The following is a 131,369-nucleotide window of genomic DNA, read 5'->3' on the forward strand; positions in this document are numbered from 1 at the left end:
AGGGATACTTTGTAAAGAACTGCAAAGTGGCTAGTATTCCTTCCTTTCTAGCCCAATCCCATGGTTCTTTTCCCATGAGAGAGAGGCATGATTTGGGCCCATAGCTTTTAGCAGGAACATAGATTTTCATCTGGAAATATACTTAAAGAAATTGATTTGCAGAAGAGACCCAAGAGTTCCCATTTAGACTCCTAAATCAGTGATAAGATTTTCAAAAGAGCTCATCACCTAAATACAGTGATCAACAGGAGAGAATAAAGAGAACAATGGGGCACTGAGAACTACAGTACTACATTAAGTAGCTAAAGGGGAGCAGAGTTCTTTTGAAAATCTGGCTTTAAAAGTATGTGCTGGTATCTAAAGACATTTTCTGTCATGGGTCAGTTTATTCATGATAATTAGAACATAAGGCTGGTACTTTCAAAGGTGCCAGTGGGATTTAGGCACCCAGACCCAATTGAACCTTTCAGTGGATGTGGGTGCCTAACTCCTCCAGGGTCCTTTGGAAAGACTGCAAGTTGTTTGGGGCAGGGAGCAGCTGTTTGTTCTGTTTGTGCAGCACCTAATGCAATGTGCTCCTGGGCATGACTGGGGCTCCCAGGCACTGCTGGAGTAATAATAATACATACTTCTGTGCTGACTGTATTAGGTCATTTTGTTTTCATATGAAAGTTGGCTTACATTTTTTACAGCCTGGTTCTCATTTACAGTAAGGCCTCTCTCTGGCAGTGAACTGGAAACTTAGAATGAGTGCAGCATCACACCCTGCTAATATGCATTTTCTCCCCCCCCCCCCCCCCCCCGCTCCCCCGTCTTTCCTTTTTCTTGTAATTTTCACCATCTTTTCACTACCGGAGAGGTGAACAGAAAGGGCCCTGAGTGTAAATGAGAATCATAGAATTATAGAATCATAGAATATCAGGGTTGGAAGGGACCTCAGGAGGTCATCTAGTCCAACCCCCTTTGGCCTTCTTGGCAACAAGAACCAAGCCCTTCAATTTGCATTGCCTCTTCTTATATGATTGGTACCTTTTTAGGATACATAGAACATGTTGGAAAACACTGCACGTCATTTTTCTAGATGTAGTGCTAGTGGGTTAATCACTGCCTTGCTTCCAGGCTCTGCCTCTGAGTTGACCAAGATGCAAGAGCCAGAAATTGGCAGAGAGAGAGGCAGATACAGTATGATAGGAACAATCCTTAGCTCTGGCACAGTGCTTGTCATCAGTGGATCTCAAAGTACTTTATATTTACTTGTCAGTACAAGGCCCAGTCTCAGCAGGAATTGTACTCAGGCGATAGTTCAGTGCATTTTTAGTCTGGCATATGCAACATGGATGATCTGTGCAACAGAGATTAATTACACTGAAAGAATGTATCAGAGTGAGCTGACAGATGACATGAAGAGAAGAAACTCTCCCTGTTCTGAAGGGACCACTTGACTTTTTTCAATTTTGAGGATTTCAAATGGCATCCAATGCTAATTTCTGACATACTTGGTGTTTTAATCATCTCATTGTTACACAATGGATTGGCCAAAGTCCTCAATGAACATTCACCTCAAAGGCATTTCTTGCCTTGTTGGGATACCAGCTGTGGGGTTAGTTGGCAGAGAGCCAGCCTGAAGTGGTTTTAAAGCAGCAAGCATCAATAGCAACTTGCGAGTGGCAAATGGAACAATGTAGGCTGGCATGTCACATTGGGGGACGTCTGTTTCAAGGCTGTTCACTAATACAGGCCCAAAGTCTTGGATTCTGACTGTATTTCCTCCTCCCTTGATAACGCCAAGCACAGAGCACTCCAAGAGAGCAGACCCCAGCACAGTGCTCACCAGGGACTTGACCCAGCATTCACTGAAGTCAACAGAACTCTCTCCATTGTTTTCAATGGGCATTGGATCAAGCTCTGAACTTTACTCTGGGCCCAGTGCAGCTCTGGGCAGGAGCAAAAGCTTTTCTTTTCCATTTGCTCACAGATTTAGACTAGCAAATAGAAAATAATGCTGACAGTACTAGTGGGCAGTGTGGATAACTGCAGGGCAGATCGTACCCCCTGCCATAGCAGAAGGAAACAGAGCATGGACATTTGCCAGAGTGAAAAGTACAGGTTCACACAGTGGAGTGATAGCACAGCATCCAAACCCCTGTCAGGGGCTGGACTGGGCCCTTTATGAGGGAATTGGTCCAGCCCATCAGGCTTCTCATGACAGCTGGGGCAGGGGGAACAGCAGAGTGAAGCTGCCGGAAGAATGAATCTCCTGCTGTGGTCCCTGAGGAAGGGAGTCATAGTTGGGTAGAAAGAAACCCCTGGCTGGAAGTTTAGTTTTCCTTTTGGGGAGAAGGCAAAGAAGACAGGCCAGGCCTTGCATCTTCTTCAGCTGCTGAAGAGCAGAAAGAGACAGCCCTTAGGGAACAGGGCCTGCGGTGAAAGACCTTTTTGTATTTATTTTTGACCTTTATGTTAAACAGCCAGACCCCAAGAAGGGTTGTTGCTATTGCACTCACAAAAGTCTTTTGTGTGTAGAGTTTATTGAGGAGCCTGAAGAGGGGAAACTGAGACAGTTCCACCCCAGGTCACAAGGGGCATTCAGGAGGTAGCTGACCCTGTTATACTCCCTAAATAATAGGGATCTATCTGCAGGCTTTTCAGTCTGGATTAAGGCATAGGCCCGGTAGGTCCATGCCTGGGGCCCCAGCTCCTGTCATTACAGGATGAGATCGGAATTCTGCTTGCATTAAAAATCAACTATACTTCGAGCCCTTGTGGATGCAAAGAAAACTTGAAAATATGTTCTGAGCATAACTGATGTCTGCAGACAGCCTGGAACAAGAGGTCCCAGAGGTGTGAACTGGCCCATTCATCTTAACTCGGACACCTGCTGCCATCCTAGGGAGGGGCAGAGCCATAACAAGGGGGGAGGCAGTGTGGGGGCCTCACATGGATTGTGGGTAGGACCTCAGATTGCCATCATCTGACACCAAGGCTTTCTAAGTGGTGCATGAGGAAATGGATGGGCACAGAGTCCAAGTGATCAGTGGACTGGCCGCCTGTGGGCCATGAGGAGACATGTGACTTAGTCAAATGGACAGAAAGCATCTCAAGCAAACCTCTGTGTTGTGTACTGTACCTCTGCTCCTTCTCCACAGCTACAGAGGGCTGATCTGTGACTCAGCTCACAGGGAAATCCTTTACTGCCTCTTTGTGTTTCATATAAATGCTGCTAACGACTCATTGCTATGGACACTGAGTCAGCTCCCCACCTGATGTAAATCAGCATCTCTCCATTGAAGCCAGATCCCCAGCAGGCATAAATCAGTATCTTTCCACTGAAATCAATGGAGTGATGTCTCTTTACACTAGCTGAGGATCTGGCCTGACCATTTCCTGTTTGCCGAGTAGGATAGCTATGTGCTGTGCCTCAGACTTATCAGCTTGGCTGGATCTCTTGCCAGATACACCTGATTGTTAGGTAGCCACCTTGGCAATGAATAGCTCAGATGGAGTTTGCACTCTTTCAGTTATGTAGGAGGAAAACACTGGGCTTATTAATGCCTTAGAATGTCTCTCCACTGGCTGCTCCTCCCACAAGGCACCTGCTCCCAGCCTTCTCTGCCTTCCCTCCCCCACCTGCATGCATACCTGGCTGTACTGGGGAAGGTAAGGCTTGCACCACCAAAGGAGCTCTGCAGAGAGGAGGGGATCTTTGCCCTGGCTTTGTAGCCATGGCTGTGAAAGTTTCTCATTGGCGCAGCTATCTGTGAGTGATACTTTCCCACGAAGGTCGGAGGATGGAGCATTTCCAGAGGGCAGAGAAAATCTTGCTGACTGTGCTGGAGAAGGTCACTGCCATGGATTTCAGATTTATAGCTGATTATTCAAGAAACCTAGAAGCTTTTGAATTTGCCCTCTGTACCTCAGAGAATGCAGTAACTGTGGGGGTTCCCTTGTGGATTGCAGCTGATGCCCTCTTTGACCATGCACTCCTAAGGCTTTATGGAAATATGTTTATGAATGTATATATGGTATAACTGGAATATGTTTTATGCTACATATCTCTGTGAAGGTTATAGAATCATAGAATATCAGAGTTGGAAGGGACCTCAGGAGGTCATCTAGTCCAACCCCCTGCTCAAAGCAGGACCGATCCCCAACTAAATCATTCCAGCCAGGGCTTTGTCAAGCCTGACCTTAAAAACTTCTAAGGAAGGAGATTCCAGCACCTCCCTAGGTAACGCATTCCAGTGTTTCACCACCCTCCTAGTGAAAAAATGTTTCCTAATATCCAACTTAAACTTCCCCCACTGCAACTTGAGACCATTACTCCTCGTTCTGTCATCTGCTACCACTGAGAGCAGTCTAGATCCTTTGGAACCCCCTTTCAGGTAGTTGAAAGCAGCTATCAAATCCCCCCTCATTCTTCTCTTCCACAAGACTAAACAATCCCAGTTCCCTCAGCCTCTCCTCGTAAGTCATGTGTTCCAGTCCCCTAATCATTTTTTTGCCCTCCGCTGGACGTTTTCCAATGTTTCCACATCCTTCTTGTAGTGTGGGGCCCAAAACTGGACACAGTACTCCAGATGAGGCCTCACCAATGCCGAATAGAGGGGAACGATCACGTCCCTCGTTCTGTTGGCAATGTCCCAACTTATACATCCCAAAATGCTGTTAGCCTTCTTGGCAACAGGGGCACACTGTTGACTCATATCCAGCTTCTCGTCCACTATAACGCCTAGGTCCATTTCTGCAGAACTGCTGTCTAGCCATTCAGTCCCTAGTCTGCAGCAGTGCATGGGATTCTTCCGTCCTAAGTGCAGGACTCTGCACTTGTCCTTGTTGAACCTCATCAGATTACTTTTGGCCCAATCCTCTAATTTGTCTAGGGCCCTCTGTATCCTATCCCTACCCTCCAGTGTATCTACCACTCCTCCCAGTTTAGTGTCATCTGCAAACTTGCTGAGGGTGCAATCCACACCATCCTCCAGATCTTTAAGAAAGATATTGAACAAAACCGGCCCGAGGACCGACCTTTGGGGCACTCCACTGGATACCGGCTGCCAACTAGACATGCAGCCATTGATCACTACCCGTTGAGCCCGACAATCTAGCCAGCTTTCTATACACCTTATCATCCATTCATCCATCCCATACTTCTTTAACTTACTGTCAAGAATACTGTGGGAGACCGTGTCAAAAGCTTTGGTAAAGTCAAGGAACAACATGTCCACTGCTTTCCCCTCATCCACAGAGCCAGTTATCTCATCATAGAAGGCAATTAGATTAGTCAGGCATGACTTGCCCTTGGTGAATCCATGCTGACTGTTCCTGATCACTTTCCTCTCCTCTAAATACTTCAGAATTGATTCCTTGAGGACCTGCTCCATGATTTTTCCAGGGACTGAGGTGAGGCTGACTGGCCTGTAGTTCCCAGGATTCTCCTTCTTCCCTTTTTTAAAGATGGGCACTACATTAGCCTTTTTCCAGTCGTCCGGGACCTCCCCCGATCGCGACAAGTTTTCAAAGATAATGGCCAATGGCTCTGCAATCACATCTGCCAACTTCTTTAGCACCTTCAGATGCAGTGCATCTGACTCCATGGACTTGTGCTCGTCCAGCTTTTCTAAATAGTCCCGAACCACTTCTTCCTTCACAGAGGGCTGGTCACCTCCTCCCCATGCTGTGCTGCCCAGTGCAGCAGTCTGGGAGCTGACCTTGTTCGTGAAGACTGAGGCAAAAAAAGCGTTGAGTACATTAGCTTTTTCCACATCCTCTGTCACTAGGTTGCCTCCCTCATTCAGTAAGGGGCCCACACTTTCCTTGACTTTCTTCTTGTTGCTAACATACCTGAAGAAACCCTTCTTGTTACTCTTAACATCTCTTGCTAGCTGCACCTCCAGGTGTGATTTGGCCTTCCTGATTTCACTCCTGCATGCCTGAGCAATATTTATATACGCTTCCCTGGTCATTTGTCCAGTCTTCCACTTCTTGTCAGCTTCTTTTTTGTGTTTAAGATCAGCAAGGATTTCACTGTTAAGCCAAGCTGGTCGCTTGCCATATTTACTATTCTTTCTACACATCGGGATGGTTTGTCCCTGTAACCTCAATAAGGATTCTTTAAAATACAGCCAGCTCTCCTGGACTCCTTTCCCCCTCATGTTATTCTCCCAGGAGATCCTGCCCATCAGTTCCCTGAGCTTGTCAAAGTCTGCTTTTCTGAAGTCCAGGATCCGTATTCTGCTGCTCTCCTTTCTTCCCTGTGTCAGGATCCTGAACTCCACCATCTCATGGTCACTGCCTCCCAGGTTCCCATCCACTTTTGCTTCCCCTACTAATTCTTCCCTGTTTGTGAGCAGCAGGTCAAGAAGAGCTCTGCCCCTAGTTGGTTCCTCCAGCACTTGCACCAGGAAATTGTCCCCTACACTTTCCAAAAACTTCCTGGATTGTCTGTGTACCACTGTATTGCTCTGCCAGCAGATATCAGGGTGATTGAAGTCTCCCATGAGAACCAGGGCCTGTGATCTAGTAACTTCCGTTAGTTGCCGGAAGAAAGCCTTGTCCACCTCATCCCCCTGATCCGATGGTCTATAGCAGACTCCCACCATGACATCACCTTTGTTGCTCACGCTTCTAAACTTAATCCAGAGACACTCAGGTTTTTCTGCAGTTTCATAGCAGAGCTCTGAACAGTCATATTGCTCTCTTACATGCAGTGCTACTCCCCCACCTTTTCTGCCCTGCCTGTCCTTCCTGAACAGTTTATATCCACCCATCACAGTACTCCAGTCATGTGAGTTATCCCACCAAGTCTCTGTGATTCCAATCACATCATAATTCCTTGACTGTGCCAGGACTTCCAGTTCTCCCTGCTTGTTTCCCAGGCTTCTTGCATTTGTGTATAGGCACTTGAGATAACTTGCTGTTTGTCCTGCTTTCTTAGTATGAGGCAGGAGCCCTCCCTTTTCGTGTTCTCCTGCTCGTGCTTCCTACCGGTATCCTACATCCCCACTTACCTCAGGGCTTTGGTCTCCTTCCCCCAGTGAACCTAGTTTAAAGCCCTCCTCACGAGGTTAGCCAGCCTGATTGGGAAGATGCTTTTCCCTCTCTTCGTTAGGTGGAGCCTGTCTCTGCCTAGCACTCCTCCTTCTTGGAACACCGTTCCATGATCAAAGAATCCAGTTATGATCTACTGAATCTATTCATCCTATTTGTATGCATGTGTCATTGTTGTATTCAAAGTTATGAATATTAGCTGTATACTTGTTTGGTTTTAAATAGCATTAGTAAGGCATTTGGTCAGCTTCTTTAGAAAGGAATTTGCAAGTTAAGTGCCCAATCAAGAAGCACTTAATGCACAATGGATCATGGAAGGCTCCAATCCACATAAGAGGTCTACATGAAGATGTTCAAGGTAGCATGTGGACAATGGCTGCTGCCTGTAAAAACTGAATCATGCGTGGACATGTGACTTGCCCAAGTGACTCCAGAACTCCATCCTGGAGCTGGACTTTACATAGGAGAGAGGAGGGGGTCTGCACTCACAAGAGAACGGCTATTTAAACCTCTGGCAGACCCCTCCATTTTGTCTTCAGCTAGCTAAAGAGGGAGCCTCTCCACCCCCAAGGATACCTGAAAGAAACTGGAACAAAGGACAGTAACTACAGCGGCTGTGAGTGGTTGCTGGACCCAGACTAGAAGGAGACTAGTCTGTAAAAGGAAGCTTACTGGAATTCCTCTGAGGGTGAGGTATTTATCTATATTCAGTTTTCTTACTGTATTAGACATAGACTTGCATGTTCTATTTTATTTTGCTTGGTAATCAACTTTGTTCTGTCTGCTATTACTTGGAACCACTTAAATCCTACTTTCTGTATTTAATAAAATCACTTTTTACTTATCAGTTAACCCAGAGTATGTATTAATACCTGGGAGGGCAAACAGCTGTGCATATCTCTCTATCAGTGTTATAGACAGTGAACAATTTATGAGTTTACACTGTATAAGCTTTATACAGGGTAAAACGGATTTATTTGGGGTTTGGACCCCATTGGGAGTTGGGCACTGAGTGTTAAAGACAGGAACACTTCTTAAGCTGCTTTCAATTAAGCCTACAGCTGTTAGGGGATGTGGTTCAGACCTGGTTCTGGGTTTGCAGCAGGCTAGCAGGTCTGGCTCAAACTGGGCAGGGCACTGAAGTCCCAAGCTGGGAGGGCAGGGGCAGCAGGGGTAGAAGTAGTCTTGGCACATCAGTTGGCAGCCCCAAGGTGGTTTCTGTGTCACACTCTCCTGCTGCAGGAGTGCTCTAGTGAACAGGGCCAGTCAGAGACAGTTACCAATGGGCACCATCAGATGTCAGGCTGCTGTGACCTAGGAGTGCCCAAGGAGCTGGCTGGGAAAATTGGACCAGAGAGGATGTGTTCAGTGTGGTGGACAGCGCTGAGTGCAGGGGGCACATACTGCCAGGCAAGGTCTTTAGGCTCCTGAAAGAGCTAATTTTCATTGCCATTGTCCACTGCAGGCACCAGTTCCTCATTAAGCCAGGTCTGTATGCCAACTACATCTGTGGAGGTGTGGGCCAGTGGAGCAGAGTGACCACAGGGGTTCTGTGGTTTGACTAGAGGCCTGCTATCTCTTTGCTCCTGGCCCAGAACGGGGGAAGGGGACAGAGATGCAGATGGCAAGAGACAAAAAGGGAAACAAGGAGAGGCACAGACAGAGGCTGAGAGGTGCGGGGAATGGGAAGAGGAGAAGGAGAGAGGAAGAAGATGGAACAAGTTGGAAAAGACACATCAGGTTATTCAGACCATATGATATGTGATATGACAAGAAAGGTCTTTAATAGGTTTCAGATCGATAATGGGTCAATAAACTATATAGAAGTGATGGTTGTTACCCCAAAATGAACATAAACTGAAAGGCTGGATTCCGAACTCCCACCGATGCCAGGAAAGAGAAAAGCTATTCAGTCAGAACTGGAATCTACCAGTAAAGCACAGAGCAATGACAGAGAAACTCAGTTCCCCTCTCATCCCAAGATACACTGCTTGGTCCACTGAGGACAGAGTGGCCCATTGATGGAGACATAAAAAAGAGGTTGCCAACTTTAGATCCTAGTGTCTGTTCAAACTCTGACTTAGTTAGTTACATACTCTGCAGAGTGGGGAAAATAAACAACAAAACAAAACCCCTAGGTTTCATCTAGAGAGGTTATTTTCTTCGTGTTGTGCAATGCTGTTGGCACAGGATATCTTCAGTGTTTCACTCTAGAGATGGTTGCATTTCAGTGGTGGGTGAGAAAGCCCCATGGAGTGGCTATAGTCTAGAGTGCTTTGGGATTTTTCAGGTCGAAAGGGCTCGATATGCCATTTGATTACAATTCAGTACCACACTGAAATAAAGTTCCTTGACACCAGTAAAGTCAATGGGAGTTTTCCACTGACTTGAAAGGAGCCGGGGTTTCCCCACTGTAACTAAGGATACCCTAATAAAAGGTTACCCAGTGCATCTCAATGACTACAAAGCTTTGTTATGAACCAGCTATATATTCTACTTCCCTGTTCTTGTCTAGCTTCACTTGACTGTTGCCTTCAGTCTCCAGACGTTTTTATGTCACGCTTCTCCTGCTTCTCAATGACCAGATAACTGTTAAACTGTGGACATTGTCCTGGTCTCAGGTCTTGCTCTCTAGATTAAAAACATCACTGCTAGTGGTATGATAAAGAAGTGACCATATTGAAGTTAATCATAGGCTAGTGAGATATTGCTGACCTCTCTGTTCTGTGAAATAGAACTATGAGTGGGACCAGTTCAAAGAGGGCTTACTACAAGCTCAGCTAAGCAGGACACTTGTTCCAGGCAGGGAGAAGACACTGGAGGGGCATCGCTTGATACAAGATCCAGAAGGAACTATGTAGGGTCTGGAAAGAGGTAAAGAGTCTGCAGAGAGGGAGCCCAGGCAGGGGCTGGGGAAAGGGGCAGGCTGAGGCAGGAAGTGGTCCAGGAAGGCAGTTAAAACATAGCTATTTACCACAAGCACCCAGGACTGGACCCTAGAGAAGAGGAAGGGCCAGTGTTCCCCTACCAGCCACTGAGGAAGGGGCTGTGAAAACTGACCTGATACAAGGGGTAAGGACTGTTGGAAGCTCTGGGGAAAAGGGGTGTAAGGAGAACTGGGCCCAGAGTTGGGGCTAGGGTTGCCACCTGTCCAGGTTTTCCCAGGATTGCCCCTTTGTTGAGGTAGCAGACACGGATGAAATGGTTCAGATGTCCCAGTTGGTTGTACCTCAGAGGTGGCAAGCCTGGCTGGGGCTGAGGACCTGGCATAATGTCACTGGACAGTTGTTCATGGAACTCTGTTACCCTTGAAGGGATTGAATGTGACATAGTCAGAGGGCCAAGTCATATGATGAGGCAGACTGCTCCAAGGCCGAAGATGCCGTCGGTAGGGGTGTTAGAGGAGGAGGGACTGCTATCCCATGCCCAGCCACAAGAGGGTGCCAGCCAGTGAGTCACTCTTCTACGCACAACTGTTTGTCTGTCCGACCATCTGACTCACCAAACACCCACCTGTCTGTCTAGCTAAGCATCCTTCTCCATGTTTCCATCAACACATATTTCTGTCAGGTGCCAGCTCATGCCAAGCTCACCTCAATCCCTGGAAAAATCATGGAGCAGATCCTCAAGGAATCAATTTTAAAGCACTTATAGGAGAGGAAAGTGATCAGGACCAGTCAGCATGGATTCACCAAGGGCAAGACATGCCAGACTAACCTAATTGCTTTCTATGATGAGATAACTGGCTCTGTGGATGAGGGGAAAGCAGTGGATGTGTTATTCCTTGACTTTACCAAAGCTTTTGACACGGTCTCCCACAGTATTCTTGACAGTAAGTTAAAGAAGTATGGGCTGGATGAATGGACTATAAGGTGGGTAGAAAGCTGGCTAGATTGTCGGGCTCAACGGGTAGTGATCAATGGCTCCATGTCTAGTTGGCAGCCAGTATCAAGCGGAGTGCCCCAAGGGTCGGTCCTGGGGCCGGTTTTGTTCAATATCTTCCTTAATGATCTGGAGGATGGCGTGGATTGCATCCTCAGCAAGTTTGCAGATGACACTAAACTGGGAGGAGTGGTAAATACGCTGGAAGGTTGGGATAGGATACAGAGGGCCCTAGACAAATTAGAGGATTGGGCGAAAAGAAATCTGATGAGGTTCAACAAGGATAAGTGCAGAGTCCTGACAGACTAGGGACTGAATGGCTAGGCAGCAGTTCTGCAGAAAAGGACCTAGGGGTTACAGTGGACAAGAAGCTGGATATGAGTCAACAGTGTGCCCCTGTTGCCAAGAAGGCCAATGCAATTTGGGCTGTATAAGTATGGGCATTGCCATCAGATCAAGGGACGTGATAATTCCCCTCTATTCGGCATTGGTGAGGCCTCATCCGGAGTACTGTGTCCAGTATTGGGCCCTACACTACAATGAGGATGTGGAAAAATTGGAAAGAGTCCAGCGGAGGGCAACAAAAATGATTAGGGGACTGGAACACATGACTTATGAGGAGAGGCTGTGGGAACTGGGATTATTTAGTCTGCAGAAGAGAAGAATGAGGGGGGATTTGATAGCTGCTTTCAACTACCTGAAAGGGGGTTCCAAAGAGGATGGATCTAGGCTGTTCTCAGTGGTACCAGATGACAGAACAAGGAGTAATGGTCTCAAGTTGGAGTGAGAGAGGTTTAGGTTGGATATTAGGAAAACGTTTTTCACTAGGAGGGTGGTGAAACACTGGAATGGGTTACCTAGTGAGGTGGTGATTCTATGAAGATCCCCTTGCCTCACTTGAACACTGACATATACCGAGTTGGAATCAGTCTGGCTCACCTGAGTGTTAGTATGGTTAAAAGAGGAGCTAGAATGCTAAGAATGTGTTTAATCTTTAGAGTTATGGAATGCTGGTGAGCTGCTATGTGCATTAATCTTACTTATCACACCTGTATCCCATAGTGTAAGATTATATTTGAGCGGTTGTATTGTGAGCCGCTGTGACTGTGTAAATCACCATACAGGAGAGCGACATTAATTAGTGTGAAGGGTTGATCCCAACAGAAGGTGTTACGCCCTTTCCAAAAGGACGATCTATCAATACCAGATAGACTATTGTGGGATGTTGCAACTGGAATTTCCGTATGTGCCACCAACAAGAGGACAAAAGACTTTTCTTGTTATTCTGCATCCTCCCTGTGAAGATGACTCTTCCCATCAGCTGAGCTTTGCAACTGAAAGCATGTGGGAAGAAGAGAATAAAACCCCTATCAAGAAGGGACTGATTATTTCTATGTTGCTTGGACTGTGAGGAGCAAGATATTTTTAGGAATAAGCAAGAGATCCCCAGCTGCTTAGCCTGGATTAGCCCTAAAGGACGTATAGAGCTTGTTGGTTATAGAAGCTTCTATTACCTTTTGAAATTGAAGATTGTAACTCATTTGTGTGTCTATTGTTTATCCGCTTTAACCTTTTAAATAACTTTCTTGTTTCCTTTTCATATTTAATAAGTCTTTATGTAGTTTATTATAGGCTAGGCTATACATGTTGTCTTTGGTGTGAGATATAAGATGCAACTGACGTGGGATAAGTGACTGGTCCTTTGGGACTGGGAGTACTCTGAATATTGCTGTGATTCTTGGTGTAAGAGACCAGGTATCACAAATGTACACTCACCTGGATGGCTAAACAGATCAGTGTACCCAGGGAAACTGTCTATCGCTCCATGTTAAGTGTTATAGTGCCTGGGGAGCTCACAATTGATAATTGGTTGGTGAAATCTAAGCATAGAACTCACCACCAATTTGGGGTTTGTGCCCTGGTTCCTAACAGTTTGCACAGAGATTGGTACTCATGCTCTTGAGTCATGCAGGCAGTGTGACAGCTATATCCATCTCCCAACTGTACTCTTTATCACTCTGCTCCTGCCCCCCTGACCCCATCACCAGCGTTACATCCTTGTTCTTCTGACCACTGTGCTGTGTTGGGAGTTTGTTCAGAAAGGAGAGCATTCAAACCCAGCCTCTTGGTCTGCCAAATGGGGGGACAAATACAGAAAGGGAGTGTCTGGAGCAAAGACCACCTCAGTGCTACAGGCCCTGTCCCCTGTCTCCTGCTCTGCCCCAGTGATAAGTATCTAGGAAATGTTGACCTGCCTATTAGTTTTGGGTCCTTTTAACTAACAAACCAAGCAGCTGCTGTACGACATCTGGAGGGGGAAGAATGAACTCACATGCATCCGAGCAGAGATGCCAGGTTCTTCATTTCAAAACTTTTTCTTAATTTCATCTATTGATCTCGCTCCAGCAGCAGCCATTGCCATGGTCTGTTGCCCTTGCCCATAGGTGCTGAAACAAGGTGAATTCTCATTCTCTCCCAGACTGTCTTGCCTGGTATGCAGTGGAGACTGGATGATGCACTACTGCTAAACATCCATCCAGGAAAAGCAGTTCTATTTTAAAGAACAGGGCAAGAGCTACCAGTCTCAGGGTCCTGCTCGGCTGAACTGGAACTTGTCTCCAAGGCAGACAAGGCTTAAAGAGGAAACGGGGGGGGGGGGGAGGGAAGAGAGGATCAGGAGATTTCTGACTGTTGTTTTCTAAAAGCAGCTTCTGCCCTTGACCAGGTGACCTCAGCGCTGAGAGCCTAAAGGAAGAAGGTCTGCAGCTGTCCCTGCTGCTGTCCAGTGGCTGGAAAATGATCAGGTTCAACATTATCCCTGTGGTGCAGAGCAAGCAGAGTGCTCTGAAACTCCACAACAGATGCAGAGAAGGAAGTTTTGCAGAAGGCAGCCTGCAAAAAGTAACACGGGGCTGACTTCGTCCCCAGCAGCTACTATCACTGGAGGTAAACACCAAGCTATACTCCTGCCATCCGAACCCCTTCCTGAAACCTTACCGGGAGAGACAGCCATACAGACTACCAGTGGGGATGCAGTCTTAAGCAATGGAGTATAGTTCTGTAGAATTTAAAAGAGCTAGTGAAAAATGGAGGGAACTTCTTGATTCTGTAAATTTTGATGATTTTGTTTGCTGTTTTCCATCCAAATTTGAAGTTTCAATGAAAATTTTCATCAACATTTGAAAATGTTATCTTCAAAATTTGAAAAATTTCAATCAACTCTAAATAAAGTTCAGCCTTTCACTAGGAAGAAAAGTCCTAATAAAATGAGGACCCTGCAATGGAGTTCAGGGCCAGTGTAATACATGGTGAACCACAAGATCTACTGCTGAGTTCAACTGCCATACCATGCTGGCCGCTCCTGGGTTCTTCTATGGAGTTGTCATGATCACTACTATCTTCACCCTGGAGCACAGGGCAGATTCTGTTGCCTCAGCTGGGAGCTCTGTTACTGTCCCAGCTCTGTTGCTCCCAGCTGGGAATTCTGTTACTGAGCTATCAGTGATGGTCTCTCTTTGGGCTACTCATCCTGCTCTGTCTCCCCTGCTGCCAACCACAGGAACCCACCTCTTAGACTGGGATATTGGAAATCCACCACCAGCCCAGTCTTAGCCCCAGTACCCTTTTGGGAGGTGAGGTCTCTGACTCCACAGAGGGGTAGGCAAGAAGTTTGGTGTCACAAAGCCACCAGACTGCCTCCCCCTGAGAGGGTGGTGTGACATTGCACTCCATTTGTTTTATGCAAATATGCTTATAAATGTGAATATGATGTAACTGGAATATGCTTTATGCAAAAGGTCTCTTGTAAGGTATCATTACAAAACTTATAACCTACTGAGTGTGTTCATCCTATTTGTTTGCATGTATTATTTCTATGTCTGGAGTTAGAAGAATAAGATATAAACTTGTATTACTAATGTAAACATGTTAAGAGGAAGTCATTAAGGGTTCTTCAAAATCAATGAACTGTAAATGGCTCTGTTTACTTGCAAACTTTCCTGTGTAAGTGTGGGCCAGCCCAGGAAGAATGGAGGCTGGGGTCTCACAGGACATGTGACCATGTCACATGATGCTGGAATCCATCTTAAATCTGGTACTTTTCCATTTAGAAGGAGGAGTGGGATCCCAGAGAGGCTAGTGGCGTTCATCATCTGGACCCATGGAAAAGAAGCCCTTGAGGAATTCCACCATGATTTCAACTATTTCCATCCCACCATCAACCTCAGCCTGGACCAGTCCACACAAGAGATCCACTTCCTGGACACTACAGTGCTAATAAGCAATGGTCACATAAACACCACCCTATACCAGACACCTACTGACCGCTATGCCTACCTATATGCCTCCAGCTTTCATCCAGACCACACCACGTGTTCCATTGTCTACAGCCAAGCTCTACGATACAACCGCATTTGCTCCAACCCCTCAGACAGAGACAAACACCTACAAGATCTCTATCAAGCATTCTTACAGCTACAATACCCACCTGCTGAAGTGAAGAAACAGATTGACAGAGTCAGAAGAGTACCCAGAAGTCACCTACCACAGGACAGGCCCAACAAAGAAAATAACAGAACACCACTAGCCATCACCTTCAGCCCCCAACTAAAACCTCTCCAACGCATCATCAAGGATCTACAGCCTATCCTGAAGAACGACCCATCACTCTCACAGATCTTGGGAGACAGGCCAGTCCTTGCTTACAGACAGCCCCCCAACCTGAAGCAAATACTCAGCAACCACACACCACACAACAGAACCACTAACCCAGGAACCTATCCTTGCAACAAAACCCATTGCCAACTGTGTCCACATATCTATTCAGGGGACACCATCATAGGGCCTAATCACATCAACCACAATATCAGAGGCTCGTTTACTGCACATCTACCAATGTGATATATGACATCATGTGCCAGCAATGCCCCTCTGCCATGTACATTCGTCAAACTGGACAGTCTCTACATACAAGAATAAATGGACACAAATCAGACATCAAGAATTATAACATTCAAAAACCAGTCGGAGAACACTTCAATCTCTCTGGTCACTCGATTACAGGCCTAAAAGTGGCAATACTTCAACAAAAAAACTTCAAAAACAGACTCCAACGAGAGACTGCTGAATTGGAATTAATTTGCAAACTGGATATGATTAACTTCGGCTTGAATAGAGTCCGGGAGTGGATGGGTCATTACACGAAGTAAAACTATTTCCCCATGTTTATCCCCCACCCCCACCCCCCACTGTTCCTCAGACATTCTTGTCAACTGCTGGAAATGGCCCACCTTGATTATCACTGCAAAAGGTTCCCCTCCTCCCCCCACCGCTCTCCTGCTGGTAATAGCTCACCTTATAGCTCACTCTGGTTATAGTGTGTATGGTAACACCCATTGTTTCATGTTCTCTTTGTATATAAATCTCCCCACTGTATTTTCCACTGAATGCATCCGATGAAGTGAGCTGTAGCTCACGAAAACTTATGCTCAAATAAATTGGTTAGTCTCTAAGGTGCCACAAGTACTCCTTTTCTTTTTTGCGAATACAGACTAACATGGCTGCTACTCTGAAACCTACCTGTAATCAGTTTCTTAATGTATTAGGCTTAGACTTGTATGTTTTGTTTTATTTTGCTTTGTGACTTACTTTGTTCTGTCTGTTATTACTTGAAACCACTTAAATCCCACTTTTCATACTTAATAAAATCACTTTTGTTTATTACTAAATGCAGAGTAAGTGATTAATAGCTGGGGGAGCAAACAGCTGTGCATATCTCTCTATCCGTGTTATAGAGGGCGGACAATTTATGAGTTTACCCTATATAAGCTTTATACAGAGTAAAACAGATTTATTTGGGGTTTGGATCCCATTGGGAGCTGGGTGTCTGGGTGCTGGAGGCAGGGAACCTGCTGAGCATTTTTTAGTTAAAGTCTGCAGCTTTGTGGGCATGGACTAGACCTGGGTCTGTGCTGCAGCAAGCTATTGTGTCTGTCTCAACAAGGCAGTGTTCTGCAGTCCCAAGCTGACAGGGAAAACGGGCTCAGGAGTTACTTCACCACACCAGGTGACAGTCCCAAGGGGATCTCTGTGACCGAACCCATCACAGTGGGATCATCCTCTGGCTAGAGTTTTGTCATGGCCAGAATTTAATTTGAGCTGGGGCTTGCCAGGGCTCAGCCCCAGCACCTCTTTTCATGCCAGGGTGCAGCCTTGGCAGCTCTTCTGTCAGTGTCCTTTAGTAAGGCATGCAATTCTACACTTGCCTGTAAGGCGTGACCTTGCAAGTACAGTGTATGAGAGGTCACGCTGTGTGGAGGATGCCGTTTTGTTTTGCTTGAGCTCCGGCACCTCTTTACAAATGAAGCACTGGGCAAGGCTGGGCCTCCCAGGTCTGGATGGGCTCTGCAGTGTGAGGAGAAACACAAAGAGCCATGCTTTAAACGGCAACTGGAGACCTCCCTGAACCAGGAAGAACTCATAGAATCATAGAATAGAATATCAGGGTTGGAAGGGACCCCTGAAGGTCATCTAGTCCAACCCCCTGCTCGAAGCAGGACCAATTCCCAGTTAAATCATCCCAGCCAGGGCTTTGTCAAGCCTGACCTTAAAAACTTCCAAGGAAGGAGATTCCACCACCTCCCTAGGCAACGCATTCCAGTGTTTCACCACCCTCTTAGTGAAAAAGTTTTTCCTAATATCCAATCTAAACCTCCCCCACTGCAACTTGAGGCCATTACTCCTCGTTCTGTCATCTGCTACCATTGAGAACAGTCTAGAGCCATCCTCTTTGGAACCCCCTTTCAGGTAGTTGAAAGCAGCTATCAAATCCCCCCTCATTCTTCTCTTCTGCAGGCTAAACAATCCCAGCTCCCTCAGCCTCTCCTCATAAGTCATGTGTTCTAGACCCCTAATCATTTTTGTTGCCCTTCGCTGGACTCTCTCCAATTTATCCACATCCTTCTTGTAGTGTGGGGCCCAAAACTGGACACAGTACTCCAGATGAGGCCTCACCAATGTCGAATAGAGGGGGACGATCACGTCCCTCGATCTGCTCGCTATGCCCCTACGTATACATCCCAAAATGCCATTGGCCTTCTTTGCAACAAGGGCACACTGCTGACTCATATCCAGCTTCTCGTCCACTGTCACCCCTAGGTCCTTTTCCGCAGAACTGCTGCCTAGCCATTCGGTCCCTAGTCTGTAGCGGTGCATTGGATTCTTCCGTCCTAAGTGCAGGACCCTGCACTTATCCTTATTGAACCTCATCAGATTTCTTTTGGCCCAATCCTCCAATTTGTCTAGGTCCTTCTGTATCCTATCCCTCCCCTCCAGCGTATCTACCACTCCTCCCAGTTTAGTATCGTCCGCAAATTTGCTGAGAGTGCAATCCACACCATCCTCCAGATCATTTATGAAGATATTGAACAAAACCGGCCCCAGGACCGACCCCTGGGGCACTCCACTTGACACCGGCTGCCAACTAGACATGGAGCCATTGATCACTACCCGTTGAGCCCGACAATCTAGCCAGCTTTCTACCCACCCTATAGTGCATTCATCCAGCCCATACTTCCTTAACTTGCTGACAAGAATACTGTGGGAGACCGTGTCAAAAGCTTTGCTAAAGTCAAGAAACAATACATCCACTGCTTTCCCTTCATCCACAGAACCAGTAATCTCATGATAAAAGGCGATTAGATTAGTCAGGCATGACCTTCCCTTGGTGAATCCATGCTGGCTGTTCCTGATCACTTTCCTCTCATGCAAGTACTTCAAGATTGATTCTTTGAGGACCTGCTCCATGATTTTTCCAGGGACTGAGGTGAGGCTGACTGGCCTGTAGTTCCCAGGATCCTCCTTCTTCCCTTTTTTAAAGATTGGCACTACATTAGCCTTTTTCCAGTCATCCGGGACTTCCCCGGTTCGCCACGAGTTTTCAAAGATAATGGCCAATGGCTCTGCAATCACAGCCGCCAATTCCTTCAGCACTCTCGGATGCAACTCGTCCGGCCCCATGGACTTGTGCACGTCCAGCTTTTCTAAATAGTCCCTAACCACCTCTATCTCCACAGAGGGCTGGCCATCTCTTCCCCATTTTGTGATGCCCAGCGTAGCAGTCTGGGAGCTGACCTTGTTAGTGAAAACAGAGGCAAAAAAAGCATTGAGTACATTAGCTTTTTCCACATCCTCTGTCAGTAGGTTGCCTCCCTCATTCAGTAAGGGTCCCACACTTTCCTTGGCTTTCTTCTTGTTGCCAACATACCTGAAGAAACCCTTCTTGTTACTCTTGACATCTCTCGCTAGCTGCAGCTCCAGGTGCGATTTGGCCCTCCTGATTTCATTCCTACATGCCCGAGCAATATTTTTATACTCTTCCCTGGTCATATGTTTATTAAGCTTCCTGCTGCAACCATCCTGGTCCTCTCTGGTAAACTGTGGAGGACCAGGAAATCTATAACCACTCCACATCTCCCTTTATGATACATGATTAAAATTTAACCTATAAACCAATGTGTAAAAAGAAAAGGAGTACTTGTGGCACCTTAGAGACTAACAAATTTATTTGAGCATAAGCTTTCGTGAGCTACAGCTCACTTCATCGGATGAAGTGCATCCGATGAAGTGAGCTGTAGCTCACGAAAGCTTATGCTCAAATAAATAAAAAAAATTTGTTAGTCTCTAAGGTACCACAAGTACTCCTTTTCTTTTAGCGGATACAGACTAACATGGCTGCTCCTCTGAAACCAATGTGTGTACTCACACCACAATCCAAAATAAACTTAAATTCCTTAATACTATTTACACAGCTATGTCCCTTTATCCATTCCATTTAAGTAGTCCTGAACATTATTCTATAGATCACATCTTTGAGGGATTCTCATCAGCCTTACAAACCTTGTTTTCACTTTGGCTGAGTTCTCATGTAGTGTTCCCTGTGGAAACGGCTCAGTTCCTGACAGAGTACCTGCAGATTCTAGAGCCTCTCTTTGTCGTGCTGGGGAATACTGAGAATGAACCCAATTGCTCTGGAGAAGTCCTTTTGGAGTCTCCGCTTGGGAGGATCTGGGAGTTCCTGCTGAGTTTTGAACAGTTCCAAAAGCGAGGAGCTTTTATCTACAATTTTTTCCCTGGGCTCAGTTCAGGCAGTGCTTTCGTTCTGTGCTGAACATTGAAGTTTTATTGCTGCTGAATTTTTGTTGCAGCATTCAGTTTTCAAATTCCTTCTGGTCAAGCCACTTTGGTTTAAGTCTACATTGAACTTGTTCTGGCAGCAATTCCAGCATCAGCCGGCAGACTTCAGCAAATTAGAGATGAACAACTAAAGCCTGAAACTTGCCAGAAATTGACTCACCTCTGCTAAAGAAGACATCTTCCAACAGGCCTACTACCATATTAGCAGGACCAAAGTGATGTTCACAGAGCTGATGGCCTGCTTCTGAAAGGACGGCACTTTTTTATGCTGGCAGTATTTCAGAAAGATGCCCTCCAAAATCTATTTTAGGGACACCAAGATATAACCAAGTGCAGGGATGAGCACAAGAATTTACATAGTGACCTGATCTGAGGAGGAACCTTAATAGAGGGTACCATGATGCTATAGACTTCCTTGGCCTCCACTGCTCCCTGGCATCTTCCCCTTGCTTGGGAGGATCCAGGAGAAAGGGCAAACCTGCTCATATTAATGTTGATTCAATCCATACCAGCTCTAGAAAAACCCTGGAAAGACAATGAGCAGTTCAGCTGCAGCCTATACAGTTCTCTCACCAGGTACTCCACCAATTTCCCTGTCATAAAACTGCTCCATATTGCAGGCACACTGAAGGGCCACCATCTGGACAGCCTTCGCCTACTGGACCAGGTCAACAGTGAGGTCTGGAAAGAAGAGGGCAGGAAATGAGGGCTCACATTTAATCACTTAAAGATATGTTTTCCTGAGAGACCAGCTTGGGACACTGTACTTGTGACTGTGAATAGCCCGTGTTCTGGTGTATGGCACCGTATTCTGATCTGAGTCACTTTGACCCTATGAGAATTGTGCACCTTACACATCTTTACTGAAAGAAACATTCAATTAACCTTGGCATACGAACCCAACAAGATGGGAATAATATAGCTAGGTGTGTATTTGTACCATTGTCTTATGCTGAACAGAATGCCAGGCCTGGTCAGGTGTATCAGAATAGTCACGCTCTTGTTCCCATGAGCCAGAGAAGGTACATAAGCCTTAATACTACTAAAGCTAATAGTGATTCTTGTTCCGCTCATGTGACAGGGGCGTGTGTTTCCAGCCCTGAAGATCTTGTGTTCTATTCCCTGTGGTCCATGTGTGATGGCTAGGGCTGCACATTTGTCATGGGTGGGAAACTCTCACAAAGAGTGTGATTTTTGTGTTTGTCTGTGACTTTTCTCCATGTCTATGACTCACCCCACAACAGCGGTTCCTGCAGCCGCTCCAGGTGTTGCAACCTGGTGCATCTGGTTGCAGCGCTGCTCAGCTTTGGCCCACCTGACCCTCCATAATGATTGCACGGGGGGAAGGGGGAACCTGAGCAGCACTGTGACCCCACACACCAGGTCACAACACCTGGAACGTGGAACCATGCCCAGCCACATGGAACACAGGAACTGCAGGAGCTGCCATTGCTGGGGGAGTGCAGGGCAGGCTCAGTTCTGGGGGAGTGCAGGGCAGGCTTACTCTCCAGCCTCCATCCCCCCAGGGACTCTCCTCCATAGCGGGCCAGGATTAGGATTGCAGTACCAGGGGGAGAGGGTGCTTCAGTGGTGGTCAGGGCCCCATTGGTGGGGCAGTGAGGAGAGTTTTCTTTTTAAAAAAATCAGGGAGCAGGCACTGGAAGTGTAGCAACCCATGCCTTTTACTACAGTTACTGTGACTGCTCTGGGATTTTTGATAAAAAATAATGTGACAAATGTTCCGCTCTAGTGATGCTTGATACATGGGGAATGGAACCAGGGGCCTCCAGAGCTAAGAGCATGAGATGAGCTAAACAGCCAAGACTCTATAGATGGGGGTTACATATATTTTGGGCTCAGCCCCTGCCCGAGGGGCACGCTACTGACTCTCGCCAGCGCTCCCCTGCCCGAGTGGCACGCTACTGAGTCTCGCCGGCGCTCCCCTGCCCGAGGGGCGCGCTACTGAGTCTCGCCGGCGCTCCCCTGCCCGAGGGGCGCGCTACTGAGTCTCGCCGGCGCTCCCCTGCCCGAGGGGTGCGCTATTGACTCTCGCCGGCGCTCCCCTGCCCGAGGGGCGCGCTACCGAGTTTTCCCAACGGCCCGAGTCAACACCACTCTCCGGCCCTGGACGCTTAACCCGATCACCAGGCCCCAGCCCACTCTGCAGCCCCACTGGTGCCCCCACACGGCCGGCGCGCCCAGAGGTAGGACTTGTTTCCAATGTGGTGAGTATGGGCATCTGCAACGGGGCTGTCCGGCAATGGACTGCAACTTTGGCCTGGTGTGCGCCGGGGAGTGACGGGCCCGTCTGCCCTCCGTGGCCAAACTGACAGCTCCCATGGAAGTTGCCGGGGTCCCCATGGTGGGTCTAGTCGATTCGGGCTGTGGGCAGACCCTTGTCCGCCAGGCACTCTTCTCGGACCCCCAGCAGACCGTCGGGGAAGTACGGATTCAGTGCATCCACGGAGATGTAAAATCGTACCCCACGGTGCAGGTCCCCATTACGGTGCATGGAGTAACGCAGTTAATGAATGTGGCAGTCATCCCTCGCCTATCCAGTGATCCTGGGCCGGGACTGGCCAGACTTCGTCGAGGTGCTCCAATCCCTACCCACCAAAGAGGCGTTCGAGGGAGCCCCACCTGAGAAGAGGACAGGATCTGACTTGAGCTCCGACCCTGGAGCGGAACCAGGACCCACCCCTGGGCAGGAGGCCCTGGAAATGGCGGGTCCCCCTCCTGACCTGGTGGACTTTAGCCGAGATCCAAGGGGGGATCCTACGCTCTGGTTTGCCTACGAGCAGCTGGCCCGGGTGGATGGTGAGGTCGTGGAGGCGCAGCGCACCACCCAGTGGCCCAGGTTTGAACTCAACCACTAGCGGCTCTACCACCTTGACCAAGACCCCCAGACCCAAGAGGTCCGGACCCAATTCGTGGTCCCCCGCATCCATCGTCGGGCTGTCCTGAAGCTTGCACATGACATCCCGGCTGCCGGCCATTTAGGGCAGGAAAAAACTGTGGCCAGGGTCCTGGCCAGGTTCTTCTGGCCCGGCGTCCACCGTGAGGTGAAGGAGTACTGTGCGTCGTGCCCGGACTGCCAACATGCAACCCCGGCCGGGGTACGGAAAGCCCCCCTGGTTCCGTTACCAGTCGTAGGTGTGCCATTTGAGCGGGTAGCAATGGACCTGGTCAGGCCTTTCCCAAAAAGCAAGGCGGGCCATCAATACATCCTCGTCCTGATGGACTACGCCACCCGCTTCCCGGAGGCCATCCCCTTAAGAAGTATCACTGCCCGCACTATCGCTGTGGAGCTCATGAAGATCTTCGCAAGGGTGGGCCTCCCACGGGAGATACTCACTGATCAAGGGACCAACTTCACATGTAAGCTGTTCTGCCAGGTATGTGCCCTATTGGGGATTAAGAAATTGCAGACCTCGGTCTACCATCCCCAGACTGACGGATTGGTCGAGCGGTTTAACTGGACCCTGAAGGGGATGTTGCGGCGTTTCCCCACCCAGGATCTCCGCCAGTGGGACCAGCTGCTCCCTCCTTTACTACTGGCGATTCGAGAAGTCCCACAGGCGTCCACGAAGTTCTCCCCGTTCGAGCTCCTCTATGGGTGGCGACCCCGCGGGGTGTTGGACCTCTTGAGGGAGACTTGGGAACACAACCCGTCCGCAACACAGGGTCTCTTGCAATATGTCTTACAACTGCAGGGGCGGCTGGTGCGGGTGGGCGAGCTCGCGAGTGAGAACTTAAACACCGCCCAAAGAGCCCAGGAGCAACACTACAATCGGGGTGCCCAGGCTCGATCATTCGGGCCAGGGGACCGAGTACTCCTCCTGCTCCCCTGGGAGGAATCAAAGCTTTTTGCCCGCTGGCAGGGTCCGTATGAGGTCCTCCGCCAGGTAGGGCCGGTAACTTATGAGATTCAGCAACCTGGTCGCCGTAAGGAAAAGCAGATTTATCATGTGAACCTCTTAAAACCTTGGCAGGACCGGGAAGGGCTCATAGTGGCCCCATATCCCCCCGATCCGGAACTGGGGCCCCAACCACCCGAGGAGTTGGATAATGGTGAACCCCAGCTAGCAGAGACACTCACCGTTGAGCAGCAAGACCAGGCACTCTGCTTAGTGAGGGCGTTCCCCAAGACGTTCACCACGAAACCTGGGCGGACTACGCTCACCTACGATGTGATCCAGATGGAACCCGGGGTGGTGGTCCGAGAGACAACCTGGCCATTGCCGAGGCGAATGCGGAAGGCCGTAGAGGAGGAAGTCCAGGCGATGTTGGAGCTGGGTGTTATTGAGCCCTCCCAGAGCGAGTGGCGGAGCCCCGTTGTCCTCGTACCGAAGCCCGATGGGAGCCGGCGGTTTTGCATTGACTTCCGGAGGGTCAACGCCATCTCAAAATTTGACGCCTATCCGATGCCCCGCATCGACGAGCTCCTCGACCGGCTCGGGGAGGCCTGTTATATCACCACTTTAGATCTCACCAAAGGGTACTGGCAGATCCCCTTGGATCCCAGGTCCAAGGAGAAGACCGCGTTTGCCACCCCTTCAGGGTTATACCATTTCACCCGGATGCCTTTCGGCCTACATGGGGCCCCGGCAACCTTCCAGCGTTTGATGGACCGGGTATTGCAACCACACACGAAATACGCGGCGGCCTACCTGGAGGATGTGGTCATCTATGGCAATAACTGGGAGGAGCATCTTAACCAAGTAGCGGCAGTCCTCCGGGACCTCCGCACCGCCGGGCTGACGGCCAACCCGAAAAAATGCCGAATCGGGCGGGAGGAAACCACTTACCTGGGGTACACCTTGGGCCGGGGACAGGTCCGCCCCCTCATCAGGAAGGTCCAAGCACTCCAGGAATGTCCGGTGCCGACCACGAAGAGGCAAGTACGTCAATTTTTGGGCTTAGCTGGTTATTACCGGCGGTTTGTACCCCACTTCGCAAGCATTACGGCCCCGCTAACGGATCTCTTGACCAAGGACAGTCCCCGCCGGGTGCATTGGTCCTACGAGTGTGAGACGGCCTTTCGAACCATCAAAGAACGGCTGTGTAGCGATCCAATACTCTTCAGCCCCGACTTTCATCGTGACTTTATTGTCCAGAGAGATGCCTCAGGCGTTGGGCTTGGAGGCGGTCCTCTCGCAGGAGGTGGACGGGGAGGAACACTCGATTGTTTACCTCAGTCGGAAGCTGTTCCCCAGAGAATGGAACTACTCCATCGTGGAGAAAGAGGCCCTAGCCGTTAAGTGGGCAGTCGATGCTCTCCGCTACTACCTCCTCGGGCCCCCCTTTGTACTGGTTACGGACCACGCACCCCTGAAATGGCTCAGTAAGATGAAGGACAATAATGCCAAACTGATGCGATGGTATCTCGCTCTGCAGCCCTATGTCTTCACGATCCACCATCGGGCGGGACGAGACAATGCCAATGCAGATTTCCTATCCCGCCTCGGAGAAGGTGAGGATGCCAGCTCCGAAGATCGGGAGCTGGATTTGAGGGGTGGGGTATGTAGGGAGCCAGGGTGGCTCCCCTCCGAACCAGAGGGTAAAGAGCCACCCTCTGAGCCTGAGTGGGCGGGGCCAGGCCAAGCTTCCGCCAATCCCCGGAAGGGGAAGGGTGGGACAGGAAGTACAAAGGGCGGGGCCCTCTGCCCAGTGAGGAGAGCACCAGGGAGGGAGACAGACACAGGCTGCGGGCTGCTCCCTCGCGATCCTGCTGCTGACCCAGGCGAAGCCCTGGGCAAGGAGGAGCCTGACCGGGGGGAAGGCCTGTGGCAACCAGGGCTGCTGGTCGCTGAATACCCAGAGGACCTGGAGGGGCCTGACTGCAGCCCGGGCCAGCGTGAGTCCAATACCGAGGGTGAGCGGGGGTGGCCCGCAGCGGAATACCCGGAGGAACCGGAGCTGCCTGCAGTGGATTACCCAGAGGAGATGGAGGGACTGGAGCAACCCGCCTGAGAGAGACCGGGTAGGAAGTAGCCCAGGGGCCCAACTACACCATGTGGTGGGTGTGTTTGGTCAGTGGGTGCGGATTGCCCCGCTGACCCAGCGGCGGGACCTTCGCCTCCCGCCACTGTCAGGGCCCTGGGCTGGAACGCAGTGGAGTTGGGTGGGCCTGCGTTCCCCTACCCCAGCGCTCCCCTGCCTGAGGGGTGCGCTACTGACTCTCGCTGGCGCTCCCCTGCCTGAGGGGCGCGCTACTGACTCCGGCCGGCACACTTTCCCACTAATTCCCCAACGCCCGGGAGGTGGGGCCGAGGCCTGCCACGGAGACCATTGCTCTCCATCGCCCCTAGGGGCTCGGAGGACCGACCGACGCCTGTCACACTGCTGAATTTGTTTTTCACAACCTGTGCATGCACCAGCTGCTAACATTGCAGCCTGATGTTGAGGATGTTGTGCTAGTGGCAGTACCATCTTTAATAATTTGGAGATGCTCCATCTCATGGGACCTCAGCTAAGGTATTACGAGGCACCACGCTCTTGGATATGCTCCCTTTCATGGTTGAGACATGTTCTGTTCTCCAGAACCATAGATGGTGTTGAGGAATTTGTCCTTCAGATTTTAACCCAGTTAATACAACACTCCACAGCAGTTTGGAGTGCCCACTTTGGGCAGTGCTAACCTTTATGACTTGTGTATACTTCATGTTTTAGCATGGTATTGGAAGGTACTAGCCATTGTGACCAGTGCTCCATTTCTCAGTATCCTGGCGTGGCAGTAGGCCTGTGCTATGCTAATTACAGACACAAGTGTGTTAGTAGAAGAGTAACATGCCAGTGATGGCTGGTATGGAATTGTGCCCTGGCCTTGCTGATAGTTTCAATGTGATCATAGAATCATAGAATCATAGAATATCAGGGTTGGAAGGGACCCCTGAAGGTCATCTAGTCCAACCCCCTGCTCGAAGCAGGACCAATTCCCAGTGATGATGCCTCCATGTAAATTGCCACAGAAATGCAGATTATTTTCAAGTTGCTGAATAATTTGAATCAAGCTTTCATTAGACAAAATTTAAGACACTTATTAATATGAAGAAAATCTTCAGAATATGAACCGAGTGTCCCTGATGTGCTGATGTCTGCTGGAGTCCGCAGCTCTGGGAGACAGAACAGCCCCCGTCAAGTCAATGGGATGCAAATTAAAGTCTGTCCACTTTTAAATGTCCACATTAAGCATTTAGATACCACAATTACAAACATAAATAATGGGTAGAAGTTTCAACATTACTGAGGGATTTGGATGCCCAATTCCCATTAATGTTAGTGGTGCCTAAATTCCTTTGGCAGCTTTGAACATCCCAGCCATAGCTGTATAACCCATGATAGTTTACATGTTCTTTATTCTCCCTCTCTGAGTAAATCCTTTTGGTTTCCTCTAGATGGTGCTGCTGTGGGCCACTGATGTTCCCTTCCCCTGAGGACTGGGAGGACCTGGAAGGATCAGTCTATAGGCTCCTGGTGATACTGCTTTGTTGCTTAGCAACCAAAAATCTCCCCCACTTCCTATATCCAGAAGAAAATCTTTTCCAAGGAGAGGATCTAGACCTGAGTGCTTTGTACCACAGAGTCGAGGGGTTTGCCAGCTCACCAGAGCACTTCCTCAAGTGCCATTTCACCCAAGCAAGGCAGAACAATCACCCGTGGCTAGACAATGGTATCAAGACCTCGCTGCAGCTCCCAGATCAGGACGGAGCCTACTAGGACCCAGCCTACTTTGATGTGCTGCTTAGTAAGGTAATTCAGAATCATGGGCAAGGATCCCATCAGAGTGCTGGAACAGTTGGAGGCCCGGATTCTCAGGTGTCTGTAGTGTAAACTGAACCCAGCAGGGGAGGGAAGGCTGACAGGAAGAGAAGAAACTGGGCTGAGGGAACTGGGATTGTTTAGTCTTGTGGAAGAGAAGAATGAGGGGGGATTTGATAGCATCCTTCAACTACCTGAAAGGGGGTTTCAAAGAGGATGGATCTAGACTGTTCTCGGTGATAGCAGATGACAGAACAAGGAGTAATGGTCTCAAGTTGCAGTGAGGGAGGTTTGGGTTGGATATTGGGAAAAACTTTTTCACTAGAAGGATGGTGAAGCACTGGAATGCATCACCTAGGGAGGTGGTGGAATCTCTTTCCTTTGAGGTTTTTAAGGTCAGGCTTTACAAAACCTTGGTTGAGATGATTTAGTTGGTGTTGGTCCTGCTTTGAGCAGGGGGTTGGACTAGATGACCTCCTGAGGTCCCTTCCAATCCTGATATTCTATGATTCTATGAAAGCTGGTTACAGTTCCCTGATTCTCTGCCCTGGGTGCAAGATAGAGTGGGTTAGGAGATGCTCTAATCTGTGCTAGCTGACTGTGATCCTCAGAGAAACTTCCACCAGCTGGGCATTGCTGAAGCTCCTTGCCATGCCCACACTGTCATATGGCTAGAGGTAGGATTCCTCAGAAATATCCAAATAGGTCAGCATGGTGCTAGAGTGCTAGAGCCACACGCAGCTCTCTGGGGCTGAGAAATGCCTCTGATCAGCAGCATTTTCTGATCAGAGTGGGCCTTCCATCTAACTCCTCCTCTTTCCCTTTTGTTCAGTTCCAGGTTTATCACATCCAGGACAAAGAACAGATCTCTGCTCTGTCGAACATCTTGTCAAAGGCCGAGAAGGTGGTTAATGACCAGAGCTGAGCCAGCTCACCTCACATGGTCACGCCCTGAACCTATAGACTGAATGGGTTCCCCCCACATTTGCCTTTACTGCCTTGATCACAGCAGCTGTTCTGGGAACCCAATATCCATTGGCTTCACAGTGCACAAATGGGAAAAAGAGCAATTGGGACAGAGCTGAAATAAGCTGGTGGTGGAGGCTGGGTGTTGACACCTGAGTGTCACCAGAACAGGAGAGGGGATGGGGCTACCCATGGCGCATAGACCCTTTTCAGTCCTCTGCCTTTGAATTGCTAGATGAATGGACACAAGATACAGTTCTCTGTATATGACACACTCAAGTACACTACTACCACATGGCTGCATAGCTGAGCTCCAGTCAGTGTAGGGTAAGCCATGCTCTGTGGAATTACGCTTAGTATTGCCGATCACTTGTACTGTGTGGTCTGCTAGAGGAAGAATGGTGTTCTGTAGCAAATTAGAGTCACACACAATCTGTGCTGTGCCATATGTCACTGTTTATTAATCCAGTATGATCTATTCCGGGGTCATGCCCTGTGCATCAGTGAATTTACACATGTATATAGCATACGTTTTTTGCATGGGTGTGCCAGTAGAGCTTGGCTGTTGAAGGGAGCTTCCAAGTCCCTGATTGGTTGTAATATCTGCTTTGATGGTGTAGTTTCCTGTTTGTGGTACTACTGTAAGCAGGATCATGAGCCCCTCCAGGCTGCTGTGCTCATGCTGAAAGGACCAACATGGCAGAGGGCAAGAAGGAGGAGGAATAGGAAGCCTTGATCCCAGGAATCCAGGGGCCTGCAAGTCAGTGTGCAGCAGGGAGCATGAAGCTGTTGTGCTGGACGGCAGGTGTGAACAGAGCGGGCATGGATGCACCAGTCCAGCCCTTGGCACTCAGCACATGCCTGCATGCCTGCTGTCTTAAAAGAGGGCAGGGTGTGAAAGGGGGAGAGCATAGGAAGAGAATGGGCCTGGCTGAGGAGACCAGGACTTAACTTTAGCTCGGTGCTTGCCTCTCTGGCCTTGCTGTCGCTGCTAGGCAGGAGCACCAGGGTGCCCAGCAGCACTCTCACTGATGCAGGTTCAGGTTCCACTGTACTCTCAAGTCCTTCCCATCCCTTTTTCTTCATCCTTCACCTGAATGCTGCCAGATAAAGTCCTGAGAGGGGGTGTAGGTTGATTCTGTAGCATGCTGCCTCTCTCAAACTCCTGATTTGGGTAAGATGGCAGCCCAAGCAGATCTGGAGTTCTGCAGCTGGCAACAAGTTGGAACGCTTTATCCCTCTCCTCATACATCTCATCTGCCCTTACCCCCTCTCCCCCCCGCCCAGTCACCTCCCCGCTCTTGCACTGTCAGTTCCACACTACCCTGATCACATCTTGGTCATTCATCAATAAAGCGAAAACTCTGAATATCTATGTGCAGATCCACCTGACACTGCTAATAATCAATTCTCAATGGAGCATGGCTCCCTGGGTATGGCATGGTTCATTTTTCCCCCGTAGGGTGCTGCAGCTGGTCTGGCGCTCACCAATATTTCATCGGGTACAACGGACATGAGGGAAATGAGAGCGGTGGCCCCACTTCAGCCTCCTGCTTGAGTTTGGGAGAGGACAGTGGCATGAGCAAGGCCTGAAATGATCTCTTTGTACTTGTGTCTGCAGCTGCACTAGGAGCAGCTCACAGCTTGTTCTTGTGGCAGTGCTGGAGGGCATCTTTCAGGGCATGCAGGACTCGGTCCGCATTGAATTTGGTGGAGTTATAGCCCATGAGTCCTATTCGAAGAACCTGAAATTGAGAGAAAAGGAAACTCAATAGAGAGTAGTAAATATTAATGAGATCAAATTGGTTTTCCAGGATCAGCCCAGTGACATGTCGGATTGCATGACTGCAGGAGATGCAAGGCTCACGGGGGAGGTGAGAACCATACCAGTGACTTCCTACACACATACCATATAATAGGCCAGATTCTCCAGTGCCCTGCACCATGTACTGTCACTTATGCCTGGGCAAAGTGAATGCAAAGGAGGTGTAAAAAGGTAGCAGATCAGAATGGTGTCAAGCTCCCAGCACAGCCATGCTGCAGTAGTGTACGCTGTAGAAGGTGCACAACAATGGGGGAATCAGACCACATAGATGTAATTGTTTTTGTTATCATTAATTGAAGCAAATACAAGTAAAATGAAAACACAAGAAATCTTCAGCTTCTTTGGTGGCACCTGCTTTAGTTCTGCTGGCCAGTATGCCAAAGGTAAAATATACTAGGGAGCAAATTTGTGGCTGAGTTGCAACTAGGGTGACCACCTACAGTTAGAGATAATAAATTACATGATATGAAACACTAAAACAAAGCTTATTTGTAAGGGGCCACCCCTCCCAATGCTTTATTCATCCCTTTGTATCATGTTATATTATTCCTTATGACTACTGGAGAAAAAAGAAAAGGAGTACTTGTGGCACCTTAGACACTAACCAATTTATTTGAGCATAAGCTTTCGTGAGCTACAGCTCACTACATCGGATGCATCACGAAAGCTTATGCTCAAATAAATTGGTTAGTCTCTAAGGTGCCACAAGTACTCCTTTTCTTTTTGCAAATACAGATTAACATGGCTGTTACTGGAGAAAAGTACCTCATATATTGACATGGGTTGATCCAATTCCAATTGAAAGCAATGGGAGTCTTTCTATTGACTTCAGTAGGAGTTGGATCGTGCCTCCAATAAGGAATAGCTCTTAAAATAAGGAATCAGTGGTCAACCTAGGTTCTCCTAGCCAAGGCCCTGCAAGAATAGCTTTGCTTTTAAACTCATCCCTGTAAGTCTGTAAGCTTCTCACAGGTGTTATGCCCAACCCAGAACAAGGTATACTCTCTACTGAGTCTTGGAAAAAGTGCTCAAAGTACTAGACCTAAAGCCAGCATAAATATCATGCTGTTATTGAAACTTCCCTCGCCTCTAATAAATGATTGTATTTGAACTTTTTCATTTTCCCTAGTCTCTTCCAGTTTAGGGTAATGATTGGTTAGTAACAAGCCTATGGAAAAAGACTCTTCAGTGCAGCTCTGTCTTAGGTATCCTCTTTTAATTTGCATTCATTAACACAAACAAGGAAAATATGGAAAGAACAAAGGCTAGCTTTTCCTCTCCTCTGAAATTTGCTTATACAAATTTGTCTACAAGCAATTCCATTCTCTCTTGGAAAGACCTACAAATGCTGCACCTTCTACCACACAAATAGTGTTGTGTGTTGCGGGGGGGAGGAGGTTGTTTGTTATTGCACCCCCTAATTAAACAGACTTCTTTGTTAGAATTCCCTCACAGAACGACTGGCCCCTTTAAAAGGAAATGGGTCCAAGTTCACCTGTGTCTAGTTAGTTGCCTGATAGAGGGCACCTGACCTCTATAGAGACCCAGGCATCAGTTGAGAAAGGGGAGTAGGAAGCAGCAGCAGGAAGGTAGAGAAGAGCAACTTGGCCAGCCCTGGGGACCATGAGGGAAACAGAGGCAGGACTCATCTGTATCGCTGTGGTTGGCTACAGAAGGGTGGTAAACCCTGCTACAGGTTCCCAATAGTCACTGCTTATTTCGCAAGTGGTTGTAAGAACACAGCATGCCAGGCCTTATCTTGAGAGCTTTTTCTCCAAGTTTGCTTGTGGCTGGATCTCAATGCATGAAGCCCTGAGGCAGTGGTTTGTATCAGTCTTGGGCTGCATTCCGTAGGGAAGGCTCCTCCCCAGCACTACACATAAGTCTATCTAGACGCCTCGAGAGATCTGCAACCTTGGCACCAGGCAGGCAAGTCACCATACGGTTCTCCCGGTCATCACAAACCCAGCTCTCTATGTTTCTAATGATCGAATCTCCCATTACTAACACCTGCCTTTTCCTAATGACTAGAGTTCCCTCCCCCGGAGAGGTAACCTCAGTGCGAGAGGATACCCCAACATCATCTGGAAGGAGGGTCCCAACTATGGGAAGGAGTACTTGTGGCACCTTAGAGACTAACCAATTTATTTGAGCATAAGCTTTCGTGAACTACAGCTCACTTCATCGGATGCATCCGATGAAGTGAGCTGTAGCTCATGAAAGCTTATGCTCAAATAAATTGGTTAGTCTCTAAGGTGCCACAAGTACTCCTTTTCTTTTTGTGAATACAGACTAACACGGCTGCTACTCTGAAACCTGTAACTATGGGAAGGTTTCCCTCTGTTCCCGTTGACTGCTCTCCTTCTCTGGGCTTTTCATCCTCCTTAACAGTGCAGGGGCTGTCTGACCGGAGGTGGGACAAATCTACAGTGTCCCAGAAAGCCTTATCAGCATACCTCTCTGCCTCCCTTAGCTCCTCCAGTTCTGCCACCCTGGCCTCCAAAGCCCATACACGGTCTCTGAGGGCCAGGAGCTCCTTGCACCAAATGCACATATACGCCACTCGCCCACAGGGCAGGTAATCATACATGCTACACTTAGTGCAATAAACAGGATAGTCCCCATTCTGCTGCTGGGCTTCTGCCTGCATTTTCTCCTACAGCTACCAAGGTTAATGACAGGGTTTTTATTTAAATCAAGAAGTTCTGATTATAGGTTAGTTTTGATTATAGATTATAGTTTAGTTTAAAGGTTTTAAAGAATGGCAAGTGTACTTTGTCCCCTTTCCAAACTTCCTCTCGAAACTCCCTGTTAGCAGTCCTTGGTCGCTTGCTCACTGTTTTATAAAGCCCTGGCCTTCTTGATAGCCCTGCCCCCGACTAAGGCTCAGCCAATGAACAGAGGCTTCGAGATTTCAAACCTTGTTTAGAAGCTCACAGCTTCCAACTGCTGGCCCCATAGCACATGGTCCTTCAAACAAACAAACAGACAGACAGACAGACAGACAAACACAAGTTCAGCACACAGCAAGTAACCCCCAAACACACACTACAGACAGCCACTTACCCCAAGGGTCCAGTATTTGCTCCTCCTTCACCTGGAGAACTCCCTCTCAAAACTCCCTGTTAGCAGTCCCTGTTCGCAAAGTACCTGACTGGCCACAGAGACTTGCAGAGTTCAACCCTGGTTGGCAGCTTGGACCTACCTTCCCCGCCGATGGTCCCAGGCCCCCTGAGATCTCTATTGCATGTTTATTCATAATAAACGTTGTGACCTCCTTCCAGTCATATCCCTCAGGTAGGACAAAGGTGGTGATTGTAGGGAGCCGCACCTCCTGAAAAACAGAGACATGGTGTCAGATGTGGTGCAGGAGGTCTCCTCTGGGCGTGTGCAAACAGTCCTCTTCCCCCTCCTCCCTATTCCTTCTGCACCTTGCTGCAAACCTTGCAGTCTGGAACAAAGATTCCTTTCTATGGGGAAGATCCTGCTTTTCCATCCTTGGTTGGCTGGGAATCTCCCAGCGTGTGAAACCTCCTGAGAAATTTAGAGCTGGGCGAGATCCCCAACTGTTAGCAATCAGCATAACTCTGCCAAAGTCAGTGGAGCTACACTGATTTACATGAGCCAAGAATCTGGCCTCATCTGTCCCAAACTATCCCCTTAACTCTCTCTTTCTCTCTAGCCCAGCCGGATGACACTTCGTCCACAGTGTCACTCTACCAACACCAGTGAGATCCAGCAGGTCTATACGGTGTCCAGTAATATCAGCCCAAGTCCTACCTGTTCCTTCACAAAGAGTTGGAGACCCAGCTGCTGCAGCCCTGCACACAGGTAGAGACTGTTCTCCTTGTGAAGCTTCCAGGAGTTCTCCAGCCCCTGGGCCAATGGGGAGAAGAGCAGAGCCATTAGCTAGGAGGTTACTGTCCTAGGGCCAGGCATGTAACAGGCAGACACAAATCCTGGGTCAGATAGGTTGATTTCACGTTTCATCTTGATGGGGAGAAGAAGGCTCAGGTGATCCTTTATGGGACCGCTCACCTCCCAAGCACCAGTTCCCATCTAGTCCAGGTCTGGAACGACCACAATTTGTTACCCTTTGATGGCTGCTCGATGGCCACACAAACCGAGCCCAGTCCTCGGCAGTGTCTCCACCACAGAAAGCAGCTCCCCCAAGATTGGCCTCCTGCCTGGCAGGCTCAGCAAGAGGCCAGGACTGAATGGCAGTGGAGACTGGACTGGACTATTGCCTCTCCAGGAGATCCCTCCTGGTCAGGGTCTAGGCAAACACTTTGATGTTTGCGTGGCAGCTGCCCATACAGTCGTTAAATAAAAGACTTCAATCTCCAGGGCTGTCCAACTGGTTTCTTCCATAAGCACCAAGCACAGATTTTTAAAGGTATTTAGGTGCCTACAGAGGCAGACAGGCATCTAGCTCCATTTGAAAATCCCACCTGGCCTCTGTTTGATTTTAAGCACCTAAATACTTTAAAAAATAGCAGTGTTGTCTTCAACTACATTTCTAAATAGCAATCCCAGCAACCAGCTCGGTGATGATAGTCCCAGTCTTGTTTTCCCACTAATGTTCCTTCTCTTTGCCTTTCTCCACCCTGCCTGGCCCGAGTGCCTCCTGCCATTGCTCACCTGTTCTGCAAGGATTGCCAAGCCCTCCCTCAGGCTGAAGAAGCTATTGATCGGTGCAGTATGATGGTATCTGTAATATACATGCGACATGCTGGAGAAGGGCTCATGACCACAATGACTAAATACATTATTGGATCAAATCAATACATTACAATCAATACTGAACCCTAGACAAATCCTGGAGGCTAAGCCACCAAAACCATACTTCAGCCTGACCTCCTCTTTCTATCCCACCATAGCAGGGGAAAAGGAAATGAATGAGGTTACTACACTGACATCAGAGATTGGAACTTCATGAAGACTAAGCAGGAGCACTGGATCTGCTGACGCCAAGGATGTGGATAGCAGGATGCTGTAAGTTGGTGCTATGTGAGTACTGTATTCTCTGATTCACCTCTCCTCTTCTAGTGAGGTGAGAGGGATGGGGCATTAATTAGTTTTGGGGGAAGAATGAGGATTAGCTCAGGGTTAGGGTGAGGGTGGACACAAGGGGCTTCGGGTCAGGTTGAAGTTTAGATGAGAAGTAGGTATGTTGTGAGGTCTGAATGGATGTCAAGTATGGGGCTGGGGTGAGTGCTGGGTTCAGATGTGATTTGGGTGGGATTTCAATCTGGACTGAAGTGGAAATGCTTTGTGATTTGGATGAAAGTCCATCTGGACTCAGGTCGTGGTGTGCTAAATCCCTGGTCAGAGAGCTGCTTCCTGGACACCCCAAAGCTCGCCCCTCACATTCTTGGCTTGTCGTCACAGCCCCAGTAATTGGCCAGCCAGCCCATGTCCAGGAAGAAGGAAGGTGGCTTCGTCCTCCTGCTGAAAATCTTCTTCCTGACAACATGGATATGACAAAGCTGAGTAAACGATCCTAGGAGCTCTGCCCTCCAGCCAGAACCTTTACTTAGTTTTCCTACTACATGCACCACATAGACACACTCCTGGCCCCTCTGTGCCTCATTTTCCCCACCTGTAAAATGGGGATAACGATATTGCCCTCCTGTAAGGCACTTTGAGATCAGGCAAGGGAAGCACTAGATACGAGGTAGGTGTGGTTATTGTTAACTAGTTGAGCTTACTCCCACTGACTAGGGAAGGGAGGGGTTGCTTGGGTGGCACTCAGACGTGACACTGACAGAGGAACTGCTGGGACCGAAATCGATACAACAGATTAGATAATGGTGAGGTGGAAAGGAATCCCGCTGAGTGCCCCATGGGGGAGAAGGCAGCCACTGCACCAGTCAGAACCAACCCAATGAGATAGTGACAGTGCCTGGCTTCCTGCAGCTTGAACTGGCTGTGGGTGCAGAGGGCTCCTGTGTGCTGGGGAGGTTCTGAGAGGCCGGGGCTTCAGGGGTAATGCCTGCACCTCAGGCTTAACTGGAAGTTGTCAGGCCTGGTCAGCGGTTGCTTTTACTCCCCTCTGCGTATGATGTAGGGCCCAAGCTTGCCACCCTTCCTCCCACAGCGCAGCGCGGACTCATGGGAGGGGTCCCCTAGATTCCAGTGGCACTGCCCTCAGGAGTGATAGCCCTGCTGCTTGAGGGCTGAGCGATCACCCAGCTGTACACCTAGGAATCAATGGTCTCAGTCACTGGGAGCGGGGATATTTCTGGGTGCTTGAACACCTTGGGCTGGACTTGCCCATGTGTAACAGAGGGTTGCATGTGGGCCACCTTTTCCCTCTTTCAGGGACATTGTTCAACCTGTGTAGGTGCTTCTACACATCTGTGGACCTTAGTCACCTGCTGCTTAGCCTGCCCTAATGTTGTGTACATGAGCACCTCTACCTGGCCCTGTGCTTTCACCAATGTGTTTCACAATCCACAGGGATGGCAGCGTTGTCCTCACCTGGCTCGCTCACTGAAGGAGATAGGGGCACTGCCAGGGGGAGCATTCAAGACTTTTTGAGATCCCGAGTACAAGATGTCAATACCTGTGTTAAATGGAAAAGTAGTGTGTTAGAAACCCAGCCATTTAAGATTGATTGTGGAGGAAAGGCAGCAACACCATCCTTCCAGTCCTGACTAGCAACTAGCTTTCCGTTAGGAGTCCAGTTCTGCACCCAGGGCCAGATTAACTCTCCTGTGGGCCTGGGGCTATTAGATTTTGTGGGGCGCTGTATACGAGTCTTTTTCCTAGTTTAAAACAAAAGGATCACAATTATGGCATCAAAGCTATTAACGCTGTACTAAACTTGCCTTTTAATTAACATAAAGCCATTCTGTGGTTACATTTCAGTCTTAAAACATGTAGAATATAGTTAAGTTAATTCAAAATAGCCTACTTCTTACCTTAGAACAGCTGTTATATTTCTTTCTGGTCTTCAGAGCTGAGAAATCCTTGATGATGTCACTGAAATCTAGTTGACAAAGCAAGTCATACTCTATTGACATTAGAGTCAAATTATTCAGTTTCATCAGCTTGTTTTTTATTAGCGCCAGTTTTGAAAACGATCATTCTCCTCCAGTGTTAATTACTGGCAGTGTCAAAAAAATCCATAAGGCAATGTCTACATTGAGAAACACAGACTGCAGACGAAAAGTAGTGTCTTTACTGTTTTGTTTTTCTCGTGTTTTGTGAACTCCCTAAATTGAACCACTTCATCTGCAAAATCCTCTTGTAAGTTGTACTATATTTGTTTTGTAGTTTAACAGCTGAATCATGTTCTGATGCAGAAAGTAGATGAAGATTGTTCATAAATCCGAAGTAGCCGCATATCTCTTTGTATGCCTCATACCTGCAATGCAGCTCTGCAACAGGTTTATCAATAACAATGTTGAAAACCTCCACACCAAATTTCTCTAGGCCTGACAACTTACTGTCTGGCTCCACAGACTCGTCCTGTTGTTTTTTACGCTTCAGTTCACAGTGCTTTTCTGATTTATACTGTTGAGAAACTCGAGGTGTCATTTGTTTAGTGGTAGTTTCAAAGCTGTCAAACTGAACTCATAGACCAGCCACAAAATCCTTTAAAGAGCCCACCAACTTTACAGCATTAGGCAAGTCAAGGTCAACAACCTGAAGTGCAGCGCTTGTTGCTTGAAATCTCTGCGGAACTGTGTTCCAGAGGTTGCAAAGAAAAACAATTTCCAGCTTGTCCATTTTCATGACCAGTGATCGAGCATCATTGCACATATTTGGGTTCTGATTTGGATCATCAGCTAGTTTTTGGAGAGATTCCTGAATATTTTCATAATTCAGTCGTAGTGCTTTTGTAGCCTGGGAATGTGTGGACCACCTTGTATCTGAAAGAGCTTTCAGCATCTCGATTTGCTTATTGTCATTTGGCTCTAATCCTGCCGTAACAATTTGCCAGCGAATGGTTGATTTCGAGCAGAAATGAAAAAGTGACTGGACAAAGGAAAAAAACATGTTTGCCTCCAAGCAGCTGTTTACGCTCCTAACCCAACTAAAATGAGAGTGTGAGCTGCACAAGGTACCCATTCTACTAAAGGGTTTATCTCCCAAATTCGTGATTGCAGACCTCTGTATGCCCCTGACATGCTACTAGCATTGTCATAACACTGACCTCTGCAATTTGCTATGTCAATGTCCATCTTCTGCAAAACTGTCAAAACTGAATTACAAAGTGATTCTCCAGCATGACTTGCTATTGCGAGAAATTAAAGAAAACACTCTTGAATCTGCCCCTCTTGCGACACACTGCAGACAATGAACGTACGTTGATTTACATGAGATATGTCAGGAGTGGAATCTACAATAATTGAAAAGTTCTTTGCAATCTGCAACTGACTGTTTATTTCTAAAAGCACCCTTTGTCCCATTAAAATTACAAATTCCTCACAAATCGCTGAAGAAAGGTATGAAGACCTTCCTTTATCAGCATTCCCATATTTTTTTATATGTTCATTTAGAAAAGGATCAAACTGACTCAATAATTCCAAGGTGCCCAAGTAATTCCCATTATTGGGGGATCCAACAATTTCATTGTCTCCTTTGAAAGAAAGCCCACACTCCGCCAGAAACTTAGCAACTGCAACAACCCATCTGAGAACCTCTTTCCAATAAGCATGGTCAGTTTGAAACTGTTTTTCCAGTTCCGAGTCAATTTGCCCTTTGGCTTGTGTCCAAGAAATCCTGGTAAGCATTGTATTTCTGTGACAAATGTTGTTCTCGTGCTAAACAACACAAACTGCATCGTGTTTCCAGTCATTAAAGCCACAACCACTAAATGCCCTTGTATGAGAGGATGAATCTTCAATCGACACATAAAACAAAAAACAGACCCTGTTGATGGAGAATAAAGAAGCCACTCATGAGGTACAGATTCCCCATTTTGAAGAGTACGTGTGAAGAGGGTTTTTGATAAACACCATTTCTAATGTTTGTATTGTTTTTCAGATGCTGTAAAATCACAATTTTTGTTTTGACATAGTGTTGGCCCTTTTGTGATCCAATAAGATCACACTGTTTCATTTATTGGGCCCCAGCGTGCTGCATCAGTGCTGTATGGACAAAGTTAGCTGCGTTTTTACCTTCATCACATGCAGCTATTTCACTCTCATCCAAAACTGGCTGACTGACTGTGTCTGCTGTGGCTGCTGTCGTTCGCTTGTGAGGATTTGTGATGCTTGTTGACTTATTTTCCAAATCACTAATATCTGGTGCATTTGTTGGTGGTTTACTGAAATAGCCTGTCAATTTTGGTATTTTGTTTAACAACTGTTCCTCATGAATCGTTTTTAACTTCTGCGCTTTCCTCTTTTGAGCTCTGCTATCATATTTTCTAGGTGTACCATTATCCGACATTTTTATAAAACCCCTGCACAGGCACACAGATCCAAGCAATAAGAAATGGCACATGATTTGATTTTATCGCATGATAATTATGATCAGGAAGTTGTTTTAATAAGATATATTGGTAAAATAGATTTGTTCTATCCCAAACCATAGATCATACATTTATATATATATATATATATATATTTTCATGTATATAATTATGGATTTATTTTTGTGGGGCCCCTTTAGCCCAAGGCCCTGGGTTGCAGCCCCCTAAACCCTCTGAGTTAATCTGGCCCTGTCTGCACCCTATCACTTCCTCAAAAATGCCTCATGTCTCATTACATATGGGCCAGCAGCTCCAACACACACCCTCTTGAACTTCAACCACTGACTGCAATACACCAGGACATCTCATCTCACACTGCACATACATTACCTTAGAACGACCATTCCATTGCCAGCCAGCCAAGCCAATCTGCATAATGAACAATTCACTATTCTCAACTCATTATCCATCACCCTAAGGATAGAGTGGTTTTAATATCCCATTAGTGCCTCTTAGTCACCCTGTGATCTAGTTCAAACTACTCCTGAAAGTGAATAGAAACTGCACCAGCAGATAGTATCCCTAGTGAGCCATAGTGACATGACAAACTAATCATAGGTCCATTGAGGAGAGGGCTATGGGTCAGAGTTAAGGCTCTTTGTGAACACAAACTATAAGGATTTACAGTCCTGACTACATTTTCTCCAGTTTTGGGAGGAATTTCTCTCACAATGGAGAGAGGTAAATCAGGGGGTTCCCCAAAGGTCTGTACTGAGACCAGGGCTGTTCAACATATTCATAAATTATTTGGAAAAAGGGGTAAACAGTGAGGTGGCAACATTTGCAGATAACACAAAATTACTCAATATAGTTAAGTCCAAAGCTGACTGTGAACAGTTACAAAGGGATTTCACAAAACTGGGTGACTGGGTAAATGAAATTCAATGTTGATAAATATAAAGTAATGCACATTAGAAAACATAATCCCAACATACATACTCCAGAAAAAGACCTTAGAGTCATCGTGGATAGTTCTCTAAAAACAACTGCTCAATGTGAAGCAGCAATCAAAAAAGCTAACCGAATGTTAGGAACCATTAGGCAAGAGAGAGACAATAAGACAGAAAATACCATCATGCCCCTATATTAATCTACAGTACACCCTGTCACGATTCCTCCCCCACTCTGAACTCTAGGCTACACATGTGGGGACCTGCATGAAAAACCTCCTCAGCTTATCTTTACCAGCTTAGGTCAAAACTTCCCCAAGTAACAAAATATTCCACCCTTTGTCCTTGGATTGGCCGCTACCACCACCAAACTAATACTGGTTACTGGGGAAGAGCTGTTTGGACGCGTCTTTCCCCCCAAAATACTTCCCAAAACCTTGCACCCCACTTCCTGGACAAGGTTTGGTAAAAAGCCTCACCAATTTGCCTAGGTGACTACAGACCCAGACCCTTGGATCTTAAGAACAATGAACAATCCTCCCAACACTTGCACCCCCCCTTTCCTGGGAAATGTTGGATAAAAAGCCTGACCAATTTGCATAGGTGACCACAGACCCAAACCCTTGGATCTGAGAACAATGAAAAAGCATTCAGTTTTCTTACAAGAAGACTTTTAATAAAAATAGAAGTAAATAGAAATAAAGAAATCCCCCCTGTAAAATCAGGATGGTAGATACCTTACAGGGTAATTAGATTCAAAAACATAGAGAACCCCTCTAGGCAAAACCTTAAGTTACAAAAAAGATACACAGACAGAAATAGTTATTCTATTCAGCACAGTTCTTTTCTCAGCCATTTAAAGAAATCATAATCTAACACGTACCTAGCTAGATTACTTACTAAAAGTTCTAAGACTCCATTCCTGGTCTATCCCCGGCCAAGACAGAATATAGACAGACCCACAGACCCTTTGTTTCTCTCCCTCCTCCCAGCTTCTGAAAGTATCTTGTCTCCTCATTGGTCATTTTGGTCAGGTGCCAGCGAGGTTACCTTTAGCTTCTTAACCCTTTACAGGTGAGAGGAGCTTTCCCCTGGCCAGGAGGGATTTCAAAGGGGTTTACCCTTCCCTTTATATTTATGACACACCCACATCTTGAATACCGAGTGCAGAGTTGGTCTCCCCATTGCTACAAAGATATATTAGAATTGGAAAAGGTGCAGAGACGGGCAACAAAATGACTAGGGATATGGAACAGCTTCCATATGAGGAGAGATTAAAAAGACAGGGACTGTTTAGTTTAGAAAAGAGACATCCGGGGGGTGGGGGAGAGGGAGGGATCTGGTAGAGGTTTATAAAATCATAAATGATGTGGAAAAATGAATAGGGAAGTGTTATTTACCCATTGACATGACACAGGAACCAGGGGTAATCCAATAAAATTAATAGGCAGCAGATATAAAATAAACATAAGGAAGTACTTCTTCATACAGCACAAAGTCAACCTGTGGAACTCATTGTCAGGGGATGTTGTGAAGGCCAAAGTATAAGTGGATTTAAAAAAGAATTAGATAAAGTCATGCAGGATAGGTCAATCTATGGCTACTAGCCGAGATGGTCAGGACACAACCCTATGCAATGGGTATCCCTAAGCCTCTGACTGCCAGAGGCTGTGACACGGCAAGAGGGGGTAGATCACTCGATAAATTGCTCTGTTCTGTTCATTCCCTTGGAAGCACCTGGCATTGGCCAATCTCAGAAGACAGGATACTGGGCTAGACGGACCACTTGTCCAACCCAGTATGGACACTATTATGTTCTTCTGAACAGGAAATGCAGTTACAGCCCCACCCTCTGGATCCCGAACCCTAGGCCGGAGAGCCCCACCTCTGGAACCTGAACCCTAGGCTGGAGAGCCCTACCCTCTGAACCTGAACCCTAGGCCAGGAAGCCCTACCCTTTGGAACGTTAACCCTAGCCTGTGCAGCCCGAAGTGGCGGCGAACAGCAGAGAGGCTAACAGAGGGAGTTTGCCTGGGATCTGTCTGAAAGGAGGTACGCTAAGGGCTACATTAAGGAGGCTATGTTGCTGAGTATCTGAGTGTCTGTTGTGGGGACAGTTTGACCGTGTGCTTGATTGGTTGTTTGTTTGAAAAGTGTGAATTGGGAGTGCTTTCTTCCAGGTGAGCTTTGAGTGGGCCTGACTGTTATAAAAAGCCAGTCAGCTGTGAGCCAGCTGAGTAGCAAACAGCAGAGAGGCTAACAGAGGGAGTTTGCCAGGGAGTTCACCCGGGGAGAGCCCACTGAGGCTTACATCTTGCCGGCTTCTCTGAGTAGTTACTACAACTCCTGAGGAAGCTCGTAGAAGGAAGGTAATATGGATGGGGAGCGTTCAGCTGTTGTGACCTGCACTGGATGTGCCATGTTTGTCTTTCTTCCACAGGACAGAAGCGACTTTGTCTGTACAAAGTGCAAGCTGGTCTCCATATTGGAAGAGAAGATTCAAATCTGGAAAAAGAAGTATCGACCCTGCGTTGCATAAGAGAAGCTGAAGATTTCCTGGACAGATGTCAGGATATGCTTCTACGGACACAAAGTTCTGAAGATTCAGAGCAGGCTGCGCAGCGGGGACAGGAGGACGGTGAAGAAATTTGGTAGCATGTGACCTCCAGAAGAAGAAAGGGGAGCGTCCATGTACCAGCAGCACAGATACAGGTAAGCAACTGTTTTCATGTTCTCTCCACAGGTACTAATGCGGAGAGTGGACTAGATAATACATCTGAGGGAAGGGAACAGAAGGAGACTCCGCCGATTGGAAGGCATGAGATGCACTGTCCTAGGGATGGGGGTTCCATGACCACCGGTCCCAAGAGGAGGAGGCGGGCGATGGTGGTCAGAGACTCTCTCCTCAGGGGCACTGAGTCATCTATCTGCCGCCCTGACCAGGAAAACCAAGAAGTCTGCTGCTTGCCAGGAGCTAGGATTCACGATGTGACGGAGAGACTACCGAGACTCATCAAGTCCTCGGATCGCTACCCCTTCCTACTTCTCCACGTGGGCACCAATGATACTGCCAAGAATGACCTTGAGCGGATCACTTCAGAATATGTGGCTCTGGGAAAAAGGATAAAGGAGTTTGAGGCGCAAGTGGTGTTTTCGTCCATCCTCCCCGTAGAAGAAAAAGGCCTGGGTAGAGACTGTCGAATCGTGGAAGTCAACGAATGGCTATGTAGGTGGTGTCGGAGAGAAGGCTTTGGATTTTTTGACCATGGGATGGTGTTGCAAGAAGGAGGAGTGCTAGGGAGAGACGGGCTCAACCTAACGAAGAGAGGGAAGAGCATCTTCGGAAGCAGGCTGGCTAACCTAGTGAGGAGGGCTTTAAACTAGGTTCACTGGAGGAAGGAGACCAAAGCCCTGAGATAAGTGGGGACGTGGGATACCAGGAGGAAGCATGAGCAGGAGAACGCAAAAGGGGAGGGCTCCTGCCTCATACTAAGAAAGCAGGACAAACAGCCAGTTATCTCAAGTGCCTATACACAAATTCAAGAAGCCTGGGAAACAAGCAGGGAGAACTGGAAGTCCTGGCACAGTCAAGGAATTATGATGTGATTGGAATAACAGAGACTTGGTGGAATAACTCACATGACTGGAGTACTGTGATGGGTGGATATAAACTGTTCAGGAAGGACAGGCAGGGCAGAAAAGGTCGGGGAGTTGCACTGTATGTAAGAGAGCAGTATGACTGCTCAGAGCTCCGGTATGAAACTGCAGAAAAACCTGAGTGTCTCTGGATTAAGTTTAGAAGCGTGAGTAACAAGGGTGATGTCATGGTGGGAGCCTGCTATAGACCACCGGATCAGGAGCATGAGGTGGACGAGGCTTTCTTCTGGCAACTGACAGAAGTTACTAGATCGTAGGCTCTGGTTCTCATGGGAGACTTCAATCACCCTGATATCTACAGCGGTGCACAGACAATCCAGGAAGATTTTGGAAAGTGTAGGGGACAATTTCCTGGTGCAAGTGCTGGAGGAACCAACTAGGGGCAGAGCTCTTCTTGACCTGATCCTCACAAACAGGGAAGAATTAGTAGGGGAAGCAAAAGTGGATGGGAACCTGGGAGGCAGTGACCATGAGATGGTCGACCATGAGATGGTCGACAGAAGGACCTAGACAAATTGGAGGATTGGGCCAAAAGAAATCTGATGAGGTTCAATAAGGATAAGTGCAGGGTCCTGCACTTAGGACGGAAGAATCCAATGCACCGCTACAGACTAGGCAGCATGGCTACATGGCTAGGCAGCAGTTCTGCGGAAAAGGACCTAGGGGTGACAGTGGACGAGAAGCTGGATATGAGTCAGCAGTGTGCCCTTGTTGCCAAGAAGGCCAATGGCATTTTGGGATGTATACGTAGGGGCATAGCGAGCAGATCGAGGGACGTGATCGTCCCCCTCTATTCGACATTGGTGAGGCCTCATCTGGAGTACTGTGTCCAGTTTTGGGCCCCACACTACAAGAAGGATGTGGATAAATTGGAGAGAGTCCAGCGAGGGGCAACAAAAATGATTAGGGGTCTAGAACACATGACTTATGAGGAGAGGCTGAGGGAGCTGGGATTGTTTAGCCTGCAGAAGAGAAGAATGAGGGGGGATTTGATAGCTGCTTTCAACTACCTGAAAGGGGGTTCCAAAGAGGATGGCTCTAGACTGTTCTCAATGGTAGCAGATGACAGAACGAGGAGTAATGGCCTCAAGTTGCAGTGGGGGAGGTTTAGATTGGATATTAGGAAAAACTTTTTCACTAAGAGGGTGGTGAAACACTGGAATGCGTTGCCTAGGGAGGTGGTGGAATCTCCTTCCTTGGAAGTTTTTAAGGTCAGGCTTGACAAAGCCCTGGCTGGGATGATTTAACTGGGAATTGGTCCTGCTTCGAGCAGGGGGTTGGACTAGATGACCTTCAGGGGTCCCTTCCAACCCTGATATTCTATGATTCTATGATTCTATGACTTCAGGATCCTGACACAGGGAAGAAAGGAGAGCAGCAGAATACCGATCCTGGACCTCAGAAAAGCAGACTTTGACAACCTCAGGGAACTGATGGGCAGGATCCCCTGGGAGAATAACATGAGGGGGAAGGGAGTCCAGGAGAGCTGGCTTGTTTTTAAAGAATCCTTATTGAGGTTACAGGGACAAACCATTCTGATGTGTAGAAAGAATAGCAAATATGGCAGGCAACCAGCTTAGCTTAACAGTGAAATCCTTGCTGACCTTAAACACAAAGAAGAAGCTGACAAGAAGTGGAAGATTGGACAAATGACCAGGGAAGCGTATATAAATATTGCTCAGGCATGCAGGAGTGAAATCAGGAAGGCCAAATCACACCTGGAGGTGCAGCTAGCAAGAGATGTTAAGAGTAACAAGAAGGGTTTCTTCAGGTATGTTAGCAACAAGAAGAAAGTCAAGGAAAGTGTGGGCCCCTTACTGAATGAGGGAGGCAACCTAGTGACAGAGGATGTGGAAAAAGCTAATGTACTCAATGCTTTTTTTGCCTCTGTCTTCACAACAAGGTCAGCTCGCAGACTGCTGCACTGGGCAGTACAGCATGGGGAGGAGGTGACCAGCCCTCTGTGAAGAAAGAAGTGATTCGGGACTATTTAGAAAAGCTGTACAAGCACAAGTCAATGGGGCCGGATGCGGTGCATCCGAGAGTGCTAAAGGAGTTGGCGGATGTGATTGCAGAGCCATTGGCCATTATCTTTGAAAACTCATGGTGATCGGGTGAGGTCCTGGACAACTGGAAAAAGGCTAATGTAGTGCCCATCTTTAAAAAAGGGAAGGAGGAGGATCCTGGGAACTACAGGCCAGTCAGCCTCACCTCAGTCCCTGGAAAAATCATGGAGCAGGTCCTCAAGAAATCAATTCTGAAGCACTTAGAGGAGAGGAAAGTGATCAGGAACACTCAGCATGGATTCACCAAGGCCTGACTAATCTAATTGCCTTCTATGACGAGATAACTGGCTCTGTGGATGAGGGGAAAGCAGTGGACGTGTTGTTCCTTGACTTTAGCAAAGCTTTAACACGGTCTCCCACAGTATTCTAGCCAGTAAGTTAAAGAAGTATGGGGTGGATGAATGCACTATAAGTAGAAAATTGGCTAGATTGTCGGGCTCAACGGGTAGTGATCAATGGCTCCATGTCTAGTTGGCAGCCGGTATCAAGTAGAGTGGCCCAAGGGTTGGTCCTCGGGCCGGTTTTGTTCAATATCTTCCTTAATGATCTGGAGGATGGTATGGATTGCACCCTCAGCAAGTTTGCAGATGACACTAAACTGGGAGGAGAGGTAGATACGCTGGAGAATAGGGGTAGGATACAGAGGGACCTAGACAAATTAGAGGATTGGGCCAAAAGAAATCTGATGAGGTTCAACAAGGACAAGTGCAGAGTCCTGCACTTAGGACGGAAGAATCCCATGCACTGCTACAGACTAGGGACCCAATGGCTCAGTGGCAGTTCTGCGGAAAAGGACCTAGGGGTTACAGTGGATGAGAAGCTGGATATGAGTCAACAGTGTGCCCTTGTTGCCAAGAAGGCCAATGGCATTTTGGGATGTATAAGTAGGGGCACTGCCAGCAGATCGAGGGACGTGATCGTTCCCCTCTATTCGACATTGGTGAGGCCTCATCTGGAATACTGTGTCCAGTTTTGGGCCCCACACTACAAGAAGGATGTGGAAAAATTGGAGAGAGTCCAGCGGAGGGCAACAAAAATGATTAGGGGACTGGAACACATGACTTATGAGGAGAGGCTGAGGGAACTGGGATTGTTTAGTCTGCGGAAGAGAAGAATGAGGGGGGATTTGATAGCTGCTTTCAACTACCTGAAAGGGGGTTCCAAAGAGGATGGATCTAGACTGCTCTCAGTGGTAGTGGATGACAGAACGAGGAGTAATGGTCTCAAGTTGCAGTGGGGGAGGATTAGGTTGGGTTATTAGGAAAAACTTTCTCACTAGGAGGGTGGTGAAACACTGGAATACGTTACCTAGGGAGGTGGTGGAATCTCCTTCCTTTGAAGTTTTTAAGGTCAGGCTTGACAAAGCCCTGGCTGGGGTGATTTATTTGGGGATTGTGCCTGCTTTGAGCTGGGGCTTGGACTAGATGACCTCCTGAGGTGCCTTCCAATCCTGATATTCTATGATTGTATGATTCTATGTATACCAACCCTATCCTGCAGAGTCTTACCCTTTGAAAGCCTACCCACAGCTCAAGGAGTCCCACACTTTGGTTCCCTAAGCGTAGTTTGGAGAGTCTTCTCCATTGTAACCTTAACCCCAGCCTGGGTAAGCCTACCCATGGAAACATAGCCCTAGTTTGGGAGCCTTGTCCTCTGGAATCATTCCTCTAGCCCAGATAGCCTTACCATGTGGGACATTAATGTTACCCCGACATGTCCTGCCCTTGGACTCCCTAACCCTAGCATAGGCATCACTACCCTCTGAAAGCTTAACCATAGCTTGGGGAACGCCTGCAGTGGAAGATCTCATCACTACCCTAAACCCAGTTTCTCCCAACAGAAATCACTCTAGAGAATATGGTTCAGGATGAACCCTCTGGTAATCCTCCCCCCACCACCATCTGGAATGGCCCAGGAGCTCTGGTTTTAAAGACAATCACAGTTACCGTTTCCCCAGCCTCCCCTGTACAGAGGACCTTTCTATCCACACATACATTCTTTCTTGTTTTATTTTATGGGGCTGGTGAATACTCTAGTTAAGAAGATGAGTTCTTTGCTGCTTACCCTGTTGGTCCATGAGGATGGGAGCTCCACCTAATGATGCCACAGAGTCCACCAGTAGTAAGCACTTATATCTAGCAAAGGGAAAGGAAGAGCAGACATTACTTAGCAAACATCAACCTGTTTGTGTTGGTGTCTGAAAGCTTCTCATTCATTCTGGTTCTTATCATTTCTCTGACCAGACAATAGTTTTCCAGAGTCCTGGATTTCCCAGGACCCTCCTGAAATGTGTTAAGCACCATTGCAACAGCTCTAGCAGAGTCACTAACCTGCCCATTACTTTGCCTATAGACAGTGGTGAAAGAGAAACATGCAATTTTGTCTTACCTGGGAATGCTATTATACCCCACTGTTCGATGAGTATTCAGCACCCCTCTGGGCACCTGATCCATAGAGGATCTGAGTCTGCAATAGCTGCCTAGGAGGGGCTTGGAACCCTAACCTGAGCCCCCTACCTTCTTGAACCCTAACCTTAGTCCAGTGGCTCTCAACCTTTCCAGACTATACCTTTCTGGAGTCTGATTTGTTTTGCATACCCCCAAGTTTCACCTCACTTAAAAACTACTTGCTTACAAAATCAGACATAAAAATACAAAAGTGTCACAGCACAGTAGTACTGAAACATTGCTACTGCCTCATTTTACCATTTAATTATCAACTAAATTAATTGAAATATAAATATTGTACTTACATTTCAGTGTATATGTAAGTGGACTGTTAGTCCCTTACTAAAACTCAGTGGAGTTTTTTTGGTTGGCTAGCTCCCAGTACTAAAAGTAAGGGGAAGGGTCAATGGGAAATCAGAACCCTGAGACTGACAGTCCCCAGGAGCAATGGGGAGAGGCCCATGCTCCAGATGAGCCTGATTGACAGGGCGGGCAGGCCAATAAGTGAGTCAGGAGGCATGGGTTGGGGGGGTCCCATCCTCTGTGTGAGCTGGAATTGCCTGGAACAGAGTGGGGCCAAGCTAAGGAGAGAGCAGGGGCCTGAGCTGAGCTGGGGAGTAGGGCTGTGCCAGCCAGAAAACCTGAGAATCATACAATCATAGAAGATTAGGGTTGGAAGAGACTTCAGGAGGTCATCTAGTCGAACCCCCTGCCAAAGCAGGACGAACACCAACTAAGTCATCCGAGCCAGGGCTTTGTCAAGCCAGGCCTTAAAAACCTCTAAGGATGGAGATTCCACCACCTCCCTAGGTAACCCATTCCAGTGCTTCACTCCACTCCTAGTGAAATAGTGTTTCCTAATATCCAACCTAAACCTCCCCCACTGCAACTTGAGACCATTGCTACATGTTCTGTCATCTGCCACCACTAAGAACACCCAAGCTCCATCCTCTTTGGAACCTCCCTTCAGGAAGTTGAAGGCTGCTAACCCCCCGCCCCCCACTCTTCTCTTCTGCAGACTAAACAATCCCAGTTCCCTCAGCCTCTCCTCAAAAGTCATGTGTCCCAGAACCCTGATCATTTTCATTGCCCTCCGCTGGACTCTCTCCAATTTGTCCACATCCTTTCTGTAGTGGGGGGCCCAAAACTGGACTCAGTACTCCAGATGTGGCCCCACCAGTGCCGAATAGAGGGGAACAAACACTTCCCTCGATCTGCTGGCAATGCTCCGACAATGCAGCCCGATATGCCATTAGCCTTCATGGCAACAAGGGCACACTGCTGACTCATATCCAGCTTCTCATCCACTGTAATCCCCAGGTCCTTTTCTGCAGAACTGCTGCTTAGCCAGTCGGTCTCCAGTCTGTAGCGGTGCATGGGATTCTTCCGTCCTAAGTGCAGGACTCTGCACTTGTCCTTGTTGAACCTCATCAGATTTCTTTTGGCTCAATCCTCCAATTTGCCTAGATCACTCTGGACCCTATGCCTACCCTCCAGCGTATCTACCTCTCCCCACAGCTTAGTGTCATCCATGAACTTGCTGAGGGTGCAATCTATCACATCATCCAGATCATTAATAAAGATGTGGGAGGAGGGATAGCTCAGTGGTTTGAGCATTGGCCTGCTAAACCCAGGGTTGTGAGTTCAATCCTTGAGGGGGCCATTTAGAGATCTGGGGCAAAAATTGGGGATTGGTCCTGCTTTGAGCAAGGGGTTGAACTTGATGACTTCCTGAGGTTCCTTTTAACCCTGATATTCTATAAAACAAAACCATCCCAAGGACTGACCCTTGGAGCACTCCGCTTGATACCAGCTGCCAAATAGATATCAAGCCATTATCATTGCCCAATGAGCTAGCCAACTTTCTATCCACCTTATAGTCCATTCATCCAATCCATACTTTTTTAACTTACTGGCAAGAATACTGTGGGATACCATAATAAAAGCTTTGCTAAAGTCAAGATATATCACATCCAGTGCTTTCCCCATGTCCAGAGAACCAGTTATCTCATCATAGAAGGCCAGCAGGTTGGTCAGGCATGACTTGCCCTTGGTGAATCCATGTTGACTGTTTCTGATCACCTTCCTCTCCTCCAAGAGCTTTAAAATGGTTTCCTTGAGGACTTTCTCAATGATCAGAAGCAGCAGCCCAGGGAGCAGGTCAGTGATGGGAGCAGAGCCACAGAAGCAGCCCAGAGAGCAGACCTGTGCTAGGTGGAGAAGTGTAGCAACCAGAGCCAGAGGGGCCAGAGAAGCAGCCCAGGGGCAGGAGGCAGAGCGGCAGCAGTACTGAGGCAGAGTGAAGCTGGAGCTGGGGCTGGAGCAGTCTGGAGCCGGGTGCGGTGAGCAGCTGGGGAGAGCAAGGGGGACACTGGGCAGTAGGTCCAGTGCAGGGAGATGCCCCCCCTAGCCAAGAGGTCTTCCAGGTGGTACTGGGAGGGGGATCACAACCCTGACAGGGGGTGGGAGAGCTGATGCTGGGAAGAAGGGTTCTGCCACCTACAGCCTGAGGGTGTGTGCCCTCCGCCAGAGCAAGTGTCCGACCCTCAGCATCCCTGCAGCACATCCAGGGCCTGGGCAGGAGGCCTGGGACATGTGAGAAACAGACTGAACTGCCCTTACCCTCCAGAGATGGCTGGTTGTGGTGTCCCCATACCACAGAGCGGGGTGATGTATTTTCCTTTAACCTTTCCCATTTTTTCCTTTTTTTAAAAAAAATTTATTTCTGTTTAATAAATTGTGTTTGCTTGAACTATATGCAATGATCAGTGAGTCAGGGAAGTGTCCGGTGTGGAGAGAGCACCCTGGAGTGGGGACACCCTAGCCCCTGCCCTAAGTGACCACGACAAGCTTGGGGGTTGAGCTCCCCAAGAGTTCTGGGCCTAGCCTTGTTGGTGTTACAAGGACTTTGCCACACAGGAGGGAGGAAGGGGAGCCCTCAAGGTCAGGCAGGCCTCTTGGTAAAAGGAAGTGGGAGCGAGAACTCAGATCCTTTCACTAGCCCATTTCACCGGGGTATTGTATAAGCCGGGAAAGTTCCCCACAATAGCTGGACCATTCCCCCGCTTACATATAGTATATAGAGTAGGGTTGCCAGGTGTCCAGTTTTCGACTGGAATGCTGACCAGGCCATTAAAAGTCTGGTCAGCGGTGCTGCGGGGCTAAGACCGGCTAGTCCCACCTGTCCTGGCACCGCGATGCACCCCGGAAGTGGCCAGCATGTCCAGCTCCTAGGTGGGAGGGCCATGGGGCTCCGTGCACTGCCCTGCCCTGAGCACCAGCTCCGCACTCCCATTGGCTGGGAACCACAGCCAACGGGAGCTGGGGTGGTGGTGCCTGCGGGCAAGAGCAGGGCGCAGAGCCCCTTGGCCCTGAGCCCCAAACCCCTACCCCAGCCCTGAGCCCCCCAAGCCTGCAGCCTCCTCCTGAACTCCAAACACCTCATCCCCGCCCCCACCCCAGAGCCCACACCCCCAGCCCAGCGTCCGTACCCCCTGTTGCCCCCCCACCTCCTGCCTCAATCCACAGCCCCCTCCTGCACTCTGAATCCCTCGGCCCCAGCCCCCGTCTGGAGCCGCCTCCTGCACCCCAAACCCCTCATCCCCAGCCCCATCATTTCTAGCCCCACCCTGGAGCCCGCACCCTCAGTTAGAGCCATCACCCCCTCCTGCACCCCAACCCCCTGCCCCAGCCCAGTGAAAGTGAATGAGGATGGGGGAGAGCGAGCCACCGAGGGAGGGGAAATGTAGTGAGCGGCGGAGAAGGGGGCAGGGCCTCAGTAAAGGGGCGGGGCTAGGGTATTCAGTTTTGTGTGATTAGAATGTTGGCAACCCTAATATAGAGCAGTATAAACAAGTCATTGTCTGTATGAAATTTTAGTTTGTACTGACTTCGCTACTGCTTTTTATGTAGCCTGTTATAAAACTAGGCAAACATCTAGGTGAGTTGATGTACCCTCTGGAAGACCTCTGAGTACCCCCAAGGGTCTGCATTCTGTTTGAGAATCACTGCCCTATCCTACATAGCCCTACTCTCTGGAACCCAAACCCTAGCCTGGAGAGCCCTACCCTCTGGAACCTGAACCCTAATCCAGGAAGCATTACTCTTTGCATCCCTAACTCTTGCTGAGGGAATCTTATCTGTTAGAACCCTAACCCGTGGAGCCCTGCTCTCTTGAACCCTAACCTGAACCTAGGGCGGCCTATCCTTTGGAACATTAACCCTAGCCCGTGAAGCTTGAAGTGCTAGAACACCAACCCTATCCTACAGAGTCTTACCCTTTGAAAGCCTACCCACAGCTCAAGGAGCCCCACACTTTGGTTCCCTAAGCATAGTTTGGAGAGTCTTCTCCATTGTAACCTTAACCCAAGCCTGGGTAAGCCTACCCTTGGAAACATAGCCCTAGCTTGGGAGCCTTGTCCTCTGGAATTGTTCCTCTAGCCCAAACAGCTCTACCATGTGAGACATTAATGTTACCCCGACATATCCTACCCTTGGACACCCAGATTCAGCACCTAGCAATGACCTGGCTGATGGTTGTTGTGCTGTGCCTGATTGCAGAACCCTCTCCTAACCAATGCGCTGTCTGTCACTTTGCCCCCCACATTCAGTCCCTCTGAATAGAGGCTGTTGATAGACGTTTGCTCCCCTTACTACTGCTTTGTCGCCTATCTCTTCTCTGCTGCACTTAGCAAACAATAATGTGTGTTCCCTGGGCTCTCGCAGGGCCACCTGCTGATCTCCCGTGACTTAGAACAAGAATAAAATGCAGGTGTGGCAACTTGGTGGTGGTGGAGCTTTGTGGTTTCTAGAGAGCATGATGCTCATTGGGCGTTGTTAGTAAGTGTAGTGATTGTTTTGAGTTTCCCAGCACACCCCGACATCCCTGCCTTCCTGTAGTGCGTCCATGGTCCAGACAGTCTGTCCAGCCACAGGGCACCGTGTGGAGGATCCCACTGACCGGTGGCAGAGCTCTCCAAGGCCATCCAGGGGCTGAAGCACCCCGCTGGATGATTCTCCATGTGTGATGAAAAACAGTGAGGGCTTGTGCTGCGCCAGAGCCTACATGGGAGAGAGAGAGAGAGAAAAAATTAAATACACCTACCAAGCTGAGGAGGCTCTGGCACAGGGGTGGGTAAACTTTTTGGCCCAAGGGCCACATCTGCGTGGGGAAATTGTATGCAGGGCCATGAATGTAGGGCTGGGCAGGGGGTTGGGGTGCGGGAGGGAGTGCGGGGTGTAGGAGGGAGTGCAGGGTGCAGGAAGGGACTCAGGGCAAGCGGTTGGGGTGCAGGAAAGGTGCAGAGTGCAGGAGGGGGCTCAGGGCAGGGGGTTCGGGTGCAGGAGGCATGCAGCAGGGGGCTCAAGGCAGGGGTTTAGGGGCTCAGGGCAGGGGGTTGGGGTGCAGATGCAGCAGGGGGCTAAGGGCAGGAGGTTAGGGTGCGGGGTGCAGGAGGGGTTCAGGGTATGGGCTCCAGCCCAGCGCCACTTACCTCGAGCGGCTCTGGGGTGGCAGCGGTGTGCAGCGGGGCTAAGGCAGGCAGGCTCCCTACCTGCCCTGGCCCTGCGCCACTCCTGGATGTGGCCAGCATATCTGGCAGTGGCTCCTGGGGGTGGGCTGGGGCAGGCGGCTCTGCAGCACGGTGCCCTGGTCTGTGTGTACCGCTCCCAGCCAATAGGAGCTATGGGGGGGGGTGCCTGCAGGCGAGGGAAGTGCATGGAGCCCTCTGCTCTCCCCTGTCCCCAAGGGGCCGTAGGGACGTGATGCTGGCCGCTTCTGGGAGCAGTGCGGGGCCAGGGCAGGCAGGGAGCCTGCTTTAGCCCCACTGCGCCATGGGGCTGGCAATCCCGCAGGCCGCAGTTTGCCCTCCCCTGCTCTGGCAGAAACCCTACCATACATAGAGAACAGGGGCATTTCATGGGCAAAATTGTCCCTTGTGTTTGCACTCTGCGAGGCAGGGATAATACGCAGCCCCCTCAGTCCTCACATCATGAGAGTAACCTGCCGTCATGAGGTGTAGAGATCCCATTCTACCACTGTCACTAAGGTAGGCTAGCCATCTTCTCAGCTGCAGCAACAGCTGCAGGATAAGAAGGGAAGCAGGGCCAAGGAGAGGGGGGCTGCAGAGGGACTACAGAGAAGGAGTTGCCTTCAGCTGCAGACTGGCAGGAAACTGGACTTATAGAGAGGCAGAAGTAAAGAGTGTGAGTCTGGGAAAAGCCTCCAGGAGAGCTGAGGTAGATAGCAGCTCAGGGAAACATTGACAGTTTGTGAGGAGTCAGTCCCCACTGTTTAATGCATGGTCACTGGGCTGGAGCTTGGAGGAGTGGGTGGGCAGGCTGGGGTTCCAGCAACTTCTTGGAGCAAAGGGGTCAGAGTGCTCCTCCGGGGGCTTGGAATTACTGACCCTTCATTGGACTCCTGGTCAGTCAGACTCTTTATTGCCCCAGAAGGGAGGGAATATAAATGACCAGGCTGGAGTCATAGGAGCAGCCACCCAGCACAGGGCCAATGACTGTTGGGGGAACGTGAGGCAGAATTTCTGCAACACCACACCCAATGCTGAGATGGCTTTGGCTGGCAAAGGCACTGTCAGATGCCTGCATGGGCAGTGGTGCACTGGGAGCTCTCCTGTGGCTGCTGTCAGGTGTAGGTACTGGTGGGCTGCAGAGGTTGCACACCTGCTGGAAGACAGGAGTGTCTGTGCAATGAGAGCAGTGCCACAAGATGCTCCTATTTATTGTAGACATGCGCCATCATCATCTCCCACTTGTTACCTCAAACAAGCTCCTTCATGCTTCCTCCAACCTGCCCCTGACTCTTGGTGCTGCTCCCTACAAACCTCTACAAAGACACCTCATAATCCACCTTAAAACTCTCCTTTGCTGTGAGGCCTGCCAAAAGCTGATCCTGATGGGCAGGATCCCCTGGGAGAATAACATGAGGAGGAAAGGAGTTCAGGAGAGCTGGCTGTATTTTAAAGAATCCTTATTGAGGTTACAGGGACAAACCATTCCAATGTGTAGAAAGAATAGTAAAGATGGCAGGTGACCAGCTTGGCTTAACAGTGAAATCCTTGCTGATCTTAAACACAAAAAAGAAGCTTACAAGAAATGGAAGCTTGGATAAATGACCAGGGAAGAGTATAAAAATATTGCTCAAGCATGCAGGAGTGAAATCAGGAAGGCCAAGTCACATCTGGAGTTGCAGCTAGCAAGAGATGTTAAGAGTAACAAGAAGGGTTTCTTCAGGTATGTTAGCAACAAGAAGAAAGTCAAGGAAAGTGTGGGCCCCTTACTGAATGAGGGAGGCAACCTAGTGACAGAGGATGTGGAAAAAGCTAATGTACTCAATGCTTTTTTTGCCTCTGTCTTCACGAACAAGGTCAGCTCCCAGACTGCTGCACTGGGCAGCACAGCATGGGGAGGAGGTGACCAGCACTCTGTGAAGAAAGAAGTGGTTCGGGACTATTAGAAAACCTGGACAAGCACAAGTCAATGGGGCTGGATGCGCTGCATCCAAGAGTGCTAAAGGAGTTGGTGGATGTGATTGCAGAGCCATTGGCCATTATCTTTGAAAACTTGTGGCGATCGGGGGAGGTCCCGGACGACTGGAAAAAGGTTAATGTAGAGCCCATCTTTAAAAAAGGGATGGAGGAGGATCTGGGGAACTACAGGCCAGTCAGCCTCACCTCAGTCCCTGGAAAAATCATGGAGCAGATCCTCAAGAAATCAATTCTGAAGCACTTAGAGGAGGGGAAAGTGATCAGGAACAGTCAGCATGGATTCACCAAGGGCAAGTCATGCCTGACTAACCTAATTGCCTACTATGATGAGATAACTGGCTCTGTGGATGAGGGGAAAGCAGTGGACGTGGTGTTCCTTGACTTTAGCAAAGCTTTTGACAGTCTCCCACAGTATTCTAGCCAGTAAGTTAAAGAAGTATGGGCTGGATGAATGGACTATAAGGTGGATAGAAAGCTGGCTAGATCATCGAGCTCAAGGGGTCGTAATCAATGGCTCCATGTCTAGTTGGCAGCCGGTATCAAGTGGAGTGCCCCAAGGGTCGGTCCTCGGGCTGGTTTTGTTCAATATCTTCCTTAATGATCTGGAGGATGGTATGGATTGCACCCACAGCAAGTTTGCAGATGACACTAAACTGGGAGGAGAGGTAGATACGCTGGAGAATAGGGGTAGGATACAGAGGGCCCTAGACAAATTAGAGGACTGGGCCAAAAGAAATCTGATGAGGTTCAACAAGGACAAGTGCAGAGTCCTACACTTAGGACGGAAAAATCCCATGCACTGCTATAGACTAGGGACCGAATGGCTAGGCAGCAGTTCTGCAGAAAAGGACCTAGGGGTTACAGTGGACAAGAAGCTGGATATGAGTCAACAGTGTGCCCTTGTTGCCAAGAAGGCCAATGGCATTTTGGGATGTATAAGTAGGGGCGTTGCCAGCAGATCGAGGGACGTGATCATTCCCCTCTATTCAACATTGGTGAGGCCTCAACTGGAGTACTGTGTCCAGTTTTGGGCCCCACACTACAAGAAGGATGTGGAAAAATTGGAGAGTCCAGCGGAGGGCAACATAAATGATTAGGTGACTGGAACACATGACTTATGAGGAGAGGCTGAGGGAACTGGGATAGTTTAGTCTGCGGAAGAGAAAAATGAGGGTGGGAATTGATAGTTGCTTTCAACTACCTGAAAGGGGGTTCCAAAGAGGATGGATCTAGACTGTTCTCAGTGGTACCAGATGACAGAATGAAGAGTAATGGTCTCAAGTTGCAGTGGGGAAGGTTTAGATTGGATATTGGGAAAAACTTTTTCACTAAGAGGGTGGTGAAACACTGGAATGGGTTACCTAGGGAGGTGGTGGAATCTGCTTCCATAGAAGTTTTTAAGGTCAGGCTTGACAAAGCCCTGGCTGGGATGATTTAGTTGGGGATTGGTCCTGCTTTTGAGCAGGGGGTTGGACAAGATGACCTCCTGAGGTCCCTTCCAACCCTGATATTCTATGATACTATGATTCTATGAACCCTGAGGATGGCTGGCGAGCCGAGACCCTGCCTGTTGTCTCATTGTTTCCTTGTGCTCCCCTGTCTGTCTGTAGCCATCTGTTGTCTCCTATCTTACACTTGGACTGTCAGCTCTTTGGGGAAGGCTCTCTTTGTGCTGTGTTTGTACCTCTCCTAGCACAGTGGGATCCTGGTCCATGGCAACTCTAAGGTGCTAACACAACACAAATGAATAATGTTGTTGCGAAGCCATGTGGGCTTGTTAGTGATGAACACTCTCCCTCTACTGGACACTGTGGGTGTATCAGGCACTCAGCTCTGCTAGGAACCTACACAGCAATCTTGGCGTGACGGAGCCCTGCCTGAAAATGCTCGCATTACACTTAACAGACCCTAGGGAGCCGAGAGGGGCTGTATATTCTAGCAGTTAAATGCATGCGCGTCCAGTGGAAACAGTGCATGGTTCTCTCTCTTACTTCTCCATGCTTTCTTCCTGTACTCCCTCATGTCTTTCCTCTGAAGAGCCAAGGAGACAACACTTAGCCCCAAACACTTATACAAACAAAGCAAAGGGTGTGTGGATGGCAACATGAGAAATGTAGGGCCAGGACATCAGCTTGTGTAAACCAGCATCGCTTCCATTGCACCAAGCTGGGGCTCAGCCCTTTGCTTTCCTGCTAGCAGTGAAGGACAGAGTTGCCACATGAGGGCTGCGTTTTTGGCAGGAGCCAGCGGAGACACACAGTGCCCCTACTGTCAGGTAGGATGGGGAATGCTCCTCTTCCCAATATTTCTCAGGGCTGCAGGCAGAACTGGGCAGGGAGTTGAGGCTCTGCAGTCGTGCTCTGATAGTGTGAGTAGCTGCCCACCCTCCACTTGGTAAGCTGCAGGGTTCTCCTGGGCAGGGCAGCTACTTGTAAGCCCAGAGGATGCATTAGGGGACTGTTGAGAATAGTTTCTCCTCTGGGCATAGCCCATTCTTGCTTTCTCTGCCTGCCATTGCAGCAACATAAGGATTCCTGCCTCTCCTTATGTCCCAGGAGGCCGCAGTCGCCCAGGCTATTCTAGCCAACGCCAGTGCACTGCAGTCTAGTCCCAACGTCCTTGCTCCGATACATGCAGCACTCACCTCCTCAATCTCCTTTAGTGCAAAGTATTCTCCAGGGGGCTTCACCAGTTGGTGGACATCAGCTCCTGAAAGGGGCAGGACAGAGAGTCAGTGCCCTGGCAGAAGTGCCCTAGCAGACCCTGCTATGCAGTTCCATCTCTAACAGTCCTGAATAGCACCAGTAGCCTCGAACCCCCAACATTAAACAATGAGGGACAGATTGTGTTGGCTGTGCTGCGATATGCAAGTGTGGGACAGGATGCACAGAGCCATTCCCCACAGGCACCTTGGCACAGTGCAACCAACATCCCAGGGTTGGTGCAATGACGCCACAAAGCACCCCGAAGGGGGTGGGGGTGGGGTCGCCATGGTGCCAAGCCTCCACTCATCAGTGGATGGACCATGACCAACTTCGAGTTGTTGTTCTGGGTGTGTAATAAGTCATGTATTAACTGAGAAGCAGAGACACCTGTCAAAGTCCAGCCTGGCCTCATGGGAATTTGTCCACCTGAAAACTGGGAAAATGCTGAAAGCCCTCCCAATATCACTGATTAGACTTATACACGCTGTGCCCCTGGGTAGAAATTTCCCTGTGTGGGTCAGAGATGTAAAGGCCAGGAGGCACCATGGAGCACAAAGACTGTGTCAGTGTAATGTAGCCCAGTCAGATTCTCACTGAAAGACTGGGAACTGCAGCTGTCATAGCTTCCACTGGGGTATCACATACAGGGACTCCATGCATTTCTGAGAAAGGCAAAGGTGATGGTTCCGTGAGATGTCTGTTCCTTTTAAGGCTCCCTGGGTGGATTCAGTTCCCCTTTATTACCCCCAAAGGTCTGTATTGATGGCAGGGCCCCTGGACCTACTTCTACTCAGTGAGGTCTGCTCTACGCTGGGGTTTTTGCAGCAGGGTACTGTGATGGATGTGCCCAAAGCAAACCCTTAGTAATGCTTGTATTAGTGTAAAATACATCACTTGCACTGGTTTAATTTACCCAGTCTTGCAACTCCCCTGGTATAAATCATGACTTACACTAGTGCAGTGTGTCTACACCAGGCTTTTGCACTAGGGGTTTACACTGGTCCAGCTACCCCAGTGTAATTACACCAATGCATAGAACCCCAGTGTAGACAAGGATTTATGGCAGATCCTCAAAGGTATTTAGGCACCTAACTCTCATTTAAATCAAGTGGGAAATAAATGTCTTTGGGGATCTTACATACTGTTCAGTCCTGCCCAACTTCTTCTCTCCTTCAGCACCTGAAAGCTTTTTCTCTATTCTGCAGCAAGCCCCTTGCTAACAAAATCTGCCTTTGCCAAAACTTCCCTGATTTCTATGAGCTCCCAGAAGACAGTCAGTGGAAAAGGGAGAGAGGGCTATTTCTTCCAAATTCTCTCAGGCCTGCCAAGTGCCCAGCCAGGGCAGAGTGAGCAGGGCCATACTGTATCTGAGCAGCAAGAGTCCAAGTGAGCTGTCAATTACACTAGGTCAGTGTAATCACTCCAGAGTTGGACAAAGTAATTTGGCCCTAAGTGTCAAGATGCAGCATGTCTCTGTATAATGGTTCTGACCTAGCCACAGTGCACATTTTACTGAGATCCACTGGCAGCGAGCAAGAATCTAACTTAGTCCCTGGTCTGAGCCATCCTGGAGCTGTTTGTAGCTTGGGCCCTCAGACAGCAAACAGAAAGGGGGTCAAGTCCCATACCCAGTCTCTTGGAGATGTCTGTTGCGCGCTCGCCCCAGATTCCATTCACTGCTATCAGCACCACCTCTCCAGCCTCCACCGCATTCAGAAGCGCAGCCTCCATGGCACAGTGGCCAGGGCCACTGATGGCCAGAGTCAGTGAGTTCTGTGTCTGGAAGGCATACTGGATTCCCAACTTGATTTCATCCATGATCTGAGGAGAACAGACAATATGCCAGGGTTAAAGCAGCCACCTGCAGTTTGGCAGTGTAACTGCATTGAAATCAACACCCACTAATAGTAAAAAGAAAAGGAGTACTTGTGGCACCTTAGAGACTAACAAATTTATTTGAGCATAAGCTTTCGTGAGCTACAGCTCACTTCATCGGATGCATTGAATGCATCCACTGAATGCATCCGATGAAGTGAGCTGTAGCTCACGAAAGCTTATGCTCAAATAAATTTGTTAGTCTCTAAGGTGCCACAAGTACTCCTTTTCTTTTTGCGGATACAGACTAACACGGCTGTTACTCTGAAACCTGAGTTCATGATGTGACCCAGTAGTGCTGTCACTTACTGCAGAGTATTTGACTTTAAGCCACAAACACACTATATTTACAACTTTTAGCTATTTCTTACAGAAATGAGTTTTACCAAAAATAAAACCGATCCCTACCCCTATCTTTGTGGGAGGCCTCTCTTGTGGTGCCCATGGGGCACTGCTGAACTAGACAGACACTCTACTCAGTTCTGAAAGGAAACTAAAGAGCTAGAGACCAACACCAAACAGCTAGACACAACGAATGCCAGACCCTGCTGGCACCGCTCATGGAGAGCTTTGCCATGGAAGCACTGAAGGAGGTTAGGGAAAGGATTTTGTTTCTACCCCTGAGTTCTCCAAATGCTGGGAGAATTGGGAATCCGACAGGCAGTGGATGGTGGTCTTCTAGGCAGTTCCCCAAACTGCTTGTCAGCTTGATCCAAAGCCCATTCAAATCAGTGGGAATCTTTCCACTGACTGAAAGGTCACAGGCTTTAGAGCAGCCTCAGAGTGGTGAATGGGGAGGAATCAGAACTGTGGCTCTGAGTCTGCAAGAGCCTGAAGCACATGAGTCATCCCCATGGCCGTGAAGGCAGAGGCACATGCACAGAGGAAAGATTTCAGGAAACACACTGACACCAAAAGCTGAAAGAAGCCAGGAGAAATGACAGCCCAACAGTGACTTATAATTAGTATTGCTAAAGCACCTCTTCTGTACTCTAGGAGACTCAGAAAGTGACGTCTTGTGGGAATGGAACCCAGAAGAGGGGAAAAGAAGGTCAGGAGCAAGGGAAAGTGCTATCTAAAACATTGCACTGGTGCCTGAGGAGAGGGGGAGGCTGCAGATCAGGAAACACTTCGAATGAGTGACCACGTTCTGGAGAAGTTGAGTCGTAGTCCTCACCTGGAACATTTCCTTGTGGAGGTGTCCAATTAGCTGCCGACCTCCTGCAGCCAAGATCCGAGGAGGGACGTTTGAGGGCCCAGGCCCCAGGAGCAGCCTGTCTGGAATGGCCAGGGGCTGCCACAGTACTGCAGGGGGTGGCACCAGCAGCTGTTGTGAAGACATTGCGCGATAACGTGGAGCTGGGAGCCCAGGCAGAAGGAGAGGAGCCTGAACCGTAGCCTGGAGCACTCGGGAGGCACTGCCCATCACTGCTCGATGCATCTTTGGGGCCTGAGATAACAGAATGAACCTTCACCCTGACAGCAACCAGCCCCTGGGCCTGCTGCCACTAGCCGTCGAGCTCCTGTTCCTCTCTGACAGAGCCTCTGCTGGGAGTGGTGACTCAAAGGCTGTCAAACCCTCTGCTCTGTCACACTGACCTTCACAGTCCTGGCAATAAAAGCCTAAGTCTAAAGCAACACAGCCCACTTCCCAATGGCCCGGCCGCTCCCTGGCTCCTCCTCGATGTTCCCGCAGAGAGCTCCTCTTGAAAACACACCCCCATTGGCCCTCCTGGCCTATGAACTCTGCACCTGGTAGAAGCTGGCACTGACCGCCGCTGTTCATGTGGCACTAACAACGTTGCTGCTTCTTGCTTCAGCCACATAATTTCCTGGTGCGGGAGAAAATCCCCATGTTTGTCTAAGCTGCTCAGTCAGAGCAGTTTTCCCCATAGCTCAGTGAGATAACAAGACACTGCTGTGCTCTGCCAGACTGCCCTGTTGTGGTCTTGGTGAGGGTGCCCTGGTCCTCACTCCCTGTACTATGTCCTTTTTACCATGCCATGGTTTCTGGTAGCTCCAAGAGGCCGCAGCCATGCTACTGAGCACTCAGAGAAGCCCTGCCCCGAAGAGCTTCCAGTCTCAATAGCCAAGATGTACAGAGGGTGAGAAGGAAAACAGGCACAGAAAAGTGAGGGGTCTTGCCCCAGGTCACCCAGCAGGGCAGTGGCAGAGCTGGGAATGGATCCCAGCTTTCCTGAGTCCCACTCCCGTTCAAGAAATCACTTTTCATCACTGTGGGTTACTCAGATATTGGTGTGTGAACAGTCCCAGGCTGCTTCCCTGGCACTTCCATTCAAGCATGCGTTTGTGACATCCAATCCCTATCCTGTGATCAGGGATGTCACAGACATTGCCTGGGAAGCGCTAGATGCTGCAGTGGGTTTGCGGCCTGAACACCAAAGCACAGCTTGTCGAAGAGGAGGAGTGTGGAATACAAAGAGCTCTGAACTCTCATGAGGTGTTTCTCTGTCTCTCTCTCTTTTCCTTCTCACGTTCTCCCTCCCTCTTCCCACATTTCGTCTGCTTTCCTTCCCTTCCTCCCCTCCTCCTCTCAGCCTTACTTGGGCCCGGAACCAAAGCCTGGGAAAGTTAGCAGGAATCATTCCATTGATTTGGGATCAGGCCCCTAGGCCCCATCACGTGCCAAGAAATCAATGGGATGCTTACTATTGATTTCAGTAGTGCAGGATTAGGCCCTTGAATTAGCACTGTTACTAGTTGGCCAAGACTAGCAAGTGGAGAAGCAGGATTAACTGGGGTTAATAGCTGGCCACATCAGTGCGCTTCTCAGATCTTCGGATCTCAACTTACTGGTAGTGAAATTCCACGAACCAGTGCACAAGCAATAGCTGCCCCCTGTGGTTTGCTGCCTCCCTCTCTCGGACGAGTCTCCTCCCCCGTGCTGTGCCTTTGTGTTTCTGTGATTTTTCTGGATGCTGCCACATTTTGCTCACTCAAGTCCCAATCCTCATTTACTGTCGATTAATCTCTGCAGTTTCTATATGAGTGCTTTCGCGGGGAGAGGGATAGCTCAGTGGTTTGAGCATTAGCCTGCTAAACCCAGGGTTATGAGTTCAATCCTTGAGGGGGCCATTTAGGGATCTGGGGCAAAAATTGGGGATTGGTCCTACTTTGAGCAGGGGGTTGGACTAGATGACCTCCTGAGGTCCCTTCCAACTCTGATATTCTATGATTATGATTCTATGACCCTGGATTTAAAAAAAAAAAGAGAGAGAGAAACCAAAACATGTAGAGGCTAGGTACGTTTCCCTTCATTGGGAAGCACTTTACAAGCTGAGTCAATGAGTATATAGGACTTCTGTCACTACCCACTGACATGCAGCTGTCTCTGGGCTGACACATAGCAGCTGTTTAACAGTACACAGCAGCAGTGAAGAAGAAAGATGTATTGAACCTTCAGGGGGGATTTAGAAAGGCAGACTGCAACTAGCCCACCTGGAACTTGTCTAGGGCTGCATGGCTAATGCACATGTTCACTCTTACAAAAATGCTTTCCTTTAATCACCCAAGCGGTCAGGACCTCAGCTGTGTGTCTCACAAGAAAGCCAGCCTCAAGCAGTATGGTGTGGCACTGATTCAGTAGGTCCACAGGTAGAGCGGCATTTGGGGAAGCAACTTTTCCTGCTGCTTTGTGGCTTTTCCAGGAGGTCATCCATCCAAGTCCAACCTCCGCTGACAAGAGGACAGCCCAGAGTGGCGTGTCACTCTCTCAGGCCAGGGGGCTCCTCTAAACGCTTAAAAGCTAGGCTGTTTTCTTCCATCATGGATCAGAAATGGCAACCAGTGTTGTTGGCTTCTGCTTTCTTCATGGCAAGAACTCCATGCTGGTGGTATTAGAATGGCTAATAATCCCCCACAGGGGACAGGAGCCCCCAGCTTGGTAATAGTAAGAGACAGGCATGTCACAGTGGTAATGCAGGCAGTGATGAGAAGTGGCTGTGCAGGAAGGGGCTGAAGAAAGGAGCAACATTCATGACAAGGTTTGAAGCTCTTAGCTTTGCCGGCCTAAAGTTCTTTCCCTTTTTATAATCCATCAGATTCCAAATTCTGCTCTGTCCCCCTGGTACAAATCTAAAGTAACTCCGTTGACTTAGAGCCACTCAGGGCTTATGCTGGCATAACCAAGTGTAGTACAGGATTTACACCAATTTAACTGTGAGCAGCATTTCGCCCAGTTGCTTCATGCTTTAGGAGTATGGGCCCAGTCAGAGCCTCTGTGATGTCCAAGGAGCTCACGGTACAGTTTAGGATGTAGAATACAAACCTGGCCTTTGACCTCCTCCACCTGTGTGCTTGACTGGGGCCTTGACATAAGTTGGAGCAGGGATTCTCAGCCTCTTTCTTTCTGGGGCCCCCCAACCAGAGGTGAAAGTAAGCTGGTACACCCCGGTACGGCGTACTGGTAAGAGCCGGTGCACCGTACTGGGGCAGCCCGGATTCCCCAGGGGGCAATTTAAAGGGTCTGGGGCTCCCAGCAGTGGCTGGAGCCCCAGGCCCTTTAAATTGCCTCCAGAGCCCCCAGTGCTGGAGCCCTGGGGTAGCGGTTGCAAGGCTCTGGAGCCCTGCGGGGCTCTAGCGGCTATTTAAAGGGCCTGGGGCTCCCCTGCTTCTACCGCCCTGGCCCTTTAAATAGCCGCTAGAGCCCCGCAGCCGCTACTTTAGGGCTCCGGCGGTTATTTAAAGGACCGGGGTGGCAGAGGCAGTGGAGCCACAGGCCCTTTAAATAGCCCCTGGAGCCCTGGAGTAGCAGGGGCTCCGGGGGCTATTTAAAGGGTTGGGGCTCCAGCTGCCTCTGCCGCCTGGTCCTTTAAACAGCTGGTGGAGCCCCGCCACTTCCCCAGGGCTCCGGCGGCTATTTAAAGGGCCAGGGCAGTACAAGAGGGGAGCCCCGGGCAGCTGCTGCTACCCCGGTGTGGGGGCACTTCCTTACAGGGTGGCCTGGGACTGGCTCTGATCTCCTCAGCCTCGCCCCTTCCGTCCTAGGCCCCGCCCCTTCAGGGGCCCAGAGCTGGCCCTGGAGTACTGGTAAGTCACTGGACTTACTTTCACCCCTGCCCCCAACATACTCCCAAAATTCCAGGGCCCAGCAGGGAAGAGGCCAGGGCTCCAGGCTCCAGCTGCAGGGAGGCTCTGGGCTTCAGGCGCTGCGGGGAGAGGGGGCTTGGGGCTTTAGCCCTGTGGGGTAGAGCAGGGGTCTTGGGGCTCTAGGCTCGACTGTGTGGGAGGGTAGCTCAGGGCTCTGGGTTTCAGCTGCTGGCGGAGGAGCTCAGGGCTTGGGGCTTCTGCCATGTGGGGCACTGGACTTGGGGTTCTGGGCTCCCAGCTTTAGCCCCACAGGGTAGGGGGACTTGAGGCTTTAGATCCACGGGACACTGGGGTGCTGGGGCTTGTGGACCCTGTGAAATGGCTCACAGAGCCCCGAGTCACAGAGGAGAACTGCTGATTTAGAGCATCTAGGAGCTGCTCTCAATTACACTGCCAGTTAAGCAGCCGGGGATCAATGTGATACAACGATGCCCTGGCCCACCCCTTTCCCCAGGCCATACCCTACGCTATTACCTGCACGGGAATGTCTCCTGAGTTACCCTGGGGTAGCTAAGAGTAGGAACCAGTCTTCTTTGTTTGTTTTCCTCAAGACCCCAATTTGACTGGTTCTGGGGAAAGGTATTATATGCCCAGATGATGGTGTGTGTGTGGGGGGGTAGAATTTACCACGATCACAAAGAGTCATACCGGCAGCCATGCCCAACATGTAGTTGTAAGAGTGAGGCTATCGGACAAGTGTTTACCCCATTGTGTTAATTAGTTCCCCCTTTGTCTGGTCCTCCTGCACCTTCCTGGCCAGCATGGAATATATGGAGTGTGTAACCGACTTGCGGAGGACTCTGTTTCACCCCAGCTGGGGAAGGCTGGCGTGTCACCTAGAGCAGCACCACAGCCAGGCTGTCAGACCCCCAGCTGCTTTTGTTCTTTATTGACTTAGCTGGGCTGTGTGTGGTTTTATTTTTCTTGTGAGACAACAGTGCAGTTGAAAGAGCACTCCCTTGACGTGAAAGCTGACTGGATAACTGCATGGGTGTTTGTGTAGGATAACTTACCCAATCAGCATGGTGGTGGAGCCAAGCCTCCCATCCAGGATTGCTTAAGCAATTGAGTGTTTAGGCAGAGCTGTGCGGTGAGGTTGCACTGTGTTAACCCACTGGTCAATGCATGTGACACAGCAGTTAGAGCTGAGCCACTGAAGAGTTGGATCTGGTGCAGCTCTTGGCTATAATAGTAATAATATCTAGCTCTTATACAAGGCTTTTCTTGAGTAGATCTCAGTGCACTCTACCAAGGAGGGATCAGGATCACTATCCTCAATTTACAGATGGGGAAACTGAGGCACAGCAGTGCAGAGACTTACCCAAGGTCAGCAGCAGGCCAGTGGTAGAGCCAGGACTAGAACTCAGGTTTCCACCATGCCAGTTCCATGTGCTATCCGCTTGATCACACTATAAAAGGTTGCTTTCTAGCAGCTCATGCAGTTAGCTCGGGAGCCCCCTGGTTCAGTGCTGAGTGTGTTGGCCAAGCTGGCAGCCATCACAGAGGTAGGGGCTGGTTTGGGAGTCAAACTGCAGTGGGTATAGGATGCTTGGGATGAGCTTCCTCTGTCTGGAAGAAACATGTAACATGCTGGTCAGTGTGTGTTATGTGTCCCCATCCAGAAAGGCTGTCAGGCTGTTGTAGCCTCAAGCCAAAGAGCCTTGGCCAGGCTATAAAGGTTCATACTTTCAGCTCTGGAGGTCTCCAGGTCAATACCAGATGCATCAGCCAAGACTGCAGCTGTCACACAGCACAGTCTCCTGTCTGAGAGCTACAGAGGATGTGCATGTCCAGCAGCATCTTAACTGATGCAGCCCCTCTGTTTTTATTGCACTGGAGACCTGTCTGTTCTCTCTCATAAGGGACACTACAGTTCTTATCTGGGCAACACTTAGACTATGTCCCACTACACTCTCTGGAGCCTCAGTCAGCACAAACCAGTGGTCTGATTTATGAATGCAGAAGATACAGTTGCATCTACTTATAAGACCATGTAATGTGTTTGCATGTCCAGTAGAGATGGAGCATAGCTGAGCTCTTGAATCCACATGCAAGAATTCAGGTCGGGGAACCCAGATTTGAACCAGTTTCAAGGACCTTAAAAACCCACCTCCCAGGATCAGGAGGCTTATTTTCCATCTTGGGTTCTGGGTTGGCCAAATCTCTTGAGATTCTTTGTGAGTTTGGGCCCATGGTGGTGGTGAAACCATACAATAATACTCATTGGCCCCCAGGGTTCTGATTTCAGGCCCATCTGGGGCCACTGCACCACAAGGAGAGAGTGCGTAAGAAGGGAAGCCTTCTTCAGTTTCACAGAGTCCTCTAGAGAGCCTACGAGTCCAATGTCTCCAAAGTCATAGTATCATAGAAAATTAGGGTTAGAAGAGACCTCAGGAGGTCATCTAGTCTGACCCCCTGCTCAAAGCAGGATCAACCCCAACTAAATCATCCCAGCCAGGGCTTTGTCAAGTCGGGGCCTTAAACTTCTGAAGATGGAGATTCCACCACCTCCCTAGGTAACCCATTCCAGTGATTCACCACCCTCCTAGTGAAGTAGTTTTCCTAATATCAAACCTAGACCTTCCCCACTGCAACTTGCCACCATTGCTTCTTGTTCTGTCATCTGCCACCACTGAGAACAGCCTAGCTCCATCCTCTTTGGAAGCCCTCTTCAGGTAATTGAAGGCTGCCTTCTCTTCTGCAGACTAAATAACCCCAGTTCCCTCAGCCTCTCCTCATAAGTCATGTGCCGCAGCCCCCTAATAATTGTTGTTGCCCTCTGCTGGACTCTCTAATTTGTCCACATCCTTTCTGTAGTGAGGGTCCCAAAACTGGATGCAATATTCCAGATGTGGCCTCACCAGTGGCGAATAGAGGGGAATAATCACTTCCCTCGATCTGCTGGCAACGCTCCTACTAATGCAGCCCAATATGCCATTAGCCTTCTTGGCAAAAAGGGCACACTGTTGACTCATATCCAGCTTCTCATCCACTTTAATCCCCAGGTCCTTTTCTGCAGAACTGCCCCTTAGCCAGTCGGTCCCCAGCCTGTAGCGGTGCATGGGATTCTTCTGTCCTAAGTGCAGGACTCTGTACTTGTCCTTGTTGAACCTCAGATTTCTTTTGGCCCAATTCTCCAATTTGCCTAGGTCACTCTGGACCCTATCCCTACCCTCCAGTGTACTACCTCTCCCTTCAGCTTAGTGTCATCCGCAAACTTGCAGAGGGTGCAATCCATCCCATCATCCAGATCATTAATGAAGATGTTGAACAAAATCGGCCCCAGGACCAACCCTTGGTGCACTCCGCTTGACACCAGCTGCCAACTAGATAGAGCTGTTGATCACTACCCATTGAGCCCTATGATCTAGCCAGCTTTCTATCCACTTTATAGTCCATTCATCCAATTCATACTTTTTTTAACTTGCTGTCAAGAATACTGTGGGAGACTGTATGAAAAAACTTTGCTAAAGTCAAGGTATATCACGTCCACCGCTTTCCCCATATCCACAGAGCCAGTTATCTCATCATAGAAGGTAATCAGGTTGGTTAGGCATGACTTGCCCTTGGTGAATCTATGTTGACTATTCCTGATCACCTTCCTCTCCTCCAAGTCCTTCAAAATGGTTTCCTTGAGGACCTGCTCCATGATTTTTCCAGGGACTGAGGTGAGGCTGACCAGTCTATAGTTTCCCAGATTCTCCTTCTTCCCTTTTTTAAAGATGGGCACTATATTTGCCTTTTTCCAATCATCCGGCATGGCAATTGCCATGACTTTTCAAAGATAATGGCCAATGGCTCTGCAATCATAGTCATAGAATATTAATAATAGAATCACATCAGCCAACTGCCTCAGAACCCTCGGATGCATTAGATCCGGACCCATGGACTTGTCCTTGTCCAGCTTTTTAAAATAGTCCTTAACCTGTTCTTTCACTCACCTCCTCCACATACTGTGCTGCCCAGTGCAGCAGTCTGAGGGCTGACCTTGTCTGTGAAGATTGAGGCAAAAAAAAAAAAAAAAGCATTGAGTACTTCAGTTTTTTCCACATCACCTGTCACTATGTTGCCTCCCCCATTCAGTAAGGGTACCACACTTTCCCTGACCACCTTTTTGTTGCTAACATACCTGTAGAAACCCTTCTTGTTACCCTTCACATTGCTTGCTAGCTGCAACTCCATTTGTGCCTTGGCCTTCCTGTTTACACCTCTGCATACTCAAGCAATATTTTTATACTCCTCCCTAGTCATCTGTCCAAGCTTCCACTTCTTGTAAGCTTCCTTTTTGAGTTTAAGCTCACCGAAGATTTCACTGTTAACCCAAGCTGGTCACCTGCCATATTTGCTATTTGTTCCTATGCCCTCAATAAGGCTTCTTTAAAATACAGCCAGCTCTCCTGGACTCCTTTCCCCCTCATATTAGCCTCCCAGGGGATCCTGCCCTTCAGTTCCCTGAGGGAGTCAGTCTGCTTGTCTGAAGTCCAGGGTCTGTATTCTGCTGCTCTCTGTTCTTCTTTTTATCAGGATCCTGAACTCAACCATCTCCTGATCACCCACTTTTACTTCCCCTACCAATTCTTCCCTGTTTGTGAGCAGCAGGTTTTATGCCATCCTACGTCTGCAAGAGAGTCCTATATCTGCTCTTTCTTGGGAGCCCAAGAACCTTCCTTAGAACCAATCTCCGCCTCGCTGGATGTAGAGCCTTGCACTGCTCCCTATATCCGGTGAATCCAAAGCAGAACAAGGTATTTCATTTACAAAACCAATACAGGGCGATCAACCCTCTTGCCCCAGCCTATCCTACCTGGTGTGAGCAGTGTGAGCAGCAGTGATGCCTGCCTGGTGTTCTTTTCTGCCTTCAGGTGTGCACAGGAATGAGCAGGCAAGGTTGGTGTGTCTTACTGTGTCCATCCCTCTCCTTCACAGAGCATGTGTGGGGGTTTGGGGCTGTTCCTCGAGATCGGCATGTCCCTTGGCTCTGAATTCTTCTGGGGGAGTTCCCCTAGGTGTCCCTATGGGGGTGGGCTGAGTATGTGGGGAGCGCATGTTGTTGGGTTTGCTCTCTTTGCCTTTGTATGCTCGAGTGTCTTGTTTTTAGCTGATCCCCTGGGCAACACTTAATTTACTGCAACCTCAGGTTAAATTAATTGAGCAACTGGGCCCCCTCTCAGCTAGGGCGCCACTATCTAGGTGCTGATCCAAAGCCCCTGGATGTCCTTAAAGGGGTTCCAGAGAGAGCAGCGAGCTAAGCTTTTGAGCTAATAGGTTTCCAGGGCTGACACCCCCCTCCCCAGGCCAGCCAGAAAACCCCTGAAGAGAGTGAGCAGGGCAGGGGCGGATTCTGCCAGGGAAGTTTCATGAAGTCCCCCTGCTGTTCCCCTCCTCTCCCTGGCTTTTCTGCAAGAGGGAGTGATCGAGGCAAGAAAAATTATTGCCTAATTCAATTGATACATACACACAAGTAACAAGCATAGATCTCGCTCTCATGCAGACGCACACACCACCGCCCTCCACCCCCCAGTCATAAGGTTAAGATAAAACATCAGCCAGTCTCTCAGCGAGTTATCAGTGTTTGCTTCCCTCTTATGACAGCACCAAAGTCAGTTTACTCTGCTCCTGATGTTTTTAAAAGGAGGGTGAAGGCTGAGCAGACTGCATTGCACTAGGTTATGTTTGGGAAAATCTTGTGTAAGCTGCTGATGACATGCAGCAGCACAGAAACCATGCAATGGTCACACTCTGATGGGACAGTTGTGCAAGGGGCTTTGTGTACTCAGAAGGCATGGTGGAAATTTTTCCAGCAGAACTGTGCATTTGGTGGAAAATTAGGTTTTTGACTAAAAAATGTGCATGGAAAAAATCTTCTTCTCAAGGAAAACCTGAACTTTTCAACCTCCCCCTCAGGGGTTCAGTGTTGTGATGAAAAGGTGACAATATCCACTTGAAAAAAAACCCAGAGGCTGACTGGGACTAGAATTCAGATCTTCTGAATCCCAAGCCAGTGTTCTAGTCATTAGGCAACACTGCCTTTGGCACCATGGAGCACTTCATCTTCCTGGAAACACTCCATTTCTGAGGCTGCAGAGCTTGCACTTTCCTGCTTCTCCTACTGCTTATCTGCAGATCCTGTGGTACCTCCCTTAGCAGTACCTCCCCTCCTCCCTCTGTCATTGTCCTTGGCCCTCTCCACCCCACGAAACTTAAGCACCAACCACATGGTTCAGCTAGGAAAGTTTTGTGCTGGTGACCCTCAGTCCTACCTTCCTGTCCTTAACCAGGCACCCTCTCTTCAGCCTGAGAGAAATAGTCTCTGTTCAGACCCTCTGTAACCCCTCCCACGCTCCCTCCACAACATGTCCAAACCCCACCCATTCCTTTCTGTTCCACAGGTAAACCCCTTGTCTGGGCCTTGGTCACCTAGAGCCTTAGCCACTGTAGCCACTTCCTTCCCAAGCCTCGCTGTGTCCCACGACAGCCCATCCCAAGCCTGTACCATGTTTGATTGAGGCCACACTCAGGGATTCACTGCCAGGTGACTGAAGCAGAGGAGAGATGAGTGACAGAGTTGCCTGAATTCTGCAGAATGGAAGTGAGGGACAAGAGGATGGGATCCACGAGATTGAAGAGCTGGCCCAGTCTGACTTTTGGTGCTCCTGAAATGTATCTTCTTAGATGGTGGCCTCGTTTCCCTCCTTTGCTGGTACCCCCTTCCCCCAGCCCTGGTTATGCTCGTGGCATTTGATTTCTTGGGCTGAGATTCCCTTCTGGAGCCCCTCTAGGTCTCATTAGCTGATTGGTTTTGGCTCTGATAGGAGGACAGCACTTGTAGTACGTGCCCCCGGGTGGAATGTGTTCAGACGTCAGGGTGAGGTAGTGGTGAGCAGTCTCTATAGTGAGTGGTGTCCCTTTCTGGCGAGCTTCTCTGATGATGGGCAGGGCTTGAGCAGAGGAGAGGTGGAGGATGTGGCAGGGCACCCTGTTAGGAGAGAGCATGAGACCGTTATCTTGCTGGCTGGGCAGCTCTCAGGCCAGTGACTTCACTCATCTCGTGATGATTGAGAGCAGAGCTGCAGTGTCACCACTAGAGGGGCGTGTGGGTTACGGGGAGGGCTAGTGGCCTTGTTCATGACTTAGCCACTGTCCTCAGTCTCATTGATGAGCTGGCAACACAAGTGGTAATTAGTGACCCCCAGCTGGGTCTCCTGGGGCTTAAAGAGAGACTGACCCCAGCTATGGTGGTGAAGCACCAGAGCTAAGGAGGAGGGTCCTCTCTGGGAAGAGCCTGCAGAATCCAGCATGCGAGCCACACAAGGAACAGAGGGGAGCCCCAAGCTAGGGTGTGTGAGGCTGAGGGAATAGAGGAGACACCCAGGAGGCATGTGAGTTAGAAGAGAAGCTCTGCAGCAGGGAGATCCGTGGGGAAAGGAGGCAGGAGAACCCTGCAGGAGAAGCTCTGCAGGGCCAGGAGAAGAGGCCAACACTGCATCTGGGCCGGAGGGGGTGCCTGAGAGGTAAGGACACACGCTTATGCCAAATCACCACACCTATGAGATTGGGGGGGTGAGGAGGGTGTCACTGGCTTCCCTGCTGGAGAGGAAGCCTGGGTGTGTGTAAGCCTTTCTGCCCAGTGACAGGTTGTCCTCGGTTTACATTGCCACAGCTCTCTTGGCACGGACAGGGGCCTCACACCCTTTTGTGCAATGAAAGCAGAGAGCCAGATGGTGGGAGGGAGGGCTACAGAGAATGACTTTCTGGAGGTCAAAGGTCACTTCTGTTAAAGCTCATGTGTCTCCTCCCTGCTTCCCAGCCCCCAGGAGAATGGTTCCTTACTTATACTAGAGGCAGAGATCAGGGATGGTCTGGACGGCCTCCACTTCCATTGCATCAGGGCAGGAGTCCAGGAGTGCCCTGTACTCTGTGGGGTCTGCACAGACACCAGAGAAGGAAATAGAGTCAGGTTTGCATCCTGAGGTGCAGAAGGTTTGTGCCTAAGGGACATAGTGATGTGCTCCTGGACTCCATGGGCTATTTACACCAGCGGAGGAGCTGACCCCAGAAGCATACAGAGTAGCTAACTGCCTAGCAAGGGTTACAGCTAGGGGAGTTTTATTCCGTGACTCCCCTGTCAATAGGCTCTTGCTTGCAACATTCATCGGTGTTGTGGGGTGTCTGTGTGTGCCCTGCCCATTCATTGCCGTGTGCAGATCTTGGAGGCTGACATGGGGGAATTCCTCCACTCCACTTGCAATCAGGGAGCACTTAAAGCCTGGGACTCAAGCCTGCAGCATGGACAGGAGCTCATCCTAAAGCAGGCAACAGAAGGGATGCACTCAGGTTATCAGACACCTGGTTCAGCCAGCCCTTCTGGATGGCTCCAGCTATGAGAGCCACATTTAAGCAAAATATGCCAAAGGACGAGCACCTAAACTACTGTCCATATGCCCCACGAGGCATCATCCTAGCCAATAACTCAGTATGTATATGGGTCAGTTCTGCTCCACAATGGATAGGGTCATCAGTTTCTTCAACATTTACCTCCGCAGAAAGTCAAATTCCAGTAGACTTTGAAGGTCAAGATGCCCCTCAGTAGACAAACCCTTCATTTCAACAGATCAAAGCTGTGTTTGTGCTAGTGGTTACCCAACAACTTTGCTCAGCTAATGCCCACTAATCTCTGACCCCATGCTAGGACAATGGGATTCTATGGTTATTATATTTGCTGCCCCATTGCTAATAGATTGGACCAATACAAACCTCCCAACATCTGCAAGCTGGCCCAGCCCAGACACCTCTTCTAACAACAGCAGGGAATGGGATTCTCTCATCAGCCTCACAGGAGCCAGGGCCAAACCTTGGCCTCATTGAAGTCAATGGGAGCCTTGCCAGTGGATGCAGATTCGTTAGTAGCATCCCTGGGACATTGTTCTGTGTCCCTTCCCCAGTGCGGTTATACAGATCAGCTGAGTGGGAGGTATGTTCAGCATTATTGACTAAATCATTCACCAAGACTTTGTTGGACTGATCAGTTTCCTCTGCTTTATTTTGCAGTTTGCATTGACTGTGCAGCATTTTTTTAGTGACTTGCAGCCAGGTTTCCAGAAGCACTAAGCACGTTGGCTCCCTGCACTGAAACTCCCCAGAGAGGAGGTGAGACCTGGGTATCTGCCCTTGCCCCTATTCCAGCTGGTACTTCATGCTGTTGCATTTGCTGAATAACACCCACTGACATGGTTTCCAAGGATGACTCCACCCCAGAAGGCTACATCCACACGGCACTGCCCTTCGGCAGACTGCAGCTTGTCATCAAAGTTTGCCAGAGCTGTGGCTGGGGGAAGACAGCTCCTGGAAGGCATAGAGAGACAGCAGCTTAGCTAGGCCCAAACCCCTTCCTTGACTGGAAGGGAGAATGCTACAGAGATGTAGGGAAAGAGTGCATGAGGAATGCAGGATGAGGAGAGCTGGTTAGACAGCGGCCCAGCTAGCTCCCATAGAGGATCATAGGCAGATCTCATTTTCCAGTGTGGCGCTGGGAGCAAAAGTGTGCAATATAGTGGGATGGGAGTAGACAGAGGATGATTAAGACAAAGTGGGGACCAGAGCTACCAACACTTTGGTGCTCCCCTAGAACACTCGTCCCCACCAGACACTACCTCCAAAGCCCTTAGCCCCTACAAATGGATTATACTTCCTAGTCCCCTGCCAATGGCAAGCCCCTTTATGTTCTCATCCCCTGTAGATGGTCTCCTTCTGCTATCAGGACCCTCCCTGCCTGAATCCCTGCTTCCCCTAGTTCAGCCTTGGGATGGACATCAGAATGAGGATCTTTGCCCTCCTCTCAGAATAAACTTCTCCAGAGTGTGAAGTCCTGAGGGTACTAGCTGTGGCCAGCAGAGAGCACTATTGGACCACATTTGTCATTCAGGAGCTGGGCCCAGTGGCAGCACTTGCTGGGAGCAGGCAAATTTGGATGCAGTTTATTTCCCTGAATGCATCCGATGAAGTGAGCTGTAGCTCACAAAAGCTTATGCTCAAATAAATTTGTTAGTCTCTAAGGTGCCACAAGTACTCCTTTACTTTTATTTCCCTTGCAATTCTGAGCTGCAGTTTGTAGAGGGTTTGTCCTGCGCGCCAAGCTCCGTGGGGTGGCAGAGAATAGCTTCACCCAGCAGCACGAGCCACAAAGGAACTTTCCCCCAGCAAAGGCTAGGCTTTCCCTGACCTGGCAGGAGTTTAACAAATAGCATGCACCCATTGAGCTCCCATTCTTTTGTCACCCCACACCCTTCACAGACAGAATAACTCAGCAGCATTGCAGAGGGAAAGGGCAACCAGAACAGCACATGTTCAACACCTGCAAAGAGTGGGCTAAAGTCTTGGGGCCAGATAGTCAGCTGGTGTAAATTTGCTTAGGTTCATCCTTTATATCAACAGAGGGTCTGCCCCATTCTGTAGGGGCCCTGATCCACCTCCCGTTGCCGGTGATGAAAAGATGCCCATAGATTTCAATGGGAGATGGTATGGGCCTAACTATCCACATGGAGAACAGGTGGGTCTCCAAGACCCATCAAACCCAGTGCAATGCACAGTGAGGAGCCACTTCACTCGCCGCTCCATCCTTCCCTTTACAAAGGTCATGCTATCATTGTATAGGCCCCTTCCAATGCATGGCAACAAGGAGGTAACCCATAGGTGCGTGTGGTAATGCTGCTCCCTCCCTGCCTTCGGTACCGTACAGTGGCATAGCCACCAGGGTTGTGACGCCTCCTGCAGCGGCAGCCTTGGTTGCAGAAGAGTAACCCTCTGAGGCCGTGTGCCCTGGCTCACATGTGTGGACATGAGGGTCTATGATCCCGGGCATCACTACCAGATCGCCGACGTCCAGCACCTGCGGGGAAAAAGGAACGCATGGACAATCCCGGGGGAGGGAGGTCATGTTAGAATCCACTCAGCCCGCATCAACATTGTTATTACCACTGAAAAGGCCCAATGTCCCTGGGTGGCTGGTCCTTTATGGGGAGATGGGTTCAGCCCCAGCCACTCTCCTGGGGGGGGAGGAGAGATGAGGTAAGCCATATGACCCAGTCAGGCCTTGAGGGTAGATAGGGATTTTCTGGATGGAGCCGAGGATGAGCCAGAGTCTCCTGCAGGAGTCCCAGAGAGATTTAGAAGGAGAGGCTGCTGGCTGGGTACTGTGAGCTGGCAGGCAGCATGTGCCTCAGCAGAGCTGTCTGGAAGTCTTTCAAGACTTTGTTGCCCCCCATGATGGAGCTGCTGGAGGGCAAGGAGAAGCACAGAAGTAGCTCTGGCAGGAGGGTGGTGGAGTCCCTTAGCAACGCAGGAAGGCTTTGGGCGTGGAGGCTGGGCTTCAAGGATGTGGTGCAGACCTGGCAAAGCAAATACAAACTGAGCTGGGTCACTGAGGGTGCATTTTAAGCACTGTTACCACAGCAGCTGCCCCCAGATTATGATTACTGCTCCCCCCCCACACACACAAACACACACACTCTTCAGGCGGTGCTAGAAGTGGCCTGAAAGGAGAGGGCTGCTGGAAGCTGTACAGCCACAATAAATCAGACTCCAGAAGAGGAACCTTTTATATTGAGTACTCTGGACTATGGAAAGTCATGGGGAGGCCCAGGAGGGGGAATGTGGGGTGCCTGAAGGGCCACCCTTTACCATGAGGGGGTGCTCTAGAGGTGATGTCCCTGCTACATCCAGTTTCTTGCATACAGGTTAGAATCCTGCAGTGGGACTGGGTGGGATCCTGTGGATCCCAGGACTGCTGCCATAATAGTGGGAGCAGGTAAAATGTACTTTGTTGTGGTCAGGAGTGGGTGGGGAATAAAATCCAGTCTGTGGAGATTTGCAAGAAAACACTAACTCTATCACCTTGTCCTGTAGGAAATTCAAGCAATACAAAGCAAGTTTCTCTTTTTAAAATGAAAATTTTAATACTTAAATTTAAGCAAGGGATAGAAAGAGATTTGATGTCTATTATAACAGGAGTTAAAATATTTCTACATGGTGGGGCAAGACAGCCAATGTTAGTATGGTGGATCCGGAGCATTTCTTGGCAGGGGGCCACTGAGGTCCCCAATAGTGGCCCAGGAAGGTGGTAGAGGAGGGAAGCAGGGGAGGGGTCTGGGTTTGCACCTCACTCTGAGCCCCAGCCCCTCTCAATCCCTGAGAGTTCTTACCCACTTCCCCCTTGTGTGGGGAACCTTCAGTCCTTAGATGCTAGGAGAGGCAGTCTCCCTCACTTCAGTTCTCTGGTTTTTCAACTCTTACAACACACCTTCCAACTCCAGTCCCCAGCTACCTGAAGCAGGGGGGTTTTATTAGGTTCCTGACAGGGCTTAATTGACTACAGGTGCTCCAATTAACCTGTAGCAACCCTCCCTAGTCTACAGGGAACCATGCCTTAATTAGCCTAGGGCTTATATATTTCCCCTCTAGCACTGCTCCCTGGCCCTCCTGTATCACTATGGTTTAAGCAAGATTTCTTTTATTCTTTTAGTGATAAAATTGTCATTTTAGTAATATGAGAGAATCTGTCTCTTTTGCAGGATCTAAGGTTTTTGCAGGTGGGGGTGAGATAAAAATGCAAGAAACTATGTGGGAGTGGGTGGGAGTGTATTACGGGGCGGGATGGGATCAGCATTTTAAAAATAGTCCCATGCAGGGCTCTATTGCAGGCTGTCACCATCAGGAAGTGACTTCCAGAGCAATGGGAAGATGTGGATTTCCCAGTGATTACCATTAATACCTCCGACAGATGTACTAGGCCAATGAGGTAGCAAATGTTCTAAAGTTCATCTACACCCGGGTACAATTCCTACAGACTGTCAAAACAGCTCCCTAATCTCAGACATGCTAGTCTGAGGGTCCCAGTTAATAAACTATTTACTTTGCTATTCTTTTCATGTCTCCAGTTTGCTCCTGTGCACTAGATCCTGCTAAGATCTTTCAATCAGGTATTAAAAATATGCCAAACAGATTTGATGGCTGACTTCACATGTTCATGTCCCTGATACCAAGGGCCAAACTTGCAAAAGGGTGTTCTTCCTATTGTGCGTAAAATTTGCCCTGGCCAAGTTTGCACCTCTAATTTAGAGGTGCAAGTGCTCAGATGTGCACCTTCAGTTCATCTAAGAAGTGTAACATTGTAGGTTCAAATTGCACCTACAGAATGGGAGGCTTGGCTTCAGCCTGTTTGAAAATACACTGTTAAGGAGGATCAGAGGCGACCTGTGCCTGCCGATAGTGGGGGGGCAGATTGAGGGCAGGCGGCTTCAGCAGTGTGACTGAGCATGCTCAGTACAAGCCAAGCAGCAAATCTGGGGGGAGAAGGACCCTGTCCCCTCTGAGGAGGATTTCACCTCTGAACGCTCTAGCACTTATCTGACAGAATAGAGGTGATCTTGATGAGCTGGGCCCAGCTGGCTTGCCCATGCTGTGAACTTCACCATAGAATCATAGAATCATAGAATCATAGAATATCAGGGTTGGAAGGGACCCCTGAAGGTCATCTAGTCCAACCCCCTGCTCGAAGCAGGACCAATTCCCAGTTAAATCATCCCAGCCAGGGCTTTGTCAAGCCTGACCTTAAAAACTTCCAAGGAAGGAGATTCCACCACCTCCCTAGGCAACGCATTCCAGTGTTTCACCACCCTCTTAGTGAAAAAGTTTTTCCTAATATCCAATCTAAACCTCCCCCACTGCAACTTGAAGCCATTACTCCTCGTTCTGTCATCTGCTACCATTGAGAACAGTCTAGAGCCATCCTCTTTGGAACCCCCTTTCAGGTAGTTGAAAGCAGCTATCAAATCCCCCCTCATTCTTCTCTTCTGCAGGCTAAACAATCCCAGCTCCCTCAGCCTCTCCTCATAAATCATGTGTTCTAGACCCCTAATCATTTTTGTTGCCCTTCGCTGGACTCTCTCCAATTTATCCACATCCTTCTTGTAGTGTGGGGCCCAAAACTGGACACAGTACTCCAGATGAGGCCTCACCAATGTCGAATAGAGGGGGACGATCACGTCCCTCGATCTGCTCGCTATGCCCCTACGTATACATCCCAAAATGCCATTGGCCTTCTTGGCAACAAGGGCACACTGCTGACTCATATCCAGCTTCTCGTCCACTGTCACCCCTAGGTCCTTTTCCGCAGAACTGCTGCCTAGCCATTCGGTCCCTAGTCTGTAGCGGTGCATTGGATTCTTCCGTCCTAAGTGCAGGACCCTGCACTTATCCTTATTGAACCTCATCAGATTTCTTTTGGCCCAATCCTCCAATTTGTCTAGGTCCTTCTGTATCCTATCCCTCCCCTCCAGCGTATCTACCACTCCTCCCAGTTTAGTATCGTCCGCAAATTTGCTGAGAGTGCAATCCACACCATCCTCCAGATCATTTATGAAGATATTGAACAAAACCGGCCCCAGGACCGACCCCTGGGGCACTCCACTTGACACCGGCTGCCAACTAGACATGGAGCCATTGATCACTACCCGTTGAGCCCGACAATCTAGCCAGCTTTCTACCCACCCTATAGTGCATTCATCCAGCCCATACTTCCTTAACTTGCTGACAAGAATACTGTGGGAGACCGTGTCAAAAGCTTTGCTAAAGTCAAGAAACAATACATCCACTGCTTTCCCTTCATCCACAGAACCAGTAATCTCATGATAAAAGGCGATTAGATTAGTCAGGCATGACCTTCCCTTGGTGAATCCATGCTGGCTGTTCCTGATCACTTTCCTTTCATGCAAGTACTTCAAGATTGATTCTTTGAGGACCTGCTCCATGATTTTTCCAGGGACTGAGGTGAGGCTGACTGGCCTGTAGTTCCCAGGATCCTCCTTCTTCCCTTTTTTAAAGATTGGCACTACATTAGCCTTTTTCCAGTCATCCGGGACTTCCCCGGTTCGCCACGAGTTTTCAAAGATAATGGCCAATGGCTCTGCAATCACAGCCGCCAATTCCTTCAGCACTCTCGGATGCAACTCGTCCGGCCCCATGGACTTGTGCACGTCCAGCTTTTCTAAATAGTCCCTAACCACCTCTATCTCCACAGAGGGCTGGCCATCTCTTCCCCATTTTGTGATGCCCAGCGTAGCAGTCTGCCATAGCTGTGTGTGGGTGTGATTTTTGTGTCTCTTTCAGACCCATAAAGAAAAGGAGTACTTGTGGCACCTTAGAGACTAACCAATTTATTTGAGCATGAGCTTTCATGAGCTACAGCTCACTTCATCGGATGCATACCGTGGAAACTGCAGCAGACTTTATATATACACAGAGAATATGAAACAATACCTCCTCCCACCCCACTGTCCTGCTGGTAATAGCTTATCTAAAGTGATCATCAGGTTAGGCCATTTCCAGCACAAATCCAGGTTTTCTCACCCTCCACCCCCCCACACAAATTCACTCTCCTGCTGGTGATAGCCCATCCAAAGTGACAACTCTTTACACAATGTGCATGATAATCAAGTTGGGCCATTTCCTGCACAAATCCAGGTTCTCTCACTCCCTCACCCCCCTCCAAAAACCCACCCCCATACACACACAAACTCACTCTCCTGCTGGTAATAGCTCATCCAAACTGACCACTCTCCAAGTTTAAATCCAAGTTAAACCAGAACATCTGGGGGGGTGGTAGGAAAAAACAAGAGGAAATAGGCTACCTTGCATAATGACTTAGCCACTCCCAGTCTCTATTTAAGCCTAAATTAATAGTATCCAATTTGCAAATGAATTCCAATTCAGCAGTTTCTCGCTGGAGTCTGGATTTGAAGTTTTTTTTTTTAAGATAGCGACCTTCATGTCTGTGATTGCGTGACCAGAGAGATTGAAGTGTTCTCCGACTGGTTTATGAATGTTATAATTCTTGACATCTGATTTGTGTCCATTTATTCTTTTACGTAGAGACTGTCCGGTTTGACCAATGTACATGGCAGAGGGGCATTGCTGGCACATGATGGCATATATCACATTGGTGGATGTGCAGGTGAACGAGCCTCTGATAGTGTGGCTGATGTTATTAGGCCCTGTGATGGTGTCCCCTGAATAGATATGTGGGCACAATTGGCAACGGGCTTTGTTGCAAGGATAAGTTCCTGGGCTAGTGGTTCTGTTGTGTGGTATGTGGTTGTTGGTGAGTATTTGCTTCAGGTTGCGGGGCTGTCTGTAGGCAAGGACTGGCCTGTCTCCCAAGATCATGAGAAACTGCTGAATTGGAATTCATTTGCAAATTGGATACTATTAATTTAGGCTTAAATAGAGACTAGGAGTGGCTAAGTCATTATGCAAGGTAGCCTATTTCCCCTTGTTTTTTCCTATCCCCCCCCCCCCCAGATGTTCTGGTTTAACTTGGATTTAAACTTGGAGAGTGGTCAGTTTGGATGAGCTATTACCAGCAGGAGAGTGAGTTTGTGTGTGTATGGGGGTGGGTTTTTGGAGGGGGGTGAGGGAGTGAGAGAACCTGGATTTGTGCAGGAAATGGCCCAACTTGATTATCATGCACATTGTGTAAAGAGTTGTCACTTTGGATGGGCTATCACCAGCAGGAGAGTGAATTTGTGTGGGGGGGTGGAGGGTGAGAAAACCTGGATTTGTGCTGGAAATGGCCTAACCTGATGATCACTTTAGATAAGCTATTACCAGCAGGACAGTGGGGTGGGAGGAGGTATTGTTTCATATTCTCTGTGTATATATAAAGTCTGCTGCAGTTTCCATGGTATGCATCCGATGAAGTGAGCTGTAGCTCACGAAAGCTCATGCTCAAATAAATTGGTTAGTCTCTAAGGTGCCACAAGTACTCCTTTTCTTTTTGCGAATACAGACTAACACGGCTGTTACTCTGAAACCTTTCAGACCCATGATTCTGATTCAGGCCAATCTCTGGGCCAGATCCTCCACTGGTGTAAACTGGCATAGCCCATTGACTTAAACAGTGCTACACTAACTTACACCATCTGGGGATCTAGCCCAAAGTAATCAAGTTTTCTGGTTTCCCTCTCCTTATCCAGACACTGGTAAGCATCTGTTTTCCCCCATTACACATACCTGAAATTGTGATAACGGAGCACAGCTAGAGTATTTACTAAAAATGTTAGTGGGAACTTTAAAGGAAATGTGTCCTGGCCAGCCACTCTGGTATCTGAAAGCCCTGGCTCACTACGGTAAGAGTCAGCACTGGGGTAAAGAAAGAACAGCTTGATTACTCTCAGTGATGCCAGTTGAACTCTGGAGTAGTTCCATTCAAATGAGTGGAGTTACTCTCAGGTCACGGAGGTCACAGGCTAGCCATCTATGTGGAACTAATAAAATGGCCCAGCATCTTGCCTACAGTTAGGGATGGGTACTTAAGAGGCTGCCACTACATTATTTGTGCCAAGTTCCAGGGGCCTGATCTCACTTCCACCAGTATAATCCACTGGGTTAGACCATTATGGTGTAAATCTGTCTGAAGTCTTTGGAGTCTGTGGATTCACCTGAGAATCTGCCTCAAGATTTCATTTTTTGTATTAATTTTTAAATGCAACTACTCTGTCCCTGATAGCTGTTCCTTCTAACGTCTCTCTAATCTTTGATACATGTAGATTTGGGACCAGATTCTTAACTGCTGCAAATCAGCAAAGCTGCCTCTGGTCCTTGAATTCTAGAGCTGATGAATATGAGACTGGCCAGAGCCAGCTGTCCTCCCCTTCCAGCTTTCTGGCCTGGATTAGCCCTGCTAAACCATTGCTAGCTTTGAGCAGTGGGCAGTAGACCATGGGATCCCCTTCTGAAGCTAGGCTTGATGAAAGGAGATGCCTGGCAAACTTCTGCCAACACGCCTCATTCTTTGTAACAACCTGCAGCTGTGGGTCCCTTGCTGCTCCTCTCCTGAGCCGAGATGTAGTTTAATAACTTATCAAGTGGTCAGGAGTACTGTGACAAGGCAGAGGGATGGGAGTGGTCCATCCCTTGTTTAAAAAGCTGACTGTCAACAGCAGAGCCACGTGAGTCACATTTTCCACCTGAATAAAAACTTGGCATTGGCTGTGCTGACAGCCTTCCGGGATTTGCTTTCAAGAAGCATCCCCAGGGAGCTAGTTGGCTGGAGGGAGCACACAGGGCAATAGGCCATTATTTGAAGAAGGCAAATCTTCAACTTGAAAATGCAAGAATTCATACTGGACACCTAACTCTATAAGTTACTCCAGCAATCAGGAGCCAAACATACCATGTGACCTTCATGTCCAATCAAAACAGCTCACATTTCTAATATGAAGTCGAAGATACAGTGACCTGCCTGCGAACTCTCTGCAGTGCAAGGGACCTGGTGAGAATAACTAACCAGGCTGAGCAAATTGTAAGCTGCTTGCACACAGACTGGGAACAGGAAAAGAAGTTCAGAATTACCATCTCTGCTCCACCAGCAGCAGGTCCTTGGGGAAGGGTCACTGGGCTGCTGGCTGGAATTGCAACCCCAAGGGCACTGCTGTTAGATGGGGCAGAGCCCACATTAATGGCATGAGCTGTTTGCTTTCCTCACCATCCCACTCTGACATTGTAGCCAGAGGATCTAATGCTCCACTCTCCACCTGAAGTCAGTGGAGTCTCAATGGCAGAAAGCTGGTGCACGGGAGTGGAGAAGCAGGCCCCATCTAAGTAATAGGAGGTGGCAGAATGTTTCACACTATGGGCTCCTTTCTGACCTCCCATCGTTGAGCTCTGGCACTCGGCAAAGGAGTCCCCTCTAGATATCCCTGGACCATGGGTTTCAGTGAGGCCTGCTGGCAGCCCCATCGCACAGCACAAACACAGGGAGAGATGTAGAGTTATGTGCCCCAGCCTATAGCAACTTGGCAAAAAGGACAATGGCCCCACACCAAGGTCTGCAGCACATGCGATTAGCTGGAAGGTACCCCAGGCAAGCGTTGGGTCAGAGCTAGGTCAGGGGTGGCCAACCTGAGCCTGAGAAGGAGCCAGAATTTACCAACGTACATTGCCAAAGAGCCACAGTAATATGTCAGCAGCCCCCCATCAGCTCCTTCACCCACCCCCCGCTCCCAGCGCCTCGCACCCACCGGCAGCCCCGCCGATCAATGCCTCCCCATCCCTCCCCGCACCTCCCGATCAGCTGTTTCATGGCATGCAGGAGGCTCGGGGAGGTACGAGGGCATGGCAGGCTCGGGGAGGGGGCGGGAAGGGGTGGAGTGGGGGCAGGGCCTGTGGCAGAGCCAGGGGTGAGCAGTGAGCCCCCCCCGGCACATTGGAAAGTTAGTGCCTGTAGCTCCACCCCCGGAGTCGGTGCCTGTACAAGGAGCCGCATATTAACTTCTGAAGAGCCACATGTGGCTCCGGAGCCACAGGCTGGTCACCCCTGAGCTAGGTATTATTATTATTATTGGTATAGCTGGTCATGCAAACCCAGCACAGCCTTCCCCCAGGGTTGTTTCCTCAATACCAGTTCATCTAGCACTTTGGCCCAAACTTGCCTTCTCTCTGCTGACAAGAGCCTGGCTCCTCTTGGGCAGAATGTCAGTTATCTTGTCGTTGCAGATGATGATTTCAGCCGGGCAGATGGTATTATCCAGCACAACCCTGTTACTTCTCACAGCCGTGACCTCTGACCCCACCTCCACTCTGGCTGCCCCTTAGTAGGATGGGTAAGAGAAAGGGAGCACACTTAGAATCCAAGGACATAGTGTAGTTAAGGAGAAGACCAAGCAGTTGGACTCTTTGGTGTTTAAGAGAAGTAAATTGACAGTGGAATATTGTTGTTGTGAGCAGGCTGGAGAGAAGGGAGCTGCTCCCAAAGTAAGCCATTTTGTGAGGGCATCTTGATAAAACACAATTCGATTCCCTCCTCTGCCTGCTTATGGTCTTTATTGTCAGATCAGAGCCCAGAGGTCCAACATGAGCTGGAGATCTCATGGAGCTAGGCCTGGAACATATACAGAGTCAGAGACTGTCCCTGTCCCCACAACTTACCATCTCCATAGACCAGAAAGGCACAGGGGTTGGGGGGACGGCAGGGGAGGGAGGCGCATTATTGCTGTTGTATGGATGGGAAGCTATAGAGAGCGAGTGACTTGCGAAAGGTCACCTAATAAGCCAGGCAGACCCTGAACTGAGCCAGCACTCTGAGGCTAGTGCTTGAAGCCCAAGCACCCTTCCTCTCTAAAGTTCTGCTCTCTGCGCACCTGTACCCCCAGCATAGCCCCAAACATCCAGCATCCAAACATCTAAGTGGTGCTTGTTAATTCCTTCCTACATCTACAGCTCGGTCTTGCTCCAGTGAAATCAGTGGGAGCTTTGCTATTGATTTTAATAGTAGCAGAATTTGGCCCCACCCCTTTACAGTTGCAGATTTTCCCCTCGCTTTCCTTGTGAAGTGTTTTTCTTTTATGGGTGTGTGCGTATGCAGATGTGTGTGTGTGTGTGTCAGTTCAGGCCCTTATTCAATGGAGACCACCTCCTCCATCCCCCAGGAAACAGTATTTGAAGCCTTCCCATCCCATTGCTGCTGCTGGGGGTTCTCACCCCCATCCACTTGCTAACTGCATGTGGAACCCAAGGCAACAGCTCAAGCGGCCTATGACATAGAGACCTCTCCTCCTAGTGCTCAGTGGGTGTGGTTGGCAGTTTGAGGAGCTAAGACTGGCTACCACACCAGCTCAGAAGCAAGGACAGGGAACCACGAGAGACCAGCGGGGGTTGACTAATTTTCAAAGGGATTGATGAGGCCCAGCTCCCTGACCAGAATGTTCACTGGCAGTTTAACTCTGTGGAATTGCTGCTTTTAATCCTGCGAACAGAGCCCTACTGGAGGAGGATTTCTGCCAGCTAGTCCTAAGTGTTCTTTCACCTGGAGGTTGGATCTGTTCCTTACTCACCTGTTTGGGAGGCTTCCCCATGTTTTGTAGACATCCTACGCTGGCACGTGCTCTGCCTTTCTACCTGGCACCTCCTCAGTATTGATTCCACTTCCCTGTCTTACGCTTGCGAATGGCTCCTCTGTCAGTGAAGCTCTGGAGCAGGGGAAACTTTCCAAATGACCCCAGTGGGGATTTTCCTCACTCCCTCAGCAGGGATGGGATAGTTAATGTTTGATGAGCTCTGAGCTTTGCAAACAGACAGCCACTTTTACCCAGTGCAGGCCAAGTATTTCCATGGCTTTGACCTTTGAACTCATTTATTTTGTTTCATTTCTTAGCATAACTTTAGTGCTGTGGCAAGCCACTGAACTGATGACAGTGCAACAAGGGACAAGTGCCAGCTTCCTCCCAGCCCAGCCAGTGAGCTTTGGGCACGTTGTGGGAGGAGCACCTCCAGGAGTGCTTCAGCCTTGCTGCTTATCCATGTCTTTCATTGTACATTCTTTGGAGATGGCTACAGTGGGTTATGTGAATCTGAACTTTCTGAGATCAAGTTCTTGCTTAGATTGTCAGCGCTCTGGGGCAGGGACTGTTCTGTGTTTGTCCAACACCTCGCACACCAGGCTCCTGGGCTATGGCTGAGGTTCCTATGTACTACTACAATATATTTGACTGACTCTGTAGGCAGTTAGATCTTGGAGAAATGCTGATTATTAACTATCATTTTAGAAGCTATGCATGTCACTGATGATGTTTGTTTACTTCCTTTAGTCCCTCTGATTGGATAATTCCTTAGGTGCAATGCTGCCTCTGGGATATGGCAAGTAGACAAAAACATTACATGGTGTAAATGGACTCCAGGCACTACGTCCAATTATCTAGTACCTGCACCACCAAGTGCCTTCGCTTTATTTCTAATGATTTTTTTTTTGCATGGCAAGGAAACCAATACTGCATAAACGCTGCACTCTCTTCTTATACTATTAAGCAACTGATGGGAACACTGAGCCTTAGGGTGGCTCTGGGGGATCGGACTGTCATTTTGGTGGGTGTGCATGAAAACTCAGTGAGCATGGGTGGACCTTTTGGACCTTTTGGAGCCCTAATAGGATTTTAATGAAGTACCATGCTTTATTTGCATTTCTTTTCCCCTTCTCCAATATACACTGCACACGTCCTGGGAAAATGCACATTCCTTCCATATAGTTTAACCTCCATAACATTATATTAACCATATTAATTTTACACAAGGTGTAAGGAAGGAAACTGGAATCATGCTTGCTGGAAGTTCACCCCAATAAACATCGAATTGTTTGCACCTTTGGACTTTGGGTATTGTTGCTCTTTGTTCATGCGAGAAGGACCAGGGAAGTAAGTGGGTGAAGGAATAAGCCCCCTAACAGCAACCATAATGTCAAAGGCACATTCAGCCCTAATGATACGTTAGTCTAGATTTGGAAATATATTAATTATTAATAAACCTCCAACCTAGGCTTTATTCTGTCCCCCTAGATAGGCAAATAATTTCCCCAACGGTAGGAAGAGACAGTCTAACACAAGCAATACCCATGCCTAACTAGTCAAAGTGAGCATTTAAAATACCCAGGAAAGCCATACTGAAGCTGACCTACTTATCCTTTCTCTACTTATCCTTTCTAATTAGTACAGCGGCAGAAACAGGCCCCAACAAGATCAGGGCCCCATTGTAGTAGGTGCTGTACATCCATGTAGGGCCAGCCCCAAGGTGCTTGCAATATAAATACACCAGACAAAGGCAACATACCTTGGCTAAGGCCACCCATGACTTGGGTGTGGGGAGTAAAACCCTGATTTTCCAGTCAGCTACTGCATCCTGCTGGCCAGTATAAGAAGTCAGAATGTATATCATAAAAGCAGGCGCAGCTCCATGGAAATCAACTGAGCTATGTAGATCTGCACCAGCTGAGGAGCTGTGCTCTTGCATTTCTCAAAAATACAAATGATTTTGTAGCTCTTCACTTTCCCTGGATGGGCCAGAATCCAATTAACAAACCAGCCAACCAACTCTCTCCACCCACACTCCCCCGAAAAGCACCATTGCCATCCCCAGCTGGTGCCTTCCTTTGACCTGTGCTACAATTTTTAGCCTTAATGGAGACATTAAAAAAAATCCCTCATCCCTCTTAAAAGAAAGTCTCCATGTCATTTCATATACCATTAGTGTATAGGATACTGGACAGGAGTAAGAGTTAATAATACGTAGCTCTTTTCATCAGTAGATCTCACAAGTGCTTTACAAAGGCGGTCAGCCTCATTATCCCCATTGAACTGATGGGGAAACTGAGGCATGGGCAGGTGCCGTGACTTATCCAAGCTCACCTTCCCACAGAACTCAGGTCTCCCAAGTCCCACTGTAATGCTCTATTCACTGATCACACTGCGAGCTGAGTTTGTTTGACAGCCTAAATCCTGAACCCTTGTGTGAAGTGCAGACTTTACCTGAGGATTTTCATGCCAGCAAGGGAGATGGAATCCTCCCCCCGAGGGCACAGAACATCAGTTTAGCCACTGCTCTGGTAGCTGATCCCTGGGCTGCAGTACTAGCTCTGGCACCCTTTCTCAGTGGGGGCGGGGGTTGTGCAGCGCATCATAGAATCATAGAATCATAGACTATCAGCGTTGGAAGGGACCTCAGAAGGTCATCTAGTCCAACCCCCTGCTCAAAGCAGGACCAGTCCCCGACTAAATCATCCCAGCCAGGGCTTTGCCAAGCCTGACCTTAAAAACCTCTAAGGAAGGATATTCCACCACCTCCCTAGGTAACGCATTCCAGTGCTTCACCACCCTTCTAGTGAAAAAGTTTTTCCTAATATCCAACCTAAACCTCCCCCACTGCAACTTGAGACCATTACTCCTTGTCCTGTCCTCTTCTACCACTGAGAATAGTCTAGAACCATCCTCTCTGGAACCACCTCTCAGGTAGTTGAAAGCAGCTATCAAATCCCCCCTCATTCTTCTCTTCTGCAGACTAAACAATCCCAGTTCCCTCAGCCTCTCCTCATAAGTCATGTGTTCCAGAGCCCTAATCATTTTTGTTGCCCTTCGCTGGACTCTCTCCAATTTATCCACATCCTTCTTGTAGTGTGGGGCCCAAAACTGGACACAGTACTCCAGATGAGGCCTCACCAATGTCGAATAGAGGGGAACGATCACGTCCCTTGATCGGCTCGGTATGCCCCTACTTATACATCCCAAAATGCCATTGGCCTTCTTGGCAACAAGGGCACACTGCTGACTCATATCCAGCTTCTCGTCCACTGTCACCCCTAGGTCCTTTTCCGCAGAACTGCTGCCTAGCCATTCGGTCCCTAGTCTGTAGCTGTGCATTGGGTTCTTCAGTCCTAAGTGCAGGACTCTGCACTTATCCTTATTGAACCTCATCAGATTTCTTTTGGCCCAATCTTCCAATTTGTCTAGGTCCCTCTGTATCCTATCCCTGCCCTCCAGCATATCTACCACTCCTCCTAGTTTAGTATCATCCGCAGATTTGCTGAGAGTGCAATCTACACCATCCTCCAGATCATTTATGAAGATATTGAACAAAATCGGCCCCAGGACCGACACCTGGGGCACTCCACTTGACACCGGCTGCCAACTAGACATGGAGCCATTGATCACTACCCGTTGAGCCCGACAATCTAGCCAACTTTCTACCCACCTTATAGTGCATTCATCCAGCCCATACTTCCTTAACTTGCTGACAAGAATACTGTGGGAGACCGTGTCAAAAGCTTTGCTAAAGTCAAGAAACAATACATCCACTGCTTTCCCTTCATCAGCAGAACCAGTAATCTCATCATAGAAGGCGATTAGATTAGTCAGGCATGACCTTCCCTTGGTGAATCCATGCTGACTGTTCCTGATCACTTTCCTCTCATGTAAGTGCTTCAGGATTGATTCTTTGAGGACCTGCTCCATGATTTTTCCGGGGACTGAGGTGAGGCTGACTGGCCTGTAGTTCCCAGTATCCTCCTTCTTCCCTTTTTTAAAGATTGGCACTACATTAGCCTTTTTCCAGTCATCTGGGACTTCCCCCATTCGCCACGAGTTTTCAAAGATAATGGCCAATGGCTCTGCAATCACAGCCGCCGATTCCTTTAGCACTCTCGGATGCAACTCGTCCGGCCCCATGGACTTGTGCACGTCCAGCTTTTCTAAATAGTCCCTAACCACCTCTTTTTCCACAGAGGGCTGGCCATCTACTCCCCATGTTGTGATGCCCAGCTCAGCAGCCTGGGAGCTGACCTTGTTGTGAAGACAGAGACAAAAAAATCATTGAGTACATTAGCTTTTTCCACATCCTCTGTCACTAGGTTGCTTCCCTCATTCAGTAAGGGGCCCACACTTTCCTTGGCTTTCTTCTTGTTGCCAATATACCTGAAGAAACCCTTCTTGTTACTCTTGACATCTCTTGCTAGCTGCAGTTCCAGGTGCAATTTGGCCCTCCTGATTTCATTCCTACATGCCCGAGCAATATTTTTATATTCTTCCCTGATCATATGTCCAGCCTTCCACTTCTTGTAAGCTTCTTTTTTATGTTTTAGATCCGCTAGGATTTCACCGTTAAGCCAAGCTGGTCGCCTGCCATATTTACTATTCTTTCGACTCATCGGGATGGTTTGTCCCTGTAACCTCAACAGGGATTCCTTGAAATACAGCCAGCTCTCCTGGACTCCTTTCCCCTTCATGTTAGTCCCTCAGGGGATCCTACCCATCCATTCCCTGAGGGAGTCGAAGTCTGCTTTCCTGAAGTCCAGGGTCCGTATCCTGCTGCTTACCTTTCTTCCCTGTGTCAGGATCCTGAACTCAACCAACTCATGGTCACTGCCTCCCAGATTCCCATCCACTTTTGCTTCCCCCACTAATTCTTTCCGGTTTGTGAGCAGCAGGTCAAGAAAAGCATCTACATGTGAACCTATCCATTGTCTCATTGTCTGTCCATCTCTCCTGCTGGGCTACCCCAGAGATAGCTCCTGTGGAGCCCAGTTCCCCTGCGCCATGGAATACAGGTGCCCCCATTTCCCTATGCAAATGCACCATTGCCCACTGTGGTGCTGCTGCGCTAGGCAAAGGGGCTGGAACCCATGCTCTCAAAGGAGAAACGTGCTGGATTTTTCTATATTGTGCTTCTGTTTATAATTTATTGTCACGGACCCATCCAGTAAGAACACACCCAGAACTCCAGACGCTGCTGACAAATGTTAAAGTGACAGCTCTGATAGAGAGCCATAGATATTTCTTGAGCATTCCAGGTTGATTGGGCTGGAGAGGGTTAATATCTGTTTGTAGGAGGCAGAGGTGGCAAACAATTGGCTCAGTGTAAATTGTAAATTGTAAAATTATCTTGGCAGCTTTCCCTTTTCTCTGTGTTTTGATGATTTTTTAAAAAAGAAAGCAAAGCCAGCTGAAGGCTTCTGTGAAACTGGCTGATTGACAGGCTTGGAAATGCTATTCACTAGAGCTGCTCCAACAATAAAGGCACAGCAGGCACTTACCTAGTGCAGGGAGATGCTTAGTGGTTCAGTGTGGAGCAATTTTTAATAAAGGTCTAGAGACAGGTTAGAAAAAGAATCACTGAGTTTAGCAAGAGTTTAGATGATTTTCATGCCAGCAGAGGAGCTTCTCTTTCCTCTTCCACCTCTGGACCCTCCAGAAGGATAGAAACTAAAAGTGTTATGGGCTGAGTTGTGAAGTCCTTCAGTCACCCTCCTGCTTGCATCGCAGCATGTAACAGTGTGAATAAGAGAAGGAACAGTGGGGATGACAAATGGCTCTTGGTTTTGGGTTTTTTTGGGTGGGCCCTGGGTGCCTGAAGACTTGACCAAGCCACTCAGTGACTCTGCCAGGTGGGCCTAAATGATGCAGGCACAGGGTACGGTGAGCACAAGGCATGCTCATTAGCTGTTTGAAACTGCCTGGTTGATCTCTATTGTGAGCAAGTAGCCTGACAATAGAGTCCCTCTCTGAGAACCAATGGGGATTCCAGGGGAGGGAGGGGAGTTTATAAATAGGAAGGGTGGGAGCCAGAGTGGAAATCTCAGTGGTGGAGCAGCGCAAGGACCAGAGGGTGCTGCTGCATGGATTGGGATTCAGGGGCTTTGCCAGTTGTGTTGATTTAGACAGCAGGCCCCCTAACACCTCTGGAGAAGATGAAGACTAGGATGGCTGCAGATTGAGCAAATTGCAGACCGTTGTTGCACAGACTCAAGAGAGTTTGAAGGAGACTGTGGGGCTATCCTTTGTTTCCCAACTTTAAAGAGCCAGCATGCCCTACAGAGGGAGTGGACACCATTCCACAGAGACGGTGAAGGGTAAATTTTTCCTCCCAGAGAAGAGCCCTAGGACAGTGTATGTATGTACATGTGTATAATTATATCCTGTATTGAACTTGTGGTAGTAACAAGAACTAAAATTTGGGACCCCCCACCCCACAAAAGTGTTAGCTTTAATTATCTTGTAATTAAGAACATAAGAATGGCAACACTGGGTCAAACCATCTAGCCCAGTATCCTGTCTTCTAACAGTGATGAGTTCCGGGTGCTTCAGAGGGAATGAACAGAACAGGCAATCATCAAGTGATCCATCCCTTATCGTCCACTCCCACCTTCCGGCAGTCAGAGGTTTAGGGACACCCAAAGCATGCGGTTTTGTCCCTGATAATCCTGGCTAATAGCCATTGATAGACCTATCCTCCATGAACTTATCTAATTCTTTTTTTAACCTAGTTATGGTTTTGCCCTTCACAACATCCCATGACAATGAGTTTCACAGGTTGACTGTGTGCTGTGTGAAGAAGTACTTCCTTTTGTTTGTTTTAAGCCTGCTGCTTATTAATTTCATTGAGTTCTTGTGTTATGGGAAGGGGTAAATAACACTTCCTTATTCATCTTCTCCACCCCATTCATGATTTTATAGACCTCGATCATATCCCCACTTGGTCTCCTCTTTTCTAAGCCGAACAGTCCCTGTCTTTTTAATCTCTCCTCATACAGAAGCTGTTCCATGTCCCTAATCATTTTTGTTGCCCATCTCTGCTCCTTTTCCAATTCTAATATATCTTTTTTGAGATGGGGCATCCAGAACTGCATGTGGTATTCAAGGTTGGGGGCGTACCATGGATTTATATAGCAGCATTATGATATTTTCTATCCCTTTACTAATGGTTCCTAAAATTCTGTTAGCTTTTTAGACTGCCACAAAACATTGAGCAGATGTTTTCAGAGAACTATATGCAATGACTCCAAGATCTCTTCCTTGAGTGGTAACAGCTAGTTGAGTCCCTATCACTGTATATGTATAGTTGGGATTATTTTTTCTAATGTACATTACATTGCATATATCAACATTGAATTTCAGCTGCCATTTTGTCACCCAATTTTGTAAGATCCCTTTGTAACTCTTCGCAGTCAGCTTTGGTCCTAACTGTCTTCAGTAATTTTATACTGTCTGCAAATTTTGCCACCTCATTGTTCACACCCTTTCCCATAATTTATGAATATGTTAAACAGCACAGGTACTAGTAGAAGTCCTTGGGGGACTCTGCTATTTATTCCTCCCCATTGTCAAAACTGACAGTTCATTTCCTATCTTTAAACTAATTACTGATCCATGTGAGGGCCTTCTCTCTTGTCCCCTGGCTGCATACTTTGCTTAAGAGTCTCTGGTGAGGGACTGTGTCAAAGGCTTTCTGAAAGTCCAAGTATAGTATATCTACTGGATCACCCTTATCCACATGCCTTTTGACAACCTCAACGAATTCTAATAGATTGGTGAGTCATGATTTACCTTTACAAAAGCCATGTGGACTCCACTCCAACATATAGTGTTCATTTATGTCTTTGATAATTCTGTTCTTTACTATGTCTTCAGCCAATTTGCCTGAATTGAGGCTTAGCACACTGTAATTGCTGGGATCACCTCTGGAGACTTTTTTAAAGATTGGCATCACATTAGCTAGCCTGCAGTCATCTGGTACAGAGTCAGATTTAAGCAATAGGTGATTTTCACCCCTTCTTGTCTACTGTTGAGAATAGCCCACTTCCACCTTAATTTAATTGGCTCGTTAGCACTGACCTTCTACTTGGTAAGGCAACTTCCATCTTTTCATATGCTGTGTATTTATACCTCCCTACTGTATGTTCTGCTCCATGCATCTGATGAAGTGGGTTTTAGCCCATGAAAGCTTATGCCCAATAAATTTGTTAGTCTCTAAGGTGCCACAAGGACTCCTCGTTGTTTTTGCTGATACAGACTAACACGGCTACCACTCTGAAACATACCACACATAGTAGTTCTGCAATTTCATATTTGAGTTCTTTCAGAACTCTTTGGTAAATACCATCTGGTCCTGGTGATTTACTGTTTAATTTAGCAATTTGTTCCAAAACCTTCTCTATTGCCACTTCAATCTGGGACAGTGCCTTAGATTTGTCATCTATAAAGAATGGCTCTCACATCCTCTGCAATGAAGACTGATGCAAAGAATTCATTTAGCTTCTCTGCAACAACCTAGTTTTCCTTGAGAGCTCCTTTAGCACATAGTTTGTCCAATGGCCCCACTGATTGTTTGGCAGGCTTCCTGCTTCTGATGTACTTTAAAAAATTTTCTGTTAGTTTTTGTGTCTTTTGTAGTTGCTTTTAAAATTCTTTTTTGGCCCGCCTAATTATACCTTTACCCATTACTTGCAAGAGTGTATGCTCCTTTCTATTTTCCTCAGTAGGATTTGACTTCCAATTTTTAAAGAATGCCTTTTTGTCTCTAACCACCTCTTTTACTCTTTTGTTTAGCTATGGTGACATTTTTTGGTCCTCTAACTCTCTTTTTGATTTGGGGTATACATTTAGTTTGAGCCTCTATTATGCTGTTTTAAATGGTTTCCATGCAACTTGCAGGCATTTCACTCTTGTTCCTTTTAATTTTCCTTTAACTAGCTTCCTCACTTTTGTATAGTTCCCCTTTTTGATGTTAAATGCTATTCTGGTGGGTTTCTTTGGTATATGCCCCCTCAACAAGGATGTTAAATTTAATTACATCATGGTTGCTAAAACTGTGTGGTTCAGATATATTCACCTCTTGGACCAGATCCTGTGCTCCACCTAGGGCTAAATAAAGAATTGCCTTGCCCCTTATGGGTTCCAGGATATGCTGCTCCAAGAAGCAGTCTAGCATTTATGTTGTCTAGAAATCTTATCTCTCCATCCCGTCCTGAGGAGATATGTTCCCAGTCAGTACGGGGAGAGTTGAAATCTCCCAGTATTATTGGGTTTTCTGATTTTGTAGACTCTCTATTCTCCCTGAGCATTTCAGAATCACCATCATGATCCTGGTCAGGTGGTTGGTAGGATATTCCTACTGTTCTACTCTTATTATTCAAGCAGGGCATCTCTATCCACAGAGATTCTAGGGTACAGTTTGGTTCATTTAAGATTTTTACTGTATTTAACTCTATACTTTCCCTCATGTATAGTGCCAATCCCCCACCAGCAGACTCTGTCATTCCTATATATTTTGTACCCTGATATTGCTGTGTCCCGTTGATGGGACACTAGATGTGGAGGGCTCTGAGTTACCACAGAGAATTCTTTCCCAGGTGTCTGGCTGGTGGGTCTCGCCCACATGCTCAGAGTCTAACTGGTTGCCATGTTTAGGATTGGGAAGGAATTTTCCCCCAGATCAGATTGGCAGAGACCCTGGGATTTTTTCGCCTTCCTCTGCAGCATGGGGCATCGGTCACTTGCAGGTTTAAACTAGAGTAAATGATGGATTCTCTGTAATTTGAAGACTTCAGTAACTCAGCCAGAGGTTAGGGGTCTATTACAGGAGTGGGTGGGTGAGATTCCGTGGCCTGCAATGTACAGAAGGTCAGATTAGATGATCGTGATGGTCCCTTCTGGCCTTAAAGCCTATGAGTCTCTACAGCCCTACAGTCAACAGAGTACTGGGGTTAGGAGACAGACAGCTGTGTTCTGCACAACCTGGGCCTGGGATAGATTATATTTGTCTGTAGGTGACAAAGATGTGAGCTGTCTCTGAAAGATCCATATGTGAGAGGCATACTCCAGGTGCTGCAATGAACTCTGGAGGTCCCTGGAGTTGTAAACTGTTCTAGAGAAGGACATGCAACCTTGGGAGGTGGTGTAAACATTGCCTCTGCCCATTCCTCTTACTGATATCCCCTGTCAAAAGCCATCACTTCTGTAAGCCACAGGAAAATTGCTTTGCTGCAGATTTGTCTGGTGCTCAGGCAGCAGGAAAGCCAGGAAGCTGCAGAATGTGAGTGGAATGAAAAGGAGATGTAGAGGAGAGTACCACTGATGTGTTTGTCTACTCATCTGTCTAGTTAGCCACTTACATCATTCCCATAGCATCTAAGCACCTCTTGGCACCAGGTGGATGATACTGAAGCCAAAAGCATGTCATCATTTATAGTCACTGGACTTGTTGAACAGGAGGGATAGCCAAATGAACCCTGCTGAACCCCCACATATCAGGGTCCTTGGGGGATATGAAATGTCAGGATCCCACAGACAGAACAGCTATATCAGAGACAAAGACTGCTGTTGGTTGATAACATCATGATGGAGCTCTTCTGCCTTATCTGTAGAATCCAGTTATAGCTGGAGTGGCCCCATCATCATCTTCTCTCAAATGTTTGAGATGGGAAGGTAATCAGCAAGGGTATTAATGCCCAAAGATGGTTTCCTGAGCCAGGAGCTAGCCACAGCTTGCCCTCCCCACAGAAACACAATCTTTTGTTCATTATCTTCTACAAATGCAGCTTTGCCCAGGCCTGTACTGCACATTATTGACCAGTTTTCTCCTTTGCCTGACCCAGTAGGTATCAAAGGTGATCTGCAATAAAAGTAAAACTACAGGATTCCCACCAGCAGCAAGTGCTGAACACTCCCACCCCCCAGGCTCCTGCTGAGAGGCCACTGAATGCAAATAATTAGTCATACTCCAGCTGCTTTTTGCCATTCTGATTTGGTAGCATTTTACATCAGCTTTGTGCTAATGCAAATGGCTGCACAAGGGGCAGAGCTTGGGATAATCTGCCCTAAAACTGAACATATCTACATGGGTCTCCAGACAGGACTAGCTAAATGCCCACAGTGCTGTCCCAACATGTTCTGGGCTCAGTGTAGAGGTGGGATAGGGACAGCTTTCCAGGGCATTACAGCAATTCATTTGTCATCTGATGTTGCACAAGTGTATTGAGATACACAGAACAGGCGTGTTGACACCCACAGCTGACACTTTTCACTCTGCACAGGCGCAAAGAGTGATTCAGTAGTGTTTTACACAACTACACGACGTGCAGGATGATGGAAAGTCTAGCCCACAAAGGCTGTGCTTGACCTTGACCCTGAAAGGAGATCACATTAAAGCAGTAGTGCAGTCCTGCAGAGCTCCGGAGGTCTGGACAGAATAGGGAACAGGGCTTTAGGCATATGTTGGGCTTTTTTTATATGAAGGGCTAGGACAGGTAAGAGAATCCTTCCTGGCCAGAGACAAAATAAAAAGCTTCCAGGCAGACACCTATCTCTGCAAAATCTGAATGAGGCCCTGCCATGCTTTGCTCCCATGATGGGATTGTACCAGGCATAGTTCTTCTGCCACCTATTTTCTACAATATATTAAGCCCCACTTTGGCAAAGCGTTTATCAGCTTCCATCCCTCCCTATGTAGGAAAGCACTTCAGTGCATGCTTTAGTCCTTTCTGACTGGGGCTTCAACATGTGCTTCAGTGCCTTGCTGGTTTTGGGCTTTGGAGAATAGCCCCCCCAAGTGCCCCAAAATACTAATTGTTTAATTAGTTATTTCAAGATTGGACATTCCATTGAGTCTTTGTTAAACATAATAAAGCCCTTCTTCTAAAGGAGGAATCATTCCTTCTCGAATGTGGAGGGCATTAGTAGCTAATGAACTTGAAGAATCTGGACAATTATTTTTGAAAAGTCACTGAGAGCCAGGGAGGTACCAGAAAAGCCAATGCATTAATAATGTCATGCTGTCTGGAGTGGCTCACGACTATGAGTGCCAACCTCAGGGCGGACTGTCGGAAAGCAGGGCATACACCCCAAGCTGGTTGTATGTTCTACAACTAGATTTCACCATGCCAGTAACAGATGTGAACTCCTGGATCACTATAACAGTCTCACCATGGAGCCACACACAGTCTCTGTAGACTCTCCAGCCTATCTTGCCACCCAGACCTGATCCAATGCCCATCAAAATCAGTGGAAAGACTTCTATTGATTTCAGTGAGCTTTGGCTCAGGCTGTGGGGGAGCAGGATTATGAAACATGGTGTAGGAAGTCCTTTGAACATTTTGGACACCAGTGGGGAAATTTCCCATGACCCAGGGAAGGTCCCTGGTCCTGTTTCTCAGAGAGAGACAGGAGGCTGGCTGTGGAGTCCATGCTCCCTGAACTACAGAGGGTGGGGCTTTAGGAGAAGCACAAAAGGGAATGCAGTCCTCAACACCAAATGCACAGATTGCATAGGAGGCAGGGTCAAGGTAAAGACAAATTCTGGCACCTTTCCATGATGAGGTCTCTCTCTCTGCCCATGGCAGCCTCAGTGTTGATGTACGTGACTTCTGGCACCTGAACAGCTATTGGTCCAGAAGGAAAGGAACATGGCAAAGGGTGACCTGTCCATCTGTTGGTGCTAGGCAGTCTTGGTGCGTGGTGAAAATGTGGGCACGCAGTGTTATCTGAATAAAATCCTCTGATCCAGTCCCAGAATTGGGAACTTTTTTGAAGTCCATGCTTAAAATAAGCCCCTTGTGGAATATTGAGCCAGTCTGAAGTTCCTTATGACTATGAAATGATAAATGACTATCAAATGATAAGAGGTTGAGAAAACCTGGTCTGTGAGGAAAGGTTAAAAAAACAGGTCATGTTTAGTCTTGAGAAAAGAAGGCTGAGGGGGGACCTGAGAACAGTCTTCACATATGTGAAGTGCTGTTATACAGAAGGCAGGGATCAGTTGTTCTCCATGTCCATTGAAGGTAGGCCAAGCAGGAATGGGCTTAATCTGCAGCAAAGGGAGATTGAGGTTAGATACGAGGGAAAAACTTTCCAGTTCTCAGGCCTGGTCTACACAGTGAGGTTAGGTCGAATTTAGCTGAGTTAGGTCGATTTTAGAATGAATGCCTCTACACAACCAACCCCGTTCCGCCAACCTAAAGAGCTCTTAAAATCGACTACTGTACTCCTCCCCGACAAGGGGAGTAGCACTAAAATCGACCTTCCTGGGTCGAATTTGGGGTAGTGTAGATGCAGCGCTGTGCAATTCAATGGTATTGGCCTCCGGGAGCTATCCCAGAGTGCTCCAATGTGACGGCTCTGGACTGCACTTTCAACTCCGATGCACTAGCCAGGTAGACAGGAAAAGCACTGGGAACTTTTGAATTTCATTTCCTGTTTGGTCAGTGTGGTGAGCTCAGCAGAACAGGTGACCATGCAGTCCCAGAATCGCAAACGAGCTCCAGCATGGAGCGAACAGGAGACACTGGATCTGATTGCTGTATGGGGAGAAGAATCTGTCCAGGCAGAACTCCGATCCACCAGAAGAAATGCTGATATATATGCCAGAATCACACAGGGCATGGTGGTCAGAGGCTACACCAGGGACACACAGCAGTACCGGGTGAAAATTAAGGAGCTCAGGCAAGCCTACCAAAAGACAAAGGAGGCAAACGGTCACTCTGGGTCAGCGCCCCAGACATGCTGCTTCTATGATCAGCTGCATGCCATTCTGGGGAGGGACACCCTACCAGTACCCCAACACTCTCTGTGGACACCTGCAAGGTGGCAGCCTCATGCAACATGGATCAGGATTTTGTGGATGAGGAGGAGGAGAATGCACAGCAGGCAAGCAGAGAATCTGTTCTCCCCGGCAGCCAGAACCTTTTCCTCACCCTGGAGCCAATATCCTCCCAGGGCATATTGTTCCCAGACCCTGAAGGTGGAGAAGGCACCTCTGGTGAGTGCACATTTGTAATGACACTACAGGGGTTAAAATAAATTGTTTTTAATGTTTGATTTGCCCTGAACAATTGAGATGCATTTATGGCCAGTACTGCTACTGGAAAAGTCTCTTAAAGTGTCTGGGGATGGAGTGGGAATCCTCCAGGGACATCTCCATGAAGCTCTCCTGGAGGTACTCTGAAAGATTTTGCAGGTTTCTGAGGAGGGCTGCCTGATTTTGACCTCCACGGTAGGACCCTTTACCACTCCAAGCCAGTAGCAAGTGGTCTGGAATCATTGCAGCACAAAGCATGGCAGCGAATGGTCCTGGGTTTTGGTCACACTGATGCAACATTCAGTTTTATCTTTCTGTGTCAGCCTCAGGAGAGTGATATCATTCACGGTCACCTGGCTGAAATAGGGGAAGTTTTGTAAGGGACCAGTAATCTCCTCTCTTTGGTGATCCCCAACACATTAGACACCGGTGAGGCTGGGCTATTTGCGCTTGGCTAAAAGGGATCATTCTGGACGCAGGTATAGCCACACAGGTGGGGTGGGGGTGCTGCACATCCACCCCAAAACTGCAGCCCCTCCTTTTAAATGGCATTGGTTGCTATGGGAAAGGAGAGCGCTGCAGTTTGCAACCATTCCCACATGTTATGAACGATGAAGAAGCCAACCCCACGTACCCTTTGGCTTACCATGGCTGCCTAGAGACCGAATTCAGTTGCCCAGCTGTGTGTGATGTGTCACCATACTGGCAGGCAATCAATAGAAAAGGCAAAATGTGACCTAAAACACATGTGCTTCCTCCCCCACCACACACACAGATGCAAATGTTTCTATGCTCCCTGCATCAACTCTGTCCCTGAGGTTATCGCAGATTAGAAGGTGAAAAAATGCATTTGCAATTACATGTTTTCCAAGCTCATGCAGTCCTCCCACACTGATAGGGCACAGCTGAATGCATGGAGGCATTCGGTGGCAGAGGCCAGGAAAGCATACAGTGAGCATGATCAGAAAATGCAGGAGGAGATACTGAGGCTAATGGGGGAGCAAATGGACATGATGAGGCATCTGGTGGAGCTACAGGAAAGGCAACTAGAGTACAGTCTCCGGCTGCATCCATTGTGTAACTGCCTGCCCTCCTCGCCAAGTTCCATATCCTCCTCACCCAGATGACCAAGAACGCGGGAGGAGGTTCTGGGCACCCTGCCACTCAACTCCAGGGGATGGCGCAAGCAACAGAAGGCTGTCATTCAAACAGCTTTGATTTGTAGTGTGGCTACAATAAGGAATGTGGCGTTGTCCTTCCTTCCTCCCCCAACCCACCCCATTATCAAACCCTTTGTACACCCGGGCTACCTTTTACTAGTCAGCTTTTTTTTTATAAGCTTTTTTTTATAAATAAAAAATGAATGGATTCAAAACAATAGGGACTTTATTTCCTGTGCCAGCTGTGGTTGAAGTGGGGAGGGGGATTGGATTACAGGGAAGTACATTCACCAAAAGGGGCAGGTTTGCATCAAGGACAAACACACACAACTGTCACACTGTAGCCGGCTCAGTCATGAAACTGTTTTTCAAAGCCTCTCTAATGCGCAGCATGCCTTGGTGTGCTCTTCTAATTGCCCTGATGTCTGGCTGTTCAAAATTGGCCACCAGGCGATTTTCCTTAACCTCCCACCCCACCATAAATGTCTCCCCCTTACTCTCACAGATATTATGGAGCACACAGCAAGCAGCAATAACAATGGCAATATTGGTTTTGCTGAGGTTTAACCTATTCAGCAAACTGCCCCAGTGCCCCTTTAAACATCCAAAGGCACATTCTACCACCATTCTGCACTTGCTAAGCCTATAGTTGAACTCCTTACTGCTGTCTAAGCTGCATGTGTATGGCTTCATGAGCCATGGAAGCAAGGGGTAGGCTGGGTTCCCCAAGGATAACTATTGGCATTTCAACTTCCCCAACAGTAATTTTCTGGTCTGGGAAGAAAGTCCCTTCTTGCAGCTTTCCAAACAGCCCGAAGTTCTGAAAGATGCGAGCATCATGCACCTTTCCTGACCATCCCACGTTGATGTCGGTGAAACGGCCCTTGTGATCCACCAGTGCTTGCAACACCATTGAGAAGTACCCCTTGTGGTATATGTACTCTTTGGCAAGGTGGTCTGGTGCCAAGATAGTGATATGGGTTCCGTCTATCACCCCACCGCAGTTAGGGAACCCCATTGCAGCAAAGCCATCCACTATGACCTGCACATTTCCCAGAGTTACTACCCTTTTTAGCAGAAGGGTACTGATTGCCCTGGCTACTTGGATCACAGCAGCCCCAACTGTAGATTTGCTCCAATTTGATTCCCAACTGACGTTGCAAGCTTCCACAGGGCTATCGCCACTCACTTCTCAAATGTCATGGCAGGTCTTGTCTTGGTATTCCTGAGCTTCAGGGCGGGGGAAAGCTACTCACAAAGTTCCATGAAAGTGGCCTTACGCATGCGAAAGTTTCACAGCCACTAGGAATCATCCCATACCTGCAACACTGTGTGGTCCCACCAGTCTGTGCTGGGCCCAGAATTGGCATTCCACTGTATTAACATGCCCCAATGCCGCCATTGTGGGTGCTGGTGTTTTGGTGTGGTTTGTGTTTCCCAGATTAACAGGATTTAGGTGGGAAGGTTATGACAGATTCAGAGGCAGCAGTGGGAGTGACCCAAGTAGTGGAAGACACAATGAAGATGACTGGATGTGGAAGCTGCGGTATGTACATGGTCCTGGAGCGGGTACCTGGAAAGAGTTTTGTCTGCATGAAGTGCCCTCTGATAGAGCTGATGGAAGAAAAGATTGAGGATTGGAGACTGGGAGAGATCAGCAAGGAAAGCTACCTTGCAGGTGGAAAGTCTGGTTGAGTTTAGAAGGGGGTTCGAGTGGATTATGGAGCAAAGACATGAGGCGGCTGAAGGGAAAATCTCAGACTTGCACATGGAAGCAGGACCGAAGAACTCTGAGGGGAGACTGCTGGGTGAAGAAAATGGACAGTGGAAGCATGTGACTACGAGAACCAGGAAGAGGAAAAGATGGGCTAGTGAAGGAGAAATAGAGCTCAAGAACAGGTTTGCAGAGTTGGAAAATGAAGAAGGGGCTCAGCAGGTGGTCACTGAAGGTGGAAGGGAAAGGAAGAAGAGAAGAGCGGCTAGTCCTACAGGAAAAGGGGAAGAGTCAATGGAGACTACACCAAATATGAGACCCAGGAGGATTCAGGATGGGTTGAAGAGGATTACAAGGGAGAATAGGAATGGAAAGAACTTGCAGCCAGAGGGAACAGGGGATAGACCGCAGAATCGCACCGTCATGAGGAAAAGGCAGGTCTACGTGATCGGGGACTCCTTACTGAGAAGAATGGACAGGCCTGTAACCACAGCTGATCCAGAGAAAAGAAAAGTGTGCTGTCTTCCAGGTGCTAAGATATGGGATGTGGACCTGAGGTTGAAGAGGATCCTAAAGGGAGCGGGAAAGAATCCACTGATCGTCCTTCATGTGGGAACAAATGATACTGGTAGATTCTTGCTGGAACATATCAAGGGAGACTATGCCAAGCTGGGGAAAACACTTAAGGAAATCGAGGCTCAGGTGATCTTCAGTGGAATTCTGCCTCTTCCTAGAGAAGGGCAACAAAGGTATGACAAGATTGACTATCAACAGATGGCTCAGGCAGTGGTGCTATAAGGAGGGCTTTGGGATGTATGGCCACTGGGAGGCATTCATGGACAGAGGACAGTTCTCTCGGGATGGACTTCGTCTGAGTAGAGAAGGAAATAGACTTCTAGGATGGAGGCTGGCACAACTGATTAAGAGAGCTTTAAACTAGGAATCTTGGGGAGATGGTTGGGATGTCCAGGTAATCTCCATGCTGGATTTTAACATTGAGAGGGAAGAAAACAAAGTAAGAAAGGATACAGCCGTGGGTAGGAGAATGGACATAAGGAGGAAGGACAGTGTGGATACCAGTCTAATAGGTCATACTGGCTGTAGAATGTCCATGCCTCATTGGGTAAAGAATGTGAGCGAGGCCAAACAGCAAAAATTAAGATATTTGTACACCAATGGGAGGAGCCAAGGTAACAAAATGGAGGAACTAGAGCTACTGGTGCAGAAAGTGAAACCAGATATTATAGGGATAACAGAAAATTGATGGAATAGTAGTTCTGCAGAAAAGGACCTAGGGGTTACAGTGGAAGAGAAGCTGGATATGAGTCAACAGTGTGCCCTTATTGCCAAGAAGGCCAATGGCATTTTGGGATGCATAGGTAGGGGCATTGCCAGCAGATCGAGGGACGTGATCATTCCCCTCTATTCAACATTGGTGAGGCCTCATCTCGAGTACTATGTCCAGTTTTGGGCCCCACACTACAAGAAGGATGTGGAAAAATTGGAAAGAGTCCAGTGGAGGGCAACAAAAATGATTAGGGGATTGGAACACATGACTTATGAGGAGAGGCTGAGGGAACTGGGATTGTTTAGTCTGCAGAAGAGAAGAATGAGGGGGGATTTGATAGCTGCTTTCAACTACCTGAAAGGGGGTTCCAAAGAGGATGGATCTAGACTGTTCTCAGTGGTAGCTGATGACAGAACAAGGAGTAATGGTCTCAAGTTGCAGTGGGGAAGGTTTAGGTTGGATATTAGGAAAAACTTTTTCACTAGGAGGGTGGTGAAACACCGGAATGTGTTACCTAGGGAGGTGGTGGAATCTCCTTCCTTAGATATTTTTAAGGTCAGGCTTGACAAAGCCCTGGCTGGGATGATTTAGTTGGGGATTGGCCCTGCTTTGAGCAGGGGGTTGGACTAGATGACTCCTGAGGTGCCTTCCAACCCTGATATTCTATGATTCTATGACTGGACTACAGCTATTGAAGGGTATGTGCTGTTTAAGAAAGTCAGAAACAAAGGTAAAGGTGGTGGAGCAGCATTGTATATCAGTGATGAGGTTGGACCTTGCAAAGAGAATTAAAACCAATAGTAAAAGGTTCTATAGCCATATAAATAAGAAGACCAAAGAAAGAAGAAGTGGGACCACTAAACACTGAGGATGGAGTGGAGGCTAAGGATAATCTAGGCATGGCCCAATATCTAAACAAATACTTTGCCTCAGTCTTTAATGAGGCTAATGAGGATTTTAGGGATAATGGTAGCATGACAAATGGGAATGAGGATATGGAGGTAGATATTACCATATCTGAGGCAGAAACGAAACTCGAACAACTTAAGGGGACTAAATCAGGGGGCCCAGATAATCTTCATCCAAGAATATTAAATGAATTGGCACATGAAATTGCAAGCCCATTAACAAGAATTTTTAATGAATCTGTAAACTTAGGGGTTCTACAGTATGACTGGAGAATTGCTAACATAGTTCCTGTTTTTAAGAAAGGGGAAAAAAGTGATCCAGGTAACTACAGGCCTGTTAGTTTGACATCTGTAGTATGCAAGGTCTTGGAAAAAATTTTGAAGGAGAAAGTAGTTAAGGACATTGAGGTCAATGGTATTTGGGACAAAATACAACATGGTTTTACAAAAGGTAGATCGTGCCAAACCAACCTGATCTCCTTCTTTGAGAAAGTAACAGATTTTTAGACAAAGGAAATGCAGTGTATCTAATTTACTTAGATTTCAGTAAGGCGTTTGATACGGTGCCACATGGGGAATTATTAGTTAAATTGGAACAGGTGGGGATCAATATGAAAATTGAAAGGTGGATAAGGAATTGGTTAAAGGGGAGACTACAGCTGGTCCCACTGAAAGGTGAACTGTCAGACTGGAGGGAGGTTACCAGTGGAGTTCCTCAGGGATCTGTTTTGGGACCAATCTTAATCTTTTTATTACTGACCTCAGCACAAAAAGTGGGAGTGTGCTAATAAAGAAAGCTGGGAGGTATTGCCAATACAGAGAGGGACCAGGATATCATACAGGAAGATCTGGAAGAGGCCCTGGGGGGTTTTCGCCTTCCTCTGCAGCATGGGGCACGGGTCACTTGCTGGAGGATTCTCTGCACCTTGAAGTCTTTAAACCATGATCTGAGGACTTCAATAGCTCAGACATAGATGAGAGGTTTATTGCAGGAGTGGGTGGGTGAGATTCGGTGGCCTGCATTGTGCAGGAAGTCAGACTAGATGATCATAATGGTCCCTTCTGACTTTAATATCTATGAATCTAAGATATCCCAATTGCCACATCCTGTGCTTTCAGGAACATCTGTGTCCATGTCCTCCTCACAATCTTCCTCCTGCTGGCGGCTCCTAGCTAGGCTCTGCACATACTCCGGGATAATGCGCAAGGTGTTTACAATGCTCACAAAAGCAACGCGCAGCTGAGCGGGCTCCATTCTTGCTGTGCTATGGTGTCTGCATGGATAACCCAGGAAAAAAGGAGTGAAATGATTGTTTGCCATTGCTTTCAGGGAGGGAGGGAGAGAGGTGAGACTGCTGATATGTACCCAAAACCACCCGCGACAATGGTTTTGCCCCCATCAGGCATTGGGAGCTTAACCCAGAATTCCAATTGGCAGTGGGGACTGTGAGATAGCTACCCACAGTGCACCACTCCATGAGTCGATGCTAAACACAGTACTGAGGACCCACTCCACCGATCAAATGCGCTCTAGTGGGGACATGCATGATCGACTGTATAAAATCGCTTTCTGAAGATCGCCTTCTATAAAATCGACCTAATTTTGTTTTATAGACATGCCCTTGGGGTAGTTAAGCTCTTGAACGAGCTTCCAAGGGAGCTTGTGGAATCCCCATCACTGGAGGTTTTTAAGAACAGGTTCAACAAACACCTGTCAGGGATGATCTACGTTTGCTTGGTCCTGGCTCAGCACAAGGGGCTGGACTTGATGACCTCTCAAAGTCCCTCCCAGCCTTACCTTTCTGTGATTCTATGAAGTGTGGAATTGGTACAGCAGAGAGACATGCGTGTCAAACATTCCATTTCATTAGATGTGTCCTGACTGGCATGTATGTGACACGCACATCCCTGCTATCAGATTCATGCCACAGGCATGTCAGCCAGTGGCTGACAAAGTGGAGCATATAAAGAAAACCAGCCAGGCACTGTTTGGTGTCACTACAATAGCTATGGATCTGATTCTCTGTTGCCCACCACATCATGTACTCATTTACCACAGTGTGTGGGGGAAGTGCTACGAAGTCAGAGTGGTGGTGTATTTTTACATATGTTAAGGTGCTGGGCAATAAGGAATCAAGCCCAGGTGGGAGTTGGGATCTTGGGTTTAACAAAAAAGTACTTGGCCTTTAGGAGCTGGACAGCATGGTTGTGCTGAGAACAGGCAAGTGATTTCTGTGCATGTGACGCTGTACTGAGGCACCACCATTCACCCTGGTGGGACCCATCCATCCCACGCTGACCCCAACTGAGGGCTTGCAGATGTTTCCCCAGCCCAATCTGTCCCTTCAGCCCCTCTGCATAAAGGCAGGTAGCTTAGCTTTTCAGCAAGAAAGCCAGAAACTGCAGGCTTGCGTTGTTACCATGACAACTGGCCTTCTGACAAAATGCAGTCAAATTCCAAACCAAGAAAAGTGGAGATGCAGATCCTGTGGTTGTTATGGTAACAGAAGAAACAGGCTGGTTATTGAACTTGTAAGTGCTGCAATCCATAAATATATGGACATTGGCTTAAAGATTTATGGCTTCCCTTCCTCGGTGCCCTGGTTGTATTCTGATGAACAGTGCCAACTTTCCCCTGTCAAGATGCCTCAGACCCCTTCCCTCAGGAACTCCTCATTCCTTGGTGAGACCTTTCTTTGCAGACAGCACCCTCTGCCTGCTGCTCCACTGGAGCGAGCAGGAAACACTTTGCAGTGATCTCCCCTGAATCCAACCATCTACTTTTACAGATACTAGGCAGGGAGATGAGGTGAGCCCCTGGTGAATTGGTGACAAGAAACCCATCATCCCAGCTGGTATTGCTCAACCTCCAAGCACGCAGTAGAGAAGGATCTGGATGTGACGTTGAACTCCATATGCTTTATGAAAATATACTTATGAATGTGAATATGATGTAACTGGAATATGCTTTATGCAAAAGTTCTCTTGTAAGGAATCATTACAAAGCTTATAATCTATTGAGTGTGTTCATCCTATTTGTATGCATGTATCATTCTTGTATCTGAAGGTAGAAATATGAAGTATAACTCTGAGGTCCTATTGTAATTATGCAAAGTGTGGGCCATTAATTGTGGCTTAGAATCTTGATGGCTCCCATTGACTAGGACAATTGGTTGTGAATGGGTTTATTTACCTGCAAGCCTTCCTGTGTACGTTTGGGCCAGTCCGTGGGTAATGAAGAATGAGGTCTCACAGGGACATGTGACCATGTCACCTGATGCTAAAATCCATCTTAAATCTGGTACTTTTCCATTTAGAAGGAGGGGTGAGGACCCAGAGAGAAAAAAGATTCCTGCCCTGTGCCAAAGCTGTAAAAGGGGGTGGAGCAGAACAAAGGGGACTAGTCATGAGAAAGTCCCTGTTTTCCACCTAAGATGTCTGCTGGAACTAACAAGGACTGTACCAGGGGAAAGGATTGGGCCCAGACTAGGAAGGAGTCTAATCTGTGAAAGAAGCTTATTGGAACATCTCTGGGGATGAGATATTATCTGTAATCAGTTTCTTAGTGTATTAGGCTTAGACTTGTGTGGTTTTTCTTCATTTTGCTTGGTGATTTACTCTGTTCTGTCTGTTATTACCTGAAACCACTTAAATCCTACTTTTTATACTTAATAAAATCACTTTTGTTTATTAATTAATCCAGAGTAAATGATTAATACCTGGGGGAGCAAACAGCTGTGCATATCTCTCTATCAGTGTTATAGAAGGCGGACAATTTATGGGTTTACTCTGTATAAGCTTTATACAGAGTAAAACGGATTTATTTGGGGTTTGGATCCCAGTGGGAGCTGGTTGTGAGGGTGCTGGAGTCAGGTAACTTGCAGAGCTGTTTTCACGTAAAGCCTGCAGCTTTGGGGGCGTGGCCCAGACCCTGGGTCTGTGTTGCACCAGGCTAGTGTGTCTGGCTCAACAAGGCAGAGTTCTGGAAGTCCCAGGCTGGCAGGGAAAACAGACTCAGAGGTAGAATCATAGAATAGAATCATAGAATATCAGGGTTGGAAGGCACCTCAGGAGGTCATCTAGTCCAACCCCCTGCTCAAAGCAGGACCAATCCCCAACTAAATCATCCCAGCCAGGGCTTTGTCAAGCCTGACCTTAAAAATATCTAAGGAAGGCGATTTCACCACCTCCCTAGGTAATGCATTCCAGTGTTTCACCACCCTGCTAGTGAAAAAGTTTTTTCTAATATCCAACCTAAACCTCCCCCACTGCAACTTGAGACCATTACTCCTTGTTCTCTCATCAGCTACCACTGAGAGCAGTCTAGATCCATCCTCTTTGGAACCCCCTTTCAGGTAGTTGAAAGCAGCTATCAAATCCCCCCTCATTCTTCTCTTCTGCAGACTAAACAATCCCAGTTCCCTCAGCCTCTCCTCATAAGTCATGTGTTCCAGTCCCCTAATCATTTTTGTTTCTCTCCGCTGGACGTTTTCCAATGTTTCCACATCCTTCTTGTAGTGTGGGGCCCAAAACTGGACACAATACTCCAGATGAGGCCTCACCAATGTTGAATAGAGGGGAACGATCACACGTCTCGATCTGCTGGCAATGCCCCTATGTATACATCCCAAAATGCCATTGGTCTTCTTGGCAACAAGGGCACACTGTTGACTCATATCCAGCTTCTCGTCCACTGTAACCTCTAGGTCCTTTTCTGCAGAACTGCTGCCGAGCCATTCGGTCCCTCATCTGCAGCAGTGCATAGGATTCTTCTGTCCTAAGTGCAGGACTCTGCACTTGTCCTTGTTGAACCTCATCAGATTTCTTTTGGCCCAATCCTCTAATTTGTCTAGGGCCCTCTGTATCCTATCCCTCCCCTCCAGCGTATCTACCTCTCCTCCCAGTTTAGTGTCATCTGCAAACTTGCTGAGGGTGCAATCCACACCATCCTCCAGATCATTTATGAAGATATTGAACAAAACCGGCCCCAGGACCGACCCTTTGGGCACTCCACTGGATACCAGCTGCCAACTAGACATCAAGACATTGATCACTACCCGTTGAGCCCGACAATCTAGCCAACTTTCTATCCACCTTAGAGTCCATTCATCCAGCCCATACTTCTTTAACTTGCTGGCAAGAATATTGTGGAAGACCGTGTCAAAAGCTTTGCTAAAGTCAAGGAACAACACATCCACCATTTTCCTTTCATCCACAGAGCCAGTTATCTCATCATAGAAGGCGATTAGATTAGTCAGGCATGACTTGCCCTTGGTGAATCCATGCTGACTGTTCCTGATCACTTTCCTCTCCTCTAAGTGCTTCAGAATTGATTCCTTGAGGAGCTGCTCCATGATTTTTCCAGGGACTGAGGTGAGGCTGACTGGCCTGTAGTTCCCAGGATCCTCCTTCTTCCCTTTTTTAAAGATGGGCACCACATTAGCCTTTTTCCAGTCTTCCGGGACTTCCCTGGATAGCCATGAGTTTTCAAAGATAATGGCTAATGGCTCTGCAATCACATCTGCCAACTCCTTTAGCACTCTCGTAATCTTAGCACATCAGGTGACAGTCCCAAGGGGGTCTCTGTGACCGAACCCGTCACACTGGAGTTGGTTAATTTCTCATTGGAAGGGAAAGGAGGGGGCAGAGTCAGGCTATTCTCCTTAGACTGCTTTTTAAAGCTGGTCAAACAAAGGGAAAACTCTCAATATTTTTCAGACTAATTTTTGTTTTGTTCGTTTTCTGACCGGGATGAATTTTTTCCCCAGGAAGGTTTTTTTATTGCTATTTTATAAAAAATGCTATTTTTTGTTGGTGGTGCTGGTTCAAAAATAGGTTTTTTTTAAACAACAGGCATCAATCTGGACAGTGGGCAATTTTAAGAATTGAAAAATACTAAATGGAAAATGATGAGAAAGCCTAGATGCCATTTTCATGAAATACGTCATCAAATGGCCCTTTGGGGCAAACCATTTCCAAGGCAGGGAAAAAGTGACTTTCAACTAAACACGTTTTGTTCAAAAATGTCAGCCACCTCGACTGATTTAGTCATGATACACCTCAAACACCTGTTTGCCTTGAACTGCTGCGGCTGCAACAGTAGAAGCAGCGAGGTGGCTCACCCATGGAGCCATGTAGCAGGGTGACCCAGGTGTGCTGGCCGCAGATGGGGAAAATGAAGATGGTCTGGTGACCGGTGGGACATCTGACCTGACGCAATCAGGCCTCTCCCTTACCTGGCCTGGAGGCCTGGCCCTGGGAAGAAAGAGGAAGTGATGGAGGATGCCGCAGAAAGGCTGTGCGGAGCCAGTGGAGAGCATGAGGTTGTCAGAGACCTGTGGATGACTCCTGGGAGGGTCTGCTTGGGAAAGAGCAGGAAGCAACTCAAAGGAGTGGCTGAAAGGAGAAATGGAAAGGAGCCCAGGAAGAGCTGAAAGCTGAGCGCAGAGGGCGGGCAGAAGAATTAGAGGAGTGAAGACAAATCCTTGGGAAAGGGGGGCTGGGCTCAGTTTGAGACAGGACAAAGACTTTTTGTTTTGTTTATTTTGAACTTGGACACAGAAACTCTGTTTCCCTAAAAGGGGTGGACTTTTGTTAAGGATTTAGCCATAGGGCTATTCACTCCATCAGGTTACAACAGCAAGCCATGTCAGCTGTTTCAGCAGGCTGAGCAGGGGCGTGCTGGAGGAGGTGACTGGTCACACAGGGCACCAACTGACATTCAGCAATGTGTTCAAGTTCTGAAGCCAAAAAGATTGCACAAAACAACTGTCCAGACAAAGTTGTTCCCAGCCCTAAGCCACAGCCCTTCACCAGAGGCGTCTTTTGTTCCAAATGTATGAAAGCTTATGCACTGACCAAAGGGCCGGGTTGTTGGGCAGGTATTCCCCCTTTGAAACACAAAAGGAAAGCCCCTCTGCTTTCATAATCCCCTGGTTAACACAACAACCCCAGGGTCTATGGCTAACATTGTACCTTTAAGCTATGAGTTTGGTGAAATCTCCAATATTTTATAGAATCATAAAAGATTAGGATTGGAAGAGACCTCAGGAGGTCATCTAGTCCAACCCCCTGCTCAAAGCAGGACCAACACCAACTAAATCATCCCAGCCAGGGCTTTGTCAAGCTGGCCTTAAAAACCTCTAAGGATGGAGATTCCACCGCTTCCCTGGGTAACCCATTCCAGTGTTTCACCACCCTCCTAGTGAAATAGTGTTTCCTAATATCCAACCTAGACTTCCCGCACTGCAACTTGAGACCATTGCACCTTGCTCTGTCATCTGCCACCACTGAGAACAGCCAAGATCCATCCTCTTTGGAACCCCCCTTCAGGTAGTTGAAGGCTGCTATCAAATCCCCCCTCACTCTTCTCTTCTGCAGACTAAACAGGCCCAGTTCCCTCAGCCTCTCCTCTAAGTCATGTGCCCCAGACCCCTGATCATTTTCATTGCCCTCCACTGGACTCTCTCCAATTTGTCCACATCCTTTCTGTAGTGGGAGGCCCAAAACTGGACGCAATACTCCAGATGTGGCCTCATCAGTGCTGAATAGAGGGGAATAATCACTTCCCTTGATCTGCTGGCAACGCTCCTACTGATGCAGCCCAATATGCCATGAGCCTTCTTGCAACAAGGGCACACTGCTGACTCATATCCAGCTTCTCATCCACTGAAATCCCCAGGTCCTTTTCTGCAGAACTGCTGCTTAACCAGTCTGTCCCCAGCTTGTAGCAGTGCTTGGGATTCTTCTGTCCTAAATGCACTTGTCCTTGTTGAACCTCATCAGATTTCTTTTGGCCCCATCCTCCAATTTGTCAGGGTCACTCTGGACCCTATTCCTACCCTCCAGCATATCTACCTCTCCCTCCAGCTCAGTGTCATCTGTGAACTTGCTGAGGGTGCAATCCATCCCACAAAACTGGCCCCAGTACCGACCCCTGGGGTACTCTGCTTGATACCGGCTGCCAACTAGACATCAAGCCATTGATCACTACCCATTAAGCCTGACAATCTGGCCAGCTTTCTATCCACCTTATAGTCCATTCATCCAATTCATACTTTTTTAACTTGTTAGCAAGGATACTGTGGGAGATCGCATCAAAAGCTTTGGTAAAGTCAAGCCATATCACATCCACTGCTTTCCCCACATCCACAGAGCCATTTATCTCATCATAGAAGGCAATCAGGTTGGTCAGGCATGACTTTCCCTTAGTGAATCCATGCTGACTGTTCCTGATCACCTTGCTCTCCTCCAAGTGCTTCAGAATGGTTTCCTTGAGGACCTGCTCCATGATTTTTCCAGGGACTGAGTTGAGTCTGTAGTTCCCTGGGTTCTCCTTCTTCTGTTTTCTAAAGATAGGCACTATATTGCCTTTTTCCAATTGCCCGGGACCTCCCCCAATCACCACAAGTTTTCAGAGATAATGGCCAATGGCTCTGCAATCACATCAGCCAATTCCCTCAGCATCCTCAGATGCATTAGATCTGGACCCATGGACTTGTGCATGTCCAGCTTTTCTAAATAGTCCTTAACGTGTTCTTTCACCACTGAGGGCTGCTCACCTCCTCCCCATACTGTGTTGCCCAGGATGATATTTTATGTCAATAACATTGTTAGTCTGCCATCTTTACCACTTTGATTACAATATTCCTATCCCTCTCTAACATGCTCGGGAAAAGTCCTTTCCCAGTCCAAACTCTGTCTGTGTCTTAGCCCAATCATGGATTCTGGAGAACCAGTAGGATTATGACATAGTAAGAGACTGAAACCTGAGCAGTGGCATAGGGCAACCGGTTTCATCCAGACTGCTAAAAACACGTTGGCTTCTATTATTGTTAATGACTCAAACGCCTAATAAATACAGGGTGGAAATGTTCTTTACGAAAGATTAAACAACACCCATTCAGCTGAAGGCCAAGAAATCAGATGTCTAGGTCTCCAGTCCTCCAAGGAGATCTCCATTTAAAAAACAAGGGAGAAAAAACTAGATATTTCTAAGGTAAAAAGCAAAGAAACCTTTCTTTAAAAAAAAAACCCCTCTTTTGGGCCTCTGTCCATTATACAGAGATAAAAAAGAGCACACAGTTTTATTTTCCCTTTGTAGCTCATCATAAAAAGGTTAAAAAAATGCAAATACACGTTAAAACTTTCAGATACTGTTCTAGCAAGCAGAAGATCCAAAATATGCTGCTTAAAACAGCTGTCAGCTATGATGTAATCTTTGGTCTAAATACTGCTAGGTTTTTTATTTGAAAACAGATGCAAAAAAAAAAAAAAAGGCAAGGAAATGTCCTTATGCTGGAGATAAGTCTCTAAAGATTCAAGCCCGATCCCGCTACCATCACTGTGAGTCAGGAGTAACTCCACATGAGTCAATAGAATCATACCGGCCATAAGGGAGATTTGAATCAGGCCCATAGCAATTACTGACGTGGGAAAATCTTTTCCAGATGTTAGTTTAAATAAGCAACCCCTGGGAAGCCTGCAAGAGTTAGGATAAAATTTAGCATAAGCTTGGAAATCGGGAATTCCTAAGCAGGTGTATTGGCGTGCAGGGGTCAACAGAAAAAGTGCAGAAGTAAGGGAGCTGTTTGGATGACTGGGTAGAGAGCATGGGGGGTGAGGAGGTTGCAAACTCAGCAAGGGGGGTGAGGAGGTTGCAAACTCAGCAAGGGGCATGGGAGAGGAGTGAAAATGTTGGTGGTGTGAGGGTCTGAGTTTCTTTAAGCCTGTAGCAGGAAGCCAGGTACCGGCTGGCTCTGGGTGGGGGTGTGGCTCTGGGGTGGAGTGAGGGATGAGGGGTTTGAGGTGCAGAAGTGTGCTCCGGGCTGGGATCAAGGGGTTCTGAGGATGGAAGGGGGATCAGGGCTGGAGTAGGAGGCTGGGGTGTGTGTTGGGGGTTAGGGCTCTGGCTGTCAGTGCAGGCTCTGTGGTTGGGCTGGGGTTGAGGCGTTTGGGGTACAGGAGGGTGCTCCGGGCTGGGATCGAGGGGTTCAGAGAGCAGAAAGGGGATCAGGGCTAGAGCAGGGAGTTGGGGCGCAGGAGGAGGTCAGGGGTGCAGGCTCCTGGCGGCGCTTACCTCAGGCAGCTCCTGGAAGCAGCTGCACGTCCCCACCCTCCAGCTCCTACACGGAAGCTGTGGCCAGGTTGCTCTGCATGCTGCCCCATCCACAGGTGCTGCCCCACAGCTCCCATTGGCCATGGTTCCCAGCCAATAGGAGCTGCAGAGCTAGTGCTTGGGGAGGGCGTAGCACATGGAGCCCCCTGGCTGTCCCTATGCATAGGAGACGGAGTGGGGACACACCACTGCTTCCGGGAGCCACGCAGAGCCCAGGGAGCCTGCCTTAGCCCTGCTGTGCTGCTGACTGGACTTTTAACGGCCTTGTCAGCAGTGCAGACTGGAGACGCCAGGGTCCCTCTTCAGCCTGGCATTCCGGTTGACAACCGGACACCTGGCAACCCAATGGGGTGCGTGGAGTGGTGGGGCACCAGACTGGGGCACACTGAGTGGTGTGGCATGTGAAGTGTTGGGGTGCCAAGGTGGTGCGCACAGACCGGTGGTGCATCAGGCTGGGGCACACGGAGTAGGAGGGTGCTGGGCTGGGAGGGGCTGAGCTGCAGGGGTCAGGCACTCATTAGGAACCAAGGCTTCAGTCATGACTCTGATTTATTCTTTAGCCTTTTTTTGTTGCCAGTGCTGGGGGTTGCAGGTGGGCTGGGCTGTCCTGTACAATACATCTGTCTTAAATATAAAGAAAAGGGTAGCATAAAATCCCTCATTGGCAGCTGTACTGAATCGCTTTACCTGAAAGGGGTTAAGTAGCTCAAATCACCTAGTTGGCACCTGACCAGAAGGACCAATAAGGAAAGAAGATACTTTCAAATCTGTGGGGGGTGGGAGGATTTGTTTGTGGCTTTCTTTGTTTATTCCCTCTCCAGACGGAGGGAGGGACCAAGCAGGTACAACATCTCCTGAAAATATACCTGAAATGATACATATAAAATTATAGAAATCGTAAGTAGGCAAGGAAATGCGTTTGGTTATCTTTTGTTTTAGCTTGTGAATTTTCCTATGCTACAAAGGTAGTTTTATTCCTGTTTTTGTAACTGTGAAGCTGAGTCCAGAGGGGAGTTCTCTGTGTTTCAAATCTTTTTATTACCCTGTAAAGTTACCTTCCATCCTGATTTAGCAGGTGTGATTCTTTTCCTTTTTTCTTTATAATAAAATTCTTCTTTTAAGAACCTGATTGATTTTAGTGTCCGAAAGATAAAGGGTCTGGTCTGTACTCACATTGCTAAGGCAATTGGTTGGTATATTATTCTCAAGCCTCCCCAGGAAAGGGGATGAAGGAGTTTGGAGTGATATTTTGGAAGTATAGGGATTCCATGTGACCCTCCCCTGAATTTTTGTGTAAATCACTTGGTGGTGGCAGCAATACCATCCAAGGACAAGGAAAGGAATTTGTGCCTTGGGGAAGTTTTTAACCTAAGCTGGTAGACTATAAGCTTAGGGGTCTTTCATGTGGGTCCCCACATCTGTACCCTAGAGTTCAGAGTGGGGGGAGGTACCCTGACAACATCCATGTGTGGCCACCTTGCCTGCATGGTGAATGTGTCCATCGCATCAGGCAGGGCTCATTCACGAGCAGCAGACCCACCTGATCCTTGATCTTTCTTTTTTGTCTGTGATATTTGAAGAACCCCTTCTTGTTGTCTCTAACATTCCTTGCCAGTATTTCAATCTGTGCCTTGGCTTTCCTGATTTTGTTCCTACACGCTAATAAATATTGATTTATTTATAAGTGGGTATATGAATGACACACATTGATTGCTCTGAAATAGAAGTCCACATATATCATCTCACCATAAACTTATGTTATATCCTTTTTAGTACCAAACTGTATATATGACATTACTCTCAAGAAGTATCAGTTCTGCTTCATGGGCAATGTGTGCTCTCAGTTGATAAATATTTGACTGCTGTTTCCCAGGATAAAAAATATCTTTATTTTGGTATCTAAATAATATTCTAATAAACCTACAATTATCCCTGGGTCGAAAACTCATCTAATCAAGAGCTTTAAAAGGGAAACTTATAGCTGGCTTAAAAGAGAGACTTTTTTCATGAACATTTTCATGAAAAAATTTATCCCTAGCTTTTTTATTTAAAAAACTCAAAAATTTTCAACCAGTTTTAAACCCCATCTAGAACCTGGCTGTGTCCAGTAAAGAAGTTCCCTTTGCAGGTAAGAAAGGGGATCTATCCTTTGTTTTTAGTGTAGCCACAGAAAGTTGTGGATAAGGAGGGCTAGTGCATAGACCATTGGACTGGGATTCAGGACACCTCGTTCTATTCTCAGCTCTGGCCTGCTGGGTGATCCTCAGGCAATCCTCTGTGCTCAGTTTCTCCATCTGTAAAATGGGAATAATGACAGTGCCCTCCTTTCATCTACTGATAAAAAATGCTACATAACAGATAGGTATTATGTCATTATTATAAATTTGCTCCATTGCAACTGCAGCCCTGATTTGAGGGTCTTCTCTTCCATAGAATCATAGAATATCAGGGTTGGAAGGCACCTCAGGAGGTCATCTAGCCCAACCCCCTGCTCAAAGCAGGACCAATCCCCAACTAAATCATCCCAGCCAGGGCTTTGTCAAGCCTGACCTTAAAAACTTCTAAGGAAGGAGGTTCCACCACCTCCCTAGGTAACGCATTCCAGTGTTTCACCACCCTCCTAGTGAAAAAGTTTTTCCTAATATCCAACCTAAACCTCCCCCACTGCAACTTGAGACCATTACTCCTCGTTCTGTCATCTGCTACCACTGAGAACAGTCTAGATCCATCCTCTTTGGAACCCCCTTTCAGGTAGTTGAAAGCAGCTATCAAATCCCCCCTCATTCTTCTCTTCCGCAGACTAAACAATCCCGGTTCCCTTAGCCTCTCCTCATAAGTCATGTGTTCCAGTCCCCTAATCATTTTTATTGCCCTCCGCTGGACTCTTTCCAATTTTTCCACATCCTTCTTGTAGTGTGGGGCCCAAAACTGGACACAGTACTCCAGATGAGACCTCATCAATGTCGAATAGAGGGGAATGATCACGTCCCTCGATCTGCTGGCAATGCCCCTACTTATACAGCCCAAAATGCCATTGGCCTTCTTGGCAACAAGGGCACACTATTGACTCATATCCAGCTTCTCACCCACTGTAACTTTCTGCAGAACTGCTGCCTAGCCATTCGGTCCCTAGTCTGCAGCGGTGCATAGGATTCTTCTGTCCTAAGTGCAGGACTCAGCACTTGTCCTTGTTGAAACTCATCAGATTTCTGTTGGCCCAATCTTCTAATTTGTCTAGGTCCCTCTGTATCTTATCCCTACCCTCCAGAGTATCTACCACTCCTCCCAGTTTAGTGTCACCTGCAAACTTGCTGAGGGTGCATTCCACGCCATTCTCCAGATCGTTAATGAAGATATTGAACAAAACCGGCACCAGGACTGACCCTTGGGGCACTCCACTTGATACCGGCTGCCAACTAGACATCAAGCCATTGATCACTACCCGTTGAGCCCGACAATCTAGCCAACTTTCTATCCACCTTAGAGTCCATTCATCCATACTTCTTTAACTTACTGGCAAGAATACTGTGGGAGACCGTGTCAAAAGCTTTGCTAAAGTCAAGGAACACATCCACTGCTTTCCCCTCATCCACAGAGCCAGTTATCTCATCATAGAAGGCGATTAGATTAGTCAGGTATGACTTGCCCTTGGTGAATCCATGCTGACTGTTCCTGATCACTTTCCTCTCCTCTAAGTGCTTCAGAATTGATTCCTTGAGGACCTGCTCCATGATTTTTCCGGGGACTGAGGTGAGGCTGACTGGCCTGTAGTACCCACGATCCTCCTCCTTCCCTTTTTTAAAGATGGGCACTACATTAGCCGTTGTCCAGTTGTCCGGGACCTCCCCCGATTGCCATGAAGTTTCAAAGATAATGGCCAATGGCTCTGCAATCACATCTGCCAACTCCTTTAGCACCCTTGGATGCAGCGCATCCGGCCCCATAGACTTGTGCTCATCCAGCTTTTCTAAATAGTCCCGAACCACGTCTTTCTTCACAGAGTGCTGGTCACCTACTCCCCATGCTGTGCTGCCCAGGGCAGTAGTCTGGGAGCTGACCTTGTTTGTGAAGACAGAGGCAAAAAAAGCATTGAGTACATTAGCTTTTTCCACATCCTCTGTCACAAGGTTGCCTCCCTCATTCAGTAAGGGGCCCACACTTTCCTTGACTTTCTTCTTGTTGCTAACATACCTGAAGAAACCCTTCTTGTTACTCTTAACATCTCTTGCTAGCTGCAACTCCAAGTGTGATTTAGCCTTCCTGTTTTCACTCCTGCATGCCTGAGCAATATTTTTATACTCCTCCCTGGTCATTTGTCCAATCTTCCACTTCTTGTAAGCTTGTTTTTTGTGTTTAAGATCAGCAAGGATTTCACTGTTAAGCCAAGCTGGTCTCCTGCCATATTTACTGTTCTTTCTACACATTGGGATGATTTGTTCCTGTAACCTCAATTAGGATTCTTGAAAATACAGCCAGCTCTCCTGGACTCCTTTCCCCCTCATGTTATTCTCCCAGGGGATCCTGCCCATCAGTTCCCTGAGGGAATCAAAGTCTGCTTTTCTGAAGTCCATGGTCCGTATTCTGCTGTTCTCCTTTCTTCCTTGTGTCAGGATCCTGAACTTGACCATCTCATGGTCACTGCCTCCCAGGTTCCCATCCACTTTTGCTTCCCCTATTAATTCTTCCCTGTTTGTGAGGATCAGGTCAAGAAGAGCTCTGCCCCTAGTTGGTTCCTCCAGCACTTACACCAGGAAATTGTCCCCTACACTTTCCAAAAACTTCTTGGATTGTCTGTGCACTGCTGAATTGCTCTCCCAGCAGATATCGGGGTGATTGAAGTCCCCCAGGAGAACTAGGGCTCGTGATCTAGTAACTTCTGTTAGTTGCCTGAAGAAAGCCTTGTCCACCTCATCTCCCTGGTGTGGTGGTCTATAGCAGACTCCCACCACGACATCAGCCTTGTTGCTCACTCTTCTAAACTTGATCCAGAGACTCCCAGGTTTTTCTGCAGTTTCATACCGGAGCTCTGAGCAGTCATACTGCTCTCTTATAATACAATGCTTTTCTGCTCTGCCTGTCCTTGCTGAGCAGTTTATATCCATCCATGACAGTACTCCAGTCATGTGAGTTATCCCACCAAGTCTCTGTTATTCCAATCACATCATAATTCCTTGACTGTGTCAGGACTTCAAGTTCCCCCTGCTTGTTTCCCAGGCTTCTTGCATTTGTGTGTAAGCACTTAAGATAACTTGCTGATCGTCCTGTTTTCTCAGTATGAGGCAGGAGCCCTCCTGTCTTGCGCTCTCTGGCTCATGCTTCCTTCCAGTATCCCACTTCCCCACTTACCTCAGGGCTTTGGTCTCTTTCCCCTGGTGAACCTAGTTAAAAGCCCTCCTCACTAGGTTAGCCAGCCTGATTGCGAAGATGCTTTTTCCTCTCTTTGTCAGGTGGAGCCCGTCTCTTCCTAGCACTCCTCCTTCTTGGAACACCATCCCCATGGTCAAAGAATCCAAAGCCCTCTCTCCGACACCACCTGTGTAGCCATTCATTGACTTCCACAATTCGACAGTCTCTACCTGGGCCTTTTCCTTCCACAGGGAGGATGGATGAGAATACCACTTGCACCTGAAACGCTTTATCCTTCTTCCCAGAGCCACGTAGTTTTCAGTGATCCGCTCAAGGTCATTCTTGGCAGTATCATTGGTGCCCACATGGAGAAGTAGGAAGGGGTGGCGATCCGAGGGCTTGAGGAGTCTCAGCAGAAATAGATGACTCAGTCCACCTGAGGAGGGAGTCCCCGACCACCACCACTCACCTCCTTCTCTTGGGAGCGGTGATCATGGAACCCCTTCCCTAAGACAGTGCATCTCATGCCTTCCAATCGGCGGAGTCTCTTTCTGCTCCCTTCACTTAGATGTATCATCTAGTCCACTCTCCGCATTAGTACCTGTGGAGAGAACATGAAAACGGTTGCTTACCTGTATCTGTATTGCTGGTACATGGACACATGTTTTGTTTTCATTTTTTTAACCCCTTCTCCAATATACATTGCACACTGGGAAAATGCACATTTCTTCCGTAGTTTAACCTTCACAATATTAGCCATATTAATTTTACACAAGGTGTAACTGCCTTCAGAGTTTTTATGCACCCCCACCAAAGCAACAGTCCGAACCCCCAGAGCCACCCCAAGGCTCAGTGTTCCCATCATTGCTTCCCTTTTCCTTTTTTTTCTGTGGACACACACACATTTTTTTTTTGGCTAACATTTTTTGCTGTGCACTTTTTTTTTTTTTTTAAACACAACTATACCCTGATTACACTTTCATCTTGTACAACCAGAGACAGCCGGGGCAGCCAAGTTAAGTTTCAATAGAAACCCTTTACATTCCTTTAGTGATTTTAATTACATTACTCAATAGTTAAATAATTTTGATTAGATTATTTTTTCACCTGCTGCCTGCAGCAGTCCCTTATAGACCATTTTTGCGGGAAGAGGACCCTTTTTTTTTAGAATTGCTGTAAAGGCTTCTGGGGGCAGAAGCATATAGTGGTGGTAGTAGCCACTTTACCTGACCCCTTGTATAATTTAATTACCAAGCTTTTATTCAATGTGACTGCACAGAGTTGCACATACAGTTACATTTATATAACTGGGTTTGATTATTAAACCAAAAACTTTCTTCTTGTAACACCACAACTTTTACCATTTTCACAACTTCCAAATGTTTACTTTTTTTCAAACCCTGTATTGTTAATTTTTGCAAAAGGTATTTGTAACTTTTTACTTACTTTTTAAAATCACTTACTTTTACATTTAGTTCTTTAAGGTAGTGCAATTTGTTTGTAACAACTTAGTCACCAAGTACAATTATTGCCACATAGCTGCCTTACTTAATCTGTGCTGTTTTTACCTTGAGACGGTTTTAAAAGGCAGTAAAACATTTGTTTTTATGGTTACACATGGATTTTTTTACTTTAAAAAATTTTAGTGGAATACAGCAGAACTTCATTATACTTTGTTTAAAAATAACCATCAACATTTTACATAAATATCCAAATATCCCTTCATTAAAACTTTAGAAAAACAAAAGTGTGGAAAGGTGGGGGGAGAGAAGGGGGAAGAGGTGGAAAGAAACCAATTAAGCTTGTTAGGTTACTTTAAAGTACAGGCTACCAGCAGCAAATTAAGTAAACTGAGAAAAAGAAGAAGGAAAAGAAGAAGAGGATATAGTTAGCTTTGAGCCAAGAGTAGCCTTTCTGGGTTAAAACAGTTGGGAACCCTTACCCCAGGTTTTTATTTTGGCTTTGGAAGAAGAGTGGAGGTTGTTACCTGCTCCTGCAAACCCTGCCATTTTTTTACTTTGAAACCTTCCCCCCACACCCCGACCAAGTCCCAACTCCTGTCTCTAAAGTGGTTTGTTAACTCTGCTTCTGACTCTAAACCCTGTTGCGCCAAATTATCTTTAACCACCCCTAACTAATTTACAACCCTTCAGCAGCCTTTGCTGAAGCAGCACCAAACTTGAACGATTACTGGCAGCTTCCCATAATGCTGCCCTAACTTCAAACCTCTCACAAGCGGACGGAAGTGCCTCCTTTCCCTGGAAGGCATCCAGTCCCTATGGGCAGGGACCTTCTTCCACTACCCATATACCAGGGAGGGTGGACTCCTCAGCCACCCCCCATCCCTCTGGGTCGCCTAACAATTCCTCCATTTCCTTTCTAATCTCATCCCAGGTTGACCCCTGTACCTGGTATGGGCCCTGGTTCTTCCTCATCCATCTATCCAAAAAATCCTTTACCCAAGCTTGGCAGAACCCGTAACCACCATCACGAGAGTTCGCTATACCTCCTCCAAGCAGTTGCGCGGACTGTTGGGGAGCGGGACTTACAGGTTGCCACTCACCTATCCGATGCGATGCATCTGAGTCACGGCACCAAGAGGTTAGGGGGCTTGTTCCTTCATCCGCTTACTTCCCTGGCCCTTCTCACATGAACAGAAAGCAACAATACCCAAAGTCCGAAAGTGCAAACAATTTAATGTTTATTGGGGTTTACCAGCAAGTAATGATTCCAATTTCCTTCCTTAGTGTTCCCCTTCCCAGCTCTAACACCACAGAGCCTTGCCTGTGTCCCTGTTCCCATTCACTGTTCCCATCCCCACCCCCAGAAAAACAAACTTCCAATTTCTTCACCCCCATTCCCTGTTCCCATTCCTCCCCTTACTTCCTGATTAACTGCAAAATATATAGTAAAACTTTAGTTTTGCTTAGCTATACCTTAACCAATTATTTTACTGAAATTTAACTAACCAATGTTAACATATTGTAACATAATTATTTAACCAGTTATATCCCACCACCTTAATTGGTTTACACCCAACAAAATTAATTAAACAGCAAACAAAAACAATTACAAAACCAGACCGAGATTATACAGACAAATAATAGGGAAATGGGGACTACAGTGATAAAACAACAAAAAAATAAGAATTTCACATCCCAGCTATTAATAAGTAAGTTCTTGCCAGAGAGAATGCTATCAAACTAAGTTTCCTTTAAATCTTCTAGGCTCTTCCCTTTCTCTGAAGATAGGTAATAAATATTATTAGGATAAAATTGTATTCTTAACAGCCTAATAGCACCTTATTTCAATGTGACTGGTTTGGAATGTTAAGAATGTAACCATACACTTCCCAGCTTATGGCTGCCTCTGCTGCTTAGCCAAAGGCCTTAGCCTAAAAACAGGGCCTCGGACTGTTACAGTAAAAAAAAAAAAAAAGGCCCTTACACAGGCAAACAGTGATTTTAATTCTTTCTTTTATACCTCGATAACTAGCTAAGTGATAAGAATACACCTAAATTCTTAGAGTATAGGCCTTTGCAGACAGGCCTGAACATCTATATCCTAACAGGTTTCAGAGTAACAGCCGTGTTAGTCTGTATTCGCAAAAAGAAAAGGAGTACTTGTGGCACCTTAGAGACGAACCAATTTATTTGAGCATAAGCTTTCGTGAGCTACAGCTCACTTCATGTGACACCATCATAGGACCTAATCACATTAGCCACACCATCAGGGGCTCATTTACCTGCACATCTACCAATGTGATATTTGCCAGCAATACCCCTCTGCCATGTGCATTAGCCAAACCGGACAGTCTCTATGCAAAAGAATAAATGGACACAAATCAGACATCAGGAATCATAACATTCAAAAACCGGTAGGAGAACACTTCAACCTCTCTGGCCACTCAGTAACAGACTTAAAGGTGGCAATTTTGCAACAAAAAAGCTTCAAAAACATACTCCAATGAGAAACTGCTGAGTTTGAATTAATATGCAAACTAGATACCATTAACTTGGGTTTGAATAGAGACTGGGAGTGGCTGGGTCATTACACATACTGAATCTATTTCCCCATGTTAAGTATCCTCACGCCTTCTTGTCAATTGTCTAAATGGGCTATCTTGATTATCACTACAAAATTTTTTTTCTCCTGCTGATAATAGCTCATCTTAATTAATTAGCCTCTTACTGGTGGTATGGCTACTTCCACCTTGTCATGTTCTCTGTATGTATATATATATATATATATATATATATATCTCTTCTTTCTATATGTTCCATTCTATGCATCCGATGAAGTGGGCTGTAGCCCATGAAAGCTTATACTCAAATAAATGTGTTAGTCTCTAAAATGCCACAAGTACTCCTGTTCTTTTTATATCCTAACAGTGTGCACTAGCAGGGAGGCTCCCCCACTAACAGCTGAAATTATTGAGAGCTGTATTAAGTGGTGGGACTTGAAGACATCTCAGTAATTGGCTGGTAGCATAGTCAGTGGAAACTGACTATTGGCTGGCAAGGTGGGCAGTGGAGAGGACCGGAGTGGAGCCCTGCAGAGAGGCATGGCAATTGGCTAGCAGGGCATCTGATGTGGCAATTGGTTGGTAAGGCAGCTGGCGCAGGGGGCCAGAGCAGAGCCCTGCAGAGAAAGGCGTGGCAATTGGCCAGCGGGGCAGCTGGTGGAGAGGTGTGGCGATTGGCCAAAAGGGCAGCTGGTGGAGAGGAGTGGAGTAGAGCAGAGCCTGGAAGAGAGGCGTGGTGAGTGAGTAAGGTGCCTTCTTACCCAGCCCCCCCCCCCCCACACACACACTCTCACTTAGGGTGAAAGGTGAACTGTGCAGATGCATCTTGGAACTCTGGGGCTGCACTGACCAAGGACAGCAACTGTGAGTGGGGTGCAGAATGGGCATGTTAAAGAGACTTTTGGTGGCTGGACTCAAGAACCTGAGGGGACAAGGACACTGTCTAACTTACTTAGGGGTGGGTCTTTTGCTCATGGTTTATGTTTGTGAACGGTTTGTAATGTTTTCCCACAGTAATGCTGAGTTACTTACCCTCTTTTATTAAATTTTTTTAAATAAAAATCTGTGCTTACAAGAGGGGAAGCATTGCCTCTCAGAGGCGTCCAGGGGGTGATGTATAATTGTCTCAGGTCACTGGGAGGGAGCTCTAGCCAGTTTTGTGATGTATTGTTGAAAAGGAACCTCTAGACATTGAACCCAGCCCTTGTTGTTGCCAACTCTGACTGAAGGGTAGAATGGTTACACATTTCAGTAACACCTACACAGCCAAACTTCATATCTTCACATACGATGATAGCACATAAAATCCAATGAGATATTAATGTTTAGCAGATCAAGACTTTTACAGTGATACCTCACAATGCATACTTTGTACAAAACTTATCCTAATTATATGACAGTGGTGAATAAGGGGGTGCTAGGGTGTCACACACACCATCCCCTGTTCTGCAGGCTGGGCTGGTGGGACCCCATTATCTACCATGCTTCAGTGGCCTGGGTCCCACCCTGTTTGGGTGGAGTTTAGGATGTTCCTTACCATAGTGAGTAGTTACTCAAGCGAATATACATCCCACTGGGGCCAACGGTTCACAATCTGGCCCTTGGTTATTCACAAGACAGGACAGAATCCAGCTGTCTCCCTCTTACATGGGTTAGCCTGTGCAGGGTGAAAAGCAGGAGGAAAATGTATTTTAGTGGCTAGAGTCAGCAGATCTGCCTCTTAACCAGTCCCAGAGCAGATCTGGTGGGTAAAACTGCTATTCTACCTAATCACTTCTTAGAGTAGAACTTTAAAAGCATGAGCCTTATTTCCTACTAGTGGTTCCCTTTGACTCACTTTTCCCAGGCAACATGGATGAGGTGAATCATTAGAAAGGATGAGAATGAAGAGAGAGGAGTTATGGGGTGGATGGGAGTGGTATGGAAGGAGGCACTGAAACAGTGCACACAGAAGTAGGTGGGCATCAGAGATTGGGGGATGTGATGGAGACTAGGTCAAAGATTTTGGCAAGGTGGAATTCAAGTAGAGTGTTCGGGGTAAGGGTGAGGTGATGAAACTTGAAGAGAGGAGGTAGAGAAGGGAAGAAGGCATATGAGCAGACCAAAAAAAGTATTGTTTATATCACACTGGGGCCTAGAGGCCCCATTGCACTAGGTGCTGTACACATAGTGAGAGACAAGTTCTTCAGGGCAGGGCATACAGCCTAAATACTCCAGGGAGACAGAGGGCCCAGAAAGGGGGAGTTGCTCAAGGTCACACAACAGATGGGTGGCAGTGCTGGGAACAGAATTCAGGTCTCCTGCGTCCTAACCCAGTGCTCCATCCACTGGACCATGCTGCTCCCTACATACAGGCATCTTTTTAACAACACAGCTATGTGTCTTTGAGGTTATTACTCCTTTAAGGACTGGGGAGGGGGGGCGCAAGACCATCCCTGTCTCCCTGGAGGGTTGGGACAGCAGGCAAGATCTGCTGGATTGAGGGTCTTGGGGAATTATGCTGGGGCTCCAGCAGGTGCAGCTGTTGCGGGGGATGTGACTGGCGGGGTGGGCCTGCTGCAGGGCTGAGGGGGGCAGGATTTGGGTGAGGGTTGCTGAGCTGTGGGTCTGTGGGGGCAAGATTTGGAGTGGGGGCTGCGAGCTGAGGGATCCTGGGGGGCGGCAGGTGTTGGGGTGGGGGCTGCTGCGTTCGGAATCCCTAGGAGGGGCAGGGCTTGGGGATGGGGCTGAGGGTCCTGTGGGGGGACTCCACACAGGGCTGTGGCTGTGCGCTGTGGGGGAGGGGGCAGGAGTTGGAGTGGGGGCTGCGGGCTGGGGATCGCAGAGGGGAAGGAGTTGGGGAGACGGCTGTGAGCTGGGGGTCTCGGGGGCGGTGCGGTGTGGCAGGATTTGGGGACGGGGCGGCAGGTCTCGGGAGATTATGGGGTGCTGTGCCTGGTCGGTGCACGGGCGCAGGGTTGGGTGTGGGAGCTGTGTGCCTCGGGATCGCTCCCCCCAGTTGCCGCAGTGACGGCCCGGCCCCAGCCGTGATGTCACCCAGCGGCCCCCCGCTCGCGGGCCGGGCGCCCAGCGCAGCCAACCAGCGAGCGAGGGGCAGGGGCGGGCCGCGTACCCCTCAGCCAGGCGCGGCGGCGGCGCAGAGCAGCTCTCAGAGCTCTGGCTGCAGCCTGCTGGTGTCTGCGCCGATCGTGGGGAGCCGCTGAGCCGCGGCCGAGGTAAGAGCATCCTCCCGTCCCAGGCCCGGCAGGTGCATTGGGCAGGGGCGGGAACCCCAGCAGCTGCCGCTGGGATTCCTCACCCCTGGGCAGCAGCCTGGGCGGACGCGTTTGGGTCAGACCCCCGCTCCCTTGCGGGGAGAACAATGGAGCAGGTTTGCAGCGCCCTGCGCTGGAGTTCTGCACCCCCTAGGGCCACGGACCCTGCCCTGTCGCTGGGCTGGACCCCCTGCGGGGTTGGGACAGTAGGGGGAGAGGCAAGCCTGATGAGATCATCCTGCCCCACCCAGGTGAAACAAACACGTAGCAAGCCCTCCCTGGGTGCGGGGAGCAGGGGTGGATCAGCTGATGTTAAGCCCCCTACGGCTGGTTCCTTGCCACCCTTGGCGAGAATAGGAGTAGCCAGGGAGATGGTGGTGGGGAGCGTATAATCCTAGGAGACTGGCGAGGCAGGAGTGGAAAACAGGCAAGGCTGGAGATGCAGAGTGTGGCGGGGGAGAATATTGCTTCTCCGGTAAAAAAATAAATATTGCTGCTTGCTCATCAGGAATCCATGTAGCTTCCCAGCATTTCCCCTGCTCCCCGGATGCTTCCCTCGGGCCGTGTGTACCTGCCTGCCATATCCAAAGTGCCTGTCCCTGAGGCAGGGGTTTGGGCTAGTGAATTCTGCTGGGATCTGCGCGTAAATAATAGGGATGGCAGTTTCCCCTGGCTCTTCTCTGACAGCCCTTTCTCCTGATCCCCTTTCCCTCTCTCATCCTGGGCAGAGCCTCAGCCCTGTGTGCTCCCTGTTATTTACCACCGTTGCTCTATTGCTGCATGTATCCCAGAAAGAAATCCAGCGAGGAGGGTTAGGAGCCAGCCATGCCTCAGTACTAGCCATCACCCCACCCTGTTTGTGGCAGAGAGATGGGGAGAATGCAGAGTCATGGGGCCTGGGTCTGGGGCTGCCATCCAGTGGGCAGAAGCCATGGGATCCAGGCTGCTGTGGGATCTAGCAACACCCTGTGCCTAGGTTCAATTGCAAACCAGGCTCCTTCGGAGAAATGGCATTTTCCAGAGAGGCAGAATGGGGCAGGGAGAGTGTAATCAAAATGTCCATCTCGCTGTCCAGGTCTGTCTCTGGGTTTGCTTGTTGACTTGTCTATCTGCATTCCACGTTCAGTTTGCCGTGGGAATGTTGTAGGGGCATTGACCAAAGGGCTTTTTGACAAATAAGCATCTTCAAGGGAAGCTGCGGATGGATGTGCATGTTAGAGCCACCCTGTATGGTGGAATGCAGTGTCCCTAGCAGTGCAGCCGTGGTGGATGCTCTCATCTGATGCACGTGGGGGAAGATGTTACTCACCAGGGAGAGGTCTTCATTTCTCCTTTGGAAACAGCCTGTTTCCAAAATCTCAAGGGGCTGGGCAGAGAGTTTGGCTGGGAAGCCATGGCTGGGTGTCGGCCATTTTGCAGATTTTTGAGGCTGTGCTGCTGTCATGGTAGGGCTGGCAGCATGTGTGTATTTGTTGGGTGTTAGGAGAAAGAGGGAGGGTGTGTAGTGCTATTCTGTGGTTTGAGCCTACCCTACCACCTGAGCTGAAAAGGTCAAATGGCTCGCAGCCCATGGTCTGTACGACCTTATCCTCCTAGACAAAGGGAAGAGGGACATGCCCCAGATGGGGGCGTGCCCTGTCCTGTCAGAGTCCAGCTTCGAGAATGATCTTGCGCCTCTGGCACTCTGGGTCAGTGGTGGCTGGGAGCGTATGGGAGGGAATGCTTCTGGACTTGGAGGGTCAGGGTTCAGAGCACGCTGTCTGCTTTGTCACTCAAGGCCATCTTGGGAACAACATGGCTGCCTGTGGACATGGCTGAGCGCACTGAGCACAGCTAGTGTCTGGGCACACACTGGGGAAGATCTCGTGGGCTGAATTCAGGCTCCTCTCTCTTCTGCTGAGGCCAGGCACAGCTCTGCAGTTGCTGTCTGTAGCTGGGGTGAAGGAGAGCACCGGCTCCTAACAAAGTAATGAGGGGCTGGGAGATGCTATTCTTGCCTGCCCCACTCTGTGAATTTGGGTGCGTCTGATCACTGGGAGCCTAACAACAACATAGTATCTGACGTTCCTACAGCACGTTCACTCCAAAGCAACCCAAAGAATTCCATAGATTCTACTTTATCTGCATATCAGAGGGGTAGCCATGTTAGTCTGTATCCACAAAAACAACGAGGAGTCCGGTAGTCTTTAAGGTGCCAACAGTCCAC

At 48.3% G+C, this 131,369-nt stretch overlaps 2 protein-coding genes and 1 pseudogene across 2 annotated transcripts; 1 reads left to right on the forward strand and 2 right to left on the reverse strand.

Annotated features, from left to right (window-relative positions):
* Positions 1-3,722: 3,722 nt before the first annotated feature.
* On the forward strand, positions 3,723-28,807 carry MAB21L4 (mab-21 like 4). Its single transcript, XM_077827208.1, is given in 9 exon segments — positions 3,723-3,946; positions 8,259-8,377; positions 8,380-8,535; positions 13,655-13,838; positions 13,840-13,875; positions 20,698-20,855; positions 25,376-25,393; positions 27,539-27,873; positions 28,715-28,807. Coding segments are annotated over 9 exon segments (1,323 nt in total).
* A 1,678-nt stretch (positions 28,808-30,485) lies between these two features.
* On the reverse strand, positions 30,486-62,746 carry AGXT (alanine--glyoxylate aminotransferase). The gene is made up of 11 exons (XM_077826979.1): positions 62,483-62,746; positions 61,059-61,251; positions 59,370-59,434; positions 54,181-54,281; positions 48,838-48,908; positions 37,157-37,241; positions 36,044-36,139; positions 35,315-35,384; positions 34,454-34,549; positions 33,879-34,007; positions 30,486-30,593 (listed from the first exon to the last, which is right to left on the reverse strand). The coding sequence occupies exons 1-11, from the start codon at positions 62,744-62,746 to the stop codon at positions 30,486-30,488; spliced, it is 1,278 nt and encodes a 425-aa protein (XP_077683105.1).
* A 10,391-nt stretch (positions 62,747-73,137) lies between these two features.
* Positions 73,138-87,333, reverse strand: LOC144269742 (allantoinase, mitochondrial-like; annotated as a pseudogene).
* Positions 87,334-131,369: the final 44,036 nt, after the last annotated feature.

This window comes from Eretmochelys imbricata, chromosome 9 (assembly GCF_965152235.1).
Source record: "Eretmochelys imbricata isolate rEreImb1 chromosome 9, rEreImb1.hap1, whole genome shotgun sequence".
NCBI lineage: Eukaryota > Metazoa > Chordata > Testudines > Cheloniidae > Eretmochelys > Eretmochelys imbricata.

Coding starts and splice junctions, on each gene's coding strand:
- AGXT (XM_077826979.1), bottom strand. CDS start 62,746: ATGCATCGAGCAGTGATGGGCAGTGCCTCCCGAGTGCTCCAGGCTACG. Junction 61,252..62,482: donor TCCACAAGGAAATGTTCCAG/GTGAGGACTACG, acceptor TGTTCTCCTCAG/ATCATGGATGAAATCAAGTT. Junction 34,550..35,314: donor TGGCAATCCTTGCAGAACAG/GTGAGCAATGGC, acceptor CCATTGGCCCAG/GGGCTGGAGAACTCCTGGAA.